Here is a 144,179-nt window from a genome sequence, read left to right on the forward strand (position 1 = left end):
ATATATAATTTTTAGTACATGCTGTGCAGGAATTCAATAATATGGAAAGAATACTTTTTCCACTTTGAGCGCCCAGTTCCTGTTTTAGGCTTCATCATGTCAGATACATTATGGTCAGAAGCAGTGACTTGCAGACTCTGCTACCCTAATGATTTGCCTTTACATTAACTTAGCATCCGACACTAGCCATCATTGTGGCTTTTGAGAAGGTTTTCTAATTTGCCCCAAACCCTGCGTAGTTTTATGGTATTGATCCATGATCAATAAGCTAAGTTGTCCACAGTCATTTTGTTTGGGATACTTTCAGCAAGCAGAGAGAGAGGGTTTCAAACTCACCTGATTTCAAACCGTTAAATTGAAGCTGAAAAGACAATGTGCTAATACACTCCACTATTTATCTCCTTTCATACAATTAGATGATAATAAAGATAATAGTACTGAAATTAAGCCTTGTGATAGTGATGGAAGAAAGGACTTACATTTGATGTAATGCCTTTTACAATCTCAGATGCTCTAAAGTGCTTCACCACCAATTAAGTACTTTTGAAGTGTAGTCACTGTTGTAATGTTGGGAAACACAGCAGCCAATTTATTCACAGAAAGGACCCAAAAATGACAAGGAGATGAGTGACCAGATAATCTGTTTTAGTAATATGTTTTGATGGCTAAATACTGGCCAAGAAACCAGAAGAGCTCCATTGCTGCTCTTTGAGAGGACAGATGAGGCTTTGTTTTAATGAGTCATCTGAATTATGACACCTCCAACAGTGCAGTACTCACTCAATACTGCACTGAATTGTCAGCCTAAATTATGTGCTGAGTCTCTGGCATACAGTTTATGAACCCATGACCTTCTGACGCAGAGGCAGAGTGCTATTAAGCTGTGCATGTTCAACGTGATGCAGGCAGCACACAAACTCAGTACAGCCAATGCTAACTGTGCTGTTGAGTGGCTGCATGCCTCAGCAGGGGGCCCAAAACTATGACAGACTAGCACCAATTAAAACTAGCTTGCATAGCTTAAAGTCAGCCTGCGCCTCTCAACTGATCTTAGTCGGGGAAAAGCAGAAGAATGGCACAGCATGGGAGAGTGGGCTACAAGGTTTTTGGATGTTGCACTGGAGGCCTTGGTGGAGGAGGTGCAAAGGACGAGCAATGTTTTATGTCCACAGAGGGCCAGGAAGCCTCCAGACAAGTGCTCAGAAAGCAGTGAGTGCAGATAGCCATGGAGGTCAATGGCAGGAGTCAAGCCCCGATGACCTGGCTGCAGTGCTGCAAGAGGTTCAATTATCAAGGTCAGTGAATTCATCTTCAAAGGCATAACCTACTATCTGCACCACTAAACTCAAGCACTGTTCAATTCACCACAGCCCAACACTCACCTACCAACAAACTCAGGACTCATACCTGACAGTCATATGCTAAACCACACCCTCACACACTTAACATTGCTGCAACCCTCACAGCCACATCTCACAACTTGCACACAGTGCCAGCTATTCAACAATGACGGCTGCATCACCCACATAGATTGCACGACATTCACTGCCACACTTCCCTCTCTCTAGCAGGACAATGTAGCGCACAACCAGGAGCAGCAAGAGTCCACTGGAGGGGGACAGGCACGCCTGCATAACTGTCCCCCACCCCCGGTGGGGATTGTCCTGACCATTATGGGATGCACATTGTCAAGACTGTGGCCAACAGAGGAGCTGAAATCATCAAAGATGACGGTATCGCCATCGCTAATCCTCCTTCTCACAACTGACATTGCAATTTAGAGGGTAACATAGAGGCGCGATCTGAACGTGGTGACACACCAGGCAGTCCAGGAAAAAACAGGTGCCCGGCTCACCAGAGGTCACAATCCCACACGAGCTCTGCAGCAGAGGACTCAGATGAGCACTTTGATGGGTCAGTGTACAGGAGAACCCTGATGAATATGCACAACAAAATGCTTGGTGCATTGGGAAGCCTGCTAGAAAGCCCGCAGTCACTGTCAAGGAGGAGTCCGGCACTAACTTAGCATTGGGTTTTGCTCAGAGCTTGGAGCCCTCCTTTCCAGCATGGAAGTGATGGCTAACTCCTTCAGCACACTTGTGGACCTGACCATGATGCAGTGCCGGATAGCTGATGTCTGAGCTTCTATCACAGCACTAGCAGCTTCCACCAATTATCTGAGGGCTACAGTAGAATATCAGACTGAAGTCATGCAAGGTCAGCTTGCTGCCATGCAAGCTCAGACTGCTGACATCATGGCTGTGGATTACTATGTCCAAAGGGGCTTGTAGGGTCTTACAATAGTCAAGCAATCTGTCCTCAAACACACTGCTAGGATTGCTGAAGCACCGCCCCAAGGACCTTGCAGTGGTTCTGTGGAGCATGAAACTGCCACCCTCTCTCAGAAAAAAGCATTTTTCCTCCCATCCCTGCCACTCTGCCAACGCCCTTGCTGTTGCCTGTCAGCCAACCAGCCCAGACTACTACCTCCCATACCGAGAGGGTGCAGTCTGCATCCAGGCCTTCTAGGTTCAGAGCTGCTTGAGGTTGTCATCTAAGACCATCTGTAAACTCCTCCATTGAAAGTCAGCAGCCTTCTACCAGTCATGGTGCAACCACTACATAGGAGCACCAGGACAGGCAAAGGCACAAGTAGACAGGCACTAAGGGAATGAACAAGGGTGATTAGTTACTTTTATATGCAATATGGAATGATTTGTTTATGAATTTGGTTTAGAATGCTTATTTTGTGGTGGCTTTTATTTTTGTATTGTAGCCAAGTGGACACTGTGATGGTCAGTAAAAGTGGGAAGGTAAGCTGTGGAGCTGTTGGTGAGTGGGGAATTGGTTGCTGGTATTTCATTCGGATGAGTTGTTCATGGACAGCCTGGGCAGAAAGGAGCTGTCTTGGTTGCCCCCTGCTCCTCACCTGAGAACTGGTGGCAGGGATTATCCTCTCATAATGGCAACATTGTGCAGCATACAGCATAGCACGATGAATCTCGACACCTTTCCTGCTGAGTACTGCAGGGCCAGGCGATGGAAGTCTTCTTTCAGCATGTCAATGGTCTGCTCTATCACATTTCATGTAGTAGTATGCCTTTCATTGTACACGTGCTGTGCATGTGTGCATGGGTTGCATGAGTCATCAATCATATGGTCAGCAAATGGCCCTTGTTGCCCAGTAGCCACCCTTTGATTTGCCTTTGTGGCTCAAATGCAACTGGCACAGCCAGCAGAATGGAGACATCATTGCTGCTGCCAGGATACCAGGCTTTGACCTGCATAATTTTCTGTGTCAGGTCACACACCAGCTGAACACTAAGGGAGTTGACATATGGTGCCAGTAAAGTGATGTCTGTGCATTCCCTCTGGCAACAGAAAATGAAATGTAATTCGTTCTCAAGACACAGAAAGCGTCAGTGACCTACTTTATACAACAGTGGATGGCAAACTGTAATATGTTGCAAATATCTCCAGCTTCAGCCTTAGAAGGACCAGACTCATAATAGTTCACCGTCGCGGTCACCTTGATAACCTCTGGCAATGCAGGCCTTGCTGTCTTTTCAAGTTGCAGTTGTGGCTTTAGCAAGTGGCGGATTTCACTGAGGACATCTTTATGGAAGCACAGACATCTGATACTCTGTTTCTCACTGAGGTCCAGGTCAGAGAATTACTCTTTGAACACCCTGAGTGGATATGGCCTCCTGCTGCGAGCCCTTCTCCTTCTCCTCCTCCTCCCTCTTCCAGTGGATGTCTTGCTCTGTGTGGCCTCTGCTCATTCTCCAAGTCATGCTGTTTTCTAAGGGGATTGCCTACTAATGCACCAATGTCTGAGAGCAATTGGTTCCTGCAGGAGGCTGAAGTCAGCAAAAAGGTCCTTCATCACCTGCCGCACCACTCCCTGTAGATGTTTGCAACTTGAAACAACTATTGAAAGCACCAAATACTTGTAAAATCGTAACAACAGCAAGAAGGTTCAATCAGCATCTGACCTGTAAATAGTTGATGATCCCACTAAAGAGTGCTGGTGGGGTTTTTTCCTGCTGCAGAACACGTGTTCAGCCTTGCATGATTAAGAGACAGCATTAGTGTTGTATATTGTTGCTAGCATATTAGATGCTAGGTTGAGTTTGGTTTACAGAGATCTCGGAGTTGTTGTAAATCTCAACATTAACTCATTTATCATAGTTACATGGACTATATACACTTCCCATAAGCCTGTCTAGCTCTTATTCTGCAAGATGCTTCTTGCTTCTGCCCAAGCCTATTACACATGTTTTACAGCCCCACACTGAGCGGGTTGGTGGCAGGGGGTGCTGATCCCACTGCTTTCCCGTTCCTGCTGCAATTTTATGCTGAGCAGCAGTAAGAAACCGCCCACCTGCCTCAGGTCAATGAAGGCCCTTAGTTGGCCAATTAACTGCCACTTAAGGGCCTCCTCCCACCGCTACGGGTATTTTACCCACAGAGGGCGGATGGCAAAGGCGCCAAGAACACCACCAGGTAAAAGCTGGCAGCCATCTTGCGGGGGAGTGGGGGGCCCTCCTGATCGGGCACCCTGTGCCTCACAGAGGGACATGCCCTAAAGCCCCAACCGCCCTCACTGCTCAACACTTACCACCCCCCCCCTCCAATCGACCCCTCCTTGCCTTGCCAGGGCCCAGCCAATTATCCCCGGCGAGGCCCCAAAAACTTACCTTTGTTTTGGGGCTGTCCTTCACCTTGCTTGCGATGGCTGGGTGTAGTCCCAGCAGGGCTTCCTGACTCAAGGAGGTGAATATCCCGCCCTAGACCAATTAAGGGTCTGGGGAGCAAAAATTCCCGACGTGGCTCCCCAGGCCCGGAGGAGAGGGGTTCGCCCCCGACTTTTCGGTCAGTGGGCAGGGCCTCCCACCCAATGTAAAATTCTGGCTGTGATCTCTTACATTATCATCACAGTGGGAGGTGTTACTCTCACTGTCCCAAACGTTAACCCTTTCAGACCCTTATCCTACATCTCTCCCCAAGTCTTTGTCCATATATATTTTTATATATGTATATTAACTTTTACTACGTACTGCCCCATCACCCCCCAAGTCTCTGACAACATAGATTCCATCTATCAGGAGGCTTCACAACTCTCATTGAGTGTGTTCTTGTTGGACTTGGAAGATCAGTAGTCTTTCTCTGAACTCTTGGTCGTTGACTTGGATGGCCTTCATTGAGGTTTGTAGAATTCGGTTTTCTCTGCACTGCATGATCAACATCTGGTTCATCCAAATGTATGACCGATTGACGTCTTTGAGGAATAAACATAAGGTTTCTCCTATTTCATCTTATAGTACCTTCTGGAGTGTGTACTAAGTAAGATCTCTGATGATTTTCATCTCTCTGGATAATTGCTCCTTTTCTGCCTTCATCTGACATCCAGACCTTTTGTCCTTCTATCAACATGGGTAGGTTAATGGTATGATATCTCCTGTTATAATTCTGAGCTTGTTGTTTCCGACAAGACTTCTCTCTGTCATGAACTCTCTGATACTCCTGGACTTCTATCCCTAGAAGTAGTTTATTGGGTAAGATAAGAAATTGAGTTTTAAGCTTCCTCCCCATCAACAGCTCTGACGGTGCTAATCCACATAGTAATGGAGTAGATCTGTAGTTTAACGGTGCAGTTTGAAAATCTTTGTTTTTCTTCAACAACGCTTTAATTGTTCTGACTCCTCTTTCAGCTTCACTATTAGATTGAAGATATCTCAGGGAACCTGTAAATTGTACGAATCCACATTTTCCTGCAAATTGCATGAAGTATTCGTTTGCAAATTGTGGTCCATTATCTGACAGAACCTCGTCAAGAATGCCATGCGTTGCAAAGATCTCCTGTAAAACTCGAATGACAGATTCAGTTGTTGTTGTATACAACCATTTAACTTCAATCCATCTTGAAAAATAGTCGATCACTATCATGTAGGATATCCCAGGGAACATATATAGATCCATACCTAGATGTTCCCATGTCTAGGTTAGCAATGGTGTCAATAAAAGTCTTTCCCTCTGGTCTGGTCTGTGCACTGTGCGTACCTGGCAATTAGAGATCATTTGTTCTATATATCTAGATAACCTTGGCCACCAGATGGATGACTGAGCCTGTGCTCCACATTTTGTGATACCCATGGGGCCCTGATGTATTCTTCTTTGATATCTGTCCGGAGTGAAACCGGAATCATCAGTCTGTCATTATACACCAGCAAATCATCCACAATAGTGAAGTGCTTCTTGAACTCAAAAGAAAATTTTCATCGCTTCACCACAGGGATGTTGCTGTGACCAACCTTGTGTGCAATATTGACGTATTCGGATGCATTCATCATCTCACTTCTGAGCATGACGAATTTCTTGCTGCTTTTGTGTACTTGCTGGCCATTGCGATGCAGTGTACTCTGAGTATGACTCAATCTCGTTCACAAAGTTAATATCCTGTTGTGTAGGATGGTCAACAGTAAGTCTGGATAAAGCATCTGTGGAAGTTTGCATCTTGCTTTGTACATATATCGTCTCGTACGTGAATCTCATTCGCCTCAACCGGAATCTCTGAATTCTCGGAGACATTCTAGTGAGTTCCTTTTCATCCAAAAAGGAAACTAAGGGTTTGCGGTCTGTCTCTATGACAACTTTTAAGCCAATAATATAATCTGAGAACTTTTTGCAAGCCCATATGACTGCGAGAGTTTCTTCCTCTATGACAGTGTACCTTGTCTCCCTCTTAGACAGTGTTCATGGTGCATAACAGATCGGTCTTCTACATCCATCTGATGTTCTTGAAAAAGGACTGCCCCTAGCCCTGTAGATGAGGCATCTGCTGCAATTGTTGTTGGAAATGAAGGGTTATCATGTGCTACAATCTCTGGTGAAACCAGCATTTCTTTGATCCTTCAAAATGCCTGCTCTTGATGTACATTCCAACACCATGCTTGATCTTACTTTAAGAGTTGTTTTAAGGAATCAGTAACTTTTACTAGGTTGGGCAATAATTTTGTTAACTGATTAACCATTCCAAGGAACCATTGAAGATCTTGGACAAAAGTAGGAATTGGGAATTCACTAATGGCTCTCGTCTTTTGTGGATCTGCCGTTATGCCCTTGCTAATAACAATGTGTCCTATGAACCAAATTAACATTTTTGAGAATTCATACTTTTCATTAAGTGTCAGGCCTTCTTCCTGTAAATGATTCAAAACTTCTCTACCCCCTCAGGTCATGTTCTTCGACAGATTTACCATGGACTAAGACGTCGTCCATATAGCATATTACTCCTTGAAGGCCCTGTAAAATGTTTGACATGTTGGAATATTTCAGGTGCAGATGTTATGCCGAATGGTGAACGATTGAAACAAAATCTTCCAGAGCGATGAAGGTTGTCAGTAATCTTGACTTCTTGTCCAATGTAACTTGTCAAAAGCCACTATTCCCTTTGAGTTTCATGAACATAATATTTTTGGATAACTTTGCCAAGCTTTTGTCTACTGAGGACATTGGATGAATTTCCCTTGCAACAGTCTTATTAAGCTGAGTTAAGTCTACACAAATACGAAGAATACCTTTTGGTTTAGGAACTGGAACCATTCCCAAGCACCACTCATGGTTTCATGACAGGAGAAATGACTCCCATCCTGGTCATCTCTTCTAGCTGAATTTGGACTTGCTTCAGCAATGGGTGTGGTATCTTCCTTGGCGTAAAGATGCATATCGGTTTAGCATCCTCTCTCAACATAATGCTTTATTCGACCTTAAGTCTTCAAAGACCCAAAAATAGTTTTGGAAAGTCTGCTTGAAAGTGGCTCTTGGATTCTTGTTTCTTGATTTCATCTACTTTTTTGATAAGGTGGAGATCTAAACACACTCTTTTGCTCAAAATAGAAAATTATTGATTCTGTAAAACATACAGTGTTTCCAATATCTGCTTTTCTTTGTACTGGAGTGTTGCCTGTAGCTTTCTCTTGACTTTCAGTTCAATCCCTCCAGGATTGAGTAACTGAGTGTCTGTTGGCTGCAAGCAATGTGTTGAAAGCCACAGTTCGTTCTCCGACAAAACTGTGATGTTTGCTCCAGTGTCCAATTTAAAATTGGTAGTATGTCTGTTGACATAAATAGCTGCTGTCCAGAATGCATGATTAGGGTTATTAATCATCCCAAGGAAAATTTCTGATTTATCTTTCAGTGGAGTTTGTTCCACTTCATTGACAGCTCTTTGCATGAAGACTTTTTTGTTTGGAATCTTTGAAAGTGGAGGTCTTGCTTGAGAATATCTTTGCAAAATGGCCCACCTTCTTACAGTTAAAGCATTCTGCCTTATTTGCAGGGCACTATTGGAAGGGAACCTGAGAGACAGGATTTATAATGTATCTGGAAAGGCATGGTCTGATTAGGGATAGTCAGCATGGCTTTGTGCGTGGGAAATCATTTCTCACGAATTTGATTGAGTTTTTCGAGGAGGTGACCAAGAGGATTGATGAGGGCAGGGTAATGGACGTTGTCTACATGGACTTTAGCAAGGCCTTTGACAAGGTGAGAGGGAGGAGGTTTAAAGGGGATCAAATGGGTAAATTTTTCACACAAAGAATAGTGGGTATCTGGAATAATCTGCCTGAGGAGGTGGAGGCAGGAACAGTAGCAACATTTAAGAGGCATCTGGACAGGTAATTGAATGAGCAAGGCATAGAGGGATATGGAATTAATGCAGACAGATGGGATTAGTATAGATAGGCATTATGGTCGGCATGGATGCGGTGGGCCGAAGGGCCTGTTTCTATGCTGTACGACTTTATGACTCTATGTTCGCACCTGTGGGTCTTTTGGCGTTACAGCGCTGGCTGAGTTTAATGACATCTTGCACCTTCCCACCGAAGTGTACCTTCCTGTCTAAAGATTGTTTGTCAGTACTGGGTTTCAGGAACTGCATGGTTATCAGAGTTTTCCTTACCCAAAGTTTCTCATTCCCTCTTAGGATTGCTCTATTCTGTTTTCTGAGCTCTGCCTGTCACACCATTTGAATCACCTTCTCAAGGGTGAGGTCTTCTTTTGACTGTAAAAGATCTGATCAAGGCTTGACAGCAATGTCCAGAGCAATGCGATCCCTTCAGTTCTCCATACTCACATCTGTTAACCAGTCTGTACATGTCGTTAATGAAAGCATCCACCAATTTGCCTAGCTCCTGGATCCTTCTATTAAACTTTGCCTTTTCCAAGATCTTATTACTTTTTAAATTAAAATATTTATCGAAGGCTTGTGAAACATTATCATACTTATCGGAAGTCTCATTGTTGCCCTGCCTTGCCATTACATCATCAGTAACTGCACCTATTGAGTACAGCAAAGTGTTTACTTGTTCAGCTTCAGACTTGCTGTGCAGTTGGGAAGCTATTATGTATCTTGAAAATCTTCTCCTCCACCAAGTCCAGTTCTGTATCTGGATAGGTCCTTCCAAATTCTCAAACCTTTCTGGCATCATATATTTTGGATTCATATCCATCCTAAACTCTGTCGGTCATTTTCTTTCTTTGATAAATTTTCATTCTCGCTATAGAAGTGTTCCCGTACTTTTCAGAAGTTTCCCATGCTTTTCCCTCATGATCTGCTCGAGTAATGGCCACCAACTTTGGATCCGCCCTTTGTGAGGATTTGGCTTTACCCTGTTTTGTCAGCCCAGTGCACCATTAGACAATGCTTCCACCCTTTGAAAGGTTGCTCACCCGATCCCCGACTGTTGCTCGGTTCTGTGACTCAATGCCTGCGATCGCTGGACTTGGATTTTTCTCACATACCACCACGCTTCTGTGGTGCAGCCAGAATGCCTGTGGGTTGACTCACCGACTCTCTGTGTCTTTTCGTTGTCAGTGGAGCAGTTATAGAGTCATAGAGTGATATGACTGAAACAGGCCCTTCGGCCCACCGAGTCTGTGCCGACCATCAACCACCCATTTATACTAATCCTGCATTAATCCCATATTCCCTACCACATCCCCACCTTCCTTCAATTCTCCTACCATCTACCCACACTATGGGCAATTTACAATGGCCAATTTACCTATCAACCTGCAAGTCTTTGGCTGTGGGAGGAAACCGGGGCACCTGGTAGAAACCCACGCAGTCACAGGGAGAACTTGCAAACTCCACACAGGCAGTACCCAGAACTGAACCCAGGATGCTGGAGCTGTGAGGCTACAGTGCTAACCACTGCACCCCTGTGCCGCACTGTTCTGGAGCTCTTTGTGGCCACTCCATGAGATCTGCAGTCTTTTGATGCTACTGTACCAGGTTAAGCTTCTTACAATCTTCTGGGTGTGTTCTGCATTGCCACCATGTTGTATATTGCTGCTAGCATGTTAGATGCTAGGTTGGGTTTGGCTTGCAGAGATTTTAGAGTCATTGTAGATCTCAACGTTAACTCATTTATGATATTTACATGGACTATATCCACTTTCCATAAGCCTGTCTAGCACTTACTCTGCATGATGCTTCTTGCTTCTCCCCAAGTCTAATCCACATATGATCTCTTACATCATCATCACAGTAGTGGTGTTACTCCCACTGTCCCAAACATTAACCCTCAGACCCTTATACTACAGTTAGCTGGAGCTTTGAGCTCTAAAACGGCAGCGTGGTGTCAAATCCGCGCTGCATACCAACTGATAGCATCTTCTGCTGACTCCCATACTCCTAATGGGTATTTACTGTGTGCACACTAACACCCTCACCAATACATTGTCCAGTGCGACTCAACCAGGAAATGTGTGTGAATGCCCTGGATTCCATTTTGGGCATTAAACAGCACCCATCATCCCCAAACAATGGATGATATCGATCCAAAGTTCACACCGTCACTCATTTTCCACCTATCACAAGCAAAAAGTGGGAGCAACAGGCCCTGGACCACTTGCAGAATTTCCTTGTTTCCAGCCTATTTACTGCCACTTCCCAGGGAAGAGGAGGTAAAGGCCCAATGTAAAGGCCCAAATCTTCCTCTACAGCCCTTCCATATTCTCCACCTTTGCACTGTTGGGCTTCCTCTTGACAGCAGAAACCCCATCGGGCATCCACCATACATTTGTAATGAGCCCTGACCCAGGAAAATAGATCAGGACTTGGGCTGATACAGAGGGGAAAGTGGAAGTCGAGTCCCGCTCCCTTCCCCCACCAGAACTGTGTCTCATATGCAGACTGTGGATGTTTTGATAATATTTATAACATTAAAGTCATGTAGAAAATACACATTATGAGTAATCCAGTTGTACAAATCCTGAACATCCAAAGCTTGATTCTGATTTCAATGTTTCTCCCTACAGTTATAATTTTTAATTCAAATTAAAATTATTCAAGCTCCAGATTATGGCTGTCTAATTTAGCAATCTAGAATAAAGCGGTTTGCTTTCTTTGCATTTTAATGTGCGAAGTGGCGTTGATTTATCTGCAAGAGTTCACAATTCAGTGCACAAGAGGACTGACTTCTCCAAACAGCGGCCTTGATAACATGGGAAACAATATTGAAGTGCAAGAAATGAATCTGCGTTGATATGATCCAAGTTTGATTTGAGCTGTAAGTATAAAAGAAGCAATGGACCTCTGGACTGGATTAATGTTCAGACAAATAACCTGCATGACGTTACAAATTGTGGCCAGACTAGTCTAGAATAATAAAGCTTTTATGTTGAAGCATTCTGGAAGGGAAGGAGTCAAATGATTACATTGAATCAAAACTAGTCACTGCCCCAGTATTAAATAAAATCTTTCCATTTGCTAAAACAATATAAGTCCGTAGTTCTGTAGACAGTGTCTGTAATGTTTCAAAGTCTTTCACATGACAGCAGTGCCTGATTATTGGCGCAATCACTCATGTAACAGCGTGTGTAGCTATACTCAGGGACTTGAGTATTTGTCACTGTCACTTCACGAGTGCTGTGCATTGTTCAGGAAATTGTATGTGTAACGCAGAATTGGATATGACCCACTTCAACAGTGCTTTCAAGGGTGCGGGGAAGCGAGGGCGCTAGCAAGGAAAACAGCTATTTGATGTGTCCCATTATGTGTCCCAGCAAGCCTCATAAATAATTGTGACAAGTTTTTTGTTGCATGGGAAAGTCCTTGACTCTGCCTCCTGTGCAGCCCCTCCTTTTCCATGGAATAGGGCTGACAGGCAGTCAGATGATGGATGGGACTACGCTCCACCTGACATCTGGATGGATTTTTAGTTTGCAAAATCAGAGATGTTATTGCGCTGTACAAAGCAATATAAACAAAATGTGCAAACAGCAAAAAAAAAAACTTATTGTTCATTCAAGTCAGACCAAAAACATATCTGCTGACTGAGGTTATCCTAATTTTTGGATTCGAAGCCTCACCTGGAGTAGAACTGAAAGAACAGATATGCAATAATTTCATTTCAGGCACTACGGATACTGTTCACTGTGCTAATAGATACAGTAGGTATAGTAAAGGCAATGGGCAAGACAAAAAACTTTTCAATAAATGATATTTTTCATGTGCTTCTTGGTGTACTTTTGTTTGAAATGCAATATTTCAGAAACTTGCATTTTTGTTCATATTGCACCAAAGAATTAGCAAAGAAATGACTAGTCTGCAATCAGATATTCTGTTCATTATTAAAATGGTTAATGACATGTTAAGCAGTCATAAAAACCCCACCACATCTTGGTTAAATGCTCAATAACTTTCTTCCACGGTTATGTTTTAACATCCTACTAATAAATCGTAGCTAATTCAAATTGCATTTTTCAGCCAACACATATATGTCAGTTCCATAACTAATAAACTAAAGACCAAAAATGTCAGCCTTTCTGTTGTTATTATATAAATATCAGCAGTTTCTGTAAAATAGAATCTCAGTGATTAGGTGAAATGTGCAGCATGCCCTTAGTAGTTGGCTTAGTGACAAGTCGATTAAAGAGCTGGGCTGCAACTGCGATGTCATCCAAATTTTATATTTAGTGACCCTCTAATTTCTTTCTAATTTTTGTACATGCGAATATACTAAATAGTGCTAGTGAGAAACTTAATAATGGGATACATGTCCAGGGAAAATTTTATTTAATAAATAATATATTCAATTCCATTATTCTAAATTCAATTGTTAAAGATACTTTGCCACACTTCTATAAATTCCTTGTGCCATTTTCCTTCTTTGTGCCAAATATCAATTACATATCTGGGTAGGGGCTAATTGGACCCCAGCCTCCTTCACTGATTATTTTTTTTGCCGATTGCAATTTTGAATTGATTCTAATTAATGAATCATGCACTCCTATTTTTATGCCAGGCATGCTATTTACCAGATGAAATAAGATTGTTGCTAAAATCAGCACAGTTGTGATTTGTGGATGTGCAGATTTAATTTCTAACCCAATGTTATAATAAACAAGCCTGTACAACAAAGGTTAACCCCTGATAAGCCATAATATCTCGATTCTAGGCATGATGTCCTCATTGCCTGTGTCATTCACATTATAATACAAAGTAGCCTTAATAATGCATCAGCCATGAATTTCAGTTCAAATGTTACCTTATCACTCCATTAAATGTCTTCCTATATCTAGAATGTAGGCTGTACATTCATATATAGTTAATGAACATTGGCACATATTCCCGATTGCATGATCAGGTGCTGCTGTCTCCGTGTCCTGACAATCTGTATCCTGCTAAGTCAGCAATAATAATTAATATACAGCAATTAACATACCACTAATATGTAGCTGTAAAGTTAATGAGACAAAATAACCCAGTGTTCTTAATTTTCCATTATCAGCCTTTATGCTGGTGGACCTTGTGCCTAAATTACATTTATTTTACATAGGTATATTTAAACAGACATTATAATACAGAGCAGACATTAACAAATTAACCCTGTAGTGCTTTCTTTCTTGCACTATAGCCTTTTAATAATATTCTGCAAAAACATTTAGATCAAAAATACAACAGAGAGCAACTAAAGATTATTTTCTACATATATAGAGCACACTAAAAGGTAGCACTATATATTATTCTTTGATGTGATGCATGATACTGCTGCAGCCCTTAAAGGGCAAATTACCTAGTAATTAGCTGCATAACTAATCTATGAATAATTTCAAATCCTTATTACCTTTTCTTTTCCTGTTGCCTCCATTATGTTAAGTGATATAATACAACACCGTCAATTGTTTTCCTAGATTCATGATTATTGGTGCTGTCACATCACTGGGATATTCTAAAAGAGGACTGGTGGTCTTTGTGATAGAGAGAACATGGGGTCAAAGGCTTAGCTCGGGTTCAAATAGGGCACTGAGGTTGTGAACTGTCTGGAGATAGTGGCCAGGGAGTAATACGGAATTGACAGCAAGGGTATCAAATTTGTGGCAAGGGCTGAAGACAATAACTATGGCTTCCCAGTGCTTCTCTGGAGGAAATTGCTGCTCATTCAAGATTGGTTGTTGAATAAGCAGCATTACCGCACAGAAGCAATGAAGCGGTTGAGAGAGGTGAGGAGGATATAGAACTGGGTGTCATCAATGTATGTGTGGAAACTGATGCCATGTTTGCATATATGTTTGCCGGGGAAGAGGAAGGGACCAAGAATAGATCATTGAGAGCCTCCAGAAATAATGATGCAGGAGAATAGGAAGAGAAACCACTGAATAGATAAAGGTGGAAACAAAATTAGGGTAGTCACACTGAGCTGGACAATGAAGGAGATGCCTTGAAGGAGAACAATATCAAAGACTGCAAAGGTGATGAGAAGGGAAAATGCACCAGTGGTTGCCATTTGCGACAAAAGCAAAATATTGTGGATGCTGTAAATTTGAAATAGAAATAGCTGGAAATACTCAGCAGGGCTGGCAGCACCTGTGGAGAAAGAAACGGAGTTAACATTTCAGGTTGATGACCTTTCATTAGTTGTGATAAATGTCATTGACTTGAACGTTAACTCTGGTTCACTCTCCACGGATGCTGTCAGACCTGCTGAGTATTTCCAGCACTTTCTGTTTTATGCCATTTGTAGCTTTGATTAAGGCTATTTCAGTGTTGTGGTAGAGATGGAAATCTGATTGCAGAGATTCAAACATGAAGTTGTAGGAAAGATGGGCATGGATTTGAAAGACAAAAACATATTCAAGGACTTCAAAGAGAAAAGGGAGGCTGGAATTGGGACAGTAGTTTGCAAGGAAGGTGAAGGCAACAATTTTTTTTTTAAAAGAGTGAAATGATGATGGAATTTTTGAAAGGGATAAGTTAGTACCTGAAGAAAATAATTCATGTACAAAGCCTGCTAGTATGCGAACCAGGAAGGGAAGCTGGGTGGCCATCACTTCAGTGAGAATAGGGTCATGTGGGAAGGGAATGGACCAATTGAGCTCAGAGAGGGCATGAGGGGAGATAAAGGAGAAACTAGGGAAATATGTGGGATCAGGGCAGGGCAGGAGGTAGCATGGGTAGAAGCATTGACTTGGTAGGCAAGGGAAAGGGGGAAAGCAGCAGAGGTAGCTGAATGAATGATATCAGTCTTAATGACAAAAAATCCACATGCTTTTCACACTTGTTGAAAGTTATGGTTGCAGGGACAGGGGAGAGAGGATTAAGGAGATGGTTGACACTGGAGGGATGATAGTTACCTGCCAGCAGAGCCTGATGGGGTGATGGTGGGTGGGATGAGTGGGCAAGCAAGAAGGTTGGCTAGATTAATCTCCGGTGGGTGTGCTAGGTGAGAAGGTTGGAGACAGTGGAAGATGGGACAGTTTGGTTTTCTGCTCATAAGGAAGAAGTGACAGGTGTCCCGATGGGCCCTTCGGAGATTGTTGAGAGAGGGTAGCTGTGGGCTTATCCAACGGATAATTTAAGTCATTACCTGATTTAAAGGGAGAAATAATTATGCTGTGCTTTTGGAACACATATAAATGCAGACTGTTTGATTCAAAAGCACTTTCTATCAGTAGGGCAGCCTCATTACTACAGTAAACAGTTGGTACTGTCAGCTAAAACTATTCTATTACTGTCCGTTTGACTAACATGAAAGCAGACAGACTGGCATGTGCCTAATAAATGCATTTGACTCTAAATAATTTGTTTCAGGGCATTATATTTCACTGATTCGGTTGGTGTCATTAATTCTTCAATCTTTTGTTTGGATCCTGGCCTCGATGAAAATTTCAGTTCGACTTCAAGCATTAGTGCATTTCAGTAGGTTCATGCCTTTGAGTGTCAGTCATGGCTTGCCATCCTACCATTGAGAAAAACAATGCTTAGAAATATTCATTCCTTTCTGTTTTGTTTTCTTATACAACTTGGGATGACACTGTTTACATGTAATAATTTTCATGTTTTTTTGCAATAGCATTATATTCTTATTATCAAAAACATTCTTTTCATGTTTCTTCAAGTTAGATTTGATAATATTAAAACAAATCAATTTTTAAAACAGAATGTTCAAGGCATCTACATTCTCAAACACATAAATGGATTATGTCCTTTGAACCAATCCACAATCTGGAAAATAATAAGTGGACCCTTAAACATATTGACAAAATAAATAAAATTTTTGTAAATATAAACAGAATACATTATGAAAACCTGTGGGATACAATTTATATCCCACTCCTCTGACTAATAACTCACTTGCAACTTTATCACTCATGAATTATCAGGTCAGCCCACTCGTGGGATATAATCATACCCCATGGGTCTTCATATTGTGTCCACTATTTATCACACACTTGAGCTGTCATAACTCTGGAAATGTTTTCCATATCTTCACTGTTAGAAGGCAACAATGAAACTATTATCATGTCTCCCTGGGAGTAAGCAAGGCAGAAGGGATCAGAAAGACAATTCTAAATACAAAATAAGTTTCTCAAAAAAAAAATCATTGTTAAACAAATGATTTGCTTGTTCATTTGTGATAAATAGTCTACCGTATCAGAAAGTGTGAAACATGAAGTATGTTTTATCCAACTGACTGATCTAAGCTACATTATCAGGTCAGTCTACTGTCAAAAATATTTCACACTTTCTAAGGCACACTTTGTATGAGCCTCAGGCCATTAGCTTATTGTAATGTACATTAAATTGTGCAAATAGTGCTATTGCAAAAATGACCTTAAAATGCCCTTCATGTGACAAATGTCAATCTCCTGCTTCATAGTGCAATTTTTTCCTTTTTATTAGCAGCACCACACAGAGTTCCATATATTGCAAGGACACTGAGAATTTCCAAGAAAAAATAAAACTTGTTGAGAAAAATAACAATTCAGTAACATAATCTTATCATTTCAATGCTCTGTAGAACCTTTACAGGCTTCATTATTGCAATTTATGATGTTTTCTGAACTCCTTGATTGCATTACTACTTTGTAACTCTCTGCTTCCTATCCATTATTTGATATGTATCACATTTATCCAATAATTGAACACTTCCTGGTCGAAACATTCTTTTAAAAGCACTAGAAAAGTAACATTTCACTGTGTGCATAATTTGTACACAACACATATGTCCAATTAAAGGGCAAGCAATTAATTAAGTGCAAATTCTGCTGCACTGGAACCAGATAAGAATTTATCAAACAGGTGAAATATGACCTATCTTGTCCAAAAGACAAATAATTTTTAACAAAGCAGGAAATGGATGACAAAAATTAAGTGAAACAAAATGCAAACGGAGGCACACTGAGACTGCTGCAGTTTAATTCAGCTTGTTAGCTTCAGTCCTTACTGTATTCATGATGCATTACCTCAGCTATGTACTGTATACTGTCTAATTTAGCTTTCTGCAGATGAATCAATGAAGGACAGTTTTCTACAATGCCATTACTTTTGTTCCATGTTCACTGTAATGTATGCATCATAATGTCCCTCGGCATAAGTTACTTTATCATCTAAAACTTTGACCTAAAAAGACAAATGTGCCAGTTACAAATGGTGTGCTGCTTCATGATTAATGCTAATTTTAAAATTACTTTAACTGTTTAAAATAATTTAGAGTAGATGGCACTCACATCAGGGCATTATTGTAGAACAAAGTACTTTCACAGTAAAATTATGTTCAGATGGTTTGTTCATGCGTAATTGATTGGAAGTACTTTTTCAGTGAGTATGTTGCCTTGTCAAACTATAATAGCCAACAGTAGACTATTAGTGTGAAAACTGATTTATGCAAAAATGTTTTCAAAAAGCTAAATAACAATACTCAGCTTTATAGTTTATTGTGTAGAAACCTTGGTGAAGGGCCAATGCCCATACTGCAGGAGGTTAATGAGAGAAAGGTATTATTGGACTGTGTTATAGATGTACTTAGTACACAGAAGACAATAAATAATCTAATATATCTCCACAAAAGGATAAGCTGGTGAAACTCCTCTATCTGTTACAAATAATGATATTGTGCATTTGCTGATGTCTCTGCAGTTATTACATTCACCGGTGACTATGATACCACTGTCATGATTGCAGTCCTAACTTGCTATTTAACAGTCTGTTAATTTAGCACCTGTATTTGAGTCTTTGCTATAAAAGAGCGGGGACAGAGAAAAAATGCACTCATGCAAGAAGAGCAGCCCATTAAATTTTAACATCGCGTGAATCTCTACAGTGGTTCCAGTGCACTGGTGTAAACATATGCTGCAAGAACCATCAGCTTCATACTCAATTGCACTATTGGCTTCATTGCATTGCTGCATAAAATCAATTTTAGGACCTTTGCTCTTGGTTTAACTGAGCAATATCTGAATAATAAATAAATGTAATCTTACTGAAATATGAAATTTACGTTAAAATACCCTAAATATGTGCAAACCACTGGCAGGATAACTAACTGGCAAACTTTTGGAGGCTTAGATAATATAGGCAAACATCTCAGGCTTTGCTCTTGACTTCATTCAATCCCCTCATTTATGTTGCTTCTTTTAAAAGAATATTTACATTTTCCCCTCTCATTTTTAGTATGGCCATGCAGTAATGCCTCCTACTAAGATTTTAAAATACCATGGACAAAGATGCTGCCTTATGGGTATTATGGCTCCTCAAACATAGAGTCATTTACAGCAAACAAGGAGGTCATTCAGTCCATTAAGTCCATGCCAGCTCTCCACAGAGCTATCTGGTCAGTCCCACTCCCCTGCTCAATCCCCATAACCTACAAGTTTATTTATTTCAAGTGGTCATCCAATTTCCTTTAGAAGTCATTGATGGTCTCTGCTTCCACCACCCTTGTGGGCAGCGAGTTCCAGGTCATTACCACTCACTGCATAAAAAAGTTCTTCCTCATATTCCCCCTGCATCTCCTGCCCAAAACCTTCAACCTGTGTGCCCATGTCCTTGTACCATTAGTTAATGGGAACATTTTTTCCTTGCCTAATTTATCTAAGCGTCTAATAACCTTGTGTACCTTTATTAAATCTCCCCTCAATCTCCTTTGCTCTTAGGTTGCTTTTCCAAGCTAACTTTGTAACTACTGTGTGATGTGGCCGAACAGTCATGAACAATTACTTACGATGTAAAAATGTGTACTCTGTACCTAGTATCTTTTCTCATTATTTAATTAAAGAACCCTTGCATTTATTGTTACGATCAGGTGAGGATGGGTCGAAGGGCTCTCCTCTTGTCCCTCTCCTTGTTTGACTGCAACAAGTTTTATTCCTTTTTAAACAGTGGATTTGTTTACCTATTCAGGTAATATTTAACTCTACGTGCTATGATCATAAAAGAACCAATCAGACAGGTTTTCTTGAGCTTAAACAAGAGGTTAGTTTATTGTACTTAAAATTAAAACCCGATCTAAGTAAAATTAATGAACTACACTCCAAATTTTACACATACACACACAGGAGAATCACACAAAAAAAATAGATTACAGAGTGATGAAGAAGTTTGATTAGAGTCCAGAACAAATAAAAATATAAACAGTCTGTAGGGTCTGGTAATTCAGTTGTCTTCTGGCTGAATTTGTGATGCTGAAGTTTCTGGTTGGTAGAAGTACACTTGCAGCTGGTCCACCTGGTTCAGGGTTTTCTTGGAGACAGTGAGGTAGGTGGCTTTCTCCCCAGGGGTTTCTGTCTGTAGCAATAATAGACTTGGATGTTCTGTGGTCTGCAGACAGGTTTCGAAACTTGCAGTATTACCTAGAGAGAGAGAGAGAGCCCCACTGGGGTCCTACACTGATTAGCTCTCAAAGCTAATCAGCTTTGTCTGCTGCATATAACAGAAACTCCAAGTTTTCACACAGACGAGGGAGACTGTCACTTGATTCTCTCAGTGTATTTTTTTTCACTTTAATGAGATCCAAGTCTAAGAATCCCAATCTCTCTCAGGTATTATCATTTCAATGTTTACCCCCTGGCGGTTCGGCTCCATGAGTGTGAATGCTCCAAGATTGCTTTGAATGTCCTGCTAATGAGGGCAATCCCAGATAATTCACTCAACAGTTCAAGCCATTATCTGGAAGAGAATTATTTTGACATGTGTCTCCATTTTGATGCCGTGGAATGTGAGGTATTTCAGTTCAAATTGTGGTGGCCATCTTAGTTGCCTGTTTTTAAAAGTTGAATGTAGGATTCTAGCTGTCCTTTTTAAGGGTTTAATGTAGGTTTCCAACTGATGAATTAAATATCATCATTCAGCATAGCATGTTTTCATGACATTATATAGCACCTTTCATGGCTTCAGGATGTTACAAAATGTTTTGTAGCAAATGAAGTGCTTTTGAAGTGTAGTCACTGTTGGATTGTAGAAAATGCAGCAGGCAAATTCCACACAGCAATGTCCCACAAACAGCAAATGAAATACATGACCAACATGTTTCCCTTTTTGCCAACTACATTTTATTGAGCCTTTGCTTCATTTGTTAAAAATAAAGAAAGTGAATTTTTTACAATCTCAGGACATCCCAAAGTGCTTATGAAGTGCTGGAATGTTGGGAAACACGGCAGCCAATTTGTACACAGTAAGATCCCACAAACAACAATCTGATAATGAGCAGACAATTCGTTTTTTAAATGATGTTTATGAAGGATTTTTTTTATTTGTTCGGGGGATGTGGGCGTTACTGGCTATACCAGCATTTATTGCCCATCCCTAATTGTCCTTGAGAAGGTGGTGGTGAACTGCCTTCTTGAAGCGCTGCAGCCCTTGGGGTGGAGGTGCACCAACAGTGCAGTTAGGAAGGGAGTTCCAGGATTTTGACCCAGCAACAGTGATGGAACAGGGATATAGTTCCAAGTCAGGATGGTGTGCGGCTTAGAGGGGAACTTGCAGGTGGTGATGTTCCCATGCATCTGCTGCCCTTGACCTTCTAGGTGGTAGCGACCGTGGGTTTGGAAGGTGCTGTCAAAGGAGCCTTGGTGATTTGCAGCAGTGCATCTTGTAGATGGTACACATTGCTGCCACTGTGCATCAGTGCTGGAGGACGTGAATGTTGAAGGTGGTGAATGGGGTGCCAATCAAGTGCTTTGTCCTGGACGGTGTCAAGGTTCTTGAGTGTTGTTGGAGCTGCACCCATCCAGGCAAGTAGAGAATATACCATTGCACTCCTGGCCTGTGCCTTGTATTGGGGAGACAGGAGGTGAGTTACTCTCCGCAGAGTTTCCAGCCTCTGACCTGCTCTTGTAGCCACAGCATTTATATGGCTGGTCCATGGTATCTATTACGACCACCTGAAAGTGAAAACAGGGCCTTGGTAGCACCTTATTCAAGGGCAGCACTTCCAGCTATCCCCCAGTATTGCACTGACCATTGGCCAGGACACCCAAGAGAACATCCCTACTCTTTTTCAAAATAGTGTCATAGGATATTTTATGAAAGACGGGACCTTGATTTAACATCTCATCTGAAAGATAGCAGCTCCAGCACTGCCTCAGTACTGCACTTGAGTATCTGCCTAGATTTTTGTTCCCAAATCTCTGGAGTGAGTCTTGAATCTACAACTTTCTGATTTAGAGATAAGATTGCTATCAAATGAACCATGGCTGACACTAATATTGAAAGAAGTATAATTATAACAACACATTGCATTTCTATAGCAACTTTAGTATAGTAAAATGTCCCAAGGCATTTAGTCCTGTCCATCACCTAAGTGCTACCTCAGTTGCTAGAACACAAGGTGACTGGCTGTTTGCTGGTGGAACCTCCAAAGGGCTATATGCATTTTCTGCAGAAGCACTGGGCTTTTCTGTATTGCATCCCCCACCCCCAAGACATACTGCCTATAAAGCACACTGTATTGTCAGGAGCATGCCATGAACATTTACTGAACATACAAGCAGGAGCATAAGGGTGGTTCTTGGAAGTGTAGCACCGGTGGGCAGGAAGTGCAGTTCCAATGGTAAACCAGTCAAGGAATAAAATCTAGCCCTTGTATTTAGCGACTATGCTTTGCAACAACAACCTTGAATTTTTGCTGTCAGATATTTGTGTACAGAAACTAAATCCGTTGCCTGAAGTTCTTCTGTTCCCCCATCTTGGTAAAGGCAGTAACCCATGTATTTTAAGCAGGCCAGTGTTAGTAGGGGCAGGAACTAGGGAGTCCAGCAAACTACACTTTCCTGGTGTCACCCAGATACAGTAGGTGGGCAAGTGACAAGTGGAACAATCCACCCCGAATTGGGGGGAGGGGAGAGAGATTTAAGGTAAATGGCAAAAGAAGTAATGGCGACATGAGGAAAAACTTTATCACGCAGCAGGTGTTTAGGGTATAGATTGCACTGCCAGAGAGTGTGATGGAGGCAGGTTCAATCGAGGCATTCAAAAGGGAATTACATAGTTACCTGAAAAGGAAGAATGTACAGGGTTATGGGGAGAAGGCAGGGAAAGTGAATTGCTCACTCGGAGAGCTGGTGCAGACACAATGGGCCGAATGGCCTCCTTCTGTGTTGTAACAATTCTGTGATTCTGTTGGGGAGGGTGCGGAAATGGGGATTGGGCAATATATTGTACTGGCAGTATTTTAGGGAGAGGGGGTTCAATGGTAGTCCTCACGACCTCATTGGCTACTCCCAGACTGCCTGAAAATAGGAAAATTCTGGGGGAAAAATCCAACTGGCTGTTTTTTTATATGCAATTGCCTAAGTACACAGCCAAACTGGACATCAGATAGACTTGAGAACTAGCCAGGACAGAAGTAATTCTGCAGTATTTATGGCTGCAGTTATGTTGCACTTTTCAATCGATACAAAGTGATTTCAGGCATGCTTTGAATGTGGCACTATAACTCAACCTGACATCCTAGAATACTAAACCTAAGATTGAGATGCCCTCAAAGAAGCCGATTCTTACTGCTTGGCTATGTACTGGGTGGGGTACATCTCCAGTTTGATGGGAATCTAGGTTCACAAAGGTCCCAGGTAGTCTGTTGGACCTTTTGGTGTGATTGTAAATCAACTTGGCTGGGTGGTAGCACTCCCAGCTCCCCTTTCTAGCAGTTAAGCAAATAATTGAGGTCAGAATATCAGTGCAGTACCAAAGCAATGCTGTATTATTGAAAGTGCCAATATTCAGATGAGAAGTCCCTGTCTGCCTTCTGAACTGTATGGAAAGGTTCCTACAACACTATTCAAAGCAAAGCAGGGGAGTTTGCTCAATGTCTGGCCAACAGTTATCCCTCATCCTTCAACATCATATTAAATGGCTATTTACCTCAATACTGTTTCTGGGATCTTGCTGCACACAAAACAACTGTGACTTTACCGCAATAGTAATTTATAGGCTGTGAAGCACTTTGATGTGTCGAGAGGACATAAAAGGTGCTACAATAATGCAAATTCTTTTTTAAGGTTATATGAAAACAAATGCTGCTTTGTGTTCTCCCTACTATAGAATAAGGGTCTGAAAGGGTTAATCTTGAGAGAGTGTAAAGAATATTTTCTACCGTGATGATGTAAGAGATCACATGAAGATAAATACAGCGTGGCTTTTGGAGGAGTCACACAGACTGGTAAATAGTTATAATGTAATAAAGATTACTCTTTAACTACTACAGACTAGACTAAGGTGGCAGCATACCGAACAAACATAATACACCTACTATTAAAAAAGATTCACCAAGGTAACATTGGCAATGTGCTGTGTTATGAGACTTCATTTTGTTAATCAACATTTCCTGGATGAAGTTAATAGCAATAGGGCGTTGTTTTGTTGCTTTTTTTCCCTTTTTATGTGACGATTATAAAATAGCAGATGGATGCACTGAGCTTGCTGTACAGTTCAAAGAAGGCAGTTCAGAGTCTGAGGAACAAATGGTAATTACTTTACTTGGCATGCAGTGACTTTACTATAGAGACGGAACTGAAAATCTGTTTTGCGAGTTGATTTTTTTTGTAGCTTGATTAATTACTATGTTCAACAGTGACGCTGCAGGCCACTACTGGAACTGCAACATAATATTAACTTGGTGGCTGGGAGGAATAGGAAGTGGGTGAGTTGGGGTCAGGTAATGGGGAAGGATTTGTTTCCGTTAGGTCCTATTGAATTTAATGGCAAGGCATGATTAGCATCTATTATCTCCATTTCCTGACCGCAGACAGCCAGATTGACAGACTAGCAGGGTGTTGGGCCTTGGACACCAGAACACAGGCTGGGAACAGAAAGGAGGGAGGGGAGAATCAGAAATGGAAGAGTAGGGGGAGATCAGAGGCTAGAGAAAAGATCAAGGTCTGGAGTAGTGGGGAAATCAAAGGCCAGAGCAGGGGAGTGATCAGAGACAAAAACAAGAAATGCTGGATTCACTCAGCAGGTCTGGCAGCATCTGTGGAAAGAGAAGCAGAGTTAACGTTTCGGGTCAGTGACCCTTCTTCGGAGTGATCAGAGACTGAGGTTGGGGAGTTCGGAAAGGCACTTGAGGGTGTGGTGAAACAGATATGTTAGGCTGGATTTTATGTTGCCGCCGCCGTAAAAGATGGCGGCCCGCATGCGTGGCTTTCACTCCGCGGAGCCGCCGCTATCTTAAATACGGCGCCTCATTAGCATGGCCGGGGCAGAATGTCCCCAATGACGTGGAGGGGGCGGGCGAGCCATCCCCGGCAATGGCATCCGGTGCCAATGCGCAGGCATGGCGCCGTTTTTTAAAGGCTTTAGAGCCCTAAATGACAAATTAAATTTTTCAAGGAATAGTGAATTTAAAATTATTAACAATAATTAAAAAAAATCTTTTCAGCCCCTTTCTCACCTCCCAATAGAATTGCATGTCGTTCCTGCCCTTCCGCCCTGAAATACTTACCTTGAATATATGACCTCCCCCCCCATGCAAAGTTCAGAATCTTTCACCTTTTACCTTTACCTTTACCCTTCCCATCAACCACTAGTAACTTTGACCCCGCTCCCCCCATGCACTGATAAACCTCCCTCCTCCCCCCTCCCCACAGCTGGTGCGCCTCATTTCCCTGGATGGGGATTCAAAGGCGCAGCAGTGCCAGCCGCCAGGTTGAAGATTGCGGCGGCACATCAGGAGGCGATGGGAACTTCATTAATGCAGGCAAGTAAATTAATCTGAATATTTAAATGACAGTGCCATTGCCGAGCGGTGGTGGGGCTGTCATGAGACCTCGCCGCCGCTGTCATGATCGGGACAGGCCCTGCCGGCTTCGAAGTCGATGGCGGACCTCAAGCAGGGCAATCGTCATGACCCGCCCCGACACGGATCCCGACGACAAGGCCCATATAAAATCCAGCAGTCCACGCCTCCCTTTAGCCTCAAGGTTTCCCTAGACTCAGAAAACTTGGCAAGTCATCATAACATTTAAAATGGTAATTTAACATGAGGCACACAGCCTCATTATAATATTTAAATTGCTAACGCGCCTCAAGGCAACAGGTTGATTGCCCAAACCCTGTCCTGTTTCTATCAAAACCAGAAGTAGGTGGAGTGAGGTTAAGATTCAGATTGTCAATATTTTACCATTCTCTCCAACCTAAATCTGCCCATTTTGGTGGGGAGGTTAAACTCCCCCATAAAAGTAGAGAGGGTGGCGCAAAACAGGCAATAGGAGATTTGCTATCAATTGAAGTCAATGGAAAAGGAAATTTGACAGAATTTAAAATGAGACTGCCTATTTACTACTGCCTGTTTCACACAACTGCCCAAGACGACTTTCATTACCAGAACCCCCAACTCCATGAATACTCAAAGCGGCAGACTGAAGAGTGACTGGAGAAAGGATATGGAAATACCAGTGAGAAAAGTAAACTAAGACCACTTTAAAATTAGACTTAAAAAAGTGTAAAAAAAAAGCAAATATTAAAATTTCTGACTCATTCATGTCATTCTCTGGGGCACTTTAAACATTTCCTGTCAAGGAGGAGAGCAACTTACAGCAAACTCACTGAGATCAAAACTCCCTCCCATTAGTTCTAATACCTGGTTAGGTGTATATACATGGTGGGTGTGAGTTTGCTATTGTCATCTGGATTATGTGGAAGGTGCATTCTTGCCGTTTTGCTGGTCCATTGTTCATTTGGAAACTTTTGCTGTTGAGTGAGGACGTATTACGTTTTCGTTTAAATTTTCACATTGTTTCTATAACAGGGATCATGTAGTTAATTGTACATGTATTTTTCTGCTGCTTCCCAAAATGAGTGCTGTGGAGAATTAGATTATTTTTTGTTGTGCAACTATAAAGCTGATGTAAGCAATTAGGAGGGGTGCAGTGTCTACCATCATAGAGAAGATAGTCAGGAAGAAAAGGAACCTGAACAAGATAGAGAAGTGAAAGAATGGGGACTTGGGCTGGAAATAACTGGAAGGTAAGTAATATTAATGGTATGACTAACAAATGCTAGAAATCTGAAATAAAATGAGAAAATGCCAGAGAGCACACCAGGTCAGTCAGAATCTGAAAGAAAGATAAATTAATGTTTCTGGTGGAATCCTTCATCAGAGCTGGTCAGGAAAGGACAACAGCTGAAACCTTATCCTATCTATTTCTCTCAAAAGTTGAATGCACTGTGTGCATTTTCAGAACTTTTTGTGTTTTATTACTGGAAAATAAAGTACTTGGGTACACAAAAACAAAATTTGGGAAGGAAAAATCTAGATAATCAGACAGAATGGAAGAAAGTCAGAAATATGATAGAGAGTGAAAGAGAATTAATAGCATCCTGGAGAAATGCAAGAAAGGGGAACAAAATAGCAGCCGGGGTAGATATAAAAGTCAGGATCATTGATTTACTTCTCAATTCTCCTGTCAGATAAAACCTTACCACCTTCACATTGACAAATTCTTGTCTTCATTACCTTAAGCCCTTTCATTTTAAGTGGCTTGTTTGCGTTTTTTAACAAAACCTTCAGTTGACTGCTGCAGATAATTATTAATTAAATGCAAGAGTAATAATTGCTACCACATGTTCCAATACATGTATTTTAAAGCACTGTGCATTTTAATTGTCTGTATAATACAGTTACAGACTTATAAACATGCAAAAGTATCTCTTTACGCCTCCATAAACCTCACAAAAAAGGCAATATCTACACTGAAATCTATGGCGTTGAAATTGATACATATTTTACCCATTTCTCAGAGCTAAAATGGGGGCCATAACGTTCAACTTTGCAGTACAGATGTGTGTCCAAGTCCATGTTGGTTTGGGCACTCTTTACTTGTCCCTGGCAACTGTCTGGAACAAATGCAGTTTTCATTAAAATATATTATTAAGGGTCTTGCACCTGAATCAGGACCCTTTTGAGACATTGATGTCTGGAAATACCTGGGGTGTCTCTTTCTAAATCTGCCCAACATATAATGGTGGGAACAGTGCAATTTTCACAAGGCATATTTAAAAGGATCCATAGCTCCATTAAGATAAGTCTCTGGTTAGTTGGCCAATTGCTTGGCAGTTTTGCCTACTATTTGGCTGTGAAATATTTTTGAAGATATTTTGGAGGTCCTGAATTTATTCATAGGATTTGCTCCTTCAGGGAATGCTGCTAGGCTTAGCCTTGAGGCTGCCAAATCAGGAAGAAAAGCAAGAAAAAATTTACCGTGGTTACAGGAAGAGGACAAGAAGGGTGCAGGAAGCTCTTACAGCATGTCGGTAGTCAGAAAGAAAATATCATACCTGAACCTCACAGAGGATCCGCGGGTAAGGGAACTGTGCTTCAACATTACAACAGTGACTACACTTCAGAAGTACTTCATTGGCTGTAAAACACTTTGGGACGTTGTGAAGATGTGAAAGATGTTATACACATGGAAGTCTTTCTTTCAACAGGGAGACAATCTCTCAACTTGTCACCTGTTGGAGCGAGAATTGAAATCCAGCACCAGGGCATGTACTACACTGCTTGTGACAGTGAGAGTCACTGTGGCTCTAAACTGTCATGCCTCTGATTCCTTCCAAAATGTTTCTGGTGACATTAGTAACATCACTCAGTTTGATGTGCATACAGCCATCAGACAGGTGATGGATGAACTTTGCAAGGCATCAACAATTCATTAGCTTCCCCGTGGAAGAGAGAGAACTGGCAGGTGCTCACATTGCTGGATTCCTGTAGATGCAGGGCATCATGGATTACTTACAAGTAGCTCTGTTCTGCATTCGACCCATCATAATTCAGCATCGTTTTTCAAGGCATCCATTCACTCAATGTTCAACTTTTTTGTGACTACAGGCAATGTATCATGCAGGTCTGTGCCTGGTTTCCTGGCAGTAGTCATGACGTTTCCATAATGGGCTAGTCCTCAAAAGACCCTTTATTCCACCCAGATCATCATGTGGCAGGCTGGTTGCTGGGAGACAAGGGGCATTGTCTCACCAAATGGCTCATCACTCCTGTTAGGGAATCTCAGGCATAAATGCACACATCAATACAACCAGAGCCATTGCAGCAACCATGGTTCTTACTGAGCAAACAATTTTTGTAAAAAAAGGCTCACTTCTCTCGGCAGCTTGGGAGGAGACCATCAGCACAGTCAACTGTCCAGATTCATTGCCTTTTACTACACAATTTTGCCTGCCAATTTTATTTCAATTAATCAGAGAAACCAATTTGGGTATTAGTTGTGTCCAGGTGTCCAGTCGCAGTGCCTGTTCTGCATCTGAAAACAAGCCTAATTTCTACACCTTTAATTCTTACACTTGTTGTTTGAGTCATTCTCAGAGTTAATAAAATTTGGATGGAAATGTTGTTTAAAAACTTTATATGAAGTAAAATAGAAGGAATTTTAACCCCCTGGGTGGGAGCTGCAGTGGGAAGCCTCAGTCCATTTTCACATCCTACCACAGAGCTGCCTGCATGAACAGGTCTCCAGGCTTTGGCCTATGAGTTACAGGCGGCAAAGTAGCCACCAGGCCAGCAGTCAAGTGAGTCACGGGATGGAGGAGGCAGGTTTGGAATGTTTTCACAGGTGAGAACTGGGGGAACTCCACAGGAGCAGCAGTAAAACTTTCTTTGTAGTGCCCAGAGAAACACTCCCAGTCCTCCAAGCTGTACAAAGATAAGTTTCACACTTCCCTTGCGTTAGATGTCCAACGGGCATGACTGAGTGTTTGGACCCTAATTTACATATATATATTATATATATGTCATGGGAGTCAGTTGCCAGTGATCGCCAGAGCTGGAGGGCAGCCATAAAGGCAGGGCTTGAGTGTGGCTAGTCGAAGAGACTTAGCAGTTGGCAGGAAAAAAGACAGAAGCGCAAGGGGAGAGCCAACTGTGTAACAGCCCTGACAACCAATTTTATCTGCAGCACCTGTGGAAAAGTCTGTCACTCGAGAATTGGCCTTTATAGCCACTCCAGGCATTGCTTCACAAACCACTGACCACCTCCAGGCGCTTACCCATTGCCTCTCAAGAAAAGGAGGCCAAAGAAGAAAAAGAAGATTATATATATGTATGGTCTGACCTGAATTAGGCAAATGCTTCAACGGCCCAAAAAATCTGTGACATTAAAATAGCTGTGGCACTAGAGACATAGGAACATAGAAAATAGGAGCAGGAGTAAGCCATTCGGCCCTTCGAGCCTGCTCCGCCATTCATTATGATCATGGCTGATCATCCAACTCAGTAACCTTTTCCCACTTTCGCCCCATATCCTTTGATCCCTTTTGCCCCAAGAGCTATATCTAACTCCTTCTTGAAAACATACAATGTTTTGGCCTCAACTGCTTTCTGTGGTAGCGAATTCCACAGGCTCACCACTCTTTGGGTGAAGAAATTTCTCTTCATCTCAGTCCTGAAAGGTTTACCCCATATCCTTAGACTATGATCCCTGGTTCTGGACTCCCCCACCATCAGGAACATCCTTCCTGCATCTACCCTGTCAAGTCCTGTTAGAATTTTATAGGTTTCTGTGAGATCCCCCCCTCACTCTTCTGAACTCCAGCGAATATAATCCTAACAAACTCAATCTCTCCTCATACCTCAGTCCCGCCATCCCAGGAATCAGTCTGGTAAACCCTCGCTGCACTCCCTCTATAGCAAGAACATCCTTCCTCAGATAAGGAGACCAAAACTGCACACAATATTCCTGGTGTGGCCTCACCAAGGCCCTGTATAATTGCAGCAAGACATCCCTGATCCTGTACTAGAATCCACTTGTTATGAAGGCCTACATACCATTTGCCTTTTTTACTGCCTGTTGGACCTGCATACTTACCTTCAGCGACTGGTGTACGAGAACACCCAGGTCTCATTGCATATTCCCCGCTCTCAGTTTATAGCTATTCAGATAATAATCTACCTTCTTGCTTTTGCTACCAAAGTGGATAACCTCACATTTATCCACATTATACTGCATCTGCCATGCATTTGCCCACTCACGCAACTTGTCCAAATCACCCTGAAGCCTCTCTACATCCTTCTCACAACTCACCCTCCCACCCAGTTTTGTGTCATCTGCAAATTTGGAGATATTACATTTAGTTCCCTCATCTAAATCATGAATATATATTGTGAATAGCTGGGGTCCTAGCGCCGATCCCTACGGTACCCCACTAGTCACTGCCTGCCATTTGGAAAAAGGCCCATTTATTCCTACTCTTTGTTTCCTCTCTGCCAACCAATTTTCTATCCATCGCAATACACGACCCCCAATCCCATGCTCTTTAATATTACACGCTAATCTCATATGTGGGACTTTGTCAAAAGCCTTCTGAAAGTCCAAATAAACCACATCCACTGGCTGTCCCTCATCAACTCTATTAAATGCATCCTTGAAGAATTCTAGTAGATTTGTCAAGCATGATTTCCCTTTCGTAAATCGAGTGGTAAGTGTACCACTTGGACCTTAACTCATCCCGCCCAGTTTCCACTCGGTGAACAGAGTTAAAATTGGCCCTGAGCTTCACAACAATGATCCATATTACAGGTAAGTACAATGGTGACAACATACAAACATAGAAAATAGGAGCAGGAATATGCCATTCGGCCCTTCGGGCCTGCTCTGCCATTCAAAAAATATCATGGCTGATCATCTAATTCAGTACCTTGTCCCTGCTTTCTCCCCATATCCCTTGATCCCTTTGGCATTAAGAAATATATCCATCTCCTTTTTGAATATATTTAATGACAAGTTTTCCAATTCTTTTGTTTTAGATTGAACTTTAACAAAACCTGTACAAAACTCTTACCATATATTTGAAATCTAGCAATTTCATACAAAAGCTGGAATTAAAAAAGCAAAACTCCCTCTCTTTAAATTTCTTCCTTCACATCTCATAGGGGGAAGGTTTACTGATCTGATCCACAGGGAGTGGGTCGGTCAGAAAGTCTGAATTTGGTTGTCGTGGGGAGATTAGTACTCGGTAGGGGTGGGGATGGTTGAAAGCGTTGTGGGGAAGAACGTTGATGGCGGGGGTCGGGAGCCCTATCACTGAAGCTCCTCAGGAAGAAATCCTCCAAGTCCCAAGCTTAAGGGAGCAGCCAAGTTCCCCGGTCTCAGGAAACCTGGCCGGCAGCCTTATCATCATATTTAAAGCTGCAATCCATCTCCTTGAATTGGGTTGGCTACTACCCACCTTCTAGCTTCAGTTAAAGCCAGAATGGGTGGGTTGATGGTGGGTTTTGTTATGTTTCATATCTCAAGCATGAATAAACTAGACTCATGATTACTGTGTGTGTGGGCCTTTATTCACATGGCTGCCTGGATCTGTCTTAGTTTCACTTTTGGAACCACACCCCCTCAGAGTTGATTGACAGCAGAGTGAGCAGTCATACAAACACAGCACAGAGTAATCAATCACTAAGCATTCAAACACAACATATTTTCCCCCTTCTAGACTAAGGAACTTATTTTGAATTTAAACCTTCATATGCATCAAACAGGTACATGTTGAGTCATTTCTTAGAGTCCATTTGTTCCTCTAAGTACACAAATAATCTTCAAGATATGGAGGTCTTCTGTAATGGCGCTGAGATTGATGAAGATGTGGTTGTGGTTCAGCGTGATCGTCTTGATGAGGTCGATGATCAACATCACGATCGTGAATCAGAAAAGGAAATGTGTCCTCACAGTCATGATCGTCAAAATCTCCAGCTATGGTCTCAAACAAGCATCTCGCATTCCACTTGGTGTTGTCATCCAAGAGATAAGTGTTGGTACTACGTATCCACTTGATCTGCTTAGGTCGCGATAGAGATGACATGAGCTTATGGTTGCGATTTGGATGTTTAATGTGAACCCAGTTATCGACTGCAAATCATAATTTCCTTGCGCAAGTTCGTTTATCAGAGTATACTTTTACTTTGCCTTGTCACTGCGCAATTTCTTCTGCTTTCACTCTGACATTTATGTTGCATGGTGTTGATGGCTGAAGAATGGTCAGCGGTGTATGGATGTTGCGACCAATCATAAGCTCGATTGGTGTCTTTCTGGTCAGAGAGTGTGGGCTGGATCGATATGTGCAAAGTAGGATATAAATGGATTGTTCAAACATTTTCCCCTCTGACATGTTAGCTCTCAAACTGTCCTTGATCACCCTGTTGAAAAGTTCGACGCCACCATTCGATTGTGGGTTGTATCATGATGTCAGATGGTGATGAATTCTGTAGCTTACTAGGAACTCTGTGAACTGACTAGAAACAAACTGTGGTCAGTTGTCCGTAGCGATAGTGCCTGGCAAACGCCACTTTGTAAACAACTTGTCCAGATGGCAACGACAGAAATGGTGGTTATGTAACTTGTTGTAGTGATTTCCAGTCACTTGCTATGTAGATCATAAACAAGCAAAATGCATTGAATGCTGGGGGTTGCATGTACTTCTCTGAAAATATCTACTTGGAGCTATTGCCATGGTTTTGTTAGCCATGGGGTCGGTTGTAAAGGTGCAGGACATGGTTTAACAGATTTCCTGCAATGTGCTGTCAGAGTCCAGCTCCCATCGCACTTCCTGACCCTTCTGTTGTGACGTATGTTTCCGCATGTGGGTTAAAATGCACGCGGACTGGCAGAGATGCTTTCTTCAACTTTAACGTGCCAAACACTGTTTGCTATGCAATTGTCCATTCCCTTTGTGTATCTTTGCACAGAAGTTTTCGAAGAGACCCTGCTATCTTCACCTACTGGGCCACAAATGAGATTAAAGTTGGTAGTTCCAAGGAAAAATACCAACTCTTTCATGTTAGACGGGGTTGGAAACATGTGAATGGCTTTGATGTTGCCATATGTAGGCTTTATTCCTGCCGCTATCACTTTGTATCCAAATAAGTCAATCTTGGATGCCACAAATGTGCATTTGTCCTTGTTGAGTGTCAAATTGTGTTGTGCGAGTTGAGCAAGCACCGTGAATAACTGCTCAACATGTTCTGCTTTGTCCATTCTGTGGATGTCTTTGAGAAGATTGAGTGCCCTTTGATATTTGACAAGACTGAAGAGACAAACTTCTGGAAAATGCTAGGTGCTGAACTTAGCCCATGGGATATTCTGTGGTACTGAAAGATGCTGTCATGTGTAACAAAGGCTGTAAGATGTCGGCTTCGCTCCACTAGTGGTATCTGAAGATAGCTCTGTCGCATGTTGAGCTTCATGAAGACTGTGGAGTCATGAAATGATGCCGATAATTCCTGAATCGTAGGAATGGGCACTTGTCCGGAATAATTGCTTCGTTGACCAACTTAAGGTCAACGTATAGTTTAAGTTCACCAATTTTGTATTGCAGAATGACTAGGTTCGATATTCATGGGGATGAGTTGATTTGCTCAATGATACCATCCGCTTCAAGTCATTTCAGTCCTCTGACACTTTGGCATGGATTGCGAATGGCAACTGGCTCAAATTTTGCAAAACAGGCAGAATTCACATGTTGACATGGGGAGCATGACAGTACCCCGTAATCTCCCCAAATCCTGACATGGGGAGAGGGGTGGAAAATTGGAGAAGGACGCTCGGGGGGTCCTTCCTGACCCACTCCCGCCTCCACCGCCACTTTACGCAGAGCAGCCGTGGAGAAAAATGGTCTGCCCGCCCCAGGCCAATAAAGGCCCTTAAGTGGCCACTTAACGGCCACTTAAGTGTCTCCACCCACCGCCACGGGGATTTTACCCATGACCAGTCGGGCGGTCCAGGCCTAAGAGAAGCCGCCTGACAAAAGCAGGCAACTTTCTGATGGCCTGGGGGGGAGGGTGGGGCCCTCATTATCAGTCACCCTGTGCCTGAAGGAGGGCCACCCCCGCTGTCCCAACCACCCCCAACACGCCCTTTGACCCCCCCCACCCCCAATTGAACACCCTTGCCTCGCCGGGGCTCGACCAAGCACCCCTGGCACAACCCCAAAAACGTACCTTCATTCCAGTGGCACTGCTTGGACTAAGAGCTCCCGACCCGCTGATTGGCTGGCAGCTCCATTAGGCAGGACTTCCTGCCTCAAGGAGGTGGAAGTCCCACCTCAGATCAATTAAACGCCTGTGAACCGCAAAATGCGGATCGGATCCCCAGGCCAGGCAAAGGTGGGTTCACCACTGACTTTCCAGTCGGTGGACGTCTCCCATCTGCCGAGGGAAAAATTCTGGCCTGTAACACCCCACGGACCTAAATCCACTTGTTTTCTCCAGTTAAAATTCAGTTCCATATCTCCAATGTTGACTACTCATTGCATTATCCACTGTTTGGCCTTTGAACTGCTGCCTTTTTTAGTCACATGACTATGTTATGCCTACTTAAAGCTTGCCAAAGCTATTTTAAAAAAAACATTAAATTGAGGCACTTTTATGGAATAGCTGATGATTTGTAACACACATACACAGAAAATAATGATGGTGCAGAAAATGATTATTTGACTGAGGCAATGTTCTAGTACTAAATATTTTTCACAACATTTCAGTTCCTCTTTTCCTGAAGTTTGACCATTGCTTCCACGTGGACAGGCATCAGAAGATAATGAATATTGCTGGTGCAAAAAAAAAATTCAGGATACCTTTTACTATCCATAAGGAAAATAAATATATAGAGTGTTTTATTTGAAAGCTAATGGAAGTATGCAATTATGATAGGTTAACAAGCAAATGGGTTTGTCAGAAACAGTGAAGATATATGCGATTAAAATAATTATAAGGCACTTCTGTCCAGAATACAGCCTCAATGAGATTAAACACATCAAGGAAATATCTTATTTTAACACATTTGCTGCAACATTTTTTCTTTTCTAGGCAGTTGGCTTTGATTTGTGTATTAAGGTATTCAACACGGTTACCTGAAATTGGGCAAAAATGAACAAGTGGCACAACCGACCCACCACATAACTAGCAGCAGAGCTTTGAATAGTATCCTCATATAGTCCAGATTTATTAGAAAGCTCTTGACTGTTCCAGATGTCAACTTTCATATTACATTATATGATTTCCAAAGTCAAGGAACTTTGACAATTTTGGATATTAGCTTATTTCACCTGTGAAGGTTCCTAGCTTTGACTGAGACATCCGAGATGCCTTTCATCTGTTTTCAGACAAGGAGTGGTCCACCGTAAAAAAAAATGACAGACATGTCTGTCTGATCTCAGCCGTGCATGGCTCCTGTCTGCCAATCAATTAAACAACACAGAATCTGGAATCAGCGCAGGAATGTGCAGTCCACTCACCCAGTCTAGGAACTGGGGAATCCTCTCAGCAAAAGTAAAGATATATGAGTGAGAAACTAACTGATTATTTCAGAATGTGAACAGAAATCCCACATTTCTGTGGCAGTGTGGATGTAGAGGTCATTGCATGTCAAGTTATAAATCATGAATAACAGAAAAGCACAAATGATAAAACAAAGAGAAAAATTACATGTCTACATACATGGAATACAGCAACAGATAAAAGCACTTCATTAGCTTGCTTTTGCACAGCACTCAATTACAGCAAAAGACAGCAAAGCTCATTAGTATTATAGAATAGACCAGTTTTCAAGTTGAGTACTAATGATCCTGTGGTCCATTGTTGTATGAGGCTTGATGTGTATAACAATGGAGTGCGAGTTCAGAACAGACAGTTTTCTACTCTGCTAATGATCACAATGAACATTTCTTTCACTTTAACATTCTGATCATATACAAAACTATTCTTAATACTCATGAATAATAAACTTGAATAAGCTACTCTTCATAGGTGTTTTCCTAAAGTTCTATTAAGAAAGTCACATAGTAAAATAGATAATTATTTTGATATAGTCACTCTCTTAGACTGGGTAAAATTGGCTGCTTGAGACACTTCACTACCATGTTGACTAGAGATGGATATACAGTTGTAGATAAATGGCATTTTTCCACTCACAACTTTGACATGTTTATTTCTGAGGTTTGTTCCGACAGTAACCTTTAGACCAACCTTAATTTCTTTGACATACTTCAAGAAAAGTCTTGAACTGGATAAAACCCAATGTTAAACTGACCACTTCATGGAAGTGACCACCAATGGAAAAATGGTTCCATTTTAACGTTTGCTGAGCCAAGTTTTTCAACCATTGACTAAAGATATCTGTGAAATGTACTGGTTCACGAGGATGGATAGTTGAATGTATGAAATGTAGTTTAACCTTGATTTAATTAATAGTTTTTCATCAGTGACTAATAACAACCAGAGCTCTTCCCTTGCTAAATATTTATTCTTCAGATATACACAGAACCTGGCTCAATGTAGCCCAGACTGCAATAACATTTCTTTTACTTGTCAGACTTAGGATACAGAGCAGCATAAATCATGCACTCCTGTACTGATAGATGTCAGCAGGGCGGTATACAAAAAGTGTAAATGTCACTGTACAATCCTGTTTAGGTTAGGTTTTGTATAAACAAATAAATTCCATTGACATGTGGGTATGCGCTGGTGAAGCAGTAACATCTTTGCAGGACAGATATTCCACTACTTATGGGAGTGAAACATTGAAATGTTACACATAATTTATTAACTGTCTATAAATTTGCTTAAGTGTTCCTACCTTTCACATCAAGGGGAGTATTTTCCAGGCCATACAGACTAGAATTGCTTCCACGTATATAACATTACATGCAGATTAGAGAACATAAGCATAAATATGTTTGAACAAAGTAATGACACTTCAATTTTACACTTTTGTTTCAAAAATTTGAAATGTTATAATTAAACGTTTCAGCCATCATTTCCTGTCACTTTTAAGATTGGATATGGAGTATTTATAATTCTCTTGTTCATAGCAGTTATTTCCAGTATTTCTTAACGAAACACAACCTTCCCAAAAACAATTTGGATCAGCAGGATTTACCTCAACTTCAAGTATCAGGATCAACCTCCAACCACATCACTATGATAAACCCCCATTCACATCACTGTGATAAACCCCCACCCGCATCACTGTGATAAACCATCACCCGCATCACTGTGATAAACCATCACCCGCATCACTGTGATAAACCATCACCCGCATCACTGTGATAAACCCCCATCCGCATCACTGTGATAAACCCCCATCCACATCACTGTGATAAACCCTCACCCACATCACTGTGATAAACCCCCATCCACATCACTGTGATAAACCCCCACCCACATCACTGTGATAAACCCCCATCCACATCACTGTGATAAACCCCCACCCGCATCACTGTGATAAACCCCCATCCACATCACTGTGATAAACCCCCACCTGCATCACTGTGATAAACCCCCATCCACATCACTGTGATAAACCCCCACCTGCATCACTGTGATAGACCCCCACCCACATCACTGTGATAAACCCCCATCCACATCACTGTGATAAACCCCCACCTGCATCACTGTGATAAACCCCCATCCACATCACTGTGATAAACCCCCACCCACATCACTGTGATAAACCCCCACCTGCATCACTGTGATAGACCCCCACCCACATCACTGTGATAAACCCCCATCCACATCACTGTGATAAACCCCCACCTGCATCACTGTGATAAACCCCCACCCACATTACTGTGATAAACCCCCATTCACATCATTGTGATAAACACTCACCCGCATCACTGTGATAAACCCCCATCCACATCACTGTGATAAACCACCATCCACATCACTGTGATAAACCCCCACCTACATCACTGTGATAAACCCCCATCCACATCACTGTGATAAACCACCATCCACATCACTGTGATAAACCCCCACCTGCATCACTGTGATAAACCCCCACCCACATCACTGTGATGAACCCCCATCCACATCACTGTGATAAACCCCCACCCGCATCACTGTGATAAACCCTCACCTGCATCACTGTGATAAACCCCCACCCACATCACTGTGATGAACCCCCATCCACATCACTGTGATAAACCCCCATCCACATCACTGTGATAAACCCTCACCTGCATCAATGTGATAAACCCCCATCCACATCACTGTGATAAACCCTCACCTGCATCACTGTGATAAACCCCCATCCACATCACTGTGATAAACCATCCCCCACATCACTGTGATAAACCCCCATCCACATCACTGTGATAAACCCCCACCTGCATCACTGTGATAAACCCCCACCCGCATCACTGTGATAAACCATCACCCACATCACTGTGATAAACCCCCATCTACATCACTGTGATAAACCCCCACCTGCATCACTGTGATAAACGCCCATCCACATCACTGTGATAAACCCCCACTCGCATCACTGTGATAAACCCCCACCTGCATCACTGTGATAAACCCCCACCCGCATCACTGATAAACCCCCATCCACATCACTGTGATAAACCCCCATCCACATCACTGTGATAAACCCTCACCCGCATCACTGTGATAAACCCCCATCCACATCACTGTGATAAACCATCACCCGCATCACTGTGATAAACCCCCACCTGCATCACTGTGATAAACCCCCACCCACATCACTGTGATAAACCCCCACCTGCATCACTGTGATAAACCCCCATCCACATCACTGTGATAAACCACCATCCACATCACTGTGATAAACCCCCACCTGTATCACTGTGATAAACCGCCACCCACATCACTGTGATGAACCCCCACCCACATCACTGTGATAAACCCCCACCCACATTACTGTGATAAACCCCCATCCACATCACTGTGATAAACCCCCACCCGCATCACTGTGATAAACCTACCCCCACCTGCATCACTGTGATAAACACCCACCCGCATTACTGTGATAGACCCCCACCCACATCACTGTGATAAACCATCACCCACATCACTGTGATAAACCCCCACCTGCATCACTGTGATAAACCCCCACCCACATTACTGTGATAAACCCCCATCCACATCACTGTGATAAACCCCCACCCACATCACTGTGATAAACCATCACCCACATCACTGTGATAAACCCCCACCTGCATCACTGTGATAAACCCCCACCCACATTACTGTGATAAACCCCCATCCACATCACTGTGATAAACCCCCACCCACATCACTGTGATAAACCCCCACCTGCATCACTGTGATAAACCCCCACCCGCATTACTGTGATAGACCCCCACCCACATCACTGTGATAAACCATCACCCACATCACTGTGATAAACCCCCACCTGCATCACTGTGATAAACCCCCACCTGCATCACTGTGATAAACCTCCACCCACATTACTGTGATAAACCCCCATCCACATCACTGTGATAAACCCCCACCCACATCACTGTGATAAACCCCCACCTGCATCACTGTGATAAACCATCACCCACATCACTGTGATAAACCCCCACCTGCATCACTGTGATAAACCCCCACCCACATCACTGTGATGTACCCCCACCTGCATCACTGTGATAAACCCCCACCCACATTACTGTGATAAACCCCCATCCACATCACTGTGATAAACCCCCACCCACATCACTGTGATAAACCCCCACCCACATCACTGTGATAAACCATCACCCACATCACTGTGATAAACCCCCACCTGCATCACTGTGATAAACCCCCACCTGCATCATTGTGATAAACCCCCACCCACATCACTGTGATAAACCCCCACCTGCATCATTGTGATAAACCCCCACCCACATTACTGTGATAAACCCCCATCCACATCACTGTGATAAACCCCCACCCACATCACTGTGATAAACCCCCACCTGCATCACTGTGATAAACCCTACCCCCACCTGCATCACTGTGATAAACCCCCACCCGCATCACTGTGATAAACCTACCCCCACCTGCATCACTGTGATAGACCCCCACCCACATCACTGTGATAAACCCTCACCCGCATCACTGTGATAAACCATCACCCACATCACTGTGATGAACCCCTATCCACATCACTGTGATAAACCCCCACCCACATCACTGTGATAAACCCTACCCCCACCTGCATCACTCTGATAAACCCCCACCCGCATCACTGTGATAAACCCCCATCCGCATCACTGTGATAAACCCCCACCTGCATCACTGTGATAAACCCCCACCCGCATCACTGATAAACCCCCATCCACATCACTGTGATAAACCCCCACCTGCATCACTGTGATAAACCCCCACCCGCATCACTGTGATAAACCCCCATCCACATCACTGTGATAAACCTCCCCTGTAGAATCATAGAATGATTACAGCACAGAAGGAGGCCATTTGGTCCCTTACATCCATGCTCCCTCTCTGCAAGAGCAGATCAGCTTGTCCCACTCCCCTGCCCTTTTCCTGGAGCCCTGCTATTTTTTCTCTTCTGGTTCCAATTCCCTTTTGAAAGCCATGATTGATCTGTCTCCACCACTTTCTCAGGCAGTTCGTTCCAGATCCTAACCACTTGTTGCATAAAACAGTTTTTCCTCATGTCGCCTTTGTTTCTTTTGTCATTCACTATAAATCTGTGTCCTCTGGTTCTTAACCCTTCTACCAATAGGAACAGTTTCTCTTTATCTACTCTGTCCAGACCCCTCATGAATTTGAAAACTTATATCACATCTCCTCTCATCCTTCCCTTCTCCAAGGAAAACAACTTCAGCTTCTCCAATCTATCCACACAACTGAATTCCTCCTTCCTTGGAACCATTCTCGTAAATCTTTTCTGCATCCTCTCTAATGCCTTCACATCCTTCCTCAAGTGTGGTGTCCAGAATTGGATACTATATGCAAGTTGAGGCTGAACCAGTGTTTTATAAAAAAATCACCATAACTTCCTTGTGTTTGTGCGCCTATTTATAAAGCCCAGGATCCCATATGCCTTTTTAAATTACTTTCTCAAACTGCCCTGCCACCTTCAAAGATGTGTGTACATATAAGCCCTGATCCCTCTGATCCTGCACTCCCTTTGGAATTATTTCCTTTATTTTATACTGCCTCTCCTCATTCTTCTTACCAGAATGTATCACCTCACACTTCTCTGCATTAAATTTCATCTGCCACAGGTCTATCCATTCCATCAGCCTATGTCTCATGAAGTCTATCCTCACAGTTCACTATACTTAAAAGTTTTGTGTCATCTGCAAATTTTGAAATTGGGCCCTGCACACCCAAGTCAAGGTCATTAATGTAGGTCAAGAAAAGCAGTGGTCCCAATACCGACCCCTGGGGAATCCCACTATATACTTTTGTCCAGTCTGAAAAACAACCATTCATCGTTACTTTGTTTCCTGTCACTCAGCCAACTTTATATCCATGCTGTCACTGTTCCTTTTATTCCATGGACTTTAACTTTGCTGACAAGCCTGTTATGTGGCATTTTATCAAACACCTTTTGAAAGTCCATGTACACCAAGTCCACATCAGCCACATTACTCGCATCAACCCTGTTACATCATCAAAAAACTCAATCAAGTTAATTAAGCACAATTTGCTTTTAAAAAATCCATGCTTGTTTTCCTTAATTAATCCACACTTGTCCAAGAGACTGTTAATTCTGTCCCAGGTTATCATTTCGAAAATCTTTCCCACCACCAAGGTTCAACTGGCTGGCGGGCAGTGCTGAACTTATCCTTACACCCTTTATTGAACAAGTGTCTAACGTTTGCAATTCTCCAGTCCCCTAGCACAACCCCTGTATCTAAGGAGGATTGGAAGATTATGGCCAGTCCTCTGCAATTTCCACCCTTACTTCCCTCAGTATCCTCCGATGCATCTCCTCCGCTCTGGTGACTTATCATCTTTAAGTATAACCAGACTTTCTAATACCCCCTCTTTATCAATTGTTAGCCAGCGAGTGTCTCAACTACCTTTTCTTTCACTATAACTTTGACAGCATCTTCTTTCTTGGGAAAAATAGATGCAATTTGGTGCCACAGCCATGCCCTCTGCCTCCAAGTGTAAATCCACTTTATGGCCCTTAATTAGATTAGATTAGATTAGAGATACAGCACTGAAACAGGCCCTTCGGCCCACCGAGTCTGTGCCGACCATCAACCACCCATTTATACTAATCCTACACTAATCCCATATTCCTACCAAACATCCCCACCTGTTCCTATATTTCCCTACCACCTACCTATACTAGTGACAATTTATAATGGCCAATTTACCTATCAACCTGCAAGTCTTTGGCTTGTGGGAGGAAACCGGAGCACCCGGAGAAAACCCACGCAGACACAGGGAGAACTTGCAAACTCCACACAGGCAGTACCCGGAATCGAACCCGGGTCCCTGGAGCTGTGAGGCTGCAGTGCTAACCACTGCGCCACTGTGCCGCCCCAAATTGATCCCACGCCTCCTTTTACTACCTTTTAACTATTTATATGCCTATTGCAGACCTTTGGATTCCCCTTTATATCAGCTGCCAATCTCTTCTCATACTTTACCTTTGCATCTCTTATTTATTTTTCACTTCCCCTCTGAACTTTCTATATTCAGCCTGGTTCTTGCATGTATTAGCAACGTGAGATCTGTCATATGCACCCTTTTCTGGTTCATCTTACTTACTATCCCTGTCATCATCCAAGAAGCTCTGGCTTCGTTTGCCCTACCTTTCTCCTTCACGGGAATGTACCTCGACAGTATCCGAACCATCTCCTCTTTAAAGGGAACCCATTGTTCCAATACAGTTTTGCCTGCTAATCTTTGATTTCAATTTACCTGGGCCAAATTCATTCTCATCCTACTGAAATTGGCCCTCCTTCAATTAATTATATTTACTCTGGATTGCGCCTTGTCCTTTTCCATAGTTAACCTAAACCTTATGATATTATGATCACTGTCCTCCAAATGTTCCCCTTCTGACACTTTGATCTACTTGACCTACGTCAATCCCCAGAACCAGATACAGCAATACCTCCTTCCTAGTTGAACCAGAAACATACTGATCGAGGAAATTCTCCGAACACACTTCAGAAGTAAATCCCAAAAGTAAAGGCAGTCATCCATGGATAACAAAGGAATTTAAGGATTGTATAAGATTAAAAGAAAAGGCCTAGAAAGTTGCCAGAAGTAGTAGTAAACTAGTATCATAAAATAATATTATTATTATATTAATGACTTGGGTGAGGGAACTAAATGTAACGTTTCCAAGTTTGCAGATGACAGAAAGCTGGGGGGGAGGGAATATGAGCTGTGAGGAGGATGCAAAGAGGCTCCAATGTGATTTGGACAAGTTGGGTGAGTGGGCAAATGCATGGCGGCTGCAGTATAACATGGATAAATGTGAGGTTGTAAAAACAGAAAGCCAGATTATTATCTGAATGGTGATAGATTGGGAAAGGGGGGTGCAACGAGACCTGGGTGTCCTTGTACACCAGTCGCTGAAAGCAAGCATTCAGGTGCAGCAAGCAATTAGGAGGGTGAATGGTATGTTGGCCTTCATTGCAATAGGATTTGAATACAGGAGCAAGGATGTCTTACTGCAGTTGTACAGGGCCTTGGTGAGACCACATCTGGAGTATTGTGTGCAGTTTTGTTTCCTTATCTGAGGAAAGATGTTCTGACCATGGAGGGAGTGCAAAGAAGATTTACTAGGCTGATTCCTGGGATGGCAGGATTGACGAATGAGAGAGATTGGGTCAACTAGGTCTATATTCTCTCGAGTTTAGAAGAATGAGAGGGGATCTCATAGAAACCTATAAAATTCTAACAGGACTAGAAAGGCTAGATATAGGGATGATGTTTCCGATGGCAGGGAGTCCAGAACCAGGGGTCACAGTCTCAGAATACGGGGTCTGCCATTTAGAACCGAGATAAGGAGAAACTTTTTCACTCAGAGGGTGGTGAATCTATGGAATTCTCTACCGCAGAAGGCAGTGGAGGCCAAGTCATTAAATATATTCAAGAAGGAGATAGATATATTTTTTAATGCCAAAAGAATCAAGGGATATGGGGAGAAAACGGGTACAGGGTGCTGAATTAGATGATCAGCCAAGATTTTTTTTGAATGGCGGAGCAGGCCCGAAGGGCCGAAGGGCCAGCTCCTACTCCTATTTTCTGTTTCTCTGTTAAACCTGAGAATTGGGAGGATTTTAGAATACAGCAAAAGAGGATGAAGTCACTGATAAAGAAAGGGAGAATAGAATATGGCTGTAAGCTAGCAGAAAATATAAAAATGGACTGTAAAAGCTTCTATAGGTATGGAAAAAGGAAACATTTGGCTAAGGTAAATGTGGATCCATTACAAGCAGTGTCAGGAGAAGTTATAATGGGAAATAGAGAAAGGGCAGAGAAGCTAAATGATTACTTTGTGTCTGTCTTCACTGAGGAAGATACAAGAAATCTCCCAGAATTAGAGATCCAAAGGATTAGTGGGAATGAGGAATTGAAGGAAATTAGTATTAGTAAGAAGGTTGATAAGTCCCCAGGACCTGATATTTTACATCCCAGAGTGTTGAAAAAGGTAGATATGGAAATAGTGGACGCACTGGTGATCATCTTCCAAAATTCTAAAGATTCTGGAGTGGTTCCCACAGATTGGAAGGTCGCAAATGTCACCCCACTATTTAAGAAGGAAAGGAGAGAGAAAACAGGGAATTTGTCTTATAGGCCTGTTAGTCTTACATCAGTCATTGGGAAAATGCTTGAATCGATTCTAAAGGATGTGATAAATGGATACTTGGATGATAATGATCTGATTGGGCATAGTCAACATGGATTTATGAATGGGAAATCATGTTTGATGAACCTGTTGGAGTTTTTTGAGGATGTTACGAACAGAATTGATAAAGGAGAGTTGGTGGATCTGGTATACTTGGATTTTCAGATGGCTTTTGATAAAGTCTCCCACCGGTGGTTGGTGAGCAAAATTAAAACACATGGGATAGGAGGTAATATATTGGCATGGATTAAGGATTGGTTAACAGGCAGAAAGCAGAAAGTAGGAATAAATGGGTCATTCTCGTGTTGGCAGGTTGTGACCAGTGGGGTACCGCAGGGATCAGTGCTTGTGCCCCAGCTGTTCACAATATATATCAATGATTTGGATGTGGGGACCAAATGTAGTATTTCCAAGTCCGCAGATGACATAAAACTAGGTGGGAATGTGTATTGTGAGAAAGATGCAAAGAGGCTTCAAGGGGATTTTGGCAGTCTTAGTGAGTGAGCAAGAACGTGGCAGATGGAAGATAATGTGGAAAAATGGGAGGTTATCCACTTTGGTAGGAGGAACAGATATGCAGAGTATTTCTTAAAAGGTAAGAGATTAGGAAGTGTAGATGCACAAAGGGACCTGGGTATCCTTGTCAATAAGTCACTGAAAACTAACATGCAGGTGCAGCAAGCAATTAAGAAGGCTAATGGTATATTAGCCTTTATTGCAAGAGGATTTGAGTACAGAAGTAGTGAAGTCTTGCTTCAGTTGTATAGAACCTTGGTTAGACCTCACCTGGAGTACTGTGTGCAGTTTTGGTCCCCTTACCTTAGGAAGGATATTATTGCCATAGAGGGAGTGCAACGAAGGTTCACCAGACTTGTTCCCGGGATGGCGGGACTGTCCTATGAAGAGAGATTGGGGAAACTGGGCCTGTATTCCCTAGAGTTTCGAAGAATGAGAGATGATCTCTTTGAAACCTACAAAATACTTAAAGGGATAGACAGGGTAGATGCAGCTAAGATGTTTCTCCTGGTTAGGAAGTCTGGAACCAAGGGACACAAATTGAAAATAAGGGGGAAGCCACTTAGGACAGAGATGAGGAGAAATTTATTTACTCAGAGGGTTGTGAATCTTTGGAATTCTCTACCCCAGAGGACCGTGGAAGCTCAGTCATTGAATATGTTTAAAGCAGAGATTGACAGATTTCTAAATACAAATGACATAAGGGGATTTGAGGATAATGTGGGAAAAAGGCATTGAAATGGATGATCAGCCATGATCATATTGAATGTCGGTGCAGGCTCAATGGGCTGAATGGCCGACTCCTACTCCTATGTTCCTATGTTCCTAGCAACTCTTCTCCTCTCTGCCCTTTACAGTATTATTATCCCAGCCTATCTTAGGATAAGTAAAGATCCCATTTTAAATACTCTATAGTTTTTGCACCTTTCTGTAATTTCCTTGCAAATATGTTCTTCTATATCTTTCCCACTAGATGGTTACCTATAGAATACACCGCATAGTATAATGGTACCTCTGTTGTTTTTTTAGCTCTAATCAAACAGATTCTGTTCTTGACCCCTCGAGGATATCATTTCTCTCCAACAGTGTAATATTCTCCCTAATCAATACTGCTACCTCTTCTCCTTTCCTTCCTTTTCCATCTTTCCTGAACACCTTGCATCCAGGAATATTTAGTATCCAGCCCAGCACATTTTTGTGCCAGGTTTCCATTATTACCACAACATCATATTCCCACATGGCTATCTGCACCTGCAGCTCACTAACCTTATTTACCACGCTCCATGCATTCACATACATGCACAGTTAACCTAATTTAGACCTTATTGCATTCCCTCTTACTCTTATCCCATTTAATACCTTACTCTTCCTTACTCTAGTACTATCTGTCTCTCTCAATCCTTTGTGCACCTTGTTTTTCCTTTCTAATGTTACATCCTGATTCTCACCCCCCTACCAAGTTAGTTTAAACCCTCCTGAATAGCACCAGCAAATTAAGGAGAGAGGAGCAGAAGGAGCAGGCACATGGCTTTGCCCAGGTAGCAGGATTACCAATGGTATCAGAAGTTATCAACTGCATACATGTGACTCTGTGGGCACCACATCTCAATGGAGGTGATGTACCGGAACCACAAAGTGTTTCACCCCCTTAACATGCAGTTGGTGTGTGACCATGTTGGTTGATACCCACTATCCCGGTAGCAGCCATGATACTTCTATCCTGCACCAATCAGTTGTTCCTACCATCTTTGGGTTGGACAAATAAACAGCAGTGGCTGCTTGGTGAAAGAGCCACTTTCTCTATTTGACTCTCCTCCATACGTGGACAGCGCGCAGTGAGGTGAGAGTGATTGGCCTCGACATCAAGGCAGCATTTGACCGAGTATGGCATCAAGGAGTCCTAGCTAAACTGAGGTCAATGGGAATCTGGGGGAAAGCCCTCCGCTGGTTGGAGTCATACCTAGCACAAAGGAAGATGGTTGTGGTTGTTGGAGGTCAATTATCTGAGCTCCAGGACATCACTGCAGGAGTTCCTCAGGGTAGTGTCCTAGGCCCAAATATCTTCAGCTGCTTCATCAATGACCTTCCTTCAATCATAAGGTCAGAAGTGGGGATGTTCGCTGATGATTGCACAATGTTCAGCACAATTCGTGACTCCTCAGATACTGAAGCAGTCCATGCAGAAATGCAGCAAGACTTGGACAATATCCAAGCTTGGGCTGATAAGTGGCAAATAACATTTGCGCCACACAAGTGTCAAGCAATGACCATCTCCAACAAGAGAAAATCTAACCATCTCCCCTTGACATTCAATGGCATTACCTTCGCTGAATCCCCCACTATCAACATCAGAGGGCTACCTTTGCCCAGAAACTGAACTGGAGTAGCCATATAAATACCGTGACTACAAGAGCAGGTCAGAGGCTAAGAATCCTGCGGCGAGTAACTCACCTCCTGACTCCCCAAAGCCTGTCCACCATCTACAAGGCACAAGTCAGGAGTGTGATGGAATACTGTCCACTTGCCTGGATGGGTGCAGCTCCAACAACACTCAAGAAGCTCAACACCATCCAAGACAAAGCAGCCCGCTTGATTGGCACCCCATCTACAAACATTCATTCCCTCCACCACCGACGCACAGTGGCAGCAGTGTGTACCATCTACAAGATGCACTGCAGCAATGCACCAAGGCTCCTTAGACAGCACCTTCCAAACCCGCTACCTCTACCAACTAGAAGGACAAGGGCAGCAAATGCATGGTAACACCACCACCTGCAAGTTCCCCTCCAAGTCACACACCATCCTGACTTGGAACTATATCGCCATTCCTTCACTGTCGCTGGGTCAAAATCCTGGAACTCCCTTCCTAACAGCAGTGTGGGTGTACCTACCCCACATGGACTGCAGCAGTTCAAAAAGGTAGCTCACTACCACCTTCTCAAGGGCAATTAGGGATGGGCAATAAATGCTGGCCTGGTCAGCGACGCCCGCATTCCTTGAATGAATAAAAAAAAGCACGAGAGCCATGCTGCGACTAGGAACTTCATGGAGCAAACCATCAACATTCTAAAACAACGGTTCCACTGCTTGAACCACTCAGAGGGAGCTCTCCAATACTCGCCGAAACATGTTTCCAAATTCATGGTGGTCTGCCACATAGTGCATAACATGTCACTCACGAAGGCGCAGCCCTTGCCACCAGGCCTGCAGTGAGCACCTTAGCAGGAGAAAAGGAAGAGGAGGAAGAAGAGAAGGAGAAAGGAAGGAGGCATCTGGGACACCATCACTCCAGATGGACTGTCTAATCAGACTCTGGTTCCCCTGAAAGCATCCTTATATGACTGCTGCTCTACAATTCTCCACCTTCCCATTCCTCTGCTACAGACCATCAAAGCATCCTTTTGGCCAAAATCCCGAAATAAAAGATAGCACAAAAAAAAATTTGGTTAACAACTTTATCCAACAACACTTCCAATAATACAGATAAAACTGAACCATTCACCCTTGTGCTTTCCTTTAGTGCCTATCTTGCAAGTGCCTTTGAAAGCCCTGGTGTGATGAGAAGAGCTTTTACATGGATAGAGATTATGAACTTTACAGATATAGAGGCTTAACAGTCCATATATCATCTCAGTGGTTTGACAACTCTTGCTCAGGGAGCTCGCATCTCATCTGTTGCTGTTCTTTCTGAAGTTTCTCCCTCTCTGCATTCAGTTTCTGTTGCTCTGCCTTCAGCCTGCTAACATACTCCAATGATTTTCTCAAGATGACCACTTTGGAGGCCTGTCATTCTTGGAAAGTTCCAGCAGCTCATCTTGAAGAGCCAATAGACATTGCTTCAACTCATTCCTTCTCTGCCTCTTCAGGGCATTTCATGTCCTTTGCCTCTGCTCATCCTCTGCATCTGAAAACTTGGGGCTTAAGGTCGAGGACTTGTTGGGGGAAGAGTACATGGAAATACCTGTCCATTCTGGCTCGTTGTGGTGCTGGCGGTTCTCCATAGAGCAGAAGTGAAGGCGCGGCATATTTGTGCTGTTGCTGGGTTTCCAGAAGTCACCGTTTGATGCTGGTCAGAGTCTGACTGCAACCCATTTGTGCCCGGTGACTCACCACATGCTGATCCCACTTCTGTACTACCCAGAAAATTATATACAGTGCCAGTATCTGAGCTGGTGTGTGGGAGTGTTCAATAAAGTGATGGTGCTTCTTCATCAGAATGTTGCTCTTGCTCATGTCCTTCATCATGAGGCTGCACTGGCTGGCAGGGTGGCAGTCATTTGGTGTCTGTAAGCAGAGCTGCAGAAGTTGGGAGCTAAGGTGAGGGAACAAGGTTTGGGTGGAAAGCAGGAAGTCCAAATCATACCATCAATAGCTTGTATTTCATACCACATAGCAGGATGTGGGTGAGGTGGGATTTGAGAAGGTGCATAAGGCAGGAACATACCATCACCCTGGATTTTCTCGGCGACACTGGAATCAATGACCTCAGTTACTGCCATGACAATATTTCACAGCACTGTTTCCTCCAAGAGGCTCAAGGGTTGCAGTCGTTCCTGCCGACCATCAGTTCTCTGCTGCTCCATCCACTTTGCCCTGCAAGAGAGAGGAAAAAGTGTCAGTGAGTGTGTTGCAATGTATTTGGGTGATGTGCCTCTCATAGCTGAATAGCTGGAAGTATGTGGAAGCTGCAAGATGTGATTGTGAGGCTTGCAACAGTAGTAATGTATAAAGGTGAGGGGGAGTTTATGAATGTTAGTCATGTGTCTTGATTGCTAGAAATTGCTGATGGGTGTGGTGCATTGAGTGGCATATGAGTTTGGTGGTGTGGTAGGTAGGAAATGGCATTTGAAGATGCATTCACTCACCTTAACCACTTGCAATGACACCATTGAACATTTTGTGGTACTATTGCCAGGTCCTTGGGGCCCCACACCCATTATCTTCGCAGTGAGGGCCTCCTGGACCCCTGTGGAAACATCGCATCTCTCCTCCTTTCCATCTCCTGGACTAAGGCTTCCAGTGCTGCACCAGAGAACTTGGGAATGCTTTCTCTGGCCTGCTGCACCATTGGTACTCATTCTTCCTTGTGAGAAACACTTTTGGAGGCACTGCCACCACCTGCTGTAGCCAGAATGTACTTCCACTTTAAGAGGTACAGACTGGCTTTAAGAGGTAAAGGCTAACTTTAACTTGTGCTAGCCTCGCACGGACCTGGGCCCATTGTTGAATGTGAAGTCAGTCAGTAGCACAGGGGGGTAATCATGCATAATGAACCACATGCCTGTAAAGCGACCTTATCAAATTTGTAGCCCCTTATCTCTAATATTGGTATCAGGGCCTCTATTTTATGTAGGCCACTTGCTTAATGGGCGATTTAATGCCTTTTTCATTGAAGGAGACCTTTCTATAAATTTGTCTATTTAGACTATTAGCACCTCCTCAGGAATACATTAATTTCCCATAGACTGACTGTAAACAATTCTCAGCCTTTTGAAGGATTCTTCTCGTGTTCAAGAGTTCCATTTCTAAAAATCTTAAATATTACTTTTTTGGGACCTATTGATGAGATTATCAATATTATGAATATCCTATTGCATCTCTTCATTTTAGTAGAAGAAAGCAGAGGGCCATGCCTTTCAATATAAACCTCTGTCACATGAGGTAAGTCATAAGTTGTAGCATTTAAGGTCATAACCATATTTTTCCAGTGCCTAAGAATAATTGTTTAATTTCATTTAATGAGCATTATTGAAGCTGATTTTTCATAATATTACTTTCCCTTGAAGCTGTTTATGATATTGAAAGTTCACAATTGCTAATAGAAGTATCCCAGGAGTATAGGATTCAACTGTCCCTGAAATGTATTTCAGATTTGTTACTTAATCCTGATTATCTTTCCTTCCATTTTTAAGGCATAATGGTACTGAGCTTTGACATGATAATTGCATTGCAAAGTGCAATATATAACAAGCACCAATGAATAACCAACAAGAAAGGGAGGGGGGATTTTTACTCTCCCCACTCCATGGAAACAGTGCGAGTGGAGCACTTCATTAGCTCTCAATTCTTCTTGCTTGCTCTCCACTGACTTCACTGGGGTCCTTTTGTCCATGTAAACCCTCCAGGGCATAAGAGTGGCGCAGTGGTTAACACTGCAGTCTCACAGCTCCAGTGACCCGGGTTCAGTTCTGGGTACTGCCTGTGCAGAGTTTGTAAGTTCTCCCTGTGACCATGTAGGTTTCTGCTGGGTGCTCTGGTTTCCTCCCACAGCCAGGTTGATAGGTAAATTGGCCATTGTAAATTGCCCCTAGTATAGGTAGGTGGTAGGAGAATTGAAGGAAGGTGGGGATGTGGTAGGGAATATGGGATTAATGTAGGATTAGTACAAATGGGCAGTTGATGGTCAGCACAGACTTGGTGCCCCAAAGGGCCTGTTTCAGTGCTGTCTCAATCACTCTATGACTCCTACCCATATTCACTGCCATACCCTCAACCTTGCCATCTCACATGGCCTTGCTACTACCAATGTGACTATCACAAATAAGGCCATCTCTGATAACTTACTTCTATCACTTACCACCCACAGCTTCCTTCCAACCCTGTGTCCTCCCCTGGAAAAAAACTCTCCCTCATATCACTTACCTCTGCACATTCACATTCCCAACTATTTAGCCTTTTGGCCCTCCATTCATCATAACATTTCTACAGCTGTCAATCTGTTAAATCACACCCTTTCCTCCATCTTTGATGCCCTTGTCCTCATTAAAACCATTACTCTTTCTCACCCTAGTAATTCCCCTGATACAGCCCTCATCTCCGCTCCCTTTTGTCCACGGGATGCAGATTTGAACATCTCTGGCATACAAATGGTTTAACCATCCATCGCCAGATTTGATTGGATCACGTAAAGCACAGTTGGGTTCTGCTTTCTTTTGTTGCTAAAATTGCTCACCATTAAAAATCATCCTGGACTGCATCTTCTTAAACCACCCTCCCCTGTCTTCGCCACCCTCACTTCCAATAACAAATGCAAGGAGTTCGTGGACATTTTCATCACAAAGATTGAAACCATCCATTCAGCTGCCTCCACCATTTTCCTCCCTTCCCCAAGCCCAACAAGCCAAATTCCACCTAATGATCCCCCCATCCTATCCCTGAATTTGTATCTTTCTCTGGATTCTATCCAATCTTCTACCATGCCCTTTCTGAGCTCATTTGTCCATGACACCCACCTCCTCTCCCTTGAACCTATTTCCACCAAACTGTTGACCACCCAACTTCCCTTCCTGGCACCCAAGTTAGCTGGTATTATTAACGGTTCCCTCTCCTTGGATACTGTCCCCCTCCTTTTCAAATCTGCTATCATCAAACCTCTCCTCAAAAAACTCAACCAAGATCCCTCTGTTCTTTCAAACCACTGCCCTACCTCCAACCTCCCTTGCAAATCATGTTCTATGGGACAGTAACCATGGTAAACTATCCCTCCTCATTCTTCTCGACCTGTCTGCAGCTTTTGATACGAATGACCACAATACCTTCCTTCAATGCTTTTCTTCCATCATCAAGCTAGTTGGAACTGCCCTTGCCTAGTTCCATTCTTACCTATTGAATCGTTGCCATCGAATCATCTGCAATGGCTTCTCTTCCCATTCCTGCACTGTTACCTGTGGTGTCCTTAAGATTCTATCCTTGTACCCCTTCTATTTCTCATCTTCAAGTTGACCCTCAGTGACATGATGCCAAAATGCAACATCAGGTTCCACATTTATGCTGATGACACTCAGCTCTATTTCACCATCACCTTTCTCAACCCTTCCATTATCTCTGATTTGTAACACTGCTTGCCCAACATCCAGTATTGGATGAGCAGAGATTTCCTCCAACTAAATAACGGGAAGGCTGAAGCCATTGTCTTCGGTCCCCACCACAAATTCTGTTCTCTGACCACCGTTTCCATCCCTCACACTGGCAATTGTCTGAAGCTGAGGCAGACCATATGCAAACTTGGTATTGTGTTTGACCCTGAGATGAAATTCCAACCACTTTTCTGCTCCATCACCTAAACTGTCTCCAAAACAAAGCCTGACTCTGACCCTTCTTCAGCTCATCTCCTGCCGAAACTTCTCATGCATGCCTTTGTTACATTTAGACTTGACTATTCTAATGTTCTCCCGGCTGATCTCCCATCTTCCACATTATTTGTGCTCATCCAAAACTCTGCAGACCCTCCTTAACTCACACCAAGTCCCATTCACCCATCACCCCTGTGCTTGCTGACCTACACCAGCTCCCAGTCTGACAATGCCTCAGTTTTATGATCCTCATCCTTGTATTCAAAGCTCTCCATGACCATACCCCTCCCTATCTCTGTAACCTCCTCTATTCCTACAAGCCTTCCAGATCTTTGCGCTCCTCAGGCATCTTGCATATCTCAGATTTTAATCACTCTACCATTGACAGCTGCCTCGGCCCCAAGCTATGGAATTCCCACCTAAACCTCTCCACCTCTCTATCTTGCTCTCCTCCTTTAAGATGCTCCTTAGAACCTATCTCTTTGTTCAAGCTTTTGGTCATTTGTCCTTATAGCTGCTCCTGTGGTGTGGTGTCAACTTTTTGTTGGTAACGGTCTTGTTAAGCACCTTGGGACATTTTTCTGTGTTAATGGTTCTATATAAATGCAAGATGTTGCTGTTGTGTTATTGTTGTTGTTGACTCAGTTAAAATAGACCAGCTCCATTTCCCACTCCATTCCCACTGATCTCCAATTTTAAGGCCGTTAGATAAACCATTTGCATGACTCATGCATAAATGCTAATCAAGGTTCTATAACATCAACAGGACCTGGCTGGCATTGTAAATAAAAGCTAAGTAGGATGCCATTATGGAATGCTCCTCCGATAAGAATATTCACAGCTTCCCCTGCGCTGATTCCTATCCTTATCTCCTGCAGGAAAGTGCTGGATGTGGATTGGCAGTATTTATAAAAGGTCTGGCATTTAAAATACTTCAGGCCTGAGAGCAGCAATTACGTTTCACACTTACCCTGCTCGCCACCTACCCAAAACCTGACTGGAGTTAAAGTACAGCCTAAGGTTATTGAAATGACATTGAGCATTGGATTATCACTTTAAAAACAGAGAGAAAAGCTAGATCTTTTCGCACAGAGACTTATTAGAAATCGAGACTTCAAAAAACAATGATTCAGGAGCACCAGTCTCATCTGCAGGCAGTCAGGATAGTTTTCACAAACAGTTATGATAATGAGGAAATAGAAGGAGTCCATTGCCCACACGTGCAACATATTTCAAGAGGTTTCTCACAACCTGTAGAACACGGTGACCAAGAGGATAGTGGTGGTGGATCTTACAGGAGAGGCTTTATGCTGGAAGGAGAGGTGGATGGCAGCAGAATGGAGTGATAGGTTACATGGGAGGCCAGAGAAGAAAGTATCCACGGCCTGTTATAACTATCACCCTACCATTAAACACCAACTTTCCCGATAAAAATAGGATTAGTAGCCATTGTGGTAGAGTATTTGTGTGTCAAGGAATTTAATCGGAAATCCTTTATCTGACTAACCAACAGGAAATGTTGAACTTATCCTCCATGCATGGCTTCTTTCCCCATTTTAATCAAATGAACTTTTTAAGGGAACAGTGATCTCGATGTGTGGAAAAATAATCGACATATGCTACATCATATGCCTGTATGGCCTTCCATAATATAGCCAGAGAAAGTGATTGTTCAATTTTATTTACGGCTGTCATTCACACACAAAAATGATAACAAAAATAAGTAAATTTTCAATTGTAACAGTGGGAGAAATTTTATGGAGGCGACAGGAGTCTCAGCCACCGGCTAGAGAGCCGGCGAGAGACTGCATTGCCTGTTGTGGGGAAGGCCTGCCGGATGACGAGTCAATCAAGCACTTGAGAGGCCACTGGCAGGCCTTTCCTGGGATGAGGAGCCTGGGGTGGGAAGTCCCGCCCACGGAGAGCTTCTAGCCAATCAGAGACCAGTGGCTGTTTTGCTCAGCAGTGTTGCCTGGGAAGCGACCAAGGTGTTGGTGGGTGGGGTTTTGCAGGGTGGGGGTCGCGGTGAACGGGTATGTCAGCAGCAAGGGCAGGGAGTTGCTCTCAGCAGGCTCTGCCCTTCCCAAATGCTGGGTCCTTCAATGAAGCACTGAGTGCCTTTGAATGATAGCGCCCCCCTCACCCCATCCCCTGGGAGACCACGAGCAACCTTGCTTGGATTTGCTTGGCGTGCAACCATGTGGCGACAGGCCCACCCACTGCTGGGTTAATACCAGATCAGCCATGTTCTTGCTGAATGGCGGAGCAGGCTCGAGGGGCTGAGTGACTTACTCCTGCTCCTAATTCATATGTTTGTATGTAATAGTAGTGGTGGCGCCAAGAGGCCCTTAACTGGGTATTATTTGCCCCTTAAGGGCCTCAATTGGTCGCACGGTGGGAAGGCCGTCTATGGGTCTTCCCATCACAGACTTAATAGGGGTGTAGGCGGGAGGTGGCAGGTTCCCCATCTGCCACCATCCTGCCCGATTAAATGCCCTTCCCACCTCCAAACTCACCACAGGGGCGAACATAAAATGCCACTAAGTATCTTCTCAGAAAATGAGATAAAGCATTTACAAGGGTTTGAAAGGGAGATTTACATGCAGCAAGATCATAAAGCTGTTTACAAAGAAGGGATTTGCAATTTACATTGCCTATGGTGCATGGAGAAAATCTTTCCCTATGGTGTGATAATTTAAGAGTTCTTGCGTGTAGAGCGAAAAAAAGTTGCAACCTGACATCTCATCACCATATCTGTCCTTTGAGACAGCAATGCTGTAAAGTTGTTGACTCGGCTTAGTGCATGTCTTGAGGTTATGATACTCTTCTCAGTCTTGCATTCCTAATCTTTGGCACAGCTGGGAAAAATATCTTAGCTCAAACATTTACGCATAACATTTAGCTTTTTATTAGTTCCTTTAATTTTGTTGTAGTACATAGGGGGAATTTTATGCTCTCCTCCACATCGGTTTTGGAGGTGGAGACTCTGTCACCATCCCACCTCCTCCCAAATTAAGTCCAGGGTGGGTAGGCCTATTAACACCCTTCCTGCCCCACCACCAATTGAGACTCTTAAGTGGGCAATTAATGCCCAATTAAAGGCCTCATCCTGCTACCTCCAGAATTAGCCCAGCAGCAGGCCTGTCGCTGCATGGGGTGCATGTCAAATAAAACCATGCGGGTTGCTTGCTGGATCCAGATGGGGGTGAGGTCCCTCATTAAAAGGCACTTAGTGTCTGAACGAGGGACCCAGCATCAGGAAGGTGGGGGGCCTGCTGACAGTCACCTCCTGCCCTTATTGCTGATCCCTCTACACCTCCCTCCCCTACCCCAGCCCACAAAACCCCTTCCGCTGAGACTTATCTGTGGCCTGGGTCCATGGCCTCAGGTGACTCGAGTAGCGGCAGCAGCCACCGCCTCTGCTGTGGCGCTGCTCAGTTAACGAGCTTCTGGCCTCTGATTGGTGGGAAGCTCTCAGCAGGCAGGACTTCCGCTACCAGGATTCTTAATCCCGGGGAAGGCCCACCGCTGTCCACTTAAGACCCTAATTGGCACTTGATCCGGCAGGCCTTCCCCAGAGGTGGTGATATAAGGCTCTCGCCAGCACTTTTGCCGTTGGTTGAGACACCAGTCGCCAAGAGAAAATCTCAGCCAAGGAGTTAAAGATGACAAAAGTCATGTCCCAGCTTGATGAACACTGGGCAGCTAAAAAACTAAGCTGGCCCACAGGTAAGTTCAGGGAAGGAGGGAGGTGAGACTGAAAAATATTCTTCCACCTGTTTCAGGTGATTCGGTTATTCACTCTTTTACAGGCCATCCTGACTGTTGGCATCAGGTGGGCCTTGGGCATCAATGGGGAGGCCAAAGTGCCCCCAACCCCATGCAGTTTTCAATCCTAGCTGCCTATTTTTCAAGTGCAATTATTATTTATGACAATAAGTACAGGGATACTTATTTTTGTTTTATTCATTCTTGGGATATTTGCATCGCTGGCAAGGCTGACTTTTATTGCCCAATAACCCTTGAGAAGGGCATATACCAACACTTTGGTTTGAACTGAAGCCTTCAAAGGCAGCTGTCTACTGGAATCTCTGAAGGAAATGAGTTCAGCCTGACAGCTTCCATAGTTGATGAAGAATGGATTAGAGGCACTGTGTAAAAAAGTAATTATAACATGGCTTTAACGCATTTTCTAGCTATTATGTTTTACTATATGAGAAATTAAAAAATCTAGTGATGTAAAGAAGTTTTATTATTGCTGTTATTGGCTTGTTCTATTTCTGATTATTAAATATGTTTGGCAGTTAAAGCCAAAACCAAGATTTAGTTTTAATATTAATAAGAAAGTAAAAAACTGCAAATGCTGGAAATCTTGGGTTAGTCAGAAGCTGTAGATTCAATCTTCAGTGCAAATTGCACTGAATTCTCTAGTTCAAGCTCAAACAACTTAAACCTATCTGATTATTTTCTTTAGACTGATGGTGAAAGGGTGGTGATTTTCACCTTGTCAGATTTTTGGCTGGTGGCAATCTGCATGTTTTTATCTTCATCTTCACGTCATTTACTGTTTTAGATACAATATACTGAATATCTTCATACAACATTGTGCCAACTTCTTATGTTATTTAAAGTTAGATACAATGCTATGTACAGACAAAATGCTGAATCCATTAGCACCGGTTATTGTACTGAGGGTTAAGGAAACAGGTTGGGCTTCGTGTGAGTGGTGACATATAACTGCAGTTCCTGAGTTAGAAAAGAATGGACAAAGTTTTCATTTTTATAAATCCTTTGACTTCCTCAGGATACCTTTCACAGTCAACAATTTTATTTTTGAAGTGTAGTTGCTGTTGTTAGCACAGCTAAGCCTGGCATGGAATGAAACTGCCCACCCTTTATTTTTAAGTATGATTTTTCATGATGTCAGAGGTAAAATTACTAGAACTGTGATGCTATCATTAACATCACCTGACAGAACAGCTCTGTTAATGACTTTTAAAAGTGTTCTTAAAGCTTCCTAATAATCCTGTGAGATTTAACACACAAATAAGTTGGACTTCATAGCCCAACATTGATGCCCAGGTTAACCCAGTCTAAATAATTTTTCAGCAGAGATCATAAGACATTCCCTGGCGATAAAATTATATATAAAATCTTGTAATTTATAAGGTTTTTTTTATATATATATATTGTCCCATTACATTCTATCTATTCTTGATTAACAATTGCCTATCAATCTTTTTGAAAGTCACAATTCTTTTCATCAGCTGTTGCCTATTATAACTAAACAATTTATTAATCAGAAATTCTCTCTCCAAAAATATACTTCATGCTCCTCTGTTGGTTTTATCCCTCTTTCACTGTGTTATCACACAAAACTTCATGTGATTGGAAAAAAATAGGAAGCAAACATTAATATTGGGGTTCTTCATAGCTATCTCATGCTCTGCTCTCAAGGTTTATGATGGCTGAGATCCCTTAAATTGAATTCCAGCCCTGTAGCTCAATGTCAGCTATCTATTCCATATTTTCATTTTAAAAAATCATTTGTTCTCATTTTTAATACATTTTCATTACATCAAGTTTTTTTTTATATTTTTCCTTTATCAAACTGTATTAAAGATGTCTTGTCTCAGTGGCTCTTTCTATCATCTAATGTGATACAGTTGAAGACTTTAATCATAAACTGTTATATTGCACTTCCTGTCACATTACACAAAAACTCTCGCTTCTTCAAAAAAATCAACATGGCAGGACCCACAACCCGCAGTAAATAACGGCATTTTCAACACATTGAAAAACAGTCATAAATTATTAACATATATGTGCTATATATATTAAGCAAAATAATAGTGGGTTTGGCATGAGTTATGAGCTGTAAAATGACCTTGATTAAAAGTACGAATAAGAGATATGCACAATTGCGTGTGAACAACTGCATATACAATCTATTCACATAGATGTGCAAACAGAACACCATACACACACAGAAACTTTAAAAAATTATATCATTTGTAAATCTGAACAAAAGACTTCAACATTCTAATTAGACAGTCGCAAAAGGCAAGCACTCAGGGTGATAAACTGCAGATTGGAAAGGAGTGAATGTTTTAATATATTCAAATGCCAGTATCAATTAAGATTTTGACCTGTAGAATCTTTGGCTTCATTTTTAAGCTTCAGTATGTTTTTTTTGGCCCATTTTATCAATTATTTTGACCTCATGCCACTTTATGTGGGTCACGCATGTGACAATACTGTCATTCTTACTTTCAAAATGTTATGTGAAGTGCTGAGGTTTCAAAAATGGCTGTAATATGATGGAATATACTGCAGGATCAAAGGCAAAGGAAGGCATGATGATTTTCCAATTAATTCACCATTATAATTTCAGCTGACTGCAGCTAGCTAACCCTTTATCTTCACATTAGAACTGAGGATGAATTCAGACCAGAGATGGAGTTGATAAAAATAGTTCCAATTAAACCAAAACTGAAATAAAGGCAGGAATTTTACCTGCAAAAATTGGACATCCTCGGAGGCAGCTTGAGGGCAAAATGGTGGGTGATGACATCGGATCAAGTACCCGATGTCATGATGCCAGTATGCTATTTTACGATTGTTGGATGGCAGGCGAGATAGGAACTTCGCTCGCCATCCAATTATAGCCAACTAAAGGCCAATTCATGTAATTAAAAAGGCAATCGACTGCAATTTTACGTCCCCCGTGCTATTTTATGGGATGCGCACGAGCCACATGGGGGGGTGGGGGTGGTGGTGGTGGTGGTGGTGGTTGGTGTGGCAGACTTGGCAGCTTTAAATGAGTGTCAACAGATCTCTCAATGAAGGCATTTGAGGTACTGGATTTTTTGTGTTTTGTGTCTTTGAGGTAACATTGAATTTAAAGTTCTGGCCGGATATTGCTGCTCACCAGGGCTCACTTAAGTCAGCGATACTCCTGGCAGGGCCATAGCTGATATCTCTACGGGGGGGGCGGGGGGGCAGGGGACTAGGGGAGGGTGGAGTGTCTTTCCTCACAGCAAGCAGTACGAAGCTCTCCCCATTACTTTTTTGGGACATTGCTGTCATGGGCATTGCCCATTTTGGTGAAGGATCCTCCAGTGAGGAAGAAAACCGGAGAAGGAGGGACAGGCGTACAAGAGGCCAAGGATATCAGCGACCTGCTGACCTGCAGATGCAGCCTGGTGATGGGGGAGGGGCAGAAGGCCACAGAGTGGACCAGGCGCAAAGACCTGCGAGGAGATGAGGTTACCCAATAGGCAAGGTGCACCGGCAGCGATTAAGCTTCCTACAGATATCTGAGCTCCAGTGTCTTAGAAGACTGCGCCTGTCTCGAGAGACTGTGACATCTCTGTGTGCGATGATGGCAGCAGACGTCAGCTCCAACTGCATGGGTGGCCATCCAATGCTGGTGGCTCTAAAGGTCACAGTTGCTCTGTACTTCCACACATTAGGTTCTTTCCAGGCTGCCACTGGAGACATGTGCGGCATCTCACAATCATCTGCACATCACTGCATAAAGGTTGTAATTGATCCCATATTCAGGAGGGCCAATCAGTACATCCAGTTTAAAACTGATGTGGACTGTCAGTCCGAGTGCCAGAGGCTTCAAAGCCATCGCCGGGTTCCCCATGGTCCAAGGAGTCATTGCCTGTACAAATGTGGCCATCAGGGCTCCTGCAGGTCAGCCAGTGGCCCTCATTAACCAGAAGGGATTTCACTCGATGAATGTCCAACTTGTCTGTGATCACCTCAAAAATGTATTGCAAGTGTGTACTCGCTATCCCAGTGGCAATCACGATGCATTCATTCTCCGGAACTCCCAGGTGTCACCACTTTTCAACCTGCCCTGCACGGTTACTTGGTGACAGAGGGTATGCACTAAAGAGATGGCTGATGACACTTGTGAGGAACGAACAGAATGAGGCTGAGGAACGCTACAATGCGAGCCATGTGAGCAGGCCATTGGTCTGTTGAAGATGAGATCTAGGTGCCTGGACCGCTCAGGTGGTGCTCTGCAGTATCCACCAGCAAGGGTCTCTCGGTTTGTGGTTGTCTGCTGCACCTTACATAACCTAGCGCTGCAGGGGGTAGGCTCTGACTGCTGAGGACATGGTGCAGCATGGGGCATCCTTAGATGAGGAGGGTGAAGGGTTTGATGAAGAGGAGGTGCAGTCACCTGGATGGCCTGGGGAAGCATTTAAAGGTTCTCTGGAGTTGGGTGCCAGGGAGGCTCGGGAGGCTCTAATACTCAGGTGTTTCTCCTGACCTGAAGTTCATGAGCCATGTAGTCAGGCAATGATGGACATGTAAATCTCACCGCAGGCATTCACGTCTGCTGGAACCGAACAGTATTTATCGCATTGCCAATGGTCCATTTTTTTATCTTGCAAACCATGGTCCACTGGTGCAACTCCCCCAAGGCTCCATATCACACAAATACATTTTGCTGCGTACATCATCACTTAATGGAGACATTCAGAAGCAAAAAGAGTAATTTAATAAAGCTTATATTCTTCTTCTTCTTCGGCCTCTTTGTCTTGGGAGACAATGGGTAAGCGCCTGGAAGTGGTCAGTGGTTTGTGGAGCAGCGCCTGGAGTGGCTATAAAGGCCAATACTAGAGTGACAGACTCTTCCACAGGTGCTGCAGAAAAAATTGGTTGTCGGGGCTGTTACACAGTTGGCTCTTATATGAGGTTATACATATATTAACATTAGTCTAAATTACACCAGTGGAACCAAAGTGCAGTTAGAGTGATTTCGTAAATCATTTCCGCCAGCTACAGCTGAGGCAGGTGGCTGATCAGGCTGCCCCATGGCTTGGGGTGACCTTGGCACCATCCTCTGGCTGCCTGAGGCTGTGAGAGCTGCAGAAAATTGAGGTGAACCTGAGAAGTCTCAGGAGCACCCTCTGTCATCCTGCTAACTTGAGATGCCCCCAGATGCAGACTGCTGCTGCTCCTCTGACATCACAAGGCAGATTTGGGCCTCCCTGCTCACCTGAGCAGGTTGAGCACCCCTGCAGACCCCAGATGCTCACTGGAAATATGATGGTGTGCAGATCTGCATGAATCTCTGACAGCCATTGGTTGGTCTGCTAGAGCTGGCTCTCCATAATAGTTTCCAATATCTCAATGGAGGAAGCCAGTCATGCAGATGAGAGGGATATGGTAACACTCATCCACAGTCTGAGCCAGAGCACACTACCCTCTGGTAACTCTGCCAGATCTTCACGCACCTCACACTGCACCTGCAGCATCTGCCACCTGAAGAATGACTTCAGAGGCTCGTCATCAGCCTAGGGCTTGGCACTGGCCTGGTCTCCCACACTTCTCCAAGTCTCAGAGGCCTCAGCTGAAACTGCCTCTGGCAGCTGGTCTGGCACTTGTGCGGTGCTAGAACCAGGTTGTGCAAAGTTTGCTCAACCGAGGTCACTATATCAGAGCTGGTGATCGGTGCAGGACAAGGATTTGTCGCTGCATCCTCTGAGGTCCCCTCCTCCTCCTCAGAGGTGGTCGGACGTCCCTCGAATATATCACCTGGCAATAGCTGGGATTCACCTGCAGTAGAAAACAAAGATCAGGTCTGTACGGCACTCTGGACTGAAGGACATGTTTTGGCTGCAATTTGGCCACATGTTTGTGACTTCGAACGCGTGACCAACCTTAATGATAGTTTGTAGCTTTCCCACCGTGCCCAGAATCTGGGGAATTCACCCTCCTGGCCAGGTTCTACAGCCTCATCGTCTGCAACTGACCGGCCTCCATGCTCACCAGCCAGTAGCAGTGCCTCCTCCTCCACAGCAGTGAGAATGGCCAGGATTGGAACACCGCCACCAGTCCATGCCCTTTCACGGACATTCTGGGCCCTCTTCTCCTGTGGAGACACATCAGAATCATTTCAGTTACTTGACCTGAAGGACCACCCACTCATCCCTCTTGCTGCATGCTGCCTCTGGCGTCATTGTCAGGCAAGTGTGAGACTGGCACACATCAGCACTCCATCTGGAGGGCTTCCACTTTCCAACATCAACATCTGCCTACCCACCCTTCTGAGTAAAAAGCAACGAGGACTGAGGTTTGCCACTCACCCTGGCAGAGCAGAGAATTAAATATTCAAACTGGGTGGTTTTATTTTAATTTAAAAAAGTCAACAGATGAAACTCTCAGCCAAACAAAGATGGTGGAGGGGTGCCACCACCCGGTAAACGGGACCTGGAACAGCAGAGATCAGCAGCCGCCTGTTGAGAGTTGACCCGCTCGTGGCACTGCATCCATGTCCTCCTCATTCCCCCCTGGCTGCTGACCTCCTCTGCAACCTCCATCCAGGCCTTCTTGGTAATCTGGGGAGATCTCCTCCTTGTGTCCTGTAGGAAGAGGACTACGTGGGTACTGGTCCTCCAAGGTGGTCTTGGTTGGGTGCCTGATGGTCTGGTGGGTCGCCCGTATGGCCAGAAGCAAGTTCATGGTTCTGATCAGTTTGGTTTACAGTGTCATTATTTCCTGTTCCTCTTACTTTCCTATGAGGAGCCTGCAGCATTCTCAGAGCCACTGAAGATGCTGGCAGCCCTTTAAACTGGCTGTCAGCACCTTCTTCCGGCTTTTGCCCCGCACCTGCCGACGCTGACCTTCCTGACCAGGCATGCCTTTTTTTTCAAATGTCCGCCGGCGGGCTGCTAATTGAACAGTTAGTGCTCGATCGTGGCGGCAGCTGAGGTCAGAGCGGGAGTGCCGTCAGCAGCCGCTTCCACATCCCGGACCGCGGCCCCGCCAAATCTCATAAAATCCTGGTCAATGCTTTGACTTTAACATTCTAGCATGTACTGAAAATACAAAACAGGTGTTTGGAAGATTTCACTTTATGAAAATGAAAGGAAATAAGAGAATTTTGTTTCTTTACATTGTATTATCTCAATTATGTCATTACCTTGTTATCATAACTACACTCAAAGACTATAAAATTCAGCTCTGTAGCACTACTGGAGCCATGGCTATGGAAGCCAGAGCAGCTGAAAATGGTGGGCACACCACTTCTGGCCAGCTCTGGCAACTTCTGGCCACTTCCAGTGCAGCCTATACTGTGCCCATGCTTTTAGGGGTGCTAGCGTGGACATACCGTGCGTGTACTAGAAGCATGCAGAGTGGGCAGATCATGATATCAAACATCCTTGAAGGCCCATTTAATGCACATTTGGCTTATTTGGACTGCATAGGTCCAGTTAACACACTGTCATAATTACTCCCAGCTGAACATGCATTCACCTGCACAAGGGACCCCTCCCATCCAGCGTTATTTAAAGGGACAGCCATCCAACTTGCAGGTGAGGACTGACTTGTGCTATTGCAAAGTGCTGGAAGTATTGTGTTGTGCTTTTGGATGAATTTGGTGACTTGTTGGATTTTGAAGGGAGTGTTGCTGCATCCTGAGTTTTGGTCCTGTCAACAGAAAACCTGGAGCTATAGCTGCAGTCCCTCTTGGGTTGCAACATGAAAGGGACATGGAGCACAAACAGCAGAAAGAGGATGCTGTGCACAGAGGGAGGAGGAGGAGGGCACTTACAGTAGGCCCAATCCATCACAGGTCTTCAGGGAGCACTTCTACCACAACCACCTCAGCAAGGTCTGAGACGCCTACAATTCATCATGAATGTAGTCACTGAACTCTGCTACTTCCTTTACCAGGACCTACAGAAGCATAGCAGGGAGAGATGGTGCTAGTAGTGTCTGTCAAGGTCACTATCACCCTCAATTTCTATTCAGCGGATCCTTCCAGCCAATGACAGGTGACGTAACTGACATTTCATAATTTGCCGTCCGTCACTGCATCTGGGAGGTGACAGATGTCCGGTATGCTAGGAGAGGGGATTTCATTGTCTTCACTCTAACCAGAGAGAAGCAGGATGAGTGGCCATGTGGATTTGCCAGGGTAGCAGGATTCTCAATGGTGCAGGGAGCCATTAACAACACACATGTGGCTCTGCGGGCCCCACATGTAAAAGGGGAGAGACGTCGGAAGCGCAAGGGCTACCACTCTCTCAGCATGTAGCTGATGTGCGACCTTGCAAAGAACATGTCGGTGAATGTCTGCTATCCTGGAAGCAGCCACAATACCTCCATCCTGAAACTGTCTTTGGGCCATGATGCAAACCAGAGGTTGACTGCTTAGTGACAAGGGATATCTGCTCAACACGTGGCTCATGACTCCCCTCTGCCACCTGACCACTCAATGACACTGCACCTATAATGGCAGCCATGAAGCCCAAAGGAACATTGTGGACTAAACCATTGGCACCCTGAAGCAATGCTTCCTCTGCCTGAACTGCTCAGGGGTAGTCTTCCAGCACTCACCAGTGTGGGTATCCAAGTTCACGGTGGTCAGCTGCTTCCTCGGGAACCTCTCTATCTTGAGAGCCAGGCTTCCGACGGCACCAACTCAGTATGGGCGGTAGCAGTTTGGGTTGACTAACTGACTGAGAGGCAACAGCAAGGGCACTGGCAGAGTGGCAGTGGTGGGAGCACAAATGCTGTTATCCCAGCGTGTCACCACAGCTATTCTGAAAACACTGTAATTCCTGAAGCTGATGGGAGCGTGTCTTTGTGCACGCACACATTTTGGGCATGTGCATTCGCTTCGCTCATGAGCACTCTCGCCCACCGTCGATGTCACCAGAATGTACCCGTCAGCCAATTCCTCATTCCACCATTAGTTTGCATAGGTGCAGAAGGCCTGCGCTTGTTGGCATCTTCATGTATTGGTAATTGCGTGGCGATGTCATCGCGCACCAACAATTGCATGGTGACGTTGGCCCACTCACCAGGTATTCAATCAGCCAGCAGTATGACTTGTAAAACCTCTCACGCCCATACCAGTGCTTCTGACCTCTTTCGAGCTGTAGGCTCCACCTGAAGATTTTATATTTTGTACACTGTAAAATAGTTTAAGCGGTGAATATTTTTGATATTTTTTGGTATTATTTTGATAGTATTATCAGAACATTTAGTAAAATGGTATGCTATCTGTGAGAGGTTCTATGGCTCTGGGGCAGGTATGATACTTTGCTGTGGATTTAATCCATGTTCATCCATTGTTATGCTTCACCTCTCCCCTCCCCATTCACCTCTCTGCCATTGCCTAAATTCCTCTACCTCTAATAATGGATGCATTTTAGCTTTGTTTAGTATTTTAGTGTTACTTTCACCAAACATGACTCGATGAGGCTCACTGTTGTCCATCCCCCGACCATGTACAGGTGGATTACCAGCTTTCACTGCCTACAGTATGTTTCATGGTCAGGAATTGCTTTTCTTGCACTACAGACTACTTCTTTGCTGCTTATATTGACAACAAATTCTGCACCATTTTATTCCACTCACACTGTCTACGAAATGCCTTCTGTGTCCCTTCATCTCATGCTTCCCATGTGATCCATTTGCAGCTTTCTTGAGTTGCTGATGTCTATGATGGCTGCTCCAATTGATACAAAAAGGCAATTCCTTGCCATCTTCACATCACTGGAGTTCGACAGTTAATGACGATTTCAGCAGTAAACTGAAGAAGTCTCAACAGGTAATGTGGTCTGCAGGCATACCCCAGGAGTGCTTTGAGATGTGTTACTATGTTAAAGGTGCTGTTTAACTGTAAGTTGTTGTTACAGGCAACAGGGAGTCTTTTTATGAAAGTCAACATCCACACGCTTGAAGAGAACAAGAAATGGAGGATCTAAATTCTTAGCCTCTTCAAGTATACCTCGCTGAACTTGTGCTGTGTCCACGATGGGCAGCCAAGGATCCATTCCACTGGGGTGAGACTGTAACCCTGAGTGACATCAGAAGTATAAATTCATGGTTCAAAGCAGGTGATAACAGTGTGGACGCACTCTGTGATACTCGGGAGAGATTCAACAGAGTGGGGTGATGGTGCATGTTATCCTGCAAGCAAACCCCATCCAGTTCATGACACCAACAATGAAGTCCCATCTGGAGGCCTTTCCTGAAGTGCTGCTCATGGATGGGATGTACAAAATAAACCAGTACAGCTACCCTTTGTATCAGGTGATGGTACAAGACAATGTTGACAGGGGTATGTTCTGTGCGATGGTGAGGAATGAGATGGCTGAGATGCTGGATGAGATTGTGGATGTATTTGTTGATATCATGGAATGCTGCACAAATTGGGTGAAGACAGCAATTGTGGATAAGGACATGAATGAGATAAATGCAATCAAGAAGCATCTCCCAGCAGTCACGGTTCTCCTCTGCCAATTCTGCGTTATGCAGAGCATGATGAAGAAGATCTCCATGAGATGGTTATCAAAAGTACAATTGTTTACGACCTGCTTGGACACGGTTCATGCATCCTTGGAGGAGCAAATAACAAGATACATGGAAAGGACTGGGCACCTCCACCAACTTCTGCAGGAGTATTTGCTTATAAACTGGCTTCCACTGAAGGAGATGTGGGCATCATATTTCTAAAGTAATGTTCTAACTTTCAGGAATGATACCAACAATTGGATTGAGTTGGAGAATGGCAAGATAATTTATTCCTCCTCATTCATGAAGGAATACATCTCAGTGCTGGTTTTCCATAATAATGTCCTGGATTGGGACCGCTCTTATTCCACATTTCTGCAGGAAGCCTATTTCAAGCATGTTGCAGAGTTACAGTCCAATTTGCAATCATTCTACGGAGGTTCACCAGTCATGCTGTGAATGTGGGACAATCATAGTTCCATCTATCAAGTGAATGTCAAGTAAAGAACAAAGGACAAAGAAAATTACAGCACAGGAACAGGCCCTTCGGCCCTCCAAGCCTACGCTGACCCAAATCCTCTATCTAAACCTGTCGCCTATTTTCTAAGGGTCTGTATCTCTTTACTTCCTGCCCATTCATGTATCTGTCTAGATACATCTTAAAAGACGCTATCGTGCCCGCGTCTACCACCTCCGCTGGCAAAGCGTTCCATGCACCCACCACCCTCTGCGTAAAGAAATTTCCACGCATATCCCCCCTAAACTTTTCCCCTCTCACATTGAACTCGTGACCCCTAGTAATTGAATCCCCCACTCTGGGAAAAAGCTTCTTGCTATCCACCCTGTCTATACCTCTCATGATTTTGTACACCTCAATCAGGTCCCCCCTCAACCTCCGTCTTTCTAATGAAAATAATCCTAATCTACTCAACCTCTCTTCATAGCTAGCGCCCTCCATACCAGGCAACATCCTGGTGAATCTCCTCTGCACCCTCTCCAAAGCATCCACATCCTTTTGGTAATGTGGCGACCAGAACTGCACGCAGTATTCCAAATGTGGCCGAACCAAAGTCCTATACAACTGTAACATGACCTGCCAACTCTTGTACTCAATACCCCATCCGATGAAGGAAAGCATGCCGTATGCCTTCTTGACCACTCTATTGACCTGCGTTGCCACCTTCAGGGAACAATGGACCTGAACACCCAAATCTCTCTGTACATCAATCTTCCCCAGGACTTTTCCATTTACTGTATAGTTCACTCTTGAATTGGATCTTCCAAAATGCATCACCTTGCATTTGCCCTGATTGAACTCCATCTGCCATTTCTCTGCCCAACTCTCCAGTCTATCTATATTCTGCTGTATTCTCTGACAGTCCCCTTCACTATCTGCTACTCCACCAATCTTAGTGTCGTCTGCAAACTTGCTAATCAGACCACCTATACTTTCCTCCAAATCATTTATGTATATCACAAACAACAGTGGTCCCAGCACGGATCCCTGTGGAACACCACTGGTCACACGTCTCCATTTTGAGAAACTCCCTTCCACTGCGACTCTCTGTCTCCTGTTGCCCAGCCAGTTCTTTATCCATCTAGCTAGTACACCTTGGACCCCATGCGCCTTCACTTTCTCCATCAGCCTACTTTGGGGAACCTTATCAAACGCCTTACTGAAGTCCATGTATATGACATCTACAGCCCTTCCCTCATCAATCAACTTTGTCACTTCCTCAAAGAATTCTATTAAGTTGGTAAGACATGACCTTCCCTGCACAAAACCATGTTGCCTATCACTGATAAGCCCATTTTCTTCCAGGTGGGAATAGATCCTATCCCTCAGTATCTTCTCCAGCAGCTTCCCTACCACTGACGTCAGGCTCACCGGTCTATAGTAGAAGGACATGGAACAGTGACTTCTGGTGACGAGGAGTACACACTGCAGACACATGATGGCCAAGCTCCCTGCTGCTGCAACTTCTGGTTTCAGAATTCGTTGCCCTGCAAACATGCGATCATTGTGCAGAGCCACCTTCGCTTGTCTCTGAAGAGACTTGCTCCCAACAGCCGCTGATGAGCATCTCGGTCACCCGTGGAGACAGACATGGTTGTTGCAGTGAACATCAACGCAAGCTCGAGGAACAGCAGCTCATCTACCAATTAGGCACACTACAGCCTGCCGGACCGAACATTGAGTTCAATAATTTCAGAGCATGACAGCCCCCCATTTTACTTTCATTTTTCGTTATTTTTTCTTTTTTTCTTAAATTTTTTGCAATCTTTTTTTTTGCATTTATTTCATTTCATCTTAGTTTGTTCAGTTTGCTTACCCACTGTTTTTTTTTCAGGTTTGCACTTGCTGCTGTTCAATATTCAGTTCGTTAACATCTAATCTGTACTAATGCTTTGTCTTTCAACACAGCATTAACATATTGTTTGCCTTTGCTCCATGACCTTTTGGTCAGCTATGTGGCCTTGTCCAATCTAAACCTTTTCCTTTGTTATCTCTTGCCCCACCCCCACCTCACTTGCTTATAACCTGTGACTTTTCTAATATTTGTCAGTTCCGAAGAAGGGTCACTGACCCGAAATGTTAACTCTGCTTCTCTTTTCACAGATGCTGCCAGACCTGCTGAGTGGTTCCAGCATTTCTTGTTTTTATTTCAGATTTCCAGCATCCGCAGTATTTTGCTTTTATTTTATGGTTGTTGCAGTTGTGTTACCGAGGCCATATCACATTGGTTACATTGGCTACATCACATCTTGTCACACAATGGAGCAGCAGGTTTCCAGCAAAGAGTGGACAGCTTGGAATGTCAGATTCACAACTGGCAGCAAGAACTGGCAGATGAGATGGAGTGTCTTGATGGAAGCTCTGGGCTGAGTAATGTGTTGCTCTATTGACATGAGGTGGCTTTGAATGGAGCAAACCTGACTGTTCTAACTGACTTGGGCAATCCCACACAATTCACTGATGGTCAGGAGGACATCAGCTTGTGCCACTATACCTGAATGATAATAATTCTACCCCTCTGGCCTAATAAGATGTTGGACCATACATACACTTGCCTGTACACTACTCTACTTCCCTCTTCTCAATGCCGTGCCGCAGTGGGAGAGCTAAACGCCTCATGGGCCACAACAATGGAAGAAAGCAATGACACTTGCACACAAACACCTGCATCCTTACAGAGTTCCACCCTGAGACAATACAGATCCGACTGAAGTTCTGTGGTTGTCAGCTGGTATCAGTCAAACAACAAGGGTGGCCGAAGGGATCAAATGCCTGGGGAGCATTCAATACAACAAGGCAGCGTACAAAAAAAAGACAACTTGCAGCTTGTGCTACATGAGTGAGCCGTCCAACCATCAATTCACAGAGCCCATGATTTCTTGGGTGAAGTTTTTTTTTATTCATTCAGGGATGTGGGCATCGCTGGCTAGGCCAGCATTTATTGCCTATCCCTAATTGCCCTTGAGAAGGTGGTGGTGAGCTGCCTTCTTGAACCGCTGCAGTCCATTTGGGGTAGGTATACCCACAGTGCTGTTAGGAAGGGAGTACCAGGATTTTGACCCAGCGACAGTGAAGGAACAGCGATATAGTTCCAAGTCACGACGGTGTGTGACTTGGAGGGGAACTTGCAGGTGGTGGTGGTCCCATGCATTTGCTGCCCTTGTCCTTCAAGTTGGTAGAGGTTGCGGGTTTGGAAGGTATTGTCTAAGGAGCCTTGGTGCATTGCTGCAGTGCATCTTGTAGATGGTACACACTGCTGCCACTGTGCGTCGGTGGTGGAGGGAGTGAATGTTTGTAGATGGGGTGCAATCAAGCGGGCTGCTTTGTCCTGGATGGTGTCGAGCTTCTTGAGTGTTGTTGGAGCTGCACCCATACAAGGCAAGTGGAGAGTATTCCATCACACTCCTGACTTGTGCCTTGTAGATGTTGGACAGGCTTTGAGGAGTCAAGAGGTGAGTTACTCGCCTCAGGATTCCTAGCCTCTGACCTGCTCTTGTAGCCACGGTATTTCTATGGCTATTCCAGTTCAGTTTTAGGTCAGTGGTGGTCCTTAGGATGTTGATAGTGGGGGATTCAGCGATGGTAATGCTGTTGAATGTCAAGGGGAGATAGTTAGATTCTCTCTTGTTGGAGATGGTCATTGCTTGGCACTTGTGCGGCACGAATGTTATTTGCCACTTATCAGCCCAAGCCTGGATATTGTCCAGATCGTGCTGCATTTCTACACAGACTGCTTCAGTATCTGAGGAGTCACGAATGGTGAACATTGTGCAATCATCAGCGAACATCCCCACTTCTGACCTTATGTTTGAAAGAAGGTCATTGATGAAGCAGCTGAAGATGTTTGGGCTTAGGACACTACCCTGAGGAACTCCTGCAGTGATGTCCTGGAGCTCAGATGATTGACCTCCAACAACCACAACCATCTTCCTTTGCGCTAGGTATGACTCCAGCCAGTGGAGGGTTTTCCCCCTGATTCCCATTGACCTCAGTTTTGCTAGGGCTCCTTGATGCCATACTCAGTCAAATGCTGCCTTGATGTCAAGGGCAGTCACTGTCACCTCACCTCTTGAGTTCAGCTCTTTTGTCCATGTTTGAACCAAGGCTGTAATGAGGTCAGGAGCTGAGTGGCCCTGGCGGAACCCAAACTGAGCGTCACTGAGCAGGTTATTGCTGAGCAAGTGCCGCTTGATGGCACTGTTGATGACACCTTCCATCACTTTACTGATGATTGAGAATCGGCTGATGGGGCGGTAATTGGTTGGGTTGGACTTATCCTGCTTTCTGTGCACAGGACATCCCTGGGCAATTTTCCATATTGCAGGGTAGATGCCAGTGTTGTAGCTGTACTGGAACAGCTTGGCTAGGGGCGTGGCAAGTTCTGGAGCACAGGTCTTCAGTACTATTGCTGGAATATTGTTAGGGCCATAGCTTTTGCAGTATCCAGTGCCTTCAGTCGCTTCTTGATATCATGCGGAATGAATCGAATTGGCTGAAGTCTGGCATCTGTGATGCTGGGGACTTCAGGAGGAGGCCGAGATGGATCATCAACTCGGCACTTCTGGCTGAAGATTGTTGCAAATGCTTCAGCCTTACCTTTCGCACTGATGTGCTGGGCTCCCCCATCATTGAGGGTGGGGATATTTCTGGAGCCACCTCCTCCAGTTAGTTGTTTAATTTTCCACCACCATTTATGGCTGGATGTGGCAGGACTGCAGAGCTTAGATCTGATCCGTTGGTTATGGGATCGCTTAGCTCTGTCTATCGCATGCTGCTTACACGATTTGGCACGCAGATAGTCCTGTGTTGTAGCTTCACCAGGTTGACACCTCATTTTGAAGTATGCCTGGCGCTGCTCCTGGCATGCTCTCCTGCACTCTTCATTGAACCAGGGTTGGTCTCCTGGCTTGATGGTAATGGTAAAGTGGGGGATATACCGGGCCATGAGGTTTCAGATTGTGGTTGAGTATAATTCTGCTGCTGCTGATAGCCCACAGTGCCTCATGGATACCCAGTTTTGCATTGCTAGATCTGTTCGAAATCTATCCCATTTAGCACGGTGGTAGTGGCACACAATACAATGGACGGTATCCTCAATGTGAAGGCGGGACTTCGTCTCTACAAGTACTCTGCGGTGGTCACTCCTACCAATACAGTCATGGACAGAAGCATCTGCGGCAGGTATATTGGTGAGGACGAGGTCAAGGATGTTTTTCCCTCGTGTTGGTTTGCTTGTCACCTGCCGCAAACCCAGTCTAGCAGCTATGTCTTTGAGGACTCGGCCAGCTCGGTCAGTCGTGGTGCTACCGAGCCACTCTTAGTGATGGACATTGAAGTCCCCCATCCAGAGTACATTTTGTGCCCTTGCCACCCTCAGTGCTTCCTCCAAGTGGTGTTCAACATGGAGGAGTACTGAGTACTGAGCTGAGGGAGGGCAGTAGGTGGTAATCAGTAGGAGGTTACCTTGCCCATGTTTGACCTGATGCCATGAGACTTCATGGGGTCTGGAGTCAATGTTGAGGACTCCCTGGGCAACTCCCTCCCTACTGTATACCACTGTGCCACCACCTCTGGTGGGTCTGTCCTGCCGGTAGGACAATTGACAATGGTTTCATGGCCATCATTGGACCAGCTTTTTAATTCCAGATTTATTAATTAAATTCAAATTCCACCTTCTGCTGTGGTGGGATTCGAACCCATGTCCCCAGAGAAATACCCTGGTTCTCTGGGTTACTAGTCCAGTGATAATACCACTACGCCACTGCCTACCCCTATGAACACGGATGCTCTCGCTGCTTCCCACCTGGAGTGGGAGTGGACCCCCACACATTCCAGTATGAATGTTGTGCGTCACTGCTAATGTCACCAAGGATAATGCGACTGAAGCTTTTTCAACTCACAGCCTCAAGTACCCATCACCACTTTGACTACTGGTTCAGCAACACCAACATTGAATAATTCTCATCTTTATTCTTAAATCCCTCCGTCATCTCTGTAATCTCCAGCACCACACTCCTCCAAGTTATCTCTGCACTTTTGAGCACCCCACATTCAATTACCCTACCATTGGTGGCCGTGCCTTCTGTTAGCTAAATCTGAAGCTCTGGAATACCTTCCAAAAAACTCTCTGCCTCTCCATGTCTCTTTCCTCCTTTAAGACGTTCTGAAAAACCTGCATTTCAGACCAAGCTGGAGGTCAAATACCATATTATTACAACCGGGTGAGGAATGCGTCCCAGGCTCCCCTCTTGCCCATTTCCTGGTTTGGCTGTAACAGGGTTTATCTTTTGAAAGACAGTGTTTTTAACTGACCACCTCAGTGAGTCCTTGCTCACTGCTGTCTAATTGTAATTGCAAATGAACCAATCAGACAGGTTTTCTTAGGATTAAACAAGAAAGATGGAAGTTTATGTGCTTTATCAGTCTAACTCAGTTAAAATTACTAAAATATGCGCCACAACCATGCTAGCATGCATATGAGATAAACACACACCACAAATAGATACAGAGGGGGGGAAAGAATTGTGGGGTGGTGGGGGGGGTTTGTTGAAGTAGGGGTGACAATAAATGGAATTCCGTTCTTTTCTTTTATCATAGTTGTAAAGTCCTTGATTGAAGTTGAGGTCTTGGAGTTCTTGCTGGGGCCCAGTGCACATTTTCAGACTTGTTTCTCTACCAGAAGGCCAAAGAGAGATTTCAGTTGCCTTCTTGGTGGTTGCCTGTAAAATTCTGTAGTCTTGAGGCTTATGCTGCCACCGTGGCTTTCATAGAATCACAGAAGGTTTAAGGCACAGAAAGAGGCCACTTGGTCCACCATGTCTGTGTCTTTCCTGGGACTTTGCTGAAGAGAGAGAGAGGTGCTTTCTTCTTTGAGTTCAGTTGCAGTCTCAAAACCTCTCTGTGTGGCACTATTCAAAAAAAGCTCCCAGTCTGGCCAGCAGGTAAGTCATGTGACCATCTCTTTGTTTGAAATTGCATCTTCTGGGAAGGTTGTTGGATCTCAAAACTCTCCAGTCACACTCGGTGGGGTGTGGAGTTCTGGCTCTGACACAGACAAAGAATGTTGATCATCATGGTTGCCCAGACCAATCTTGTTAATTGAATCAGTGAGCACTCCCATTGTCTCTCTATTCAACTGTCTCTCAGAATGCAAATGTGTAACCATGTTTTCATCTTTTTAGCTCTGTTGCTTTTTTTAAACAAGTTATGTGAAATGACCCATATGATGAAATTAATATGTTTCCATTTGGCAGGTTTGATTTCTGTCATAATATTTTTCCTTTTTGTATTAAAGGCACTATGTAAATATAAGTTACTTTGTTGTTGCTGTTGTTGAAAAGGTGCTTTGGAAATCAGCTGTATTGCGAAAGGCAGTAAAAATAAGTTTATTTTGGTTCTAAAGTGTGTCAGTGTTTGCCATTCTGCTAACTATATCTATGTTTCTCCTGCAGAGTGCAGCCTCATCGCAGTCCACTGCACCATACCATGAACCGGGGGCTGGAATGGAGCATAAGACACATCACTCAAGTGTGCGCTCCTCTCATTTATACTCCCATCATTACCATCACAGATTTGGCCATCTGTGTTTAATTGTTGTCATCACCCTCCGCACACATTCCCCAGCCGTGCTGCTACCCTGCCTCTTCCTGTATTCACCCCGGTAAAATAAACTATACCCCAACTCACCTAAAACTGCATTTTCAACATCCTGACTGCCTAGCCTTTACCCCTCTGCTCACCTCAACATTCATGCCCTAATCTCCAATCAACCCATTACTTTCGCTCAGACTGGCCATTATCCCTGGTATGGCCCTCATCCCTACTCCCATACTACTTTCAATTTAGTCAACTGTGTTCACTGCTCCCAAAGCAGGTTCTTGTGCACAAGGGAGACCAAATGCAACTTGAGTGATCACTTTGCTGAACACCTTCATTCAAGCTACAAGTGTGACCAAGCTTCCAATCTGTGTCATTTCAATTTTCAGTACTCCCACTCTGACCTCTCTGTCCTTGGCCACCTACACTGTTCTAATGAAGCTCAAGGAACAGCAGCTTATTGTTCAATTAGATACTTACCAACTTTCCAGGCTCAATATCGAGTACAACAATTTCACATCCATTCTGCTTTTCATTTAATCACTTCTGCCTTCTAACTGTTCACAGACCCTCCCTTTTATTCTGACTTCCTTTCCTCTGCCTTTGCACTTCCTTAACACTTGCTACATTTTGGATGCTGGTGAGGGCGACGGTTCCTCAGAGGTGTGCATTAAGAGCCAAGTCCATTGCACCACGGGTGGCTCAGCTGCCCGGACGGGAAGAAAGAAAAGTGAAAGAGAAATAATGGTAGGGGATTCGATAGTTAGGGGAACAGACAGGCTTTTCTGCAGCCATAGATGTGACTCCAGGATGGTATGTTGCCTCACTGGTGCCAGGGTCAAGGATGTCACAGAGCGGCTGCAGGACATAATTAAGGGGGAGGGCGAACAGCCAGAGGTTCACATTGGTACCAATGCCATAGGTAGAATGAGGGATGAGATCCTGAAAGCAGATTTTAGGGAGATAGGTAAGACATTAAAAAGCAGGTGGTCAGAGGTGGCAATCTCTGGATTACTTCCAGTGCCACGTGCTAGTGAGCATAGAAATAATTAGAGCTGATGAATCTGTGGCTGGAGATGGTGCAGGAAGGAGGGCTTTAGGTTCCTGGGGCATTGGAGCCTGTTCTGGGGAGGTTGGACCTGTACAAGCTGAATGGTTTGCACCTCAATAGGGCCGAGACCTATACTCTGGCCGGGAGGTTTGCTAGGGCTGTTGGGCAGGGTTTAAACTAGTTTGGTAGGGGGATGGGAACCTGAGGGTCGACTCCGATGGGGCAGAATCAGAAATGGAAATGGATGGCAGAGGAAACAAAGGAGAGAATTTTTTTTTAAAGTTTGGCAGTGCTCAAGAATATATATTTCATTGCACGGAGTGTAGCAGATAAAGCAGACGAGCTGAGGGCACAGATATAAATGTTGCAGTGTGATATCATAGCTATTACAGAAACATGGCTTAAAAGGGAACAGGAATGGCAGCTCAACATTCCTGGTTACTGGGTTTTCAGATGAGATAGAGAGGGGGAATAAAAGGGTGAGGGGTGGCAATTTTGGTTAGAGAAGCAATTACAGCTGTGAGGAACCATAGAACCATAGAAAAATTATGGCACAGAAGGAGGCCATTCAGCCCATCATGTCTGCGCAACCAAAAAAACTAGCCGCCCAATCTAATCCCACCTTCCTGTTCCGTAGCCTTGCAGGTTACAGCACTTCAGGTGCATGTCCAGGTACTTTTTAAAAGAGTTGAGGGTTTCTGCCTCCACTACCATTCCTGGCAGTGAATTCCAGACACCCACCACCCTCTGGGTGAAAATGTTTTTCCTCAATTCCCCTCTCATTTTTCGACCAATCACCAATCTGTGCCCCCTGGTAATAGACCTCTCCACTAAGGGAAACAGGTCCTTCCTGTCTACTCTATCTCAGCCCCTCATAATTTTGTATACCTCAATTAAGTCACCCTTCAGCCTCCTCTGTTCTAAGGGAAACAGCCCAAGCGAATCCAATCTTTCCTCATATCTGCAACTTTCAAGCCCAGGCAACATTCTTGTACAGAATGAATTCTTGCAAGGAGGGATGATATGTTAGCAGGATCATCAAATGTGGCCATATGAATTGAGCTTAGAAACAAAAAAGGGGCTGGCACACTACTGGGAGTGTACTCTCAACCCCCAAACAGTCAGAGGGACACAGAAGAGCAAATATGTAGGCAAATCTCTCAGAAGTGTAAAAACAATAGGGCAGTAATAGTAGAGGATTTTAGCTACCCCAATATTAACTGGGATAGTTTTGGTGTGAAAGAAATGGAGAGTTCTTAAAGTGCATGTTGGAGAACTTTTTTTGGCCAGTATGCAGCAAGTCCAAAAAGACAGGGTGTGATTCTGGACTTGGTTTTAGGTAATGAAGCTGGGCAGGTGGAAGGAGTGACAGTGGGAGAGCATTTTGGTAGTAGTGATCATAATTCAGTTAGTTTTAACATAATTATTGAAAAGGACAGAGATAGAACAGGAGTTAAAGTGATAAATTTGGGTAAGGCCAATTTTGCCAACCTGAGAAGTGACTTAGCAAAAGTGGACTGGAAACAGCTACTTGAAGGTAAACCAGTGTCAGAAGTTGGAGGAATTCAAAGGGGAGATTCAGGGGTTCAGAGTAAACATGTTCCCACAAAGAGAAAGGGTGGGATGGCAAAATCTGGAGCCCCCTGGATGTCGAGGAAATAAGGCAGAAAAGGAAAGCTTACGTCAGACACCGAGAACTCAATACTACAGAAAGCCGAGAGGTGTATAGAAAGTGGAGGGGTGAACTCAAAAAGGAAATTAGGAAAGCAAGGAGAGGGCGTGAGAGAATATTGGCAAGTAAAATCAAGGTGAACCCAAAGATGTTTTATCAATACATTAAGTTAAGAGGATAACTAAGGAAAAGGTAGGGCTCATAAAAGACCAAAAAGGTAACCTATGTGTGGAGGCGGAAGATGTAGGTATGGTTCTTAATACTTTGCATCTGCCTTCGCAACAGAGGGGGACAATGCAGACATAGTAGTTAAGGAGGAGGAAGTATTGAATGTGATAAACATAGGGAGAGACAAAATATTAAGGGCATTAGTATCCTTGAAAATGGATAAATCACAAGGGCGGGATGACATGCACCCTAGGCTGTTAAAAGAAGACTGGGAAAAAATAGCGGTAGGTCTGACCATCATTTTCCAGTCCTTACTGGATACAGATGTGATGCTGCAGGATTGGAGGTCTACTCACGTCGTACCTTTGTTTAAAAAGGGAACGAGCGATAGACTGAATAATTACAGGCTAGTCAGTCTAACCTCGTTAGTAGACAAATTATTGGAATCAATTCTGAGAGACAGGATAAACTGTCACTTAGAAAGGCACAGATTAAAAATGGTAGTCAGCATGGATTTGTTAAGGAAAGGTCGTGTCTAACTAACTTGATTGAATTTTCTGAGGAAGTATCGAGGAGGATTGATGAGGGTAGTGCAGTTGAAGTGGTCTACATGGATTTTAGCAAGGCTTTTGACAACATGTCAGACTGTTTAAAAACATTAGTTAGGCCTCAAATTGAGTACTGTGTCCAGTTCTGGTCACTTCATTACAGAAAGGATGTAATTACACTGGAGAGAGTACAGAGGAGATTTATGAGGCTGTTGCCAGAACTGGAAAATTGCTGCTATGAGGAAAGCTTGGATAGGCTGGGAATATTCTCGTTGGAACATAGGAGGCTGAGAGGATATTTGATTGAGATGTACAAAATTGTGAGGGGCCTGGATAGAATGGATGCGAAGGGCCTACTTAACTTAGCAGAGAGGTCAGTGATTAGGGGGCACAGATTTAAAGTGATTGGTAGAAGGATTAGAGGAGTGATGAGGAAAATAAAATTCATGCAGAGGGTGGTAGGGATCAGGAACTCATTGCCTGAAAGGGTGGTAGGGGCAGAAAACCTCATTTCATTTAAAAGGTGCCTGGATGTGTACCTGAAGTGCTAGAATTTGCAGGACTGCAGATCAAATGCTGGAAAGTGGGATTAGGCTGGGTGGCTCTTTTTTTCTGGCTGCACAGGCATAATGAGCCAAGTGGCCTTTTTCTGTGCTGTAAACTTTCTCTGATTCTATCTCTAACTTTCTAGTCCTGTTCTGAGAAAAGAATTCAGCATGAAGCATAAACTCTTTCTCTCCATACTTGCTGACTATTTCCAGCATATCCTTATTTCTAAAATATGAGCTCTTTCCACCTCTCCCAGGAGATGACATGGCAGGGTGGTGGGTTAGAGGTGGGGTGGGGAGAGTGTACTTGTGATGTTCAAGGCAGCTGGAACATGGGGCAGGCTTGGTAGACCAGCTGTTTTTTCCCTGACTCTTATTTTTGTATGTTTCTATGTAGAGGGTCACTGCATTTGAGCAAAGATAATAGGGAAATCCATTCTTTTGTTACTAGAGAATAGTAACTGCTTGTGTTTTTTTTCGTCACAATTACATCATATATAGTGTATCAACACACTTTCACTTCAAAAAAGAAATGAGCCCAGATCTTCTTTTTCAAGAAAACAACACCTTTTAAAGCCTCAGTATTACAGACAATGAAAGAAAAGCTGGAAGTGCAGAGCTGGATCCACGTCTTACTGCTGTGCAGTCCAGCAGGGTGTTTGATCTCTGCACTCAGAAGTTCCTTAGGGTGACAGGGGGTGAAGATGGCAGGTTGGCTAGACTGCAACACCAGGGAGCCCTCACTCTAAACTGGTGCTCCATTTTCTATGCTTCTCATGGTAGCCAATTCCTTTACAGATAGTCAGCAGCAACTTCTGTATAGTGAGTGCAACTCCCCTTTAAGAGGGGCAGCTGCCATGTGCTGGCCACGTACACTGCTTGGCTCCCTGTTGAGCCTGCTGCCAGCCAGCAGCCTGTCTGGTGCTGAGATGCACGTTGAAATCATTGAAATGAGGAGGCAGCACAAAGGTTGCATGCTGCCTGCCTCAAAGGGACCGGGATCAGGGTCATCGCGAATCGTGACCCCTGCACCTGAAAATGTGAATAATTGAATTTTTCTCCCAAAGTATTGTCTGCAAAGAAGTTGGAATGGGGAGAAAAGAATCTTCAGGGATATGTAGTTAGTTATCTAGATTCGCAGGAGGCTGTATTAGCAGCTATGTATAGGGAGATAATTATGTTTGTGTACCTCTTGTCAGAATCAGCTATAACCGTGTGCCGACTGTCACAGGAAGGTATGACGAAGTACCTATAGTCATAAGAAACAGTGACTGTCCTTATGATCTGAGGAAGCTGTGAGTGTGTCCCTAAAGCCAAGAGAAACTGTGACTGTGATAGGGAGTGGGATTTCCATTCAATACAGTCATGGCGGATCTTGGGCTTCAATTCCATTTTCCTGCCCGCTCCCCATATCCCATGATTCTCTGCGAGTCCGAAAATCTGTCTATCCCAGCCTTAAATGTATTCAATGATGGAGCATCCACAACCTTCTGGGGTAGAGAATTCCAAAGATTCACAACCCTTTGAGTGAAGTAATTTCTCATCTCAGTTCTGAATGATTGACCTCTTATCCTAAGACTGTGCCCCTGTGTTCTAGATTCCCTGACCATGGGAACAATCTCTCAGCTTCTACCCAATCAAGCCCTTTCAGAATCTTGTATGTCTCAATTAGATTGCCTCTTATTCTTCTAAACTCCAGAGAATATAGGCCCAATTTACTCAGTCTCTCATCATAGGACAACCCCCTCATCCCAGGGACCAATTTAGTAAATCTTCGCTGCACTGCCTGCAATGCAAGTATATCCTTTCTTCAATGTGGAGATCAGAACTGCACACAGTATTCCAGATGCGGTCTCATCAAAGCCTTGTACAATTTTAGTAAGACCTCTTTATTCCTCTGCTCCAATCCCCTTGCAGGGGATGTTAACTTTGTGCATTCCTTGTACGAGATCCCCAAGTCTCTCTGAACATCAACACTTACCAGTTTCACAAGATAGAGATTGGCATCAACACTTCTGGACTGTCAGAAGCAGACCAGAAGGACCTAATTAAACTCTGAACAATGCTGCAAGATCAACTAAGGATCAAGGTCAACTTTAGGATCCATGACTCAAACTGATGGCCAACAGACAGCAACCTAAAGGAACTATTTACCAGTACATCAGGAGACGTCGGGAAAAGGGCAAAGATTGTGATTTCTCAGACACAGTACTCTCCAAGAGAATAATGGAGCTGGTAATCACATCAGCTCCAATAGAAGTGTTCCAAAAGGACCTGCTTGACAAGAAAAAAGGATACGACAGTGACACTCTCCTCAAAGATGATAGAAAATACAAAGCCATAGTTGTGAGCAGGCAATATATACAAACGCTTGGAGCAGCAACAACGATAGATGAGGTAGCCAAGACACCTCGACAGGGCAAGGCGTGCAGCAGGTGTGGTCTAATGCATCAACTGTCTGGCACAATGCATAACTGTCTGGAAATCAGAGATACCTGCAAAGCGTATGGTCTAAAGGGACACTGGCAAGACTGTGCAGAAAATCTGGCAGCGAAGAAGTGGTCAGAAGCCACGGCAAATCACAGCTAAATAAAAAACAGACATCTCCTAGTGACAAGTGTAAAAACAAATTCACCAAGTACCATGTCAAGCACAGGCATGTCCAAGAGGTAGGGAAAGACGTGGACAGCAAAGAAAGCACTGAAAGTTAACAAGCTTTTCATATGATGTGAGTTACACAGCACATGGATGCAATCACACAACTGGAAGCCTTCACCACAGTCAAAATTATGGGCTGCATTTTACCAGCTCGCCGTGGCTTTAAAGATGGCGGGGTGCAAGTGTGGGATTTGCTCTGTGGAGCCGCCATGATATTTACATGGCCGTGGTGGATTGCACCCCCCTGCCCCCAGATGACATGGGAGGGGGTAGGCGCTCTGTTCCCAATAATTTTTAACAGGCTTCAAGCCCTTCCCTTGAATTTGAATTTGAATTTTTAAAGTGAGAGGCATTATAAATTTAAAGTAAAATCTTTAATATAAGTTTCAAGCCCCTCTCCCACCAACCCAGTGACTAAACAATTTATTACTTTCCCTCTCCCAGCCCAAAAACATTTCCCTTGTGATCGCGACCTTCCCCTCTCCAAAGTTAATGAACTATGAACTTTACACCTTCCCACCACCCCCTAGACCAATCAAAAAGGTTTCACCCCGCTCCCCACCCCCTGAATACTTACCACCTCCCTCCTCTCCTCCAGCGTTCCACCTCAGATCTCCAGATGGAGTTCCGAAGGCACATGAGTCCTGGCAACCGACAGGAATATGGCAGTGGGATGGCTGACGGGAGCAGTTCGGTCATTAATTCATTAATTTACATTCATTTAAATATTTAAATCTTGCTCCCATTGCTGCATGGGAGCATTGATATTGAAATGTAGATATAGAAGTTCTGGTCACCACAAGTCTTCTATGTTTTTGGCACCAATGGTTCAGCGGTAGCAGGACTACCAGCATGAAGTGAATGCTGGATCATGACAATTCATGAGATCAGTAAAGAGCCAGTGCTAGATATTCAAGGCAAGTGTGACCCTTATGAGTCTATTCAAGATCTACAACAGAAGTACCCGGATAGATTTAACACCGTGGTTAGCTTTATAGGAGATGCTGTTCTTCATCTGAAAGATGATTTCAAGCGACGGACGTCTTCTGCCTGCAGGATTTCCCCAGCAGTGGATACTTCGACGTGACGTTCCGGAATGTGGCGGGATGCATCAAGTTCCTGAAGGCGTTCAAGGAGAAAGGGGACCGGGCGCCACTGTCGATCCTCACAGCGGAGCCGCTCTTCACGCTTCCGCCACAACGGGACCGGGTGGTGACGATTCACCTCTACAACCCCCATGTTCCGGTGGTGGATGTACTCACCTTTCTCGCCAGGTACGTCGAGGTGGCCGGCAGCAGCACTGATGTCAAGGACCCCTTTGGGATCTGGACCAGCAAGCGGCAGGTCAAGGTGACCTTGAAGGTAGATCCCAGTGGAGCCATCATCCACCCTCCCTCCAGCTTCGCTATCGGGGGAAGTCGAGGCTTCTTGGTCTACGCTGGGCAGCCCAGAGTTTGCCGCACCTGTGGTAAATCTGGTCACATGGCAGCTAACTGCAGCACGGTTGTTTGCAAGAACTGCAAGGAGGAAGGCCATCAGACCAAGGACTGTAAGCAGACTAAGTGTTGCAACTTGTGCGGTGCGGCAGGCCATCTCTACAAGACCTGCCCCAAACGTTGCCTCAGCTATGCTCAGGCGGCAAGGTCCAAGGAAAGGCCGGGAGAAGGCTCGACGAAGGCGTCTGCTGTTCGAAAGGAGACCAGCAACCTTCTCCGCAGCGAGGAACTTCAACCTGAGAAGGAAGGGGAGGCAGCTGAAACCAACGACCCAGCACCTATCCAGCGCCCGGAAACCCCTCCTCCACAGACAGAATCAATGGAGGAGGAGGCAGCAGATGGACAAACAGGTCAGTGGCAAGTGGTCCAGAGGAAAACCACAAAGAAAAAACATCCCAAAGCCACCACCCAAACCAGTGGCAAGAGGAGGCTCTCTTCTGAATCAGACTGCAACAACCCCTCTTCACTGGACGGGGAAATGCTGGAATGACAGCCCCTTCAAAAGAGGCGGCAGAACTCCGAGATGGATGATAAAGCATCCCAGCCCCCGGGCACTGGAAGCTGTGATGGGCCCGGCGTGCCCCAACCCCAATGCCCCACACGTAACGACGTGGCCAACGCATCTCAGCTCCGGGACACCGGGAGCAAAGACACGTCTGGCGCACCTGAGCTCCGGGAGACCGGGAGCTGTGATGTTTTCGAGGAGGAACAGATGGAAGCAGCTGAGGACAACCCAATCCTCTCTGCCTACAAGACCCCCCCGATGTCACCCGAGCGGCACAAACCCTGCATGAAAAATCAGGAGGGGTTTCTGAGCCCAACCAACGTGAAACTGCTTGCGCACACGATGGGTATGCAGGAACATCCCGAAGGGGAAGGACTGGGACTAGCGAGGACAAATGGTATGGGAAGCAACAACTAATTTTTAGTAAAAAATGGGTGTAAGAATTGCTTCCATTAATGTGCGTAGCATTAAATCTACTACGCGATGTGTTTCAACCTTGGATTACCTTGCCAAGGTCAAAGCTGACCTGCTGTTTCTGCAGGAGTGTGGAATACCACACCTCAGCACCGACAGGCAGTGGTCGCGATGGTGGTCCCACGGGCCATCGATCTGGTCGGGGGGTAATGACTGCCGTTCATCCGGCCTGGGTATTCTGCTGCGGGGAGGTAACTTCACCATCTCCAAAGTTAAGGAGGTGGTGGGCGGCCGCCTCCTCGTAGCAAATGTGATGTACAACAACGCTCCGCTCCGGTTGATCAACGTGTACGCCCCGGTACAACGCAGCAAGCGGCTGACCGTCTTCCAGTAGCTCCCACTGCTGCTGGCGACGTCCAGGCCGGTCATCCTAGGTGGTGACTTCAACTGCATCATCGATGCGGCTGGACGATCCGGCAGTGACGACAGCAAACTGGACGCTACGTCCAGATTCCTAATAGAAACAGTTAAGGATGCCAAACTGCACGACGTCTTCAGCAAACCTGCAGACGGAGCGCAGCGCAGATACACATGGTCAAGATCGGACGGGTCTGCCCGTTCCAGGATTGACTTCCTGTTTGTGTCCCGTGCTGTCACGGTCGAATCCACCGACGTCAAGCCGGTGTTCTTCTCCGACCACTGCCTCTTACTGGCCGACTGTCACTTACAGGACGACCAGCGGGTTGGCAGAGGGACGTGGAAGCTCAATGCGACACTGCTGACCCCAGAGAACGTTGAGGAACTCAAAAGGGATTACAAAGTTTGGAGGACCGTGAAACCCCTCTTTGAGTCTCCAGTTCACTGGTGGGAAGCGATTAAGGAGAACATCAAGAGGTTCTTCATCCACAAAGGTGTTCAGAAGGCGAGAGAGAGACAGAGGGAACTGTCCCGACTCCAGAAAATTATGCAAAATCTACTCCGGTTGCAGTCAATGGGGGTCGAGGTCAAGGAGGACCTTCAAGAGGTGAAGAGCCAGCAGGCCTCGCTCTTTGCCAAGGAGGCCTCCAAGATCATCTTCCGGTCCAGAGTCCGCTCCATCGAGCAGGATGAGACGTGCTCGCGTTACTTCTTCCAAAAGGTACACAGAGAGAGCTCTGTTATCAACAGCCTGAAGGAAGAAGATGGCTCGGTAACGTCTTCGCAGTCCGACATACTAAGGATCAGCAAATCCTTTTATGCTGGGTTGTACGACGCGAAGCCCACAGACAGCAGAGCCTCCCAGTCCTTCCTGTCATCTATCACAGAGGTCTTAGATGACAGCAGGAGGGAGAGACTGGACAAGCCGCTAACTCTGGACGAGCTGACAAAGGCCGTCGAGTCTTTCGAGACGAGTAAAACTCCCGGGAGCGACGGCTTACCGGTCGAGTTGTACTCGGCCCTGTGGGACTGGGTCGGCCCGGACCTGCTGGAAGTATACGAGAGTATGCTCCTGGCCGGCAGCATGTCAGAATCCATGAGGAAAGGCATCATCACCCTCATTTACAAGCAGAAGGGGGAGAGGGCAGAAATCAGAAATTGGCGGCCCATCTCACTGCTTAATGTTGATTACAAGATTCTGTCCAAAGTCATAGCCAGTCGAGTCAAGTCTGCTCTGGAGTTGGTGATTCACCCCGATCAGACCTGTACTGTACCCGGCAGGAAGATCTCTGATAGTCTCGCGCTACTCAGGGATACGATCGCCTACGTACGGGACAGGAGGGTGGACACCTGCCTCATCAGCCTGGACCAGGAGAAGGCTTTTGACAGGATATCGCACACCTACATGATGGACGTGCTTTCCAAAATGGGGTTTGGGGAGGGAATCTGCAATTGGATCCAACTACTCGACACAAACATCAGTAGCGCAGTCTCAATCAACGGGTGGGAATCGGAAAGTTTCCCGATCAAATCTGGAGTCAGACAGGGCTGTCCTCTCTCCCCGGTCTTGTTTGTTTGCTGTATTGAACCCTTTGCTGAGTCTATTAGGAAGGATGCGAGCATAAGAGGGGTGACAATCCCAGGCAGCGGAGGCACTCAGGTCAAAACCTCCCTGTACATGGATGACGTCGCCGTTTTCTGCTCGGATCCGCTGTCCGTGCGCAGACTGATGAGCATCTGCGACCAGTTCGAACTGGCCTCGGGAGCCAAAGTCAACCATGGCAAGAGCGAGGCCATGTTCTTTGGCAACTGGGCTGACCGATCCTTTGTCCCCTTCACCGTCAGGTCAGATTACCTGAAGGTGCTGGGGATATGGTTCGGAAGGGCCGGGGCGTGCACCAAAACATGGGAGGAGCGAGTAGCCAAGGTACGACAAAAGTTGGGCATGTGGGGGCAGCGATCTCTCTCCATTGTGGGTAAGAACCTGGTCATCAGGTGCGAGGCGCTCACGTTGTTGCTCTACGTGGCGCAGGTCTGGCCCATACCCCACTCCTGCGCCGTGGCAGTCACCCGAGCCATTTTCCTCTTCGTCTGGGGATGTAAAATGGACCGGGTCCGGAGGGACACGATGCTCCAATCTCTGGACAAGGGCGGGAAAAATGTACCCAACACGGCCCTCATCCTGATGACCACCTTCGTGTGTGGCTGCATCAAGCTGTGTGTAGATCCCCAGTACGCAAACTCCAAGTGTCACTACGTGCTGAGGTTCTATCTGTCCCCGGTGCTGCGAAGGATGGGCCTGGTCACGTTGCCGCGGAACGCTCCATGCAGTTGGGCGGTGCCGTACCACCTATCCTTCGTGGAGCAGTTTCTGCGGGAAAACACCTTTGACCACCGGTCCATCAGGCAGTGGTCTGCACGGAATGTCCTCAAGGCCCTACGGGAAAAGGAAACGGTGGATCCTGTCGGATGGTTCCCCGAGCAGACCGTCAAAGTCATTTGGCGGAATGCCTCATCACCAGAACTTTCAAACAAGCACCAAGACGTAGCTTGGCTGGTGGTGAGAAGGGCCCTCCCCGTCAGATCCTTCATGCACACCCGAAGTCTCGCCCCCTCCGCACAGTGCCCCTGCGTTGGCTGTGGTGGGGAAGAGACGGTCGCCCACCTCCTCCTGGAATGTGCCTTTGCAAAGCAGGTGTGGAAAGAGATGCAGTGGTTTTTGTCAAGGTTCATCCCAAGCAGCTCTGTAACACAGGAGTCTGTGCTCTACGGGCTGTTCCCAGGGACGCACACCGAGACTAACATCAACTGCTGCTGGAGGACTATCAATTCGGTGAAAGACGCCCTTTGGTCTGCCCGAAACTTGCTGGTCTTCCAGCGCAAAGAGTTGTCCACCACCGAATGTTGCAGACTGGCACATTCCAAGGTCCAGGACTACGTGCTGAGGGACGCACTAAAGCTTGGGGCAGCCGCAGCAAAGGCTCAATGGGGAAAGAGCACAGTGTAAGGTTCCCCCACCAAGCTGGACTGAGGGGCTGGATCCATGGGAAACCCCTCGAACTGTATCGTTAATATTCTCAATTGCTGTAAATGTAAAACTGTAATTGACATGACAATTGTGAAACGGAAGGGTTGGGAAGAAACTCATGACAGTATTGAAGGAAACTGATTTCCCTTGCAATGTTTGTATTTTTTGGTGCTGTTTGGAAACTGTTTGGCAATGTAATTTTTACAGATTTTTATGAATAAAGTATATTTTGGAAATAAAAAAAAAAGAAAGATGACACAGTTCCCTCCATTGATCCACCATGCAAATGCAATGTTCACATAAAGGGCAAACAAAGGCTGAGCTTGACACAATGGAACAACAAGGGATTGGTGTAGCTCTATAACCATTCTTCTTAATATCTTCCTCTTTGGCTTGGCAACTATTTTAGTCTAATTACACCTCTGTGGCAGCTCTTTGGACATTCTTATACATTAAAGGTGCGATATGAATGCAAGTTATTGTTGTTGTTGTCCTGGCTAGATCTCTACCATTTACTCATATAATCTAAGATCTTTCTCCATGTCCATGCCCCTAATGCATTCTGATTGACATTCTGGATTCAAGCTCCTCTTGTCCCATTCTTTCTTTACAACCATTTTTGCGCAATACTCAGCTCTTTCCTCTAATTCTCTTTCAGCCATATCCCTTTATTCTTCCCCTACTTCAGCACCTTGCTTCCTTTGACTATTCCACTCACTTACCATTATCCTTCAGCTTGATTGTCCTCCTGCTGGTATCTAAGCCTTAAGTTCTTCCTCTATGAACCAAAATTGCCCCCTATGCTTCTCTTGGCATCCTCCACTGTGTCCAACATGGTGCCTATCATTGGCTTTTCCAGATAGCAATCTGACCATCTATCCAAGGGCTGTCCAACATACGGCCCGCGGGCCAGGATCTGGCCCATCAAAGGTTTTTTCCATTCTCATTGTCTTCTTCTTTCAGACTGGCTTTTTAAAATATGGCGCTATCAATTTCATAGCTCACAGGTGCTGCATGAGAGTGGTAACTGTAGTTTCCCAACTTCGATCAGATTCAGGGTTTTCCGACGGTTTTTTAAAAGGCCACTGGAAAATCCGGAATATGACCAAAGATGAGACACTGCTGTAACTGCTCCCAGCATGTCAGCTATGAAACTCAGTTTGATTTGTTTTTAAAAACTGACCAACCACAAAGTTGCTGTGCTGAGCATTTCCACTCCTTGCAACTGTCAGAGAGAGAGAGTGGGGGGGGGGGGGTGGTGGACAGGGGGGAAGACAGAAGGGAAGCAGAGAGATAGGGAGACAGAGACAGAGGGAGACAGACAGAGGGGGACAGACAGAGAAAGAGGGTGGACAGAGAGAAAAGGGGTCAGAGAGAGAAAGAGGAGGACAGAGAGAGAGCAATGGAGAGAGAGGGACAGAGAAAGAGAGAGGGTTAAAGAGAGAAAGGGGACAAAGTGAGAGAGGCAGCAGAGAGGGGGCAGAGAGAGAGAGAGGGGGCAGAGAGAGAAAGAGGAGGGCCACGAAGAGTGAGCACTACATGGAGTGGGAACAAAACAGAGAGGGGAGAACAATACTGGGGGGGGACACAGGGAGAGGGAGAGTCAGAGGGAAAGGGAGATGCACAGAGAGAAAGGGAGTGAGACAGAGAGAGAGAGTGAGAGACAGTGATCAAAATCACTCCTGACAGATTGACATCGTTCTGGAATACTCTGCATCACTACAACAAGTGTGCGGGCAAACATTAACTACTTGTGAAAACAAAAAAAAGCCAGGTGTCTCACTAAATCAATGTCCAACATAGTGATGAGAAAGTAAGTCAATAAATTAATCTTCTCATTTAAAGATTCTTCACAAAAATGATTAATAGTAAGATAACTTTGTAATGCCTTTATCTTTCTGAAATTGTCTCACTGGCGCCCCCATGTAAGACAAAAATTGTAATGCGCCCCCCCCCCCTTCCCCCCGTGTGCAAAAGTTGGACAATCCTTTGTTCCAGCTGACCCTCTCACCTGGTTCACTCCTCAGGGGTTAGTATTTTTAATCTCCTCACCAGCCTACTTATATCCGCACCTATCTCACCTTGCTGGTAATTCAAATATTATTACTTCTTACCACTATCCAAAATATTATTGTTCTGAGCAAACAACTATTGGCATTCTTGTACTAACTAAAACATGGCTCATAGCTGCTAATTCCTTCCTCCTCATTAAGGTTTCCTTACCCAGCTCCAGCTATATCTCCCACAAGTTGACCTACCTAACCTGCTGCAGTGTTAGCCCTTATCAATAAGTCACACCCTGAACTTTACCCCTATTCTGGCAACATTTTCTCCATCAGGCACTTAACTCTGCTGCATTCCTTCCTCTTCTCATTTAAAATATTTGTCAAGCACTGCTCATCCAAGTCTCACACCAATTTAATCACAAAGACATCTTCCCTTTTCTCCTCCCTCGTCGCTGCATTAAGCACTTTCTAATCCTTGATGGCTTTACCTTAGAGCCAAGAGTAAATGAACGAGAAACAACAGTCACAGTCAGGTGTACACTTCTCTATCATTCTATACAAATATGCCACTTATTTTCTATCTAAACTTGGGGTAAATTCTTGGAGTGGCTTTCCAGTAGGAAACATCTCCAATAAGTTGAATTCTTGCCGGCCTCATTTAAGTGCCAACAGAAAGTGCCGGGAATACTCAGCAGGTGTGGTAGCATCTGTGGAGAGAGAAACAGAGTTAACGTTTCAGGTCTGTGACCCTTCATCAGAACTGGCAAAAGTTAGAAATGTAACAGTCTTTGTGCAAGTGAGATGGAAGAGGGGGGAAATAGAACAAGAAGGAAGGACTGTGATAGGACAGAGGGGGGAGAGGTTAAAAGGCAGATGTTATGGAACAGAATGCAAATGGAGTGCTAAATAGTTGTAGCAAAAGACAAAGCACGAGTCCAGATAGAGTGCTAATGGCAGAATAATGAACAAGTCTGTGCAAAACAAAAATATGAAACATAAGTTTAGGACTAGCACATAGTTAAAAAATACGTAAAATTTTAAAAGAATATATAAAAAATAAATAAAAATAATCGATAAACAAAAAATAATGGGGCTCGTGGTCTGAAATTATTGAACTCATTATTGAGTCTAGAAGGATGTAGAGTGCCTCGTTGGAAAATGAGGTGCTGTTCCTCAAGCTTGCATTGATGTTCATTGGAACACTGCAGCAGGCCGAGGACAGAAATATGGGCATGACAGCAGGGTGGAGAATTGAAATGGCAAGCAACCAGAAGCTCGGGATCAGGTTAGTGGACCGAGCGGAAGTGTTCTGCAAAGTGGTCACCCAATCTGCGCTTGGTCTCCCCAATGTAGCGGAGACCACACTGTGAGCAGCGAATACAGTATAGTAAATTGAAAGGAGTACAAGTAAATCGCTGCTTTACCTGGAAGGAGTGTTTGGGGCCTTGGATGGTGAGGAGAGAGAAGGGCAGGAGGGCATCACGCTGGAGGTGGTGGAAATGGCAGAGGGTGATCCTTTGGATGTGGAGGCTGCTCTTATTTTTGTCATTTAAATGCCACTGGTTCTCCTCATGGCTGAAGCAGATGCGCATAAGCCACAGAGTGGCTGCTAGCAGGTGGAGATCATGTGTGCCTTTGCCACCCGAGTTCTAAGTAAGTGGTGAGAAGAAGCACCAATATAATCGGTCTTGTGCGCATCTTAACGGGAATGTTTCTTGTGTGTGACCTGTTCCCTGAGCAGCACGTTCCCGATTGTTGTGCGAGAGCACACCCACGCAGCTTAGAGGGAATATTGAATAGGACCCATTAGCACAGATTGACTCTTTGGAATGGTGGTGGACCTATCAGATAGCACCAAAGATGGGCAATTCGTAGAAAGACCTAGTTCATGTAACTGCCAGAGTGTCTATGATGACACAGAACAATTTTTCTTTGGTTAAATTTATATAATAATTTTGTACTGTAAATAGAACCCTATCCATTTCTAATCCTGTGTTTATCATTCACATGTTGTTACCTTAGAATTTTGTCATCGGAGCACACAGTCAGCACCATGCTGCAGAATAAAATTCCCATTTAGCACAGCAGTCGACTGTAGCAGTGTCTAGTATCACCAAACCACTGACACCGAGATATGTATAGCCCGATGTTTTTTCTGTTTGTCACCAGTGAGTCAATTCACAGTTTATTCCAGCATGAAGCATTTAAAATTGCACAGATATTTGCTGAGTGCATAAAGTAGGCAATTGTGCAATTTTGTTTTGCTATTGTAAACCCATTGACAAATTTACCACTGTGTTTATTATTAGCAATAAGTATACAGAAAGACTTTAGTGATTATAAGAAAAAAATTCAAGGGAAGTTAACAGGTTTGATCCTCCACAGAGCAGAATAAAAGGGAATGTAATACACTATGTTACACACCACAAACTAAATGTGTAGGAGGGTGCATGACATGCTGCAAGGTAGTTCAGTAACAGAAAGAAGATTTATGAAGAAGGTGTCAAATAATTATTATTATGGAGGTCTCAGCTCTACCCTTTCATTTCTCCAGTAGAACACTTTATACAATGCACACAAGAGGCTGTTCAAAATGAGCTGAAAATGGTGTGACTCATTCATTTGTTCATAACGTATTTAATTTGCATCAACTATTGAGTTGATTCCCAGGCCATTGCAGCACGAAGCACATAAATGGGTACATAAAATGCTTTAGGTGCTTGAGGTATAAGGTCAGTTCCTTTCTTGACAGACCCTGCATGAAGTTGGACAACTGATAAAATGTTCATTTCGAACCTATCATCTGCAGTAGCTAATTAGAAAAAAACAGAAAGCAAGATGCAAAAGCTTTTTTTTCTTATAAACGAGTATCCACAAATAAATGAAAAGTCTGCACAAACAAGAAAAGCAGTAGTAATAAGACTGGAAATGCATGGTAAAATAAGTCTTTGTCTGAAAGAAAGAAACATTAATGTTTCAAGTGGGGCCCATATTTCTGCAAAATGAGGGATAGATTTTTCATTTAAAGACGATTTACGACAAAAAAACAGAACTTGCATGTGTGTAAGTGCCTTTAACGATTAAACTATTTCTCATCTACATGCTGCATCTTGATGACATCATCCAAAAATACAGCATAGTTTTTGTATGTACACTGACAACAACCAGCTCTACCTCAGCACTATCTCTCTCGACCCTTTCTCTGCCTCTAAACTGTCAGACTGCTTGTCTGACATCCAGCATTGGATGCGCAAAAACTTCCTCGCATTAAGTATTGGGAAGACCAAAGTCATTGGACTGCATTTTGTTCTAGCGATGGGGGCTCAGGTGGTGGGCCGGAAGATGGAGGGGATACAACGCCTCGCCCCTCTGTCAGACCCCCGAAGTCATTTGACATTGGGCAGGCAACTAACAGCCTACCATTGGGGAAGTCGTCCCATTAAAGGACGAGCTCCCGCCACCAGAGCTGTTGGCCAATTAGAAAGCCAGCAGTTCTGCAGTACCAGCAGTGCCACTGTGAGCAGTGGCAACTGCGGGTATTGCAGGAGGCCCTGCAGCACCAAAGACTGGAGAATCAGAATCACAGAATCGTTACAGTGCAGAAGGATGCCATTTGGCCCATCGTGTCCATGCTGGTTCGCTGAAAGAGCAATTCCCTCAGTTCCATTCCCCTGCCTTCACCTCATAGCCCTGCATATTCTTCCTTTTCAACTGTCTAATTCCCTTTTGAGTGCTTCAATTGAATGTGCCTCCACCATGTTCTCAGGCAGTGCATTCCAGACCTTAACCACTCACTGCATGAAAATGTTTTTCCTCATGTTGACCCTGGCACGGGTCAGTGGGGTCGGGGTTGCCGGGTCATTCAGGTAGCACCCAGCAATGGGAATGGGGCGGGGGGCATTGGTGAGGGTGGGATGGGTGGCCTGAATTGCCCCAAAGGAGGGACACCCCCCCGACCTCGCTAGGAGGCCACCAGGCTTTACCTGGTGGCCTCTCCCACAATGGCGAGGTCCTCTGCCTTCCGCAAAATTGAGGTGGAGGCTGGAAGAGGCCATTAAGTGGCATTATTTGGGAATGGTGTCCCCTACCACTTTGTTTGTCCTCCCCACCTCGGTGCCCGCCTCCAATGGCAGAACAAAATTCTGCCCATTGTCTTCAGTGATAAACTCTGTTCTCTAGCCAATAATTCCAACCCTCCCCATGACAAATGTCTGAGGCTGAACCAGAATGTTTCCAAACTTGGGCCAGGATTTTGCCCTGGGTGGATGGGGGGTCATTCACTTCCCACTTCCGCCTCGCCTGGAGATCTGACCTGTATTTTGTGAGTCCCTGGCCTTTAATTGTTCTGAGGCAGGACTTCTACCTGCTTGAGGCAGGAAGTCCCACCTAATAGAGCTGCAGGCCAATCAGCGGGCCGGCAGCTCTCTGTCCCAGCAGCACCACCGGAAGTAGTGGCCACTGCTGGGAGTACAGCCTAGCTTGAAGAAGAAGATGTCGGGGTGCCTGGAACAAAGATAAGTTTTGGTTGCCTCGCTGGTGGGGGTGGGGGGGGGGTGATCGGTCAGCCCCCAGCGAGACAATGGTGGTTGATTGGGGAGACGGGGAGTGTGTTGGATGTTGGGGGTGGCTGGGGCAGCGGGGCAGACCTTCTTTGGGCACAGGGTGCCCAATCATTAGGCTCCCCCCCCCCCCCCATCAAAGAGCCGCCTGCTTTTGTCAGGTGGCTTCTCTCGGGTCTCGGCCGCCCAACTAGCCATGGGTAAAATCTCCATGGAGACGGGAAAAGGCCCTTAAGTGGCCGTGCCACTTAAGAGATTTGATTGACCTGGGGCAGTTGGGCCATTTCTCGCCGCTGCCCTGCGTAAAGTGGCGACGGAGGCGGGGGCGGGTCGGAAAGAGCTCCCGGAGCTTCCCGCTCCATTGTACGCCACCTCCCACCACCATCCCGCTCTTTAGGGGGGCATAAAAGTCAGCCCTTGGTGTCATATTTGACCCCAGGAAGACCACATATCCGTGGCATCACTTAGTCTGTCTATTTCCATCTCCCTAACATTGCCTGACTCCACCCCTGCCACAACTCACCTGCTACTGAAACCCTTTCATGCCTTATATTTCTATAGGGATCAAAGGGTATGGGGCGAAAGCGGGAATAGGTTACTGAGTTGGATGATCAGCCATGATCATAATGAATGGCGGAGCAGGCTCAAAGGGCCGAATGGCTTACTCCTGCTCCTATTTTTTTCTATGTTTACCTCTGGACTTGACTATTGACTATTCCAATGTACTCCTGGCTGGCCTCCCACATTCCACCCTCCATATACTTGAGGTACTCCAAAATTCTGCTGCCTGTGTCCTTACTTGCATCAAGTCCTATTCACCTGCTGATCTGTTCTGGATTTTAAAATTCTCATCCTTGCTTTCAAATCCCTCCATGGCCTCACCTCTGCTTATCTCTGTGAGCTCCTCCAGCCCCATAACTTTCCGAGATATGTGCATTACTCAAATTCTGGACTCTTGAGCATCCCAGTTTTAATCTTTCCACCTTTGGTGGCCATGCCTTTAGCTGCTCAGATCCTGAGCTGTAGAATTCCCTCCCTAAACCTCTTCATCTCTCTACATCTCTTTGCTCCTGTAGGAGTCTCCTTAAAACCTACCTCTTTGATCAATTTTTTCGTCCTCTTCCCAAATATATTCTTATGTGACTTTATGTCAAATTTTGTTTTTGACGCTCCTATGGAGCACCTTGGGATGTTTTATTCTGTTAAAGGAATTATATAAGTACAAGTTGTTGTTGAAAAGGGGTGGCACAGTGGCGCAGTGGTTAGCACCACAGCCTCACAGCTCCAGGGACCCGGGTTGGATTCTGGGTACTGCCTGTGTGGAGTTTGCAAGTTCTCCCTGTGACCATGTGGGTTTTCGCTGGGTGTTCTGGTTTCCTCCCACAGCCAAAGACTTGCAGGTGATAGGTAAATTGCCTATTGTAAATTGCTCCTAGTGTAGGTAGGTGGTAGGGAATATGGGATTACTGATAAATGGGTGGTTGTTGGTCAGCACAGACCTGATGGGCCGAAGGGCCTGTTTCAGTGCTGTATCTCTAAATAAAAAATAAATAATATGGTAAAAAATTGCCAAAATGTTTCACAGGAGCATTAACAGACACAATGTGACAATAAGTCACAAGAAGAGATATTAGGGCAGGTGACCAAAAGCTTGGCCAAATAGGTTTTTAAGGAACGATGTAAAGGAGAAGAGAGGGGTGGAAATGTAATATGTGAGTAAATTCCCCTAATTCAAAACCACTAATCTGTTTTATATTAATATATGTGTATTTTGGCACCTACCACTATCCTAGCCAATGCTTTATGGCAATAACTCCAGCATAGGTTTTATTGCTTGTTCTGCCTGATGCAGTCACTTGCAAGCTGATATCCTGGGTGTGCCAGACACAAGTAGGGTGGGATGGTATTATCCTGCTATGTAATTTTTCCCCTCTCATCTGCCATGGTGGACTCTGCACATATTAGACTGGCGAAAACCTTTAAGCACTGCAGAATGGAAAATATGACAGTATGCGCAAAATATATAATAGGCTCCTGCCCTGGGAAATATAAAAGTTGCAAAATAGTTTAATCAAGTTTTAAGAGAAAAGTAATTGGTTGAAAATAAATCTCTATTTCTGCACTACTGTTCATTTAAATAAAAAAGTGAAACCTGGCAAATGCTGAAGAGATGAAAATACAATTTGTACTCCACAGCAAAGCATTTGTATTGCATTGTGTTGTATTTGCTCAGGGGACAGTGCTAACACCAGTTAAGAGTAAATTTTGCCTATTGGGTGTTAAATATGCTGTACATATATATATATATGTACTATCCACCATTTGTATACCAGCACTTCAGATTGATTTTAATTTGACTATATCTCAATGTAACAGACAATACACAAGTAATCTATAAATGCGGTATTTGTTCAGATGATATGTATGATCTGATAGCCTTTTCTGTCTAACTGCCGCAGAGTTTCTGGGTGGGGAAAACAACAGGCAAGCAAGAGGCTGTGCATGTGTTCGAATAAACATGAACTCAGAGTGATTTTCTTTGAAGGTTAAAAAGTGGATATCCTCCCACGCACAGTTCAATAAAATTATTGAAACTTTGCCAAAACAACCACAAGCATTAGCAAAGGTATCTTAAGATGGAAAACATTATTTTCACCAGATAACTTGAATTTGCTCAAATGATATTTATCTAGGCAGCCAAAAGATGTTGTTGCTTCCTAATGAATCAAAATATGATTAATAGTGTCTCTTTTTAACCAGTCGAAACTGGATAGGGTAAGTTAGAGTTAAATGTGGCTTGTGCAAATGGATTTCAGTGTCCATGAATATAAATCACATAAATAAATTTGGCTTCATTCATCTGGTTACAGATACTTGTCTGTAATTTTAGAGAACATATTTTGTGTGATTGAATCTGCTATATGGCAAGATTTACCAAATGAACTTGGATTGAAAATCTCTGCAGATTTGATAACGAGTGAGAACAGTTTCCAGCATGCAGTTATAGTAAAAAAAAATTGGATTGAAAATCTGCATAAGAAAACTTCCCTAACAAAGACTTGTCAAGGATAAGCATTACAAATTAAGATCAATTTTCTTTATTTAATGATGTTGCCAAATTCAACTAGACAATTATGAAACATTTTCTGTTCCTGAAACATTTCCTTCATTATCTATAACCCTAAAACTGCTACACACTGACAAATTTTACATAAATTCATTATGAATCTTATTAATGACACTGTAAAAAAATAATGCTATTGGAACCCATAATTCAAGCTATTCACTTGTAACTATAACAGTGTATGTGAGGCTTCTTGTGTAACAAAGAACAACAGGGTCAAATCATTGTGTTCTAAAAAACCTAGGATTGAATCTAACACTGGGAATTTTCTTGGACCTTCTCTCACTCTGCTTCAGTGATAAAAAGTTTCAACTGAACTTCTGTCCCTTCACTGTCTCGGCCCTAAGCTTTGGAATTCCCTCCCTAAACCTCTCCACCTCGCCACCTCCTACAGGAACCTTTTTAAAATCTACCTCTTTGACCAAGCTTTTGGTCACCTGTCCTAGTGTCTCCTTCTTTGGCTCAGTGTTAATTTTTGTCTGATTGCTTTCCTGGGAAGCAGCTTGCAATGTTTTAATTATGTTAAAGGTGCTATAGGAATGCAAGCTGGTATTGAAGTTTTTGCATCTAAGTGAGAAACACCAAGGAAATTCTTGGTCCAGGTGTTTTGATATTCTGTATCAGGTTTTGATCAATGCACTTTAATCAATGCACTTAGATTAAATTGGTACAATGACCATCTTCTTCCCTTACTGATTTTAATAACTGTGCTAGATGAAATTAATTTTGATCAAAAGCAAATATTGTGAATGTAGAAAATCTGAAATCTGAAGCTTTAAACCTTTTAGTCCAGTTCTGGTAAGTTTGATCCACAACAGAAGATATTAAAAGTTTTATTCTCTGGCACGCCCAATGCAAAACCAAGCCTGGCAAGAGCAGATCAGGAAATTCCCACTCCCAACCATATATATTAATGTAAAAAGTGGTGTTTTTGCCAAGAATGAAGAATATTGAAAACTATTGTCATGCCCACAAAAGGAACAGTTATGAATGAAAATGAACTGGAGAAATTATGAACTGTAAAAATGAACAGGTGAATTAAACTCCAAAAAAAGGACATATTTTTCTGCAGACAAGGTGGAGTAAGAGACCAGGTGATCCCTGCTATGCTGCAAATGTACATCATGACTGTTGGCAACTAAACTCATCATCACATCTGGATTAGTTCTGGGGAAGACACATTAAAATGTTAAACAGGTCATTCAATGCTAAATGCCTCCTTCCTTCAATAATTGGGCTGACAGAGTGATTCTGGATGCAAAGGCAAGATAATAGATGGGAAATAACACCACTTTATCAAGATAAACCATATTCCAGCCCCATTGTGTAACAATGGCCCCATATTCAAAGACATTGAATGGACACACCAGGGGAGAGCATTTATGGCCATCTGGCCAACACCCAGCCTGATAAGGGTTTTTCCTAAAAAAAAAGAGATTTCTCTGAGAGAGAAAGAGAGTAAGCCAGCCAGTGAGGAAGCTGAGACATCCTTTCCAACCAAGACTAAGACCCTGCCTGTAACAACTTTAAACTGCCAAGGCAGAGACTCCAAAGATGACCTTGAAAACTCCCCATCTGAGAAAATTTAACAAGATTGTCCACTGACTTTGACTGAGTCTTAAACCAAGGAATCTGCAACACTTCAGTGAACCAAGAAAAGGAACATCAGGCCTGCAACACTGTTAAAAATTCCCCCCAGAAAACCAAGCAAGTTTCAAAGTGAACTCTTTTTACAACAACCAGACTTCAATACATGCTATTTTCTAATTGCTATCTCTTCTTGTGTGTGTGCCTTTGTGAGTGGGTGAGGTTGTGAACATTTTCAGGTCTTGTCTTAATAAATAGTTACCTTTCTTTTTAAACCTGCGAGAAAACCTGTTGTCTGTTTATTTGACCCATAAAACACTCAGGGACTAAAACACTATTTTTTTTAAAACTATCTGCAGTCAGTTGAGAGGTGAAGAGTGGAAATCACCCACACTATTTCCCAACTGTCCGTTACACTGTACAATTTTATATCCCTTTCTTTGCTTTGAAAGCAGAACTTATAATCATTCGTGGTCAAGAGCACAATACATGAGGATGATAACAAGGGATAATGAGGAACACTTAAATGCACTACATCTTGTTCTCAAGCATTTGCTGAAGTCTTTTAAAGTGTACAATTCAATTTGCATCTGGAACAAAGCTGCTTTTATCTGCACTAATTTTCCTATTAACAACGTTGCTGAACTGCCACAGATGATGTGTCTCCAGTCTTCCATTTTTAAAGTGAGTGAAGGAACAGCCACTGTAAAAAAAAACTATTTTAGAAACAAATGCATAAGGGGAAATTTTAAGACCCCACCTCCCCTTGCCACGGCAGCAGAAATAGGGCAAGTGCGTGAAATTGTTGTGAACAGACTGTTCCATTCCATTCCTGTCGGCTGCCACATTTACCACAGACATTTTCAAGGCATCTGAAGCACTGGCTGGTATCAGGTGGGAGCCTCATAAAACTATTGTTTACCAAATACCTTCCTCTGAATAGGTATCCAATTATCAACAAAATTTAAATTTAGGTGGGTAGGTTTTTTTCTTGACAGAACTACATCAAACAAGAAGAAATTAAATACACCTATTATGAATTATTTATGGATAAACTTTCGCCTGAATAATTAGCAGCAAAATAATACAATCAATTGCATTATCTGTATTCATGCAGTTGAATTATGATTGGCATAGAACTCTGCTAAAACCCTTCATAAACACAATTTTTGTCTGTCAAAATGATTTGATAGTTTTGAAGAAAAGAAACATGAGTAGCGATGAGACAAATAAAAATGCAATGAATTTAATCACTTTAAGTACCAAAGTCAGCAATTTTATCAGGGCTGTGCGTCTGTTTCATCAATAAGTTTCATTCGAGGTCTCTTTATTTGTGCCCAGTTCAATGGGGGTAATGGTTTCCGACTAGGTTAGTGTTGGATTCTATTAAATTGATTAAGCCAAAACAATTTATTCCGAGTGGTAAGGTGATGACCTAGCTGAAGTGTATGTGTTGTATTTGCATTAGTGGTACTTATCTGCTGGCTTCAGGGCATTTATGAAATAATAAATCAGTGACCTAGATTTACAGATTTTAGAAATGTAACAAGAAGCGATAACAAATACTGTCAAACAGGAAGCCAAACAGCCAAAATAACAGCAAAAAAAAAGATTTTAACTGCGCTGCTGATGTGGAAAAGCAGAAACATAAAGCACTAAATTATTTGGGTTGAATGTGGTTACACAATTATGTCCTGTGTAAAATGTTTGTTCATGGACACTGGATCCTGCCAATGGGATTTGGCTATGCAGGGATGGGACACAGTGTCCAGCATCATTTCTGGTCTCCACTGCAACGTTGTCCATCTGTGTTTTTTCAGTTGGCCTTTACACCCCTGTAACTTGTCCTTTTTCAGAGTGGCAGCTTCATTTTAGCGCCCTAATGAATTTCCTGATCTTTGGGTGGAAGTACTACCAGTGCTACATCCACCCATTCATAACTGTGAGAGCTGTGGCTCATTTAGTAGCACTGTTGTCTCTGAGGCAGAAGGTTGTGGGTTTAAATAAAAGCAAAATACTGCGGATGCTGGAAATCTGAAACAAAAACAAGAAATGCTGGATTCACTCAGCAGGTCTGGCAGCATCTGTGGAAAGAGAAGCAGAGTTAACGTTTCGGGTCAGTGACCCTTCTTCGGACCCTTCCGAAGAAGGGTCACTGACCGGAAACGTTAACTCTGCTTCTCTTTCCACAGATGCTGCCAGACCTGCTGAGTGAATCCAGCATTTCTTGTTTTTGTTGTGGGTTTAAATCCCATTTCAGAGCTAGAGATAACAATCAAGACTGACACTCCAGTGCAGTGCAGAGGGGATGTTGTCTTTCAGATGAGATGCCAAACTGAGGCACTCTCATGTGGATGTCAAAGATCCCATGGCATTATTTCAAAGAAAAGCAGGGGAGTTATCCCTGGTGTCCAGGCCAATGTTGCTCCCTTAATCAACGTCACCAAAACTGATTATCTGGTCATTATCACATTGCTGTTTGTGGGACCTTGCTGTATGCAAGTTAACTGTGGTGTTTCCTACATTATAACAGTGACTAAACTTCGAAAGAGTACTTCATTGGCTGTAATGTACTTTGAGATTTCTAGTGGTTGTGAAAGGTGCTATATAAATGCAAGTCTTTCATTCACATCAGATGTTAAAAGTAAGCTGTGCAGGATATGCAGTTGTTAAAGGGGCGCAGACTTTTTTCTATCTATGCTTGATTTCTTTTGCTGGATTTTCATTCATCTTTTGCTGATTTTTGTTGGACTTTTACTTGCTATTTGGAATGTTTTGCAGTATATTTACTTAATTTTTTGGAATGAAGTTACTGGAAGAGCAGCTGAATCATTGACCCTGATCTTTGCTTGGGTGGGATTTCCAAGCAGGGTGTGGGTTAGGATAGGAGTTCTGGTCAGATCCGAATACTGTGGAATGTTAACTGCACAGTGTGCATGTTTTTCTTTCAAGAGGATCCCTGCCCAGAAGCCAGCCTGATTGACAGGTGGTGCTGGCTGTCAGTCAGGCAATGCTGCAGAAGAGGCTGCAGCCCAGGAACAGGTAGGTTTCCTGCTGCTGGGATAGTGATCATGAGGTGGGGGTTGTGGGTATCACCTGGCTTGTAGAGCAGGGGGTGTGAGCACAGGGGTATGGAGACAGATTGGGGCAGAAATGGGGGGAGTGGATGGGTTGGTGATCACGGGGAGGTTCAATCACTGGGTGTGATTCCAATTGCAGGTTTGCTTGGGGGCTGGGAGGAAGCACTCCTGCTTCTTCTGGCCCACAAGCAGTGCTGAAAGTGCCTCTTCCACTCAGCAGTTATTTTCTCCCTCTAGATACCAAGACCTGGGAAACCTGGTCAGCCAGGGTCAAACTTGGAAGAGAGATAAAATATGAAGCCAGGAGCCTCATTAAAATAATTAAGCAACACGCCTCCTAGGAGTGGGTCAGCATCGTTCCCCCACTCTCACTTCCCATCCCCATTAAAACAGAAAGTGGGAAGGTTTGAGAGGGATTGGATGTAGGTTTGTGATTTCTAAAATTTTTCCATCGTACCTGACCCATTCTGTGTGGGGGTGGGGTTTTTTAAAATTCTCCTCATCGGGCTGAATTTTACAGACCCCCCAACGTTAAGGTTCATGGTCGGGTGGTGGGGGTGGGGGGGGAGCGGAAAATGCCTGCGGGAGTGGTGCGGGAGGACCCGGTCTGATATTGCCGGTGGCAGCGAGGCCTCGTGGCAGCTCCCCCCGCCGCTCGACAATGGGACCCCCATTAACATACATAAAATTAATGAATTAATCATACCTACGCCACCGCCTTACGTCCTGCTGCGAACCTCCTGCCGGTTGCTGGGGAAACGAGGCGGAACACTAGTGGGGAGTCGGGGAACGGGATCAAAGTAACATCATTGGTTTAGGGAACGGTGGGAAGGGTTTGAAGTGAAAGTTTATGCACTTTGGGAGGAGAAGATCAGGTGGACAAGGTAAGTGTTTGGGAGGGGAGAGGGTATGTAATTAATTTTATGGTTATTAGGAGGTGGGAGAGGGGCAAAGTAAATGTATTTTTTTTTATTCACTGCATTTTTAAACATTTAAATTTAATGGTAGGGCTCAAAACCCTTTAAAAATGGCGTCAGTACCTGTACATAGGCAGCTGACGTCATTGCTGGAGATGGACAGCCCACCTCTTCCATGTGATCGGGGCGGCCCACCCTGGCTATTTAAATGAGCCGCCACACTTAGGATGGCAGTGGCTCCATGACGTGCGGCCCGATTCGGCGGCGGATTTGTAAAATTCAGCCCATTGTTTACAAAGTCATTTAAAAAAGCAACTGTTTAAAAAGAGTATAAGCAAAAGATCAGCAGCACAGAAAAATCCTTAACGAAGAAAGCCTCCTACCAATAAATACTTACTCCACCTCAGGAAGCACTCGGACATCTACTGCTAGCTATAGAGTCCAGTGCCATTTGGCAAGTCAAAGAACTAGGCTGCATTCATATAACAGCTTTTAGATCTTCAGGATATCCCAAAGTATTTTACAGCCGATGAATGACTGACTTTTAAAGTGTTGTCACTGTTATTGTGTCATCAAAGTTTTGCAGCCAATTTGCACACAACAATAAGATAAATGACTAGCTAATTTGATTATTGGTAGTATTGGTTGTCAATTTCCCTGCTCTTCTTTCAGTAGTGCTGTGAGACCTATTATTTCCACCTGAGATGCAGTTAGGGCCTTTGTTTAATGTCTCATCTGAAAGATGACATCTCCAACAATGCTGTACTCACTCAGTACTGCACTGAGGTGCCAGATTATGTACTCAAGTCTTGGAGTAAGATTGGAACCCAAAACTTTTCAACATGGAGGCAAGAGTATTATTATTGTGCCAAGGCTAGAACTTCACATTAATATGAAATTAATGCTGAGCTTGCTTGAAAGCCACCAAAGGTAGTTTTTAATGTCATAAGTGGTACAACATGAAAGAAGGCATTTGCTGATACCTTAAGAAACCCTCTGGACAAAGCCATTTTAAAGTCAATGTAATTAGGCTGATGTTCAGCTCCATTTTCAAGCAGGAATGGAATGGTAGTGCAAGGAAGATGGGTGATCAGAACATAGGTGATCTATTCCCACCAACTGTCTTGTGGGGTTCTTTAAATGGGTAACTCAGCCACCTGCTGAAAACAGGTGGGTGTTCCAGTTTTACATTTAAACCTGAATGCTATAAAAACAAGAGGAAACACTCCAATGTGAAAGAAAGAAAGACTCGCATTTATATAGCACCTTTCACAACCACCGGGTGTCTCAAAGCACTTTACAGTCAACAAAGTATTTTTGAAGTTTAGTCACTGTTGTAATGTAGGAAATGCGGCAGCCAATTTGCACACAGTGAGCTCCCACAAGCAGCAATGTGCTAATGACCAGATCATCCATTTTGGTGATGCAGATTGAGGGATAAATATTGGCCTGGACGGCAGGGATAACTCCCCTGCTCTTCATTGAAATAGTGCCATGGAATCTTTTACATCCACCCAAGCAGGCAGATGGAGCCTCAGTTTACTATCTCATCTGAAAGGCCGCCGCTCTATTGGTGCAGCACTCCCTCAGTACTGCACTGGCGTGACAGCCATGATTTATGTGCTCAAGCCCTGGATTGGGACTTAAACGTGGAACCTTGTGACTCAGAGACAAGAGCGCTACCCACTGAGCCACAAGTAACACTTGACACTGACAATGTGAGGCAGAAAATTCCATCAGTGCTGCTGTGGGGATTCTGTGGCAACCATCTGAAATAGCAACAAGGGACTTTAAAGAGCAGAAGGTCCCCAAAGATCAGATCAGCAGTCGCACTGGAGGCCTTGGCCAGGATCAGAGCCTGCAGAAGAAGATGAAGAAGAAGACTTGTAATGGAACGGAGAGATTGAAAGCCATTGTATGGCCCTTTCATTCTATGGGGGGCGGTGGGGAAGCTCAGGGCCTCCATTTCCTGGCCCTTACTGTTATCTTCCACATGCAACTTCAGGAAACAACAGCAAGTGGGAAAACAAAAGAGAAATCATCTGGGCATCTAAGCTCTGCTCCCTACTACAATTTGCGTACAGTGAGTGAATGGCCAGTGGTGGTATCCCCAGACCTGGATGAAGGGAAATCCTGCTCAGGGTGTCGAGGCATGTTAGGCCTCTTCATTTGGTCTTTCCCTCATTCTCTGGAATAGAGTTCCCTGAATGTCTGTCAGGATTAGGATTTGAATTCTTATGGTGTCTGAGTAGGTCAGTGTTCAATTGTTACCAGTACTGGACCTCTGTTCAACTAAGAATTCAGATGTACTACACACAGAGGGCTGGATTTTATGAGCTCGTCGCCAGTCTCGGCGAGCTCCAAATATATGCCAAAGAGCCTCCGCAATCTCAAGTGCGGCGGCTCATTTAAATAGCTGGGGCGGGCTGCCCTCCCTCCCAATCATGTGGAGGGGCAGGCTGTCCATCCCCGGCAATGGCGTCAGCTGCCTGTGTGCAGGCGCTGACGCCATTTTTAAAGGGCTGTCAGCCCTACTGGCTTATTTAAAAATTTAAAGACAGATTGAATAAAATTTAAGAAATACATTTTGTTTTGCCCATCTCCCACCACCCCCCCCCCGCCCCCCACCAATTACAATTAAGTTAACTTTGCCCTTTCCCCCCAGAACACTTACCTGTAACGTTAGACCTTCCTCCCCCCAACTGCATAAAGTTTAAAGTACAACCTTTCCCACCATCTCCTACACCCATGACATTTATTTGACTCCGTTCCCCCTCCCCCCACCCCGCACAGATAAATTTACCTCCTCCTCCCTCCTCACCAGTGTGGCGCCTCGTCTCCCCGGGCAGGGTTCTGAAGGTGCAGGAATATCGGCCGTCGCGCCGAAGGTCACTGTGGGCCCTCAAGATTAAGGGTAAGTACATGCTCAGCTATTATTTTCATTCATTGCATATGGTGATTGTGGTCCCATTGCCAAGCGGCAGGGGGGGTGCCACCACGATGCCTCACCACCACCGGGAGAATCGGGCAGGGCCCTGCTGGCGTCGTGGTCTGTAGCGGGCCTCATCCAGGGCCATCTTCAGGTGCACCCCCGCCACCCCCCCCGCCACGTATCCTGTCGTCGAGGGCTCCTTAAAATCCCGCCTAGAAAATTATACACATTTTTGTAAAATACTGCTGTATAATTTTCCATTCTGAATGTCAGAACTTATATTATAATAAACCTATAATTTTCATCATCCAGCATCCCTCATCCATTCTTTTTACTGTCACTGTCCATTTCTGTAGTCGGCTCATTACAACAATCAATTCATACACTGCATCACATTAAATCCATCAACAACAAAACCTTGTCACAATAAGTGTGCTAATATATTTTATAACATAGTAGATTGTAAGGGATACATTATTAAGTCGTCCTTGTCACTCTTTGGTTTAAACGTTGCACGCTACCTGTTCGCGTAGCAGCCTTAAACCAGCTCAGGATTGCATGCAACTTTGTAGTGTATAACCAACCATCTATCACTCTAAACCTAATTGGATGTTATATATACTAGTGTTACCTCCTCGGTTTAAAGTCCTATCAACAGTTGCTTTGTGTTACTAGAGGAAGAAGCCAGCCTTCCCAAACTGATTGATCTATAGATATTTTTTGGCACTAACAGCATTGCATGGCTGGAGCCAGCAATAAGTAATCTCAGAGAGAAAATAATGGTTTTGTTTGCATAAATATTCATTGGTGATATTTTAAAAATAATAATGTCTGTCATGTTTACTTGTTAAATGGGATGTGGCAATTATGACAACAGCATAGAATAAATTTAAGCCATTATCAAAAGGGATGGCACTATTCAGTATAGCAATGGCATGACTTATTCAGTTGTGATATGTTAGCAAAGTTTAGATGGCGTACTCTTGATTTGGAAGGTTCTATTTAACATTTACAAATACAAGACAATGGATTACAAGGGAAATAGATTGCAACACCTGCGGAAAGTGCAGACATCATTCCCAATGCCATTGAGTTGCTAATACAAGCTTTTTAGAAGTTCAGAATGGAGTTCAGACATCTCAACATAGCTGTGATGAATAATTGGAGCATATTTATCTTGGCCTGTCATCTGATGTTTCTTAAGAGCCATGTCAGAGTGACATTGATGGAGGCCGAGAAGCAGGTTGTGCAGCCAACCCCAAAGTCAACGGAGGCATGAAATCGAGCAAGCCCTGTGCATGAATGAGAAGGAAAATCAAGGAAAAGTAGAGGGGTTTAATTTCCTATGCAAGATTAGTGTGAAAATGCAAATAAGCCCCAATTTTAATCTAACTTGCCTGACAAGAACGGGGTGGGCTTTGAAACAGATCCAATGGTGTTTAAAATTGGATAAGGTGTAAGTCGGGTGTTGGAAGGTTAGGTTAAAATCGGACCTCTAGATTTATAACTCTCTATGATAACCATAAATGAAGAGCTTAGGCCCAGATGATATCTGATCCTGATCTGCTTTGGTGGAAAAGTGGAGAATGTTCTGCTTGTTTTAATAAGGGAAAACTACTACTGCAGTGCCAGTGACTCAAAAGTTTCCTACTAGAAGAATTTCAGTATGGGGGCACAAAAATGTGTGCAGATATAGCCAAAGAAAAGGCATATTATCTGTGCAGAAAGTCCAAAGCTAATTAAAAGGAGAATAAAAATTTTCAAGATCTAGAAAACATGCTAATGGAAAACAAGAAGAACAGTGGTATAAGAGGAAACAACAGAAGGAGCTGATTTTAGCTTTTCACATCCTTGGGTCTACAAGCAGCAGGTCCCTATAACTGATAAAATTCCAAACAGCAAATCAGCAAAGCTGCAAGTGAAATTTTAAATGATATGTGATGAGACTGTGACCTGAGAGAACCTCTGTGTCACACAGATGAGCAATAGCTAAACATTCTTGAGTATAAGGCTCTTTTGGATGACTATTTTTCTTTCCTATAATTTTTTTTTTGCCAGTTACTCTCAGTAATTTTAAAATTAGTCACAGGTTGTTCATTCGATGAGAATCATAAATCAAAAAGGCAATGTTTATTGTTGAAAATCCTTTATAATCTTGCTACATGACACAATGTTAGTTAAATATTAACACATTATGGACAAAACCATATTTTATGAACTGACCAGTCTCTTGAGATTTGCTCCCTAATTTAGAAAAATGGTGACTATCTTTTGCATTTTAAATGTCTGCTTTGCCTCATTTTAAACCTATATGGATAAATAATGGATAGAAATCAAACAATATAAATTGTACTGTGGAATAGTTAGGCCTGAAATTATGCTGTGGGATACTCGTATACAAACACTTAACACATTGCTCTTCAAAAAAAAACTGTCTGCTATTTTAGTGGAGGCATTAAACCATTTCTTTTCAACGGGTTAACAACTCTCCTCAGAGTAGAGAGGAATTTCAGACAAACATGAAAAGCATCAATACAACAGTGTCCATGGTATAATTTCAAGACCTTTATCTTTATGTTAATTTTCTAGATATTTGTTCCTTGCCATTCCTCATTGGTATCCTAATATAATTTGAATCAGGAACAAAGCTGTTGAGGGATTGAACAATTGCACACTGAAATTTGAAAATAAGTGAGTTCAGATTGGAAAAATATTGTGGAAGTAAGCCTTTAATGCTATAGCAGACTGTTAACATATGAAAACTATCATTTATGGTATACATCTTAAGATTCCAATATCACAAATTCTATCTCAAGGTGAAGTAAAGATCTTGCAAAATTTACTATTCACCTGCAGGATTTAATGCAAAACCCCAAAGACTTTCAACTTGGATGTTACACAACTCAAGTCCCAAATGATTTTCTGAAGGCCTGATACATTTGAAGCTGTTTCTGCCGCATGGTTAACATCATGCAGATTTGAGTCATTTTCAGAGATCTATATTCAGTGCTCTGAAAACAAACTCAACATTTGTATTTAAAAGCAAAATATTGCGGATGCTGGAAATCTGAAATAAAAACAAAAAGTGCTGGAAATACTCAGCAGGTCTGGCAGCATCTGTGGAGAGAGAAGCAGAGCTAACGTTTCAGGTCAGTGACCTTTCATCAGACAGTGTTTTTATTTCAACATTTGTATTTGCTTTGTCAGTCTATTCAGTATGCAAGCAGAGTGGCAGTTTTTCTGAAGAATAGTGGATAAATCCATTGAAGAAAGGAGCTGAAAATCTACCCGAGGAACTTCAGAGTTGTGAAGAACTGTGTGACTGTAATTGTTGCCATATATCCTGGGTGGACTGCCCGGTGAAACCATGAAACCCATCTCTGTTGCATCTGATAGTTAAGGTGTAATTTGATATATGTATATTGACCATGATCTGTCTGTTGCGTTATGTTTAATTTATGTTGGTGTTGGTTGAGTGTTAAAATAAAATTTATAAAAGTGAAATCTTATCCATTTGATTTGGTTTCTTAAATTGGCGACAATTAGTGGATTCGATTCTTTTCATTTGTTGGTGGTCTCCATGGGAATCAAAACAAAATTGTGTTCTCATCTCGGATCAGATCATCCATGATTAGGTGGTAAAATGGGCTCACTGGAATTTTCCAGAGTTTAAACAAACAAGATTCCACATTTGCTTTGGCTGTGTTCAGTGGGAAATCAACATGAGTACCAACAATGTACAAGAATTTGGTAAGGGAGAAGTTCTGACTCTCAGTATATTGCTGCAGTTGAAAAAGATCGACTTGGTCGTGATGTCAGCACATGTGAGGGTTAGTGCAAGCCCAGGAGATAGGAAAGCAGAGGTAATCCAAAAATTGGTTCCTCACTTGAAGCTGGAGAAAGAAAAAGATGTTTCTGCTAGTATTCAAACAGAACTAGCCAAAATTGAGTTTGAGAAGATAAGATTAGGAAGAGAAGAAATAGAAGAAGAAAGAAAAAGACACAGACAATCTGAAGTGTGAAAATGTGAATTCGAACTAGAGAGGATAAAACCAAATAGGGAAGAGAAAGAAAAAGAAAGAGAACAAGAAATGCAAAAATTGGCATTAGACCACAAAATGAAAATGGATAGGCTCAAAGCCAGTGGGTGTACATCAGGCTGAAAATTGAGGATGGCCCAAATGAAACTCCTTGAAGCTTTGGATTGGCAAAAACTATTCACTTGGTATTTAAATTTAGTGAAGAGGGAGTAGAAATGTACTTTTTGTCATTTGAGAACATCGGCATGAATCGGGAGTGGTCTAAATCATCTTGGCCAATGCTCCTATGGAGTGTTTTTGTAAGGAAAGCTTTTGAGGTGTATTCATCTCTTTCAGATGAACACTCATGAGACTATGACAGAATAAAGCCTACTGTTCCCAATGTGTGTGAGTTGGTACCAGGGGCCTGCAGACAAAATTTTAGAAATTTAAAAAAGAAACAGGGCTAGACATATGTGGAATTTGCTAAAGAGAAGGAAATGATGTTTGATAGGTGGTATAGATTATAAAGATTGCACAAGATTTTGAGAAACTAAGGAAGCAATTCTGATGGAAGAATTCAAAAATAGTGTCCCTTCAGGAATAAGGTCCCATCTGGAAGCACATAAAGTTCATTAAATAAGAGATGCTGCAGTAATGGCAGATGATTACGAACTGAACCATAAAAGCAGAAATTACAAGCCCCAGTTTGGAAACTTTCAGAAAAGTAAATATACAGACACACCTCAGGTTAGTAAATAAAGAATACCAGAAGTTTGGTTTGAGGGGACCGACATGCTATTTCTGTCATAAGAAAGGACATGTGAAGGCTGAGTTTTGGAAATGGAAAAACTAGCCTATTGCATGTGTATAGTTGAAGGATGTTTCCACAGGAGGTCCTGTCCTCGCAGGTGATATTCACGTCAAGCAGGCATTTTCTCCTATGTTCACTGATAGAGTGAGTCAGAATGCAGAGAACTTTAGAAGTTCTCTGTTGGAAGGAGAGGCATCCCTGAAGTCATCTGGTGAAGAAGGCAAGTCAGTTGTTAGCGTTAGAGATACAGAAAATTCCCCATAATATTCCTAGACTGTGTTGTGACTAGATTTCAGGCTCATAGGGTTAAACAAGATGAGATGGATTCATTTGTTGCAGAGGACAATTTGGGTATTTGGTTGACTGAGACTTTTTTCAAGGATTTAGATGGGGATGTTGTTGATAAAGGCTCCAAGGCTAACAATGGGGAATTATTTAGCAGATCCTCTTTGATTGAGGCACAACAGCCAGATCCTGAATTAAGAAGCTTGTCTCAGACGGTGTGTTCTGAAGCAGAGGCTGAAAAGGTCCCTGAGTGTTATTATTATCATCAAGAATAACATTCTGATAAGGAAGTGGAGACCTCCCTGATGAGGATTGGGTTGCAGTCCATCAAATTGTTGTCCCTCTTTGCTACCGTAGTGAAATTTTGAGAATTACCCATGAGATGCCAGTTACAGGTCATTTGGGTATTTGGAAGACACAGACTAGGGTCTTGATGCATTCTTACTGCCCGAAGCTGCACAGGGATGTGGTTGACTTCTGTAAGACATGTCACACAGGTCAGATGATTGGGAAGCCACAGTCCTTGATTAAGCCAGACATTAATACTGATACTTGAATTTGGTGCACTGTTTAGTTGGTCTCTTGTGAATTGCGTTCGAACTTACCCACGACTAAGTCAAGTCATAAGTATCTCCTAACCATCATGGATTTGCCCACCCTATTTAGAGACAATTGAAAAAGATCACAGCAAAAGTTGTGAGTGAGAGGTTAATCCAGTTTTTCACATGGTATTGGTTGTCAAAAGAAATTCAGTCTGACCAGAGGTCAAATTTCATGTCAGGTGCATTTCAAGAGGTCATGTGAAAATTGGGAGTGAAGCTGCTCAAATCATCTTATTATCACCAGCAGTCACAGGATGCTTTGTAAAGGTATCATCAAACCCTGAATTAAGACCTATTCTTTTAAGTATCCCCATGATTGGATAAAGGGATATCATTTTTGTTATTTGCAATCAGGGACGCAGCAAATGAATCTACTGGTTTCAGTCCCTTCAAATTGGTCTTTGGGCATGAGGTTAGGAGTCATCTTAATTCATTAAGAAATGATTTTATCACAGGATGAGGAAACTACACTCTGGACTACGGTCAGGATTTTGTCCTGGTGACGAGGATCTGGACGTCTGGAAAAAGCAACACCGAGATCCTCGCATTGCCTCTTCTCCGAAGGCCCGCTGAATCTAGTGCCAATCTGGCACTTAAGTGGACAGCAGAGGGCCTTCCAAAGGATCAAGGATCCCATCACTGGAAGTCTCGCACCTGAAGAGCTGCCGGCCAATCAGAAGCCGGCAGCTGCAGCATCATGCAGAGGCAGTGGCTACTACTGGAAGAGCACCTACCCAAGGCCGACGAGCATCTCTGGACTCAGACCACAGGTAGGTCAGGGTGGGAGGGATATCATGGGGTGGGGGTCATGAGAGAGAGGGTTGTAAGGGGGGTCGGTAGCAAGGTCCGGGGGTTGGTCCTTCGCAGGTTTCAAGAGAGACTCGCAAAAGCTTGTGAGATTGTCAGAGAACATCGCAAGGTTTCTCAGCAGGTGATGAAAATCCAAGTGAATAGAACAGCTCAGGCATATAGTTCTCAACCCAGAAATAAGGTGCTAGTTTTGCTGCCTTTGCCTGGTGAACTATTGAAAGCTATATTTCGTGAACCTTACTTCATCAAAAGAAAATCCAGTGGGCTAATTTTACCAGCCCTTCGACATCGAGGGTCGTGGTGTGGGGGACCGTAAAATACTTGCGGGAGCGGCCCGCCACGTCCCCCAATGCTGAGAAGGCCCCACCGCATTTTACCAGCGGGGGGCGAGGCCTCGGTGCAGCCTTAATTTAAATATTAAAATTAATTAAAACAACATGTAAATCAACTTACCTTGTCCTGGCGGCCATCCCACACCAATATTACAGCCGCCAAATGGACGTCACACACCTTCGGAACGCCATACGGAATTCTGAGGCGTGACACTTGTCGGTAGGGGGGGAGGAGTGAAGATTTCAGGGCAGAAGTGGGGGAGAGGGGAGAACTATTGTAATTGGTTGTGGAGATGATGGGAAGAGGTTGAGGGACAAAGGTTCTGAAGTAAGGGGGGAAAGTTCACGAAATGAAAAGGTGCTTTTTTGGGGGGATATTTCACTGTACTACATGAGGACTCAGTGGGGCTGTGTGGGAGAGGGGAATCTAAGTTGAAATAAAAGTGTTAGGTAGGTTCTGGTGAAGCGACACCTTCAATTATTTAAATGCGATTGAAGGGCTTGAAGCCCTTTAAAAATGGCGCTGCGCCAGCGTGGTAGTGCTGGATGCTGTTGCGGGGACGGAGCGTTGCCTCCTTTACGTCATCAGGGGCAGCCGCTCCACCCCTTCCATTTAAATGAGCCCCAGCGCAAATAATTGCGGGGGCTCTGCGACGGCGCATCCGGGCGAGTGGAGCGCCGAGTTGAGAGCGTGCTGCCGCGAAATGTGGCGCGCTCTTAAAATTTTGCCCAATGAGGTGAACTATTTGGTTAGTAGCCCAGACAGATGGAAAAGTTAAAGGGTGTGTCATGTGAATATGCTGACGAGGTACTATGACAGTGAACATAGGAGCATAGTTAGCCAGTAGATGTAGCACAGGTGGTAGAAAATGTAGATGGTGACATTGGTGCCTGTGATACATCGTATGGTGAGTCTGAGACTGAGTGTTCCCAGATTGAACCTTCTGCGATGAAGCTGGAAAACACAGAGGTGTTAGAGGTTCTGGATGAGGTGCTGCAACATCTACCTGAGCACCAGAGGAAAGACATAACTGAATTATTGAGGGAGTATAAGCCAGATCACAACTTCTCTGGGTATTCATGAGGTTGATATAGGGGAACCAAAAACAATTAAACAAAACCCCTACAGACTCAATCCCAGTAGAATTGGCCAAAGTCAGAGAGTTCATTCAGTAGTGATGATATCATTGAGTAATGATATAATTGAACCTCGTCAAAGTAGTTGGTGTTCTCTTATTTAAGCACGAAAACCAGGCGGTTGTCAAAGGTTCTGAATAGAGTACCGAAAGGTTAATTAAGACGGAATGCTATCCGATCTCAAGGTTTGAGGATTGCATTGATAGGGTGGGGAACTCGACCTTTGTTAGCGAGGTTGACTTGCTTAAGGGATATTTGCAAGTCCCCTTGTCTGACCAAGCTAAAGAAATATCTGCTTTTGTGACACAAAATTGTCTGTTCCAGAATAAAGTCATGCCATTTGGTATGAAAAATATACCACCATATTTCAAAGATTGACCAATCAAGTGATTGCTGAATTGAGTAATTGTGTTGTGTACATTGATGACCTTTTGATGTACAGTGACACCTGGAGTGATCATGTCTGACATTTGAAAGCTCTCTGTGACAGGTTCGCCAAAGCTAACCTTGTGATAAACCTGGCATACGGCAAGTTTGCCAAGGCCAAAGCCACTTATTTAAGACATAATGTGGGCCAAGGTCAAGTATTACCATGAGAGGCCAAGGTTCAGACGATAATAGATTTTCCTGTACCCAAGACAAAGAAAGAAGTGTTGTGGTTTTTGGGTTTGTGTGGGTTCGACAGGAAATTTGTCTCTAATTTCAGCACAGTAGTTACCCCATTGACTAATCTGGGAAAGAAGAATGTGAAGTTCGAATGGTCAGAGTCATACCAAACAGCATTTGAGAAGTTAAAGGCCATTTTTATAAAAGAAACCAGTTCTTGCAGCCCCAGATTTTAATAAACCATTCAAAGTGGCTATTGATGTCAGTGATATAGGGGTAGGAGCAATTGATGTCAGTGATATAGGGGTAGGAGCAGTGCTGCTCCAAGATGATGGTACTGGTATGGACGGCCCGTTAGCTATTTCTCTAGGAAGCTCACAAAACATCAAAGTACTCGACTATCGAGATAGAAACTTTCAGTCTTGTACTGTCTTTACAACAATTTGAGGTATATGTAACCAATAGTCAGGGAGAAATATTGGTTTATACAGATCACAATCCACTTGTGTTTCTGGAAAAGTTTGCAACAGAGAACCTCCAATAGTATTGTTAAAGTTTGATGTTACAGTCAATTACACTGAAAATTGTGCATGTTACAGGAAAAAGCAACATAATTGCTGATGCTCCAGCCAGAGTTTAAATACGTGGGGTAAAAGAGAAGTTATGAGAATTCAATGATATTTGAATCCTAATTGAGACATTTACTTGGGTTTTATTATTGGTTAAACCCGATGACTTTGTAAATACAATATGTATAATTGTGGAATATGAAAATTTTACCTGTACAGTGTGCAATAAGCTATTTGTTAAAATGTTTATGATGCTAAGAATGTGCTGTATTTCTAAACTATTGTAAAGAAAACTGAACTACAGTAAAGCTTTGTTTTTCCCAAGGGGGGGAAATGTGATGGAATCCATGATTGCAGAGCTTATATTTTTTTTATCCTAACTGAGAGAGAAACTAGAACTGAAAGAGAAACTAGAATTGAAACAGAAACAGAAATCAAAACTGAGAAAGAATCTGGAAAAACATCTTCTGGTTTCTGGGGAAACTGACACTGGTTAGAAATAGATATTAGGAGACAGAGTCCTCTCCAGATCAGGCAGACCAGGCAGGAGTGGAGCGCCAGCAAGCAGAAGAAAGTGAAGACTGAATCCAGAAGCTGTTTCTGTTACTTAAAGTAGTCAAGTAACCAGACATGGCCATACAGTCCACAGGTGGTCACTGAAGGACTTGACTAAAGGGAAGACTGGTAAATCCACACCATCAAGACTCTCATGAGCAGCGCTGAGGAGGTTCTGGAGAAGTGTGCCTTGTGGTGAAGAGCACACCCATGGAGTTCAGATTGAGAAGGGACAATTGTCAGAAGAAGAACAGTGGCTAAATCCTTGAAGAAAGGAGCTGAAAATTGTCAGAGTCATAGAATAGTAATAGGGGAAATGAAGGCCAGAGAATAGCAGGAAGGGACAGAGAGAAAAAACCTAACAGCACACCAACAGTCAAGACTAGATGTTACAAAGATAACAAAAAGGCAAAACTAAAGGCTCTGTATTTGACTGTGCATAGCATTCATAACAAAGTAGATGAACTGATAGCGCACATTGAAGTGAATAAATATGATCTGATAGCCATTACAGAGACATGGCTGCAGGATGACTAGAATTAGGTTCTGAATATTGAGAGGTATATGACATTCAAGAAGGATAAGAAGCTAGGTAAAGGTGGGGGGGCAGCACTCATAATCAAGGATGGCATTGGTACAATAGTTAGAGATGACCTTGGTTCAGGAGATCAGGATGTAGAATCGGATTTGGCGGAGATGAGGAATAGTAGTGGAAAGAAGTCACTAGTGAGAGTGGTCTACAGGCTCCCAATAATAACAATAATATAGGACAAAGTATAGAAGAAGAAATATTGGGTGCTTGTGATAAGGGGACGGCAGTAATCATGGGTGATTTTAATCTACATATAAACTGGAAAAATCAGATTGGCAATACTAGCTTGGGTGAGGAGTTCATAGAATTCATTCAAGGTAGTTTCTTAGAGCAGCACGTTCTGGAACCAACCAGAGAGCAGGTTATATTAGACTTGGTACTATGTAACGTGACAGGATTAATAAATGACCTTAAGAGTAAAGGCACCTCTAGGTAGCAATGACCATAATATGATTGAATTTTACATCCAGTTTGAAAGAGAGAATAGTGAGTCTAAGACTAGTATTTTAAACTTAAGTAAGGGCAACAATGTGGGCATGAAAGCTGAGCTAACTGAAGTGAACTGAGTTACTAGGCTAGAAGATAGATCAAAAGAGAAGCAGTGGCAGACATTCAAGGGGATATTTCAGAATACTCAGAATAAGTATATTCCTACTATAAAGAAAAATTCTAAGGGGAAGACCCGCCATCCGTGGTTAACTAAAAAAGTTGAAGAAAGCATCAAACTTAAGGAAAAGGCATATAATTGTGCAAAAATGAGTGGCAGGTCAGATGATTGGTCAGAATATAAAGAGCGGCAGAGAATGACTAGAAGGTTAATCAGGGGAAAGAAATTGGAGTATGAGTGGAAGCTAGCTAGAAATGTAAAAATGGATAGCAAGAGTTTCTGCAGGTATTTAAAAAGGAAAAGAGTAAGTAAAGTAAATGTTAGTCCTCTAGAGAGTAAGAATGGGGAGTCAATAGTAGATAATAAGGAAATGGCAGATGAAATGAACAAATATTTTGCTTCTGTCTTCACTATAGAGGATACAAAAAACATTCCAGGAATACTTGAAAATCAGGAGATGGAAGGAAGAGAGGAACTTGGTGAAATTACAATCACCAGGGAAGCGGTACTGACCAAACTGATGGAGCTGCGGGCTGACAAGTCCTTGGGTCCTGATGGGCTTCATCCCAGGGTCATAAAAGAGTTGGCTAATGAGGTAGCAGATGCAGAGGTGTTAATTTTTCAAAATTGGCTAGATTCTGGAAAGGTTCCAACAGACTGGAAAATAGCAAATATAACCCCTCCATTCAAGAAGGAGGGGAGGCAGAATATAGGTAACTATAGGCCAGTTATCTGGGGCTATAACTGGGAACTTAGAAAAACTCAAGGTAATCAGGAATAGTCAGCATGGCTTTATGAAAAGGAGATCATGTTTAACCAATTTATTGGAGTTCTTTGAAGGAGTAACATGTGGCATATATGAAGGGGAGCCCGTTAACAGACTGTGCTTGGATTTCCAGAAGGCATTTGACAAGGTGTCACATAAAAGGTTATTGCGCAAAGCAGGAGTTCATGGTGTAGTGGATAACATATTCGCATGGATAGAAGATTGGCTGGCTGGCAGAAAACAGACAGTATGCGTAAATGGGTCCTTTTCTAATTGGCAGGATGTAACAAGTGGAGTCCCACAGGGGTCTGTGCTGGGGGCCTCAACCTTTTACAATTTGTATCAATGACCTAGATGAGGGGAGCAATGGCATGTTAGCTAAATTTGCAAATGACACAAAGGTAGGTAGGAAAGTATGTTGTGAAGAGGACATAAGGAGCTTGCAGACTGATATAGATAGGTTGAGTGAGTGAGTGAGTAAAAATCTGGCAGATGGAATATAATGTTGGAAAATGTAAAGTTGCTTACTTTGGTAGGAAGAATAATAAAGCAGAATATTACATAAACGGAGAACGACTGCAGAGCTCCGAGGTGCAGAGGGATCTAGATGTTCTAATGCAAGAATCACAAAACGTTAGTATACAGGTCTTCTTTGGCCTCCTTATCTCGAGAGACAATGGGTAAGCGCCTGGAGGTGGTCAGTGGTGTGTGGCGCAGCGCCTGGAGTGGCTATAAAGGCCATTTCTAGAGTGAAAGGCTCTTCCACAGGTGCTGCAGAAAAATTTGTTTGTCGGGGCTGTTACACAGTTGGCTCTTCCCTTGCGCTTTTGTCTTTTTTCCTGCCAACTGCTAAGTCTCTTCGACTCGCCACACTTTAGCCCCGCCTTTATGATTGCCCGCCAGCTCTGGCGAACGCTGGCAACTGACTCCCACTACTTGTGATCAATGTCACAGGACTTCATGTCGCGTTTGCAGACGTCTTTGAAGTGGAGACATGGACGGCCAGTGGGTCTGATACCAGTGGCGAGCTCGCTGTACAATGTGTCTTTGGGGATCCTGCCATCTTCCATGCGGCTCACATGGCCAAGCCATCTCAAGCGCCGCTGACTCAGTAGTGTGTATAAGCTGGGGATGTTGGCCGCCTCGAGGACTTCTGTGTTGGAGATACGGTCCTGCCACCTGATGCCAAGGATTCTCCGGAGGCAGCGAAGATGGAATGAATTGAGACGTCGCTCTTGGCTGACATACGTTGTCCAGGCCTCGCTGCCACAGAGCAAGGTACTGAGGACACGGGCTTGATACACTCGGACTTTTGTGTTCCGTGTCAGTATACAGGTACAGCATTGGTGAGACCACATCTCGAGTACTATATGCAGTTTTGGTCTCCTTATTTAAGGAAGGATGTGAATGCAGTTCAGAGGAGGTTTGCTAGATTGATACCTGAAATGAAGGGGTTAAATTATGAGGAAAGGTTGGACAGACAGGGCTTGTTTTCACTGGCGTTTAGACGAGTGAGTGGAGACTTGATTGAAGTATATAAGATCCTGAACGGTCTTGACAAGTTGGATATGGAAAGGATGTTTCGTCTTGTGGGGGAGTCCAGGACTAGGGGGCACTGTTTTAAAATTAGTGATCACCCTTTTAGGACAGAGATGAGGTGAAATTTTTTCTTTCGGAGGGTTGTGCGACTTTGGAACTCTCTGTTTCAGAAGATGGTGGAGGCAGAGGCCATTGAATAATTTTAAGGTGGGGGTAAATGGATTCTTGTTAGGCAATGGAATCAAAAGTTATCAGGGGTAGTAGGGAGTGTGGAATTCGAGACACACAGATTAGCCATGATCTTATTGAATAGCAGAGCAGGCTAGAGGGGCCAAATGGCCTACTTCTGATCCAAATTCGTATGTTCATATGTAAAATCTACCTGAGGAACTTCAGAGTTGTGAAGAACTATGTGACAGTAATTGTTGCCATATACTCTTGGTGGACTGCCCAGTGAAACTTTGAGAACCATCTCTGTTGTATCTGATAGTTATGGTGTAATTTGTAATATATATATTGACTGTGATATGTCTGTTGCTTCATGTTTAATTTATGTTGATTTTGGTTTGAGTGTTAAAGTAAAACTTATAAAAGTGAAATCTTGCCCATTTGGTTTGGTTTCGTAAATTGGGGTCAATCAGTGGATTTGCTTCTTTTCGTTTGTTGGTGGTCTCCGTGGGAATCCTAACAAGGAGTCACAGTGCTTGGCTTTATTATGCTCCAGATTAAGGTAGGGATCGAACTCCAGAGTTTTTTGTTATATTCTCATGGACACACACCCCAAAACCCCTTTGCAGTGCCATGAAATTGGCAGCATAACCATAACATCAATCTTGCTCCGCTCCTAGGGTTGGATTTTGTGCCCGAGGCAGGGCTCCCAGAACCAGGCTGATAAGGTGGGGGAACCCCGCCTCTGCCTTTTTGTGCACCCCCCCCCCCCCCCCCGCCCCCGTTTATTTGATTCAAATTTTAGGAGGCGAATTCCCCGTCCCTTTAATGACTTTAAAGGGACAGGGATTCCGCCTCCAATAGCTGCCAGCCAATCACAGGGCTGACAGCTCAGCAGTATTGGCAGCATCACCAGAAGTGGTGGCCACTGCCGGTACTGGAGAGGCCTCGGACCCAGGCCCAGCGCTGGAAACCCGGAACAGAGGTGGGTGAGGCAGGGTCACCAGGGCCATTCCAGAAGGCCCCAGTGAGCAGAGGATGGGTTGGGGGGGGAGGGGGGTGGTGGGGTGGTCATTCAGTCCAGGGGAGGGGGTTCCCGGGGGGAGGGGGGGTATAGTTGTTCCCGGTGGGGGTCCTCCGTGAGCTACAAATTGCCCATGAAGGAGAGATCCCATCCTCCCAAGCCTGCAGGGAGGGTGACCTGTTTTATAACATGTCCTCCCTGCATGGCGGAGGCCCCACCTGCCACTGGTAAGATCCCAGCGGCGGTGGGAAGAGGCCCTTAATGGGCTGCTTAATGGTCTCAATTGGCCTCTGGGCGGGGAGGCCGTTGTTGGCCTATCCCGCCCCCAGGAAGACAGGAAGATTGCTAGGTGACAGGGAGGCGACGGGCACTCCACCCTGCTACCCCCTTATCCAACCCCCCCCCACACCCCGCTACCCGTATTGACATTCTGTGCTGCCCTGCCTCCAAATCCGCATCGGGGGCCCATTAAAATCCCAGCCCTAAAAGAAGTATTAAGAAATTCCCTGGCTATGATCTTATTAAACAATAAGTGGACTATTAAAGGAGCACACATTAAAATTCTTTAAGAATATATTTGATCTGATATCTTCCTGTACAACATTGAACATCAAACCACAATCCGAGTCTGTCAACTCAAATTAATAAAGAGATCAAAGTACTGAATGTACTGAACAAAGTACAAATACATTAATATTGAACAAATATTTAGAAATATGAACAGTGAATTAATTGATTGTATCATGTTCCCATGTGTTTCATGAAGACAAACTCGGGCTTTAAATTTGATGCAGCACTGGATAAACATTGTAAGTCTGATGGCTTTGAAACCAATAATCACCTAATAGAATATTAACAAACTGACATGAAACATTTGTGTTTGTTTTAATGACACAACATTACTAGAAGAGATATTTGAAATGACATGAAATAAATAAGATAGCAGTATATTTCTCAAATTGTAAAGGGCTAAAAGGTACGTGTCTTCCTGTTTTTATTCATTCTTTGGATGTGAGCATCACTGGCTAGGCCAGCATTTATTGCCCATCCCTCATTGCCCTTGGGAAGGTGGTGGTGAGCTGCCTTCTTGAACCGCTGCAGTCCATGAAGTATAAGTATACCCACAGTGCTGTTAGGGAAGGTGTTCCAAGATTTTGACCCAGTGACAGTGAAGGAACAGCAATATAGTTCCAAGTCAGGATGATGTGTGACTTGGAGGGGAACTTGTAGATGGTGAAGTTCCCATGTGCCTGCTGCCTTTGTTCTTCAAGGTGGTAGAGGTCGCAGGTTTGGAAGGGGCTGTCGAAGGATCATTGGTGAGTTACTGACGTGCATCTTGCAGATGGTACACAATGCTGTCACTGTGGTGCAGGGAGTGAATGTTTAAGGTGATGAATGGGGTGCTGATCGAGTGGGCTGCTTTGTCCTGGATGGTGGCAAGCTTCTTGGCTGTTGTTGGGCTGCACTCATCCAGGCAAGTGGGGAGTATTCTATCACACTCCTGACTTGTGCCTTGTAGATGGTGGACAGGCTTTGGGGAGTCAGGAGGTGAGTTACTCGCTGCAGAATTCCTATCCTCTGACCTGCTCTTCTGGCCACAGTATTTATATGGCTGGTTAAATTAAATTTCTGATTAATGATAGATCCAAGGATTTTGTTGGTGGGGTATTCAGCGATGGTAATGTCATTGAACATCAAAGGGAGCTGGTTAGATTTTCTCTTGTTGGAGTTGGTCATTGCCTGGCACTTGTTTGCGCAAATGTTACTTGTCACTTATCAGCCCAAGCCTGAATATTTCCCAGGTCTTGCTCCATGCAGGCACGGACTGCTTCAGTATCTAAGGAGTTGCGAACACTGTGCAATCATCACTTCCGACCTTATGATTGAGGACAGATCATTGAGGAAGCAGCTGAAGATGGCTGGGCCTAGGACACTACCGTGAGGAACACCTGAAGTGATGTCCTGGAGCTGAGGTGATTGGTCTTCAACAACCACAACCTTTGTGCTAGGTATGACTCCAACCAGTGGAGAATTTTCCCCTTGATTTCCATTGACTTTAATTTTGCTAGGGCTCCTTGATGCCACACTCGGTCAAATACTGCCTTGGTGTCAAGAGCAGTCACTCTCACCTCACCTCTGGAATTCAGCTCTTTTGTACATGTTTGGACCAAGGCTATGATGAATTCTGGAGCCAAGTGGCCTTGGCAGAACCCAACTGAGCATCAGTGAGCAGGTTATTGCTGAGTGCCACTTGATAATACTGCCAACAACACCTTCCATTACTTTGTGATGGTTGACAGTGGACTGATTGGGTGGCAATGAGCCAGATGGATTTGTCCTTTTTTAGCGGACAGGACACACTTGGGCGTTTTTCCTCATTGTCGAGTAGATAGGATATCCATGGGGTTGAGATTGAATTTCTGCCAAAGCTGGTAGTTGCAAGAGTATGGGAGCTAGCCAGGTTAAATGTCTTTGTACGGTTTGGGTGGAACAATTGTTCTGTCCAAAGGTTAAATTATAAGGTGGGGTTGGGGATGGGGGGTGAGGGTGGGACAGGGAGTTTCTGCATAGTGAGTTGTACTGCTTTTATGCCAATCAAATGCAATTTGCACCACCAGTGTTCTGGAGTGGTATTTACGCACGAGTTTCCTGGTCACCTCACTTGTATATCAATTGGAGAAGTCATTGGTGGAAATCCCACATGAAACAGGTACAATCTGCTGGAATGAATGGAATTTAGAGACCAGCATCTAAAATGAAAGTTCTAGCTGAACTCTGTTGTAGCAGACTGGTAGATAAAACGGGTTAGTATGACACAGTCACTTGACTCTCAGCTAACTTCAGTGTATAGTTCATGAATTTTTCTCTGCCACCTTTTAATAATGTCTACTGTTATGATCGAGGCAGGAGGAGTGCACTGTTAATTCAGTCCCACTTCTCCACAGGTCACAACATATATTTACATTTTTCCCAGAATTAAGCACACCAACCAGGTTCCTTTCATAAAAAACAAAGTTATCCATTTATTATAAACCAAGTTTTAGCCAATAATGAACACACAAATGGAAATATTAAAGCCCCTTGTTTATTCTAGCCCTCATGCACACACACATGCATACACAACTGGTTAACCGGGGGGTGGGGGGGGGGGGGGGGGTGCGTAGAAAAGGGGATTTTTGTTTAAAGCTGTTAAAAAAGCAATAGAAGGAATTTTTAAAAACTTAGACTGAAAAGTAGGTGTAGAAGATGTCCTTTGTTTTGGTGATGTGTCCCAAAGACGAATAGGCGGCTATCACTAGGATCTTCCCAGAACAGTTCCTTCCAGGTGATGTTGAAGATCAGTTTGGGTAGGCTTTCAAAAAGATGCAGCTCCAGAAGGCTTCACATAGGTCTTACATCCGGTGTGCTGCAGCAAAGGTTTCAATTCTCACACATTCAATACAAAGTTCCTGTAAAGATGCAAGGTTTTTGCAAACATGCAGAATTCCTTCAAAACAGGAGGCAACAGGAAACACACTTGACACAGGATTTTATTTTCAAGAGAAAGATGGGCTGGCTGGATCTTCTTCTGTTCTCCGTGCAGGTCAATAAGCAAACTCCAACTCTTTTTCTGTTTTCAGGCCAAACCAACTGGCTTTTAAACAGTTCAAAATGAAACTAAAACCTTTCCAGAGGCAAATCATGACATCGATAAATCCTGGCTTGTCACTTTTTTGCAAAATAGCTCTTCAAGCCAAAACACAACCCCCTGCTGGGTTTTTTGCAAACAGGTGCCTTCCAGTAAAACTTGTTTACATTCAGTCCAAACCTTCTGGTAACTTCTTTTAAGAAAAACACCCAAAGTTCAGCTTCTTCAGGATTCCAGTATCCATGGAATCCCTTTTCAGTTTTAAAATATAGATTCTCAAGTTTTAGCAAAAACAAAAAGGAAACCCTCGTAATACTACTATAGGGGCAGCAACAAAACAAAGTAGCTGGGCACTACATACATCAGAGAAGATAACACTATTTTGCAGAGTCTGACCTGAAAACTCTTTTTAAGGAAAATGATATCAGGAGACACAAATAGGAGAAGCATTAAAATAGGTGAAAGATAGGTTGGCTTGTGATCACTTTGGACTTTATTGTGATGAAATAGAATGCTATGTATAAAATGTATGTAACATGTTACTGGGTCAGTAATCTAGAGTCCTAGACTAATGATCCAAAGACATGAGTTCAAATCCCACCATGGCAGCTGGGCAATTTAAGTTCAGTTAACTAAATAAATCTGGAATGAAAACCATCTGGTTCACTAACGTCCTCGAAGGAAGGAAATCTGCCGTCCTTACCCAGCCTGGCCAATATGTGGCTCCACACCTACAGTAATATGGTTGATTTTTAACTGACCTCTGAAATGGCCTAAGAAGCCACTCGGTTTTATCTCAAGGGCAATTAGGATGGGCAATAAATGCTAACTTTGCCAATGATGCCCACATCTCGTGAATGAATAAAAAAAATAAAGTGCACTGATGTCAACTTTTTGTAACTTATGGAAGTTGGGGTCATATTGGAGAGGAAGCACTTATTTGGTGCTACCACACTGCAATGAATGCACTCCTATGCCAATGGCGATGAATTCCCCAGCTCTCTTGTAAAGTGTGTCAGTCACCTGAAAAGCATATGCCCATACTGTGGCCTAGTTAATAATACAGAAATTACTTGCGGCTGCTTGAAATGAGCCTGTGCCATAAATGTTGACTGCAGTAGTCACCTTCATAGCCATAGAGGTTTGTGGGTAGACGTGAGGGTTGAAAGCTGTCATGTAGTCGGTGACAGTGCTGCCCTACTCCTTCCTTGGTAAAGTGTATTCATATCCTCACGAAGACCATCATATGGCTTATCCTGTCTGTGTATTCCATAGAGGAGGGGTTAATATTTGGTGGGCTGCATCTACCTTAAATGCTGCCTGATTCTTCATCTCGCCATTTACTGCTGCTCTTCATTTTCCATGATAGTAGCATATATGCCCCTAGTGAATGACAGACTTCCTTCTGAGAAGTCCAGTGGGGATGAGGGGTGTGGGTTGAAGAACAGGGGAATGGGACTAATGGAAAGCTATTTTAAAGAACCGGCAATAACATAAAAGCCCAAATAGCCTCCTTTTATAATGTAAGATTCTATGATTCTATCTCCCAATGGTCTCTTTAAGCAGGGTTTGTACCGCACTGGAATTATATTCCACAGGATGTGAAACCCAATTGCAGTGAGACTACCTCCTTCACAGATTTCAGGCCAAGCTCTGACTACTGATTTATACTTCAATATTAGCATTGCTGTGCAGTTGGAAGTGATTCACATGATGCAAAATGTGCAGTGTAAATGAACCTTTGAATCCATGGCCTAATTCTTAAATAGCTGATCTGTCAGAGTAACTAAAACTAGAATAAAAATGCACAATTATAATTACAGCAAATATGTTCTTTAAATGCCACTCACTGCCTTTTCATTGCAGGCACGATTTGGTTTCTGTGCAGTCTTGCTCATCTTGAATCCCTCCCTTGTGGTAATCATTCAAGAGTTAATCCACCTTCCACAAAGATTCCATTTTCAGAAACAATAACTCATACACTTCAACCGTGGTGATATCATATTCGCATTTCATGTTTTTATTGCTGCCATTACATTTAAACAACGCACTGTTAATTCTGTTAATTAAAAAGCTGATTGCTTTCGCCAGCCTGTGATCTCCATTTGGTGAGACCATATGCTGAAAGATTATCTGTTGTAAACCTCAAGAGTCAATTCAGCGCTGCATAAGTGCCACAAAGGAGCTGTAAGGTGAAGCACAAGAACCAAAAGTAAAACAATTTAAAGCTACTTTGTAATTTTAACACGTGTCCTACTTTGCATTCCATATATTGTCTAATTTTTAAATACTTATAAAGGTAATTACACTATAACAGTGTTTATATGTACAATAAACCTTTGATTACTTGATTACAATAGTAGTTTATTTGTAGCACATCTTACTAATAGTTGAAATGAATTAACACTTTCAGAGCCAAATCTTCTGAAATGGCCATTAACTTTATAGTTCAAAGGCACTGTGATTGCAGGTCTAATTGCCGCAGTGCAGGAATATTGGAGTAGATGTTTGTCTTCACCTCCTGGGCAGTAATCTGCTGAATGGATTACTTTCCCATTATTGAACCCCCCCATTCCGCATTTCATTCCATTGAGGTCAAGCCCATAAGCAGCAAAACTGTCCAACACAGTGTTCAAATGCAACTACTGGTGGACTGATAATAATAATAAACACCTGTCCCTCTATGCCCTGTCACAAAAATTCATCAAACCGACAGCCTCAGCAGGGACATACATTTATAGGGAGTGTGGGTTGGAGTACCATTGCTGTCCCATCTCCTTTTGAGCACAACACCCCACTGGGAGGATGAGATCACTGAATCTTTCACCAATCGGTTATTCCCAACTAATACAGCATCAGAGTGAAATGTAGCACAAGACGCTCTATATTATCCAATCTATGTATTCCCATTCACACAAAAGTGAATTTCTATTTCCCTCACCAGGGGCTTGATTTTAAAATTGGGGTTAGAAACCCAAGCCCGGATAATATTCTGGTCCCGAACCCCATGCTGCATCTGCATCATTCACACAATACTATCTTTAAATGTAAATGCCCTAATTGGGCCGGAGGTGAGCTCGGCACCCAATTAGTGACGCCAAACATTACCAGAAGGTGGGAGTTGCCTACAGAGCACTAGTGGCAGCCATGATGGGATCTACCACTGCCTTGCAAAGGAGAGCAGGCAGCACCTTGGAGGACCAGCAGCCTAACTGTGCAGGAAAGTGGCCATCTGAGAGACAATGCACATGATCCGGCACAAGATCCCACAGATCCCGAGATTTTTCACCTTATAAAATAAAAACTTTAACTTCTCCCCACATTGAAACCAAGAGCTGTGCAATTTGCCAAATGAAAATTGCATTCTCACCCTCCTTGGCCTGCTAACAAGCTCCTCAAGGAGCCGTTATTTGGAAGCAAGCGGATTCCCAACTCCCTCCCCTTCCGCCCACACGTTTAAAATTAGAGCATGTCCCAGAGGGGTCGGGATCCAGAGATGCCTTCCGGGAACGTGATCTTCACTCTGTGCCCACACTTGTGCTCGCCCCCAAAAAGCTTTGAAAATCCAGTCCCATCTTGCTTTAACTTTTCACACATGCCAGTATTTCACAAACGTGCCACTTTATGGTCAGTTATGTTGTAAGAACACAGATTCACTGGGATAGGATGGAAACTGCCGAAATGTTTTAGCATCCATTTCAGTTGAGTTTAAACCCAGATTCCAGAGGTTGAAAAAAAGAATATACCATTATGGGCGGCACAGTGGCACAGTAGTTAGCACCGCAGCCTCACAGCTCCAGCAACCCGGGTTCAATTCTGGGTACTACCTGTGCGGAGTTTGCAAGTTCTCCCTGTGTCTGCGTGGGTTTCCTCCGGGTGCTCCGGTTTCCTCCCACATGCCAAAGACTTGCAGGTTGATAGGTAAATTGGCCATTATAAATTGCCCCTAGTATAGGTAGGTGGTAGGGAAATATAGGGACAGGTGGGGATGTGGTAGGAATATGGAATTAGTGTAGGATTAGTATAAATGGGTGGTTGATGGTCGGCACAGATTCGGTGGGCCGAAGGGCCTGTTTCAGTGCTGTATCTCTAAACTAAACTAAACTAAACTAAACCATTGTAGAATATAGTTCCAGAGTCACAATACCAGCACGGAAAAGATAGTCAGGAACAAATGAATTCAGGTGAGCTTCTTTGAGTTAAAATTGTAATGAATAACTGTTCAATTGTATAGACTCCATGAAACACAATGATGTCTGTGCTGTTGCGGCTGGAGATCGAGGGAGAGTTTTACTGGAGGGTATTATGGCAGAAGTTTTGGAGATGAGAGCACTTCAAGTGGAGTTAATGATAGCCCTGGTATTCACTTTGCTCAAAATGGGGAAATTAAGCCAACAGCAAAATTCAATGAATGGATCAACAATATTAAGGAAAGTACCATAGAGATGAGTAGACTGTTGAGTTTGAAGAAAATCTAACTTATTTACTCAACAGGGGTGAAACCATTGCAAAACAAAATTAATGATTTTTTTTCTCTTGAGGACATGGAAGGAATCATCTGATGGGTTAACTGCAAGAGGTTCTGAAAGATCTTTTTGTTTGCCCCTGGACCTGAAGACTAAACTTATCATGGAAAATGCCCATTGGCAGCTCTGAAATGACTAAGAACATTTCAAGTCCATTTTAATAACTTTCACAAGGAAAATGTACTTCAGGGAAATTGTAGTAATGGAAAGCTTTTCTTCCAAAACAAGTGAATCTCTCTTTAAAATCTATTGCAGCTCAAGAAATTGGGAAGACAGAATTGAGAAAAACTGAAAGCCATACCTGTTCTTCATTCTCAGATTCTAATATTGCTTTCCTCCAGTAAAGTGAACGTTTCCCTACAAGGATGAGAATGATAAAACTAATGAAGTTGTACTTGACTTTCATCCTTAAGTAGCCTATGGGGAAAGCACAAGAACCTGCAGTATTTTAAATGTTATCTTTTTACCTAGTCATTAAAGTTTAATTAGTATGGGTGCAAAATTGGGCTTGATAGTGCCCATTGTCTGGAACAGACGAACATAAGAACAGAAATAGACCATTTATCCCCTTGAGCCTGTTCCACTATTCAAGGAGATCATGGCTGATCTGCTACCTAACTCCATGTGCTCTCCTTTGTTCCATGTCTCTTAAAACCTTTAGATAACAAAAACCTATCAATCTCAGATTTAAAATTTACAATTGGTCTAGCTTTGATTGCCTTTTGCAGTAAACAGTTCCAAACCTCCACTGCCCTTTGCATTGAGAAATGTTTCCTAATTTTATTCCTGAACAGTCCAGCTCTAATTGTTAGACAACGCCCCGTAATCCTAGACTCCTCAACCAGTGGAAATAGTTTCTCTATCTATAGGGGAAAGCTACTTAAGGCCCAAAAAGGGTGCAGAGATCGCAATTAACCTCACCCATTCATTCCTATGCAGGCAGCAGGCAAATGTTGTGCTGCCTGCCCATTTCTCTGATAGCTGTGTGCAGACCAGTGCTAAACACGCTGCCGAGTGGCAGCACAAGGATGAAACCCAAGCTTGTGCGAGGCTGGCACCATTTAAAGTCAGCCTGCACCTTTTAAAGGACTAGTGCATTCTGGCTGCACCAGGTGCTGGGGAAGAGTGTCTGACCTGCAAGAAGACTGACTAATGGTGCAACAAGAGACAAGGGAGAGAGCATGCTCCAATTTTCCCAGACACAGAGGCCTTTGTGTCGAAGGTGGACAGGAGGAGAGATGCCCTCTATCATCAGGAGGCCCTCCAGATAAACTCTCATAAGACAGGGAGCAGATACCTGTCATGGCCAATGCCAGCAGAGTAGCCCACAGGACTTGGTTGCGGTGCCACAAGAAATTCAATGGCCTCACATGACTGCTTGAAGGTCAGTGAATGCGTCTTCAAATGCCACATCCTTACAAGTGAACCACTAGCCTCACACACTGCTTAATGCACCACCACCCCCACTCACTTAAAACCGCAACTCATACCTCATATTCATAGTTTCACCTCATCCTCACAGACTTAGTACTACTGCCAGCCTCATGCCCACACTTCACAGCTTGCACACACTGCCAGTTATTCAATCATGACAGCCACATCACACAAACACACTCACTGACACACTTCCCTTTCTCTTGCAGGACAAGGTGGTGTACAATCGGAGGCTGAAACACCTAACCAGCAGGGCATGCCCTTACTCTGATGGAGAAGATGGTGCTTGATGAAGCTGCCACAACTGAGGCCAGGACCAGTGGCGAGGCTGAAACCATTGAAGATGACAGTAAATTCATACCTAATTCTTCTTCTCCTCGTCTGCTTCTCCCTGATCCCACAATCTCTTCTGATTTAAAGTTACGGACGTTTTAAAGATGCACCTCTTACTTTCCCCCACTTCCCCTGACTACAACCTTATCCTTGTGCCTTTCTCCCATGAACTGCAACCTGGCCAGGCAGTGGTGCAGAAGCAAGAAGTGGTAGATGAAGAAGCTGATGATGATAAAAGCACCATCACTCGCGCTGATACTTGCAGTCACCAGCTCAGATACAGACACTGTGCATACTTTAGGAGAGGAGATTGGAGGTGGTAAGACACCAGCCACCATTCGGCTGCAGCCAGTGCAGCTCACCAGAGGATAAGGTTGTACACAAATTCTGCTGCAGAGGACTCAGATGAGGGCTTTAATGGGGTAGCCTACAGAAAAGGGCAGATGTATATGCACATAGAACTACTGCTTGGTGCATTGGCAGGACTGCCAGAAAGCCAGCGGTCACTGTCAAGGACCATGGAGAAGTCCGGCACCAACCTTGCACACAGCTTGCACAGAGCCCATATTTTCCAGCATAGAAGTGGTGGCCAAATCCATGACCCAACACTGATGCAGCATCTGATAGCTGGAGTCTCAGCTTCCATTGCAGCAAAAGCAGCTTCCACCAGATGTCTGGATGCTGTAGTGGAAGCTCAGACTGAAGTTATGCAGGGTCAGCTTGCTCCCATGCCAGTTCAGACTGCTGTCATCGTAGTTGTGGTGTTCAGTGCTCAAAGGGGCTTGCAGAGCATCACAGCAGTCCAGGAATTTGTCCTCCAACAGATTACTAAAATTGCTAAAGTGCCGCTCTGGAGGAGTGCCACTGGCTCCTTGGAGCACAAAGCTGCTGTCTTCGCTCAGAATGACAGCATTGTTCTCCCACTACTGCCACTCCACCAGTGCCCTTTGTGTTAGTTGTCCTTCAGCCAGCCTAGACTGCTGCCCTTATGCTGAGGTGGTACTATCTGCAGCCAGGCCTTCTAGGGCTAGAGATGCTTCAGGTCAATGTGCAAGGCCATCTGCAGTCTTCTCCACTGAAAGTCAGCAGTCTTCCACCAACCATGCTGCAACCATTGGGATAGCACTGCATAGGAGCACAAGGGCAGACACCTGGAAGACAAGCACTAAAGAAATGCACAAGGGTGATTAATTGACTGTTATACAGAATATTGGATGGTTTGTTTGATAAAGTTGGTTTGGAATGGTTGTTTTCTGGTGACTTTTATTTTTGCATTGTGTTGAAGTGTGATGGTCAGTAACCGAGGGAAGGTAAGGACCGAGGGAAGGTAAGGTGTGAAATTGTTAGTGAGTAAGAAATTGCAGTTAAAGCCACTGGTACTGCAATCTGATAAGCCAATCACAGACAATCCAGCAGGAAAGGAGTGGGCTTGTTGCCTTTTTCTCTTCTTCCTCTTCCTCCTCCTCAGCTGCTTGCTGTATACCTGGTGCAAGGGATGTGCCCTTATGATGGTGAGGTTGTTCAGGATACAGCAGACAATGGCAAATCATGACTCATGCTCTGACAAGTACTGCTGGGCTCCTCCAGAGTGATTCAGGCAGTGGAAGCATTGCTTCAGCGCCCCAATGGTCTGCTCGATGACATTTTACATGGCAGCATAACTCTCGTTATATACGAGGTGCCCATGTGTGCTTGAATTGTGTACCAGAGTCATGAGCCAGATGGTCAGCAGATAAGCACTTATCACTCAGTAGCCACTTTCCAGTTTGACATGTGTTAATGTTAAAACATGATATGAACTCACAGAACAATTTAAATAATTTTTTAAGACTTTTATTATAACAACTAAACCAAAAGAAATCCCCATTAACTAAATAGTACTTTGTAAGTAGCTGAAAAACTAAATTACAGAGAAAGGTATTTTCTTCACCTATTAAAACACTTGAAAACTGCACACCACACTTACACATTACAGAGTCCTTCTTGATGATGAAATCGTTGCAGCTAATGGTCCCGGACTCCTCCCAGTTGCAATAGGTTGGATCTCCCAAACTCAATGTCTCTGTCCTCTTTGCTCACTTCTTCTGAGCATTTTCTTTTGTGGGCTGACCTTAAGAAGGAATCACATTAAGAACAGATCACCTTAAGAGCTTAAGCGAAGATCACCAAAGGAAGTGATGTCGTGTCACACATGACCAGTTAGTTGTAGGTGGAGCCCAACAATGTGAGACACATGTATTTGTGCTTGTGCAGTAACTGTTTGTATAATGTTCTAGTTAAGTTATAATAAAACCCAAGTTTTCTTTGGATATTACTTGTAGTCCCATGGATTTTACAATACTTCACATACCAAGTAATATTATATGGTGGTAACGTTTGGGATATATTTTTTCTGAAGGCCAATAAATTTTACATCATGGCAACATTTGATTTTTTTTCTTCTGAAAAACACACTAAGAGAGAAAATAGAACAGCAGGCTGCTTACCTGGAGTTGCTGAAAACCCTGGAGAACAACTGGCAGGAGATTCCACAACAGTGCAGTGAGCAAAGCCCACAGACTGGACTCTGGGAGGTCTGGTTACTCTGTGAGTACAGCAAGCAATTTGCTAGTAGATCAGAGTTTTCAACTAATCTGGCAATGGGTCAAAAAATATTAAAAGCAGAAGCTGAAGCCATTACTGTTTTAGTTTTCCCTTTTTTGAATGGTGGGCAGGGCCTGAGCCAAAAAGAGAGGGAAGAACTCAACAGCTCCACTGGAGGTCCACAGCACAGTGAGAAGGCACATTGTGGCAGCTGCCGGTACTGCAAGTTGCAGCAGAGGGCAGATAACGAACTGTTCTCTCTGTTTAAAAAAAATAACAATGTCATTTCACTCTTAAAGTGGCAGGCCTGCAAAAACGAATCTTTCTAAACAAGAAAAAAATTGTGCCTGTGAAACAGAAAACCTACAAAAAGTCCGATATTTATAAAAGGAAAGCAGGGTCATTAAGACAATGGCTTTCAAATATCCAGTTATAGATTGGAAGGTGCGGACATAGCATCTGAATTTAAACTGTTTGAACAGCAAATATAACTGTTTCCTGGATCAGAAGTGAGCAAACCTAAGAAACAGGCTATCAAGATTAAGATCGCACTGGGCAATGAAGGCTTGCAACATCTCAATACATCAGTAATGTCAGCTGAAGATCAGAAAGACCCTAGCAAGTTATGGACATTCCTGGAGCAGCAACTGAAGGTGAAGGTAAATTTCTGAGTACATAGGTTTGAGCTTATCATCTACCAGCAAAGGCAAGATAAGTCTATTGACCAGTTTGTTCAAGGTGCCGAGACAAAGCTCAATATTGTGACTTCACAGATATCACATTATCAGAATGCATTATAGAGCTAGTAACTGTGTCTAGACCAATAGAGGCCTTTCAAAAAGACCTGCTGGAAAAGAAGAAAGGGCATACCATAGATGCACCACTAAATGATGGAAGAAAATTTGAAGGAATCATAGCTGGGTGCCAATAGTTACAAGCTTTGGGGGTGGCTACAACAATTGGTATGGTAACCTAGGCTCAGATGTCTGCTAAACCTTGTGGCAAATGTGGCCTGATTCATCCAATTTGCAGTTGTCTGGTATACCAGGACTAGTGCAAAGCTTGTGGCATGTGATGGCATTGGACAAGGCAGTGCAGAAGGCGGAGCTCAGACACTGCACACAGGAATGGTGGCAAATCATATGTACAGAGAATGTCTGAAAGACAGGATGGCAAACACAACAAAAGATATGCCAGCACAAAACAAATGCCCAAGTAGGTACATCAGATCAGCAGAGAGACGCAGATGAAGAATGCACTCATACAAACAGCGAGCAAGTATTTCACATAGTTAATTTGTATCAGCATGTCAATGCAATATTACAATCTGAGGCATTTGCATGATCGGGATAATACATCTGAAGAAAAGTGGCAAGCATAAGCTCAGAGTAAAAATTGACACTGGAGCATGAGCAAATATTCTGCCCATCCATATGCTGAAGGACATGTACTTAAAGAAATGGAATCTATGATGCAATCCACCACGGCTAGGCTGACTGCCTACAATAGTTCTCCAATCAATTGCATTGAAACAATAACCTTACGGTGCAGCTGTGGGAGCTCTGAATGGCTACCACAAATGTTTTATATTGGAGACACAACTGGACCAGCTGTCGCAGGACTTCCAGTTTGACAAGATGTACGAATTGGCAAAATACATAAAGTCAGTAAAGCACCGAGATGGTAGAAAATATCCAGGTTGAGTGTATCGTGTCGGTCCATGCAAAGGATGACACAAAAGCTGGGAGTCTTGACACAAAAGGACGTTATGACCAGGAGTCTCTCCTCAAGTTTCAGTTTGCTGCGGCAAATACCCAGAGGCTGAGGGATTGCCAGTGATGGATGGTGTTGCCAGTCATCATTTTTCTCAACTTTCGTAACATGGGAAGATGAAGGCATCGTAGGACAGGTAATCAGGACCAGAATTAGCTCGATTGCGAGTAGGACAGGAGGTCTGAGTCCTTAGAGCAGAGGTTGCTAGGATATGTGACCAGCCCAGATTGTACGAGGTCCAGACACTCAGAATTCTCAGATTCTCAGAATGAAATGAAGTCGACTCAGAGAGCTGTATGTCAACATTACATGCAACAACCCTGTGGTATTGTGGACACGTTCAAAGACAAAGTCTGAAGATGAACATACAGAGGCTACGAGTACAAAGGAAGAACATGCTAACCAGAGTTCTGAGTCACCTGAGTCTCAGAGAAGTCATCGAGATGACCTCAGCTCTGGTAAGAGGTTTACGATAACAAGATCAGGATGAATAAGAAAACATCCTTTATGTTTTAGAGAGTGTTAAACTTACTAACTTGTAAATAACATTTTTTAATCATGTATAGATAGTCTGAATTGCAACATTGTTGTGGATTGTACATATGTTTTTATCTTTGGCGAAAAAGGGAAAGTTGTGCGACGATCTTAAGAAGGGACCACCTTAAGAGTGGACCACCTTAAGAGCTGTAAGTGAAGATCACCAGAGGATGTGATGTCGCATCACCCATGACCAGTTAGTCGTGATTGGAGCCCAACAAAGTGAGACGTGTGCAGGTGTGCTTGTGTAATAACTGTTTGTATATATATGTTCTAGTTAAGTTATCATAAAACCCAAGTTTTTTTGGGATATTACTTGTAGTCCTGTGGATCTTACAATACTTCACATACCAAAGGAACAAGTAATATTACACTTTTTACCTGGACTTCCGTGAATAAGGTGATTTCTTGTGATCCATTGGTCTTTTACTTCTCTGCAAACCTCAACTGTCAAAGCAGGTTCAAGTCTTGACAGTCTTTTGCTGTATCAATCTTCTGAGAGCAGGTGTTCCCTCTCACTTCTCTCTGAGGCTGCCACAGTGATCCTCTTCCAGTTTTCCTTACAGCCTTCTCTGAGGCTACCTCCACTGGTCCTCTTCCTTACAGCCTGTCAGCCTTCTAAAAACCTGTTGAAATTAATTTGAATCAAAAGTCAACAGCCAACTGTCCTTTTCTAATATGCAAAGTCCACAAGTCTGGCTACAGCAGAGCCACCCGGGCTTTCCATTGTTTCCAGGTGTTATCTTGCATTCATATTTACATTTTCAGAACCACTGACTCCTTGTTTACAATCTGAGAGTCTAGGAGGGTTAAACCCATTGTTCTTTAAGTGTTGTCCTCCTGCAGTCTCTGCTTTTCAAAAAGGTCTTTGATCTGTGTTTTCTATTGTCCTGGTAACCAAGATTCCTGTCTTGTCTTCAAGCCTTCCCTGACTCCATCTTAAACTACATTAAAATCACAGTTTTTAAAACATATTCATGCTACAAAGTCCAGCCTTCATAACACATGGTGCCTCAAATACTGATGGTATAACAGACTGGTGCAGAATAAAGGCATCATGACAGTTGCCAGGATATTGGGCATTGACCTGTGTGATGCATGGTTGCACACCAACTGCATGAGGAGCTGGAACCCTTTATAATTGCAGTACATCTTTCCATTTAGATGTGGCATTACTCTTTGCTTCTTGTCCATTAACGAATCCTCTATCCATGCTAATATACCACCACCAACTCCAAGAGCCCTTATCTTACATATTAACCTTTTGTGTGGCACCTTATCAAATGCCTTTTGGAAATTCAAATATACTGTATCTACTGGTTCCCCTTTATCTACACTACTTGTTATGTCTTTAAAAAACTCTAATAAATTTGTCAAACATTTGTAAATCTATGTTGACTTTGTCCGATCATACTATGATTTTCTAAGTATGTTGTTAAGACTACCTTAATAATAGAATCTAACATTTTCCTGACGATTGATGTCAGGTTAACTGGCCTGTAATTTCTTGTTTTCTCTCCCCTTTCTTACTTGAATAACAGTGTTACATTTGCTAATTTCCAGTCTGCTGACAACTTTCTAGAATCTAGGGAATTTTGGAAAATCATAACCAGCGCATCCACTATCTCTGCAGCTACCTCTTTTAGAAGCCTAAGATCAGGTCCTAGGGATTTGGCAGCCATTAATCCCTAAAGTTTCTCCAATACGTTTTCTCTGCTGATATTAATTACCTTAAGTTCCTCACTCATATCAACCCCTTGCTTACTTGTTATTTCTAGTATGTAATTTGTGTCTTCTACTGTGAAGACAGACACAAAATATTTGTCCAAGTCTCTGCCATTTCCTCATTCCCCATGATAATTTTTCCTGTCTCTGCCTCTCATGGACGGACGTTTGCTTTAGCTATTCACTTCATTTTGATATACTTGTAAAAGCCCTGACAAACAGATTTTAGATTCCTGGCTAATTTACTCTCATTCTATTTTTCCCCTTTTTAAGCAGAAATCCTTCCTCTGACAAAATGACCACGTCACCCCAGCTGTCCTCCCTAATTTATTGGGAAGCTCGGGGGTAGGGGAAGGGGCTCTTAACTGGTATGCTCTGGCAACGAGCAACCGGTAGACTCACTACCCCATTGATCGGGTCCACAACGCGAAAATGGTCCCGATGTCTCAAAAAAAAACCAAGGCAGTAAAATTTCATCCTAAGTGTCTAAATAGCAGGAGGAGAAGAGGGTTCTGGAGGTACAGATACACAAGTCATTAAATATGGTGACACAAGTTAACAAGGCTATAATCAAAGCACAAGAGGTTCATTTCTAGAGGGATAGAATTAAAAGCAGAGAAGTTATGTTAAACTGGAATAAAATCTTGATTGGACCCCACTTGGAGTGCTGTGTGCAATTCTGGTCTCCATCTCATAAAAAGGATATGGAGGCACTAGAGAGGATGTAAAAAGATTTATAAGATTGATACCAGAACAGAGAGATTACGCCAATGCGGAAGCATTGACAAGGCTGGGGTTCTTTTCTCTAAAAAAGAGAAGACCAAGGGGTAACCTGATAGAGGCATTTTAAAGTATGAACAGGTTTGTAGGACATAGGAAATAGGCATAGGAGTAGGCCATTCGGCCCCTTGAGCCTGCTCCACCATTCAACTAGATCATGGCAATCTTCTACCTCAATGCCATTTTTCCACACTATCTCCATTTCCCTTGATACCTGGGACAATGTAGAGAAAACGTTTCCACTTTTGCGGGAAACCAGAAGTAGGGGACTATACATATAAGAATATAACTTATTAATAAATCCAAGAGCGAATTCAGGAGAAATGTCTTTACCCAGAGAGTAGTTAGAGTGCGAAACTTGCTACCACAAGGGGTATTTGATGTAACTGGTATGAATTCATTTAAAGGAAAGCTAGATAAACAAATGAGGGAGAAAGGAACAGAAGGATGTGTTGATGGGGTTAGATGAAGAAAGCCGATGGGAGGAGGCTTATGTGGAGCATAAATACTGGCATGGACCGTTGAGCCGAATGGTCTGTTTCCATACTGTAAATACTATGTAATATTCAAAGTTCTCCTTTGTGGCCTGGTCAATATTTATCCCTCAACCAACATCACTGAAACTGATTATTGTGTCATTGTTGTTTGTGGGGCCATGTTGTGCACAAATTGAATGCCACATTTCTCTACATTAAAGGAGTGAGTACACTTTAAAGGTACTTCATTGGCTGGTAAGTGTTTTGGGATGTCTTGAGGTCATGACAGACACAATATAAATGCATGATCTTTATTTTCAGTTTTATAAAGGCAGTTTTCAATCAACCTAAACTCGCAAAGTCTACTTTTGAATTACTGTCAAGATTAACTTAAAAATGCATAACATTGGGTCATGGATTTTTTTCTTTTTTTTGTACATTTTCCTAACATGTTAAATATGATTAAAAACTTCTGTGAAGGCAGTCTTAATGCACTCAGCAGTTAATATTTTAGCACAGTTCTTACAGTCATTTTTAATGTATTGTGACAAGTTGAAGTAATTCCATGAAATTATTCTGCACTCAAACACAAACAATGTGGTTTCTACACACTGGATCCAACTTTAGTCTTCCAGTCACAAAAAAATTCTTCGCCATTAACAGGGATTAAAAATACAACCTGCTTCTTGAAGCATATGAGGTAGATTTTAAAACACTCATGATCCTAAACCATCTCTCATGTTACTGAGAGGGCTTTTAGGTACTAGAACCTATTAGAAGTAGAAGTTGGTGAGAAATCAATAAAAAATTAGTTTTATTTGAATGATTATCCTGATTATGTTATGGTAGCGAGACCAAACTTTGTTATCACTTTCAGTTCTGAACTTCACCACCATCATACACATGCATATTCTGTAATACTTAAATCTATTGAAAACATGCAGAATATTCACAGCAGATCAATCAGCATCTGCAAGAGAAAGATAGGTTTATGTTTTGGGTGTGACCCTTTATTAGAACTGGCACACCAAGCCCATTTGTTTTCAACCCACTCCTGTTCTCCAGGAATCACAGGTAAACTATAGCAGTGGGCTCAGAGTCATGGCTTCTGTGCCTCCTATTGCTTCCTACTGGAGGCCTTTGTCCTGGCTGAGCCTTTCAGTCACTTTAATTCAGGGGGCCCTGTTACCCCTTTAATGTTGCCCTGCCTATTTAGTTGCTCTGGTGATAGTTCTACTCCAGCACCATCTGGATTCTCTGCGAGACACTGGCTCCCTCTTGCTGGCAGAAATCCCCAAGGAGCCAATCATAAATACATCATAATACCTGACCAAGAAAACTGGGCAGGCATCATGTAAGGTCTGGACAGGAGCAGAAGTCTCACCCTGACTCTTTCAAGGTGGGACTAGCTAAAGTTACACCTAATTTTTTAATTTGGAAGAAGAAAGCAGGCAGGAGCTCCTGCTTTCTCCTAATCTTCATAGCATAATAGCCTGGGCACTTAAAGTGTGGCTCCACACCTGGCTGGAGGTACACTGCACCCAATGCCAGCCCAACTAGAAGTACACTCGCAAATATAGTATACTGGAGAGTCAGATCACTAACCTAATTACAAATTATAATGACACTTTTGCACATGCTGAATTTAGTGAGCCTGCCGTCATTCCCAGAAATGGGCACCGTTCCCAATTGTCACATGAACGGCCGTCCCACTGCGATCACGCGGTGGGTGGCCATTTTACATACTGGAGACGCCGGGCCCCCCAAATCATGCGGCGGGAGGCAAGATGCCGAATACAGCGTCAGATGACTCCAGAGCAGGTGCTGGTGCCATATCTAAAGGCCTGCCAGCCCTGAATTCACTTCTGCCTGGTTTAAAAGAGTGCTGTTTGCTGCCTGATAGTCAAGGAGATGAACCCGAGCCTGCAGCGACCATGGCTGAAGGAAGACAATGGGTGGCCCCATGGTTTAGTGATGCTTCACTCCAGATTTTCCTCCAGGCTGCAAGGTAAAGGCAGGAGGTCTTCTGCCCAAGCAATAGCAAAAAGAGGTACTCCCACCTGACCAAGCAAGACAGGACAGAGATCGCAGAGGAGGTCAGCAGCTGTGGGGTCACCCCCCCAAGCATGGGCTAAGGGCTGCAAGAGGGATAGTGCCATGGTGATTGCTCCTTGCCTGTCTCCTTTTTAGGGATAGCATGACATGGGGAGGGAGGCACTACAAAGACACTGGCAGAGGGAGTTAAGCATCATCTCATCCTGAGAGATGCATGGCTGCATCTTGACCACAGACTACCCTCTTTCACAGATTACTCCCATTAGCTCCCCTGAGAGCTGACAGGAGGATAAGCTATAAGGGAAAGCCCAGTAGGGTACGAGGGACTGTCACTAGCAGAACTGTTATGTTGATCTCTCTGCAAAGTATGAGTATCTCCCTCTTTCCACTTGCAGGAAAGGAGGGCCCACAACAGGAGGGAGTCATCATGGACAGGTGGAGGCAGCCCAGACATCAGGCCTCTCTTGACAGCTGAGGAGGAGGTACTTAAACTAGCGGGGCCACAGGGTGGCTGCTCAATAATGAATGGTGAGACTAGAGTCTCCGTGCAAGAGCATAAGGATTGACTTTCATCAATATACAGTTCACTTCTGGAGACCCCAGATCATGGTTGGCATGACAGGATCTGCTAATTCTAACCCACACACATTTGTGTTCTCTCATGCGTTGCCAGCCACAGGAGATTCCAGTGGAAGAGGGACAAAATTCCACCCCTGAGGAGGAGGAGCACTCAGAGGATGCACCGTCCCATGACTCTTCTGCACCTTCCACCACCGCAGCTACTTTCACTGCAGTGGATTTCTGTTCAGCTGCAGAATCCGAGTTACAAGCTGGTGGGAGCACCGTACAAGCGCCCGAGCAGCTGACTGAGGTTGAGACATCCCAGGCCACTAACAGTCGGAGGACTGGGTGTCCAGGCCCATGCTGAGCCCCAGGCTGATGAAGCGCCTCTGGTATCGACAGTACAGGGCATGCTGGAGTTGCAGAGAGGAGTAAGGCAACATCTGCCAGAGGTGCCAGAGGCCATGTGCAGCCATGAGCCAACAATGGAGGAGTCCATCTATGCCATGACTCAGGCATGTGAGCACATGGCCTCCTCCATCAAGCGTTGGTGAGCCAGATCCCACAGATGCGCGCAGACCTGCACACCATTGCCTTGGCCATGAGCTCGCCGCAGCAGTGGCAAGGCGAGATAAGGACAAGGCACCTGGAGTCTTCTCCCACTCCTCGTCTGTCTCTGCTGAGCAGGGAGGTTAAAGCGAGCCTTGAAAGGGAGGAGGAGAGGCTGGCTTCCAGAGCTGGGGGCTCCCCTCAGGGTGCTCTAAGTGTGGACAGCAGCTCTTCAGGCCCTCTGGGAGACCAGCTCCAGCAGTCGCAATGCCTGAGGAGAGTCCTGCAAGTCCTGTGCTAGTGCAGTAAACCTTCAGGCAGCTGGGGCCCCCCCAGGCCTCAGGCAGCCGAGGAAGGCTGCCGAAGTCATCACAGGCCAAGGGGCAGCCTGCTCCAAACCAGCTACTGTCGCTGGGATCACACCTCGTAGGAACACTTGCAAACATTTTAAGAAAATCACCTAACCACACTCGGGGATCCATGGGTGTCTGCCATCTGACATGCATTAATTAATATAAAGTTCTTTTGTTCAGGTAATTAATGATCATTGTGTAACAGTCATTATTACAATATGCCTTAATTGTGAGCTGCTAACCTTACCCTTCAATTTAACTACAGCCCTCATTAACATTTGATCTCCCATAGACACTTGTATGGTTTGACAGCCTGCATGCATTGAGGTGAGTCTTTATTGATTTCTCTGAGTGGACATCAGGGGGGTTGGAAGCAAGTGATTATGAGGTTGTTTCTCGCCTTCTTGGCAGGTTGCTCAATGTGCCTGGTTTCCGGTGCAAGGGTTTCAATATCCAGTGGCTCTTGATCCTGTCCCTCCTCTGAGTGGAGGAATGACACTCAGGCGTCTCATTGTCATGTAAGGCCTCCCCCACTCTGCAATGCTAGATTGTGCAGAGCACAGCAGAACATGATACACGAATCCCTTGCTGGGCCATACTGCAGGTCTCCACCAGATCGATCGAGGCACCGGAATCTCATCTTCAGCAGCCCAATGGCCTGTTTGATGGTCTCTTGGGTGAAGCCGTGGCATTCGTTGTAACTCTCCTGTGCTGCATTGCGAGTGTTCCTTTCAAGTGTTAGAAGTCAGTTCTTCAATGGGTAGCCCTCGTCGCCGAATCCATCCCTGAAGGCATGTGGGGGGGAGGCTGGCAGTTGGGGTCCTGAAAAGCTATGGCACCTGGTACTGAGGTATGTAAGCATAGTGGCTGCATCACGGGAAGCAGGCATACACCTGCAGGAAATGCTTTCAGCCGTTGCAGACCGGTTGAAAGTTTATTGAATGAAAGCCCTTCCTGTTGATGAAGGTGGCTGCCTGGTCTGTGAGAACCTTGATGGCCACATGCATGCAATCTATCATGCCTGGGGAAATCCAGCGATGGCACTGAATCCAATGACCCTCTCAGCATGACTGTCAGGGTCGGTCAAGTAGCGTGCATAGTCACCAGCCCTCTTGAACAGGGCAGTGGTCATCTCCTTGATGTAGCCGGAAAATCCCACGCATGACCCCAGTGGATCCTTGAAAAGATCCAGACACATAAAAGTTTAGTGCCACTAATTTCTTTAGGGACACTGGTATAGGGTGACCCCCATTTCCATAGGCCACAAAATCGTCCTGCAGCCGGGCACATAAGTCGGTGACTACCTGCCAGGAGAGCTGTAGTCTTCACTGACAGTTACGCTCAGATATTTGGAGGTAGCTTATTTGGGTCTGGTACACTCTCTGGCGCT

Source organism: Heterodontus francisci, chromosome 16 (assembly GCF_036365525.1).
Source record: "Heterodontus francisci isolate sHetFra1 chromosome 16, sHetFra1.hap1, whole genome shotgun sequence".
NCBI classification, from domain to species: Eukaryota; Metazoa; Chordata; class Chondrichthyes; order Heterodontiformes; family Heterodontidae; genus Heterodontus; species Heterodontus francisci.